We start from the raw sequence: 101152 nt of genomic DNA on the forward strand, positions 1-101152 counted from the left end.
TTGATGAGAGATTTTAATAGAGACTGCTGGTATGTTACAACCCTTTAAAGAGCCACCACACCCTGTACCACACCCTGTTTGGGGTTCCTTCTCGAAGTGAAATATAGGACTCTTGAGGAGGGGTACGCTGAGTAACGCAACACACCACTTGTTTTTGATGGAAAAAAGCAAGCAAAGCCCAGACCATTCCAAAAACATTCCTTGGTTTCATTTCTATATTTATTTATAGCCATTTCATGTCTGTATGGGTGTGTCCATTTATTTATCAGCTTCTCAATCTATCTATAACTATGAATCTGTTCTGGTTTTGTTCACACATTTCCACATTGCAAAGGATGTGATTACAAACAACAGCACGGCCAGGAAGGGTGTTTAATCTGAAGCGTGCATCACCATGTAGCCATCACGTGCATGTAACTTGCATTGTGAATTTGTTGTGTCTGTAGTCTAATTATATTAAGCCTTTCTATTACCCACCCCTATGAAGCAAACATAGCGACTGGAGTGGCATTTATTGTCTTTACACCCAATCGAATTTCGTGCATCATTCTGTATAAAATATATATGTACAATCGACATCGTTGGTTATATAGCTGTCAGTTTTCAAAGTTTCTTTCTATATCCGTCCAACTGAAGTTACTCTAACACTTTATGTATCATCTTGGCTGTACTACCTTTGACCATTGAACTGAAGCCTACACGATGCGTTCCAGCGTATGCACAGTAAAAACACAACATAACAGAAAGTATTGTACGGAGTCAAAGAGGTGAGAAAATTGCGGTCAAAATGTCACACGCAAATACAGAAATAATGAATATTGTAGTTGCTGAGCAACTATTCTGGTTGGGTCACGGGGCGGGGGGGGGGGGGGGGGGGGGGGTGTTAGGCATCGTAAACCAGTGGTATTCCCAGATGTCCTGCAGCCGTATCGCTTACCTTATCCCTCAATCCACCAATATGTGAGCTACCTAACCTCGTCCTGTTTTCGTTTTCCCATTCTCCGATACCTCCCACGCCAGCGCTTGTGTGTATCCAGGAGGGGGCGTACGTTCCTCTGTCACCTCACCCAGGCGGCGGGGAACCAAAGGCATTGCATTGCACTGTAGAACTCAAAATCACTGACGAGTGGCAAACAAAAGACATTTGGAAAATAGGAGGGGTACAGGCGAGGGCTGGGATGCGGAGAGCGAGAGCCTAAGAGCTGTCTGCCATCACATGCACACACACCAACCTCTATTTCGCTCGCTGATCAAGGGTTGCAGCCTGTCAAATCAGCCGGGGCGAGCGGCGCTCCCCACGAATAATAAGAGACAGGGGAGGAACATTAGCAATTTCTCTATTTCACCGCTAAGACAGAAGGGGAGGGGACCGGGGAGATACATTGCTGGTAGTAGGATACGGTTTTAGAACTGATTTTAAAAAGAAACATATCAATATCAACATATCAGAAAGAGACTTCAAGCAACAGACGCTGTCCAATTCTAACAGAGTGGTGAAACCATGGAGTAAGTAGCTCTTACCTTTCACGTGCTTTGTTTTACATCATTATGGTCCTTTTTGAGCGTGTTTACTGATATGAATTATTATGCTTACAACAAATGTAAAAATGGGTGAGCATCCCTGTGCATGTGTTTGCCTTTTAATATTTACCAATCAGCTCAAACGTTTATTTTCTTGGAAAATAAATCGAATCATTCATTGCTAGCTCAATACATTCATACACTGCATGCATTTTGAGGTATATTTTATCAAATGATTTCCCCACAATGGTTATTTCAAAGTTGAAATTGCGGTCGTATTTGAGCGCGCAATGTCCTGAAGCTGAGTCTGCCATGTGCATAGTATTACCGCAAGGAGTCCATCACTTAACGGAGGTTGTCTAACATGAAGGGGACGTGATTGGTTTGCCTATGAGAGAAAGACATAGGAGCTATAGCGGGAGTGAAGGAGCCTGGCACTAGCTGGAGATCGCACAGTGCCCAGTCAGTAAAAACATAAAATAATTAGACTACCTTGTATATTATCATCTATTATTGATCGTTACTGAAATGTGTCCTTTTGGATTTGTGTAGCATAGCGTATATATGGCGAAGCGATGGTTGCCGTGATGCTTTTTTTTAAGGCACATATGTGGTTCAGACTGAGTATGCTTTCTTCAGTGTGAGAAAAATATCCTACTGCAAATAGGAGTCATGAGTCCATTTTTTGCAGCGGTGTGCATTTTGCGTACCGCTGAATTAGTGGGGAGATAACGGTATTAGAGGCGCTGGATGTCTGAGTGGTGGGTGTGCATGTGAGGAGACTCAGAGCTGGCTTTCATTTTCTGGTGTGTTGACAGAAATGGGCTGTTCCAACATGGCTGTGTGGGCCACTGACTGTGGGTGACTGGTGTGTGTGCAGAGGATAGAACCATCTTGTCATAGCTTTATTATGAACTCCTTGTCATTACATTGTCCTGTCCTTGAGTTCATACAAGATGATTTTTTGGAAAATGGTTAAATCAAAAGAAAAAAAACACAAGTCTCTTCTCTATGCATTTGCTACAGCACCTATTAGACTTAGTAAAATGCATTCCATCTTGCACACTGTGATTTCTAGCCTAATGAATGCCAGAACCTGCTGCTCTCTAGAATTGTCTCCAATCATAACTGCTCAACCTTCCGAGAATATAGCATGCAATAACATCTTTATGAATCCATTTTTGTATATTCCACTATGGGCTGGGTTCACTTGGCTTCACTGTGCCCGTTTCAAAGTGCCCATGTGACATCTGTGCCCATGTGTCACAGCTGGCATTTTCAGAGCTGAGTGCACTAGGTGGGGACTGTTCCAGTTTAGGGGGAAAGTTGGTGGGTGTGGGACTCTGGCAGTAACTGGGCAAACAGGAGAGGCTCAGGTCAAAGGCATCATTAGCACTTTCCTCAGAGTGGGAGAGCAGAGTGATGAGGTGAGGAAATAAAGCCTCATGTAATTTAGTCCATGTAAAGGAGACGGGCAAAAAAGATGGCACGCATAAGAGAATCAATTCATTTCGGATTTGCAGTGAAATGCTGTGTCCAGCTCATATTTTGTGCATTTTATTTCTGCCCTGAATTAAGGTTTGCACACAGAACACAGAATGAAATTTTCTATAAGGCAAGCCTGATCAGTGTCAACTAATTATGTACCTTGCATCTGCAAGAATGGATAGAGCTTTAAAGACTGTATGTACCAAAGGGGGCTGTGGCTATTCTTGCCACTAATAGAAAACCATCTGTTATTTGATATGGGCTGGACCTCTCATTGAGATTCCTGGAGTAACTTTGGGGAGAGTGGAGCATCTCTGCTGGTACTCCAGTTACAGAACAGCTTGCATTTAGAACCCCCTCGTCTTTGTCTTACTCTCCCTCTCTCTCTCCCTCCCTCTTCCTCTCACCCTCGTTTTCATTCTCCCTTGCATTCCTGTAATTAAGACTGTTCACTGTAGTCTCTCTCCTGATTCCCAAGACAAGTTCCTCTGTCCCTGCTCTCATTCTCCTTCGGCTCCCAGTTGCATTCATAAGGGGAGAGGTTGCATGTTGTCAGGACTGTTCAGATTATATCTTAGAGTGTTCACAAGTGCTATGATAAAATTTAGTTTTATTAACCATTGGTACACATAAGGCTTATATTTTGAAGGAGGTTAAAGTACGGCAGTGCACAGGTTGTGCTGTTATGGGTTGCTGTTGACAGGATTTTCCTAATTAACAGATTGGCTGTACAGACATCGCTAAGAAGACTCCTGGCCCCAGAGTAGTCTGCCCTAGTTTTCCCGTGTCACCCGTTATATGCCACATGGGTACTGGGTGGTGCCATGCTGGCTGTGACATGGCACGGCTGTGACTGCCTCTGAGAGCAAATCCCCCCCACCCCACCCCTGCTGCCCGCCCTAGGGCACCAGGCATGAGGAGCCAGGCTGGGGTGCTGTAGAGACTTTCCTCTCTGATTTCCCTCACTGCTCACAGTAACAGACTAGGCTCAGGATTATTAGCTCCCCTTATTTAAAAGAGCACTTGAGATCAACTCTGTTTATTTTCAACAAAGCACACTGTAAATTAATTAAAGTTATGATAATGAAATATGTTATTGGATTACCTAAATTTCACTTTTCTCTGTCAAAAATAAAATCACTCTAATTATTTTGATCTATTTCAGTTTTGCTTTCAACACCACAGTTCACTAAAAAAAACAGTGAGTTTTAGAGTGCTCAATCATATTTCCACTTGTTATTCTGTTGTTTTTTTATAGTACAGATGCCATTTTCTGGGTATCGCAGGGGTGGTCTCCATAGAAACTAACAGCATTCTTTCAGCTGACTGAACAGTTTTGTGAAGAAATTCTTTGAAGACCAGGTTTATAGAAACATAGCACAAAAAGATGTTGATCTCAGCATGGCTTTGTATACAGCACCAACCATGTTTGATCAGACCTACTGTCCCTATATAAGAGCAAAGATGCAAGTACTTTTTAGTTTGTTGTGTTGCAGCACTTAAAGTGTATCGGGCTCTCTTTCAATAAAACTTAATTTATACAACAGAGCGATCAGAGATATGTGTGAGAAAGACAGCCACTGTTAGAGCTGAAATGAAAGCTGACAATTTACTTTCACAATGTTTTTATTCCCTTGATGTGTCCTTTTTGCACAATGCTGCTCACTGAATGTGGCATAGAGGGGTCACCAGAGATGAATCCCTTGTCATCAACTTCAGCATGTCTGCCTTAGGTTTAGTGGGTGCACTGAAAGCCTGAGCTATGTGAGGCGATATTGCTTTCCTCAAACATAGACAGTGGCATTAAGCCAGTGGCTTTTGACCAAGATGCTCATTCAATGCCATTCTCTGGCAAACTGGAAAACATTAACCACTGGCATCCATAGGACTCCCATCCCCAGTTCTCTCTTCGAGACTCCAATGCTTAGTTTTAACAAGGCTTCAGTGTTCAACAAAGAGGTCTGTAGTCACTAGGATAGGTCAGATGCTCTGTGGTTTCAGCAATGTTTCACTTGGTGAGGTCATGTTAGTTCACAGGCTCTTATTTATTGTTACATTTTAATGTAATATTACCTTAAACCAGCAATATCTCAGCGGTTTATCGTACAAAGATAGTGGTGTTGAATTTAGTTTATTGCCCATATAGCTTAAGTGTCCAACTTTTATAACCTTTTCACGTGGCTTCTCCATACTCCGGGAGAATGAATTAATGATGTTGCGAAGATAGTTGTCTGGTTTCCTGTGTCTTTCTTTGTGTTCAAGAGATGTTAGCTGAGAGGCACACATAATCTATCCCCTCAAACCTGCTCTGGTTTACTGTTCTCACAGGCATGATGAATTTTCACTTTTTTGTTCAGCTTTATTACCTACCTAGAGAATATAATGAGGTCAGGCCTCCTTTGCATTGGGTGCCACATGCAGGGTCACTTTGTTGCCTAACTGGCTTGCACATCCTTGGATGGATACATAAATCATGACTGGGAAGATACCATCTTCTTATAAGATTCAGGGATGTGCAAGCTACTGTGCTTGACTCTAAACTACACTGTCACTGCCTTGGATTCTGAAATAACAAAATATGGTTTAACCATGATTCAGTTCAAAATTGATAGACAGTTTCACAGTATTTAATTCCCTTGGGATATGCTAATGCTGCAGTCTGTTTTGTGTTTTCTATGTTTAAACTAGGCACCTCCTAAGACATTATTCTTCTTTAAAATTTGAGACTGGCAAAAATTACAGGGCAGCAAGATTTCTGCCACCACCCATAAACATTGACCCTGAATCAGTGAATGTAAAATGTGTTATGCATTCCAGTGCTTATTAGGCCTGAAAGCACTTGCAAGGAGACCAAACAATGTCCCTTAAAGTGCATGCGGCAAAAAATATCATATGAGTATCAGTATTCCTTGGGGGTGTGGGGGGTAAATAATATTCATGAAAACAAAGTTGCCAAAAAGCTATTAAAAATAAATATGACATGACATTGCAACCCTTGTGTTAATTAATTTTCTACCAACTAGCAAAGACCTTCTCCTTTGTCTAACCAAACTCTTTGCCTGCTATTCTTTTTAAAGTTGATTTTGATTTTTTCCAAAACATTTATGATTAATTGCAGTTAGGTATACTTTGGACTGGAAATGCAAACAGGTTTCATCATAATTCTGTTTCTACCTGTTGTGTGGCGTGCTGGCACTGACTATTAAGTTGCAGGTTGTGTTGAGAGTGTGAGTCCTGGTGAATGCTGATGTGTAGCTCAGAAAGCATTCAGGCTTCCTCTGCCCTTTCACCAGGAATTCTATAGTAGGGATAGGACAGATTACAATGTGAACTAAGCGGTGAGGACTCAGGCCAGAGCAATAAAAAGGCTGTGATAACTTCAGCACAAGAAACGCCTGTGTGAGAGATTAGGTGAGCGTCACAACAGGCTTTTGACTGGTCGATTTTGTTGGAGACTATAACGGGGGTTTTGGAAAGCTCTTGAGAATCTTTACATAAGTATATATAGAAAGATATTCTGCAGCATTCCTGAGCTACCGGCTTGGTCCAGCAGTTAAAAGCATCTTATCATGTCTCCTGATAAACAACCACACTGAATGTCAAAGTTGTGTGCCTTGCTAGTAGTAGGGCATACTGTAATATTCCTATTTGTATATTTTGTCTATTTGGGTATCTATACTGTTTGAGTCTGTTGTTTTAATATTGCATGATCACATGGCCATTCAATCATATATGCTGCATATACTGCTGTCTTTATTTCCTGTTCCTGAATTCCTGACAGTTGCTTCCATATTGCCCACAGCCCTGTCTGAAATAGTAGTGTGTGCTTTTCGCTAATGCATGTGGCTGGGTTTTATAGCAGGACACTTTAATGGCTCAGTGTGTGTCTCTCCCTATCCTGTTGCACAAACAGGATGAGACCAAGGAAATCTGCACGTCAGCATGCACTCATCGATTGCATGTGTTTCAGAAGATTAAATCGCAGAACTCAAAATGGCAGCCATCCTTGCAAAACAAATCCATCCGCAAACAATAGCCATTTGAGTTTGCCAAACGTTGGATTCAGTTTCATTTGAAATATGTTGGCATTTACTAGAAATGATTGATAGCTCACAAGAGGAAACTGTTCAAAAAGTAACCCAGTCTCCTTTTCTTGAGCTTCTCTAACCGCTCTGTGTAATCAGCTCAGATACAGAACCAGCCCTTATATATTCAGCCATCAGTTCTTTCTCCTGCTTTTTTCCCCCGTTCGATGCAAAAGGTTAAACTAATAATCCCTGGGCCTTGAACTTGTCATTGGTGACATTTCCGCTGGTTTTATTGGCCTGTGATTATTTATATGAGTGGTCATTATCGGGGCACGCCTCATTGGGCTGATGCAGCTGAGCCGCAGCACAGGGCATTGTCCTGTGTTGCCTCGGCCCAGGGGAGGAAGAGAAGCAGGCCTGGATCAAACAGAGCAGAGATAGGAGCTGCCACCACACTCTAGGACTAACAACAGATGGATGGTATGTAAGAACTGGAGTCAATACAGCTCAACATTACAATACCTTTCGTTGTATCTTTTTACGCATAATGCATGCGCTTTCCTGCTTATAGCGGGTCAAAATCTGAGAATATGTGACATTGTTAGAGAGCAATCCAGGACAAAAATATATTATGAAACATTGTGAAGGATCACCATCTCTCCCTAAGTGCTAATTGTCAATTGTGTATTAATAAACAATTTGTTTGGGGAACCAGCTTATTGGATAACGAGCCACACCTTACTGATTGAGGCCTGACTAAATACAGGTGTGGCTGCAGAGCAGGAGGGAGGTTCACTTTGTCCCTGCTGTTGGCTTGCATAGGCTGGTTTCTTTGTTTTGTTGTTTGGTTTTGAAATAAATCATTGTTTGTTTTAACCTTTTGTTCTTTTTTACTCATTTATGAGAGAAGTATCGGCCAGCTTCTCTACAAGCATATATAAGTTAAAAACTGTTGAAGAATTGATGACCAATAAAAAATAACATCAGGGCAAAGTATATTTAATTGTTATGACTGATGAGTCATACAGATTGGCTGTTCAATATTGAGTTCTTGAGTAGTTGTCATTTAGGTGTATCATGTTACTGGATTAAACACTGTGAATGACGGTATGGACGGAATTACTGGTAAATATCACTTTGACATCCATTGCATCCATTTGACATCGATTGCATTTACAGTGCTTGAACTACAGCTTTTTAAAAGTGGGAAAATGATTATTTTATTAATACCAAGACATTTATTACATGGACTCACATATCTGCATATACCAGTGTTTTCATGTCTGAGTTGTTTGGCTCATGGAAGCTATGTCTATGAATAGCTTTTGAAAAGGAACTTCTAAAGAGCAATTAAGTCAAAGCTTGTTGTCAATATGTTAAACAATTTAAGGGCTACAATTTAAGTGCCAAAATAGGTCATGTGAAATGGCATGTACCAACCTTGTTTCTTAACATGCCACTGTGAAATCTGAAGATACGTTCAGCTCTACTGTGAAATGCATGTGCCAAAATGAATTCCAATTGGACCAATGGTCATCATTTTACATCTCATTTGCATATCTTCTGTAAAAATTTGAAATTGATTATGATTATGATTCATGTGTACCATGAAAATGCTACTGTTTGTATATAAATTTGACAAGGTAACTAAACAGAAATAGAAACTGCCCCTTGAAAAAAGAGTGAGGGCAATATTATTGATATGTTTCTAATTTAAAAGGAAAAATGTAAAGAGCAAATTGCCTGAACAAGTGCCTAGCCAAATACCTTTTCATTACTCTAGCTGGTTAAAGTAGCTGAAAGCTGAAAGCTGAAATTTTACCTTATTCTAAATATGTCTACATTGTTTACTGCTTTGAGTTGTGTGAACATGTATACATTTTCAACACAGATATTGCAAGTTCACTAACCAGTGCAGTGTTAGTTGGTGATATCCCTGGAGTGTTACTTCACAGCATCTTCCCATTGGCTTTTAATTGGGGGTACAAAATGATCTTACCACAATGCCTTAGCAATGGTTTCCAGGACTTAACTCAGTCTTCATCCAGATTTTCCTAATGTTCATTTGTGTAAGACAATCCCATATTAATCCTTATTAGTCCTGCTGAAACCTATAGTCAGATTAAACGTCATTAGGTGAGCCTCTTTTTTTAGTATGCTCCCTGAGAGCAGTTAAACTTGTCTCAAGCATCAGCTTTTTTGAAGGCATTATTTTGCCCTATTCATGCTTTTCTACTACCAGCAAACGATAAATAGTCAACACCTATCATATCTGCACCTATTTACCAAGTGAAATGAACAGATCTGAAAGGGTGCTGTTGTAATTTGACCAGTCTGTATTTTCAGTTGTCGTACTGTAAGTGTGTGAGAGAGATGGAATTCACACACTTCACAGTCACAGGAAATGCCTGGGGATGGGTAGTGGGGTGTGCAGCTGGCCCCTCCCGTTGTTGTACATTGGGCCTGGGGGGCTGGGGGGGGGGGGTGGGTGGGGGAGTGCTGCAATGTGTGTCCCTTTCCTTTGGACACATTTTCTTCATGTCAACTTGTGGTCAGTCAACTTGACTTCTGTGACTTCTGTGACCCAGCGCTGTCTGCCGTGTCTCTCACTATGAGCCATGTTAACACAAATTTCAAGATTGGTCAAGACAGGATGGAGCTTGTCTTAATTTAGCTGCTTTCACTGTTGTATTCCTACATTTTGTACATTTAGACAGATAGATCCTTTGTTAGGGAGCTTAGATCTGTTTGTCCTCTGGGGAACAGTTGTGCTAGATATGAACAAAGTCTCAAAGCTTCTCTTTGATGCTTAAATTCCTATTTTTCACCATCAACAAAACACATTTCTGCCATGATAAAGTGCTCAAACATTGAAATGTATTGCCTGGGCTGTAGAAGCGAAGAGCATGAGATGACCAAGTCAGTTTTGCTTTTTATGAGCCTTAATGAAAGAAACACAGTGAGAATAAAATGTTCAAATAGGCTGGCCAGAAAAAAAGCACTTTGCTGAGTGGAAAAACATCTGTTTCAGTTAAGTTGCATATCAGATGTTATTTCTACAGGGCAGAGAATATAGGCCTCAGATATTTATAAGGAACTGTTCATAAATAAAACAATGCAATGACAGGTAGTTTCACCAATATTGTAAGATGTAATTATGGCAGATTTGTATGCACACAAAAACACAAAGCCTGACACGGCATTTTCACTCTTAAACTCACACGCTAAACAATAAGAAAATAATAAGATACATTATTCACTTTCTCTTAGTAAATGGATGTATTTAAAACTGCACGTGGCCATGGGTGCTAGTCCTTGCATTTTGGGGTTGTGCATTTTGAATAATTTGATATATGAAAAAGTCCTAGGTGTGAATATTTGAATAATTGCACCTTGTGTTTTGTCCCTCAAGCCTTCTTACTGTGTAAATAGTGACTCATTGAAAAAAATTGCATTCATTCTCATTTTCACACAGGAAGAAAACAGAATCAATGAACTAATTTCATTCAGGATTCTTAGGCTCTGCTTTGTGGGTATTGATGAGAGAGAATAGAAGTTTGAGTGTTTCTCAGTTTTTTTATTAACATGTGAACACTGACCCAAAAAATGTTGCCGCTGCATTCAAGAGCTCATATGTAGATTGTCAAAAGTGTCCCTGCATTGGCCTTAGCATTTCGTCTAGATTGCTCTGAAATATTGCAAACAACATGGAGAGTCAGTGTGTAAATCAGATCTGACGTGATGCACAGGTGTTGACAGGACAGCTGATGTGTCATTATCCAGGTCAGTGAGTGACCTGTAGAAAACACCTGGGTTCTAGGCCTTCATTTCAATGGGCTACAACATTTCTGGAAGGAAGAGAAATATGGGTGTGTAACTCTTGGCTCAGAAGAGGCTAGCCATGCCTACTCTAAGAATCTGAAGTGTGAAATCAGTTGTGCAGCAAGGCCTCCTGGGAAACATACTTCCTTATTTTGCATGCCTTGGAGTAGTGCAGCACCTGCAGACACAAATTGTTTCTTCATTTTTCCTTTTTTGGAATAATCTTATAGACCAGGGATATTTTGGGGGAAAAAAATCCAAATTGCTCCATTATACTGCTTCTGAACTGTTCAGTATGGTTCTGTGCTGTGATAATGGAAGTGTGTTTGAAGTAGATCTATAGCTTTACATGTGTAGTGTGACTGACTTTAAAGACAATGTAGATCAGAGGGAACTGAAGCCGGTGTACAGTGTTCTTGAGGATAACTGTGGGATTCTTTCCAGAATATCAAAACTAATTGATCAGAAACAGCATTAAGAAAGCATTTTGATATATTGGGGTTTAAAATCATTGAGAATAGCATTGCCTTTTATGGATAGAAAAGGGTTTCAAAAGGTTTCCGTCTGTGCTTTAAAAACGCTGATACTATTCAGGGTCATTAGATGAGACTCTTGTATGATGATGGAGTTGATCAGAACTCAGACCAGCTGCCTCTGCCACCATGCGCACCCCTTTCGTGTTTTCGTTTTCATCATTTTAGTTCCGCTCCCACTCCTCTGGTCAATAAGCTTCCTGTCTCCTGCCCTTCCCCCCACCAGAGTGCTCCAGAGCACCCAATTGTCCGGTAATCAGGGAAGCGATGAATGAGCACCTCAGCGGTGACAGCTGTACTTCCGGACCACGCCCTGACCATCTCGCCCCCCCCCCCCCCCCCCCCATGTGTCACCCCCAGGACATGCTTCAGCCCCATTTTGTGGCCATGTCATGCAGTCACCCTTTAGCTTCTTTAGTTTAAAATGTAGAAAAATTCCAAGTGCAAACGGTTCTTCTTTTGTTTGGTCATCATTAGGGGCTGGGTGGGAAAATAGTGGCAGCTCTCAGCTCATCGGGCTGGAGAGGAGAGGTGGAACTCTGACCATTTAAGCCATGATTTGGATCATGCTCGCTCTGCTGCTTACTTTTTAGGTGTTTGTGGTCCCATTTCCATTTACCTGAAAGCACTTCACAGAGGAGAGCCTTTACTAAACATTCCACAGATGGTTAAGGTCAATATTTTTAACATTTGGAGAAAAACGTTAAAAAACAATGCAGTAAAAAATGAAACAAACTGCTCTTTGAGCCCTGAAAAGCCCTGAATCCCGGCCGTTGTTTGTGCTCTCTGAAATGTGCATGTGACAGTGAGGGAATTAGCCGGTGAATGCCCTGAGACATATGATCTTCATTTTTGAGGACTCAGAACTTTAGAAGCATGCATTGACTCAGCTGCAGACCCATAAAAAAACACATCATTAAAAAAAATCAGGGCCGCAGCCTCACAGCTTTGTGAATAATGCAAGATTATGTAATGTTAACCATTTCATTTGACCCACTAACCCCAGTGCTTCTGTACTAATGTCGGTGTGCTCAGTCCTGCTGTTTCCACTGATTCCACAAAACACCCCTGTGTTTACAGAACTATGAGTGACCTTTAATGGGGTCAGGATTTAGGGTGGATGATTGTGTTTCCTGGAATACTTTGTGCTGTGTCTATAGTAGTCCTAGTAGTGACATAGTTGTGACCTAATACAGACAGTGTTAGTGACAGCCTGATTTGCATGCATCATAAGATATGATCCACTTTATACATATTTATATCCAATTATGTTGTGCAGTGTACCCTCTTTGTGTCGATAAAACTTTTTCAGAAACACATTATGTTAAATTTCCTGCCCTCATAATGAATTTGAGTGAAGTCACTCCCGCTCCACCCCCATTTCCCCATGCCCTCCTCTTGTAAGCTGCGGGTATTTCATTTCCATATCCAAATCATGCTTTATATTTGTACAGGTGGTGCGTGTTATAAAGGGGGTTCCCAGGGGATGGGGGAACACATGCTGGATTGCGAGGCGTTGGGCGGGGGTGGGGGTGTTGGGTGGGGGCTGGGCCTGACTGGAGTCCAGGCATTCCTGCATTCCCTCATGGCATGCCTTCTCGCCTTTCAGATGGACAATCAGGGGAGCTGTTTTTCCAGCCCAGCTCGAGATGCCAAACGCGTTGCCTCTTTCCAGGAGGCTGAGCCGCCTAGTATCGAGTAGCGGGCACAGGCTGCCTGTCTTGTGACCTTTCTGGAAACGTGTGGCAGGACATTAATGAATTTCATCAGAGTTAAGTGCTGACTGGCTTAGGACTTCTTGTAACCCTCTGCGTCTCGATCAAGCCTGGCATTCTTGCAGGATGGTCACCCGACTTTGTACTGGGTGTTCAGATCCTCTGTAAGGAAGATTAACTGTGGAGGATCTTTCTGTGTAGAGACCTGTGGTGTTGTTATGTAGTAATAAGTAGGGTACAGTACCAGGTGGTTGACTCCATAATTAGAGTAATATATAAATCAATGTCTTACTTCTGTTTCCATCCTGCTCAGCATGGCTAACTCCATTTTGAAAGTTTCCCGAAGTGTGAAAAGTAAGAGAAGGAAAAAAAAAGATCTCTAAGCATGTTGTTTTTTAAAAGGGATATACTGGGTAAAAATGTGACCCCTCTCGGCTTGGGTGGGCCGCTGAGTTCTTGAATTGGCCGTATGACTCTTCCCTGCAGCCTTTTCCAAGAATGAATTCTTCACTCAACTGCAGGAACAGCTCAACAGAGCTGTAAAGTGAATGGTGACAAAAGGCACCATTGTATCATCCCAAACTTGGCCTTTTCTTGCTCATCACTAGCATTTTACGGTTGACCCCTTTTGTTATTATTTGTATATCTGTTTCATTGCAGTCCTAACTTTTAGCCTGGGCTTTGTGAATCCTGGCTTTGTACAGACAGCCTATTTTTCTTGGATGGGGATCAATAGTACACAAAGAGAAGCTGGAGAACTCTGAAGAAATCTTTTTTTTTTGGTGTTTTCAGTCTGTTAAAGGTCATGGAGGAGCCTGCTAAGATGGGTCTGCTGGCTTCACACTGTACTGACGTCTTCCTTCCAGGAGTGAAACAGGCAAAATGTTGAGTGTAGATTCCTAAAGCTATTGCCAAAAGAAAGATAATAATACACATTAATTAAAACACGTTAAAACGCCACAATTTGTCTTTACTTTCTCTGTGAATACGCACATTTTGAGCTGTTCTCACAACTAGAAGTAGGTACATGGTAATGGCATGTTTCTGGAGGGGGCTTTTTCCCCTGAATCTCCATACTCTGAATATCTGGAATCAATTAAAGAGGAATGCATTCATCAAAATGCTTTCAACGTTCCAGAATTTGGTTTGCCACTCACAATGTTTTTCTTTTTAACAACCTTTGTTCCACATTGTTTTCTTCCTGTTTCTGAAAGGACAGGAGGGATCTCACTTCCCTGCTGAGCAGAGGAATGAGGACATCTCTGCCAAAACTTAGGAATTTGTACAATTCTCACAAAAAAACTCTGCTCACCCCATCTGTCCAATGAAAAATACAACACAACAAGATGATAACATGCTAATGAGACGTTTTTCTGCATATGCATGCCATCAGCAGTATTGAAGGTTTCTTGACACATAATTTCAGATTTCATTTTCTTAAATAAAATGGAAAATTTAGTGAACCTTTGCTGAGATTTACTGAAGTTGGCAGTGGAGGTACCAGTTTAGTATGCTGTCAATGTCAGCGGAATAGATAACAATATACAGGATTCAGGATTGAGTTTGTTGTGCTACAGCTTGCTGGTAGAATGCAATGAAAAAAATCCTTTATCTCTCAGGAGGACAAAGCAAGAAAACCCTGGACATTTTAAAGCATAAGCTAAAACACCCTGATGCAGTTATGTCACGTATAAATCATATAATACTATATGTAGTATCATGTCAGTGCAGCAAATCATTTTAAGCACTCATGGCATATAAGTTTGAAATTGAATCCTAGTGAAATGCGTTCAGGGAAACTGAGCAGTTGGAGAGCTGCTGTGTAAATGTTCCAAATAGTTTTCCTATGAAGGCATCATGTACATATGTTTCTGCTGGAGTAAAATGCCCAACAGCCAAAAATGAGATATACAGTACTGGGGGTACTATGAGTGGAATTGGGAGTGTGATGGAATGTAGGGTGATTTGAACTGTAACATCTGTAAGTGGGAGGCTGGTCTCTGTGTATGTGTGCCTGTGTATATGTGTTGAGTGAGAGCAAGAGACAGAGAGAGGATGTGAGTGGAGAGCTGTAAAGAGTTAACGGTGAGAGCATAGGACTTAGGAAGGAACTGAACTCTCCCATTCTCTCACTCCTCAGCTTGCTATAAAAGCAAAGAAACTCCGGATGTCTGAGCTCAGGCCCATTCGATTGACTGTATTTGGGGGGATGATGCTTACCCCAAGGTTTCCCATTGTGTTGTTCCTCTCATTTTGAGTGTTTTTTTTCTCTCCCTCTGTGTCTCTTTTGGGCAGGATGTCAGAGGCATTGTCACAGCAGGAGAGACTCCAGGCCATAGCGGTAAGTTCAATACTCCTACCCCATTTCACATTCCCCATCAAAATAGAGAACATGCGCTTCTCAGCTTGTACTACACATGACCAGCTATTCAGTGCTACATTCAGCCCTCTTCGTATCTATTCCAGGGTTTTGCTCATTTGCTGTTAGTAGACCTCACCGCTCCCACAGGATGCTGGGGCGCCACTTTGAAAGGGCACAGAGTGGAGAGGCACTATACAAACCGAAACTACTGACACAGCTAAATATTCCTTACAGGCAAAATGCACATGCAAATGTTCATAAACATTAATTATATATTGATACAGAGCTCTATAATGCATTCACTCTGCCGTAATCTTCACAAACCTGCCGAATCTCCAATGTCCCTAACTGAGAGCACTGAGAGTTTGCCTCTGGGTGATGAGGCTTTAAGAATATGTTTCATCTCTGGATTAGAGGGTTTGGTCTGAGACATGAGAAATAATAAACTATACAAACCAGGTAAAATATAAAGGAATAACGTTCGGAGTGGTTACTTTTCAGTGAATTGCCCCTTTAAATGTTGGATTAAATCATTGAAGTGCTGCCCATGAATGATGTTTTAAAAGATGCCCACACTGTTCATATTTTGGTCCTGATCAACTGGGGTTGCTGCTGACATATACTGCAGGGTAACCCCTGTCCTCCACGCCCACACCTTAATATGACTCTGTGCTCCCAATGGCCACACCTTGACGCTCATATATTAACACACTTTTCCTTGACTTTCACTCCAGACGTCAGTAAAGATTAGTTTAGAACCCTCTTTTCTATCCCCCAGATTCCCCGTTCAATAAAGTAATCTCAAGGCTTTCGTACAGCCTAGCCCCCCCCCCCCAAACTCTTTCCCGTCTTCCCTCCCCTTCCACTCTACCTTTGATTCTAATCGTCTCGGGAAAGGACCAAAGCGAGGTAATGCACTCACTAATGCATCCATTGATTGACCCATCACCCCCCACCCCCACCCCGCCTCCGACACACACACACATACCCAAACACCAAACAAAAAAACATGCGTATTTTTCCAGCCCCAAGTCCCTTTACTTAACCAGTCACATGTCCTTCCTTTGCCAACCAGTCGCATGCCCTTCCTCTGAAGACTACATGGAGCACCTACAGGATCTTTTATGCACACCCTCCCTGCTTCCTACCTTCTGCCACGCCTGCTCCCCATTTTATCTTTCTCAGCCCCCTCCTCCTTTTCTCTCCCTCCCTCTTTCTCCCTCCATTTAATTCTACATTGCTCAATAATGCTGTATTGGCACAAATCTCCAGTCAGCTCAGGCAAGGCCAGCATTGCAGACTGCACATTTGACTTGTATAAATATTACATTGCCGACACTAACTGATGTTTGTCTGCCCTGTGCAGTTTCCTTCCGTCTCCTTTACGCCAACCCCTCGCTCCTTCTCTCTCCCTGCCCGTGTTCGCCCATCCCCTTTTCTTTCTCACAAGCTCCCTGTCTCCCTCTCCTTCGTGTCCTTCTCTCATCGCTCTCTTGAAAGCGATGCCCTCCACAGCTGTCTGTCTGCGCCACCATGGTTCACTGCACTCAGATTAAGACTGTGCCGATGCTGCAAACAGGTCCACCGTTAACATGTTTTAAACTGTGTGTAATGGATTAAAACAGAAAGTGACCGGCAGAACCCAACACAAACACACCACGGTGAGTAGCAATCGGCGAGGAAGGGAGAGTGGCATTTTGTGCAGTATGCCCACCCTCATGGAATAGATTAGATGATGACCTTGCACTGGAGTCTCCTGAAGAGGAAGAGCACCTGAAGAGAGGCTGCGTTCATCTCAATTCAGAGGTTCAGAAAATACAAGACTTCATTATCCCATGAGGCCAGAGATACAATGTGCAAATGTCTTGGTGATTTTGGGTGACTCAGAGGAAGACATAGGTTGCTGGATTCGGAGTTACTTTAGGTATGGAGGGATAATTTAATTGGATGAGGCTCAGGCAGCTCAGGCAGCAGTAAAGAAGAGCTGATCTTACACAGTACATCCACATTTGCTGTCATCCTGACTCTAAACATCAACCAAATGTTCCCCAGTGAGCCAGGACTGGCCATTTTGGGGACTAATTAGCCACCATTTTTTACATTACAAATGATCAACATGTCAGTTTCTGAAGATGGAAGCTGTACCTGAAACCTGTATATTAGAAAAAGGAGAGATCAGCATGCATGTTACAAAATGAAAATATATCATATTAACATCGGAAGATCAAGTCAGGCTCCATAAAATGCACAGGAAAATATTGCTTACTGTTGCTGGCCTCACCAAGTGTAAGATGTTGCCTTTTTTTGTACGTGAAGGCAAGAAAATGTAGACTATAGACGTAATGGTATTAAATGTGACAGATTTGATCAAGTATGTCAATGCATGTGATTTTTGTAAAAATGAAACCTAATACATGTTTTAGTATCCCCAAAACATTGCCATCAAATAAAGTATTAAAGTACTAAAGAAAAACAACAACATACAGGAAATCACTCTGCTTAATTAAAGCCCTTAATTGTTTAATAAGCCAATAAAGATGCCTTAGAAGACGTAAGTACATTGTTTCCACTGTCTGCTCACCCAGACAGTAAATGCTCTTTGCCAGGAGTAATATCCAAATAAAGGTGAGCTCAAGAGCTGGGCACTATGCCTTAACAAGGAGTATCGTCATAACAGTGTTGTCTTTTGTTTGCTGTTTGGCTATTACCAGCCATAGCTCAGATTCTTTGTAGGTTTTAAAGAGTATACACAAATATTACATTTAATCCACTCATGCTAACATGTGGGGAGCACTACCAAATACATTGCCAAATACATGCATTTAAAGTAAACATCTATTTTGCAAACAACCTTACAATACTGTGCTTTTTGAGCCACGCATACATATGACAGTATGTTTTAGCAGTGGTGATAGAGCTATAACTGATATATAAGGTGCTGCACAGGTCAGTAGGTATATTTATTTTAGATTAAACTACTTAAAACCCAGTCTCCCTTATGGCAAGGGTTCTTACCAAAGCACAGAGCATGTGAAATTTTTTGGAAAATGTTGTAGGGGTTAACCAAGTGCCTGGATGCCAGTTGACATGGCAGGATTAAAAAACAGATCCTTTCTAACCGATAAAAACACAGCTTTCTTGAGTCATGGCATAATCATATAGCAAATGAAAGGAATGCAGCAGAGAAACTGGGCATTCCACAGGCTTCACTGCGTAAGACTGTATGAACAATTACGGAGGCGTCACATTATGAAAAAGAATACAAACAGGCAAGCCACCACAGTGCCAATTGCCATGGAGTTGCTCAAACATAAGTAAAGAGAATCAAGCTGTGATTTTATATTTTAATTTGGTTTGTGGCTTTGAATGGGCAGCACTGTCGCTAGAACAGCTCCAACCATTGCAAGTTGACATTAAAACAATTAACATGAGTGATAGTTTTTAATTAATTTAATAAAGGATGGTATAGAAATACTGAGCATGGTTTGCTAAGGAGTGAAACTCTTTTCCACAGTAGCCTACTCATTGCATGTTATTCTACCAGCAAAAACAAAACCAGGCAAAAGATATATTCCTTTGAGCTCAGGCTTCTAGGACAGCCTTTATGACTACTGCAGGGGTGAAGGAGAAATCTGTAATTCAGCAACACAGTCAGAGATGTCCTCTCCAATTCCAACCCAGAATGCAAGTGTGACTATTCTCCCCCAGGAGAAGAGGAAGAGGCAGATGGAGATTGAGAACAAGAGGAGGCAGCTGGAAGATGACCGCCGACAGCTCCAGCACCTCAAGGTAAGATCCACTTTTACCTCTCAACAAACGGTCCTGGATTCTGACTTAGGTCATGCTGGTGTGTGGTCTCTGGTCTGTGGTCTGGTCTCTATATATAATAAGAGCTTTATAATAAATCTTAACAGGTGCACTGTTTCAGTGCTGGGAAAGCATGCTGGGGGCATCTGTTACTTTTTCAGTAATTTTAAGCTTGTTTTGAGTGTTGTATTCACTCCGCATGCATCCTCTAGGGGTGATGTGATAGCATTGACTTACAAGTGATGTTGCTTCGCTTCACTTCACCTCTCCCTTCCATAAACATATTGCTTATGTACGAATGCTAAGTTGCTGCTCCACAATGTGTAGCCATTGGTTGTGAGGTTGTGGCAGGAGCAGGGCCAGTCATGAAGGTATAGGTGGAAAAAGGGGAGCTCTGTTATGTGGAAGAGCAACAGGAGCAGCTGCATGTCCTCCAGCATGCGGGCACCACGGGAGCTTGAAGGTGACCGTCTGATACACAGAGCGTGCTCTGTGTGGCCCTCTGCTGAGAATCAATTACCTCCCTTGCTCTTAAATCGAGGAAGTAACTGAACATCACATTTGAGGGCCTCTGTTAAGCTGGAAAGTTGCACAGGAATTTTTTGGCGCTTGAATCTGCAATGGAAGGTGGTTTTAAAGGACTTTTCCTGTTTTGGGAGAGAGAAAAAAGTTAAATATGCACTGCATTGTCCTGCGGAGCCTAAATCTTTTGTAATGCAAAACATTTTTGCATTGCAAAACAGCATCTGAAAGTAGTTTTGTTTATATGTATATGCAGTATTTGAATTTTTATGTAATTTAAACGGTGATTAATTGTGTTTTCAGAGAAACATTGCACAATTTTACCATTTGTCATGGACTTAAGCAATCATACAACACTAATTTACAGAATGATTTACAGCAAGCGTCAAAACCAAAGGGAAAAAAAAAAACAAATAGAGTGATGTCTTTTGTTTTTATCTGAAATACATTTGTGTAGAAAATGTTCCAAAATGTAAAACGCATTGCAAAAAATAGTGGAGACTGACATTGATCTGGGTACACCACAAAAATTCATTATGGAGGACTGGGCTGAACAAACTAAACCAACTTGAACCGAGAAAGACTTTCACAACCCTGGCCAGACAGAGATAAGATCCAAAAACGCTCCTCATTAGCAGTTTCCATGGTGTTCAAATGCACAGTCAGCAGACTGAACAGTGAAAGAGGAAGCACTTTCACTGAATGGTCAGTAAATACTGGGCAATGGGTCTGACCAAGCCCGAGAGGGGTTCCAGCAACTTGACATTTAACTCTTAAATAACCTTTTTGTGTCTCAGTAGGGAGACCTCAACACTTTGTTTTAATTTAATTGTTGGAAAAAAAAGTGCCAGAAGAGTGACAAAAATAAGCAGCAAGGGGTGGTCTGCACGCATCAGATGGCTGATGGATGTAGACCAAGTTTGTTCCTGTAAGGCCAGTGCTTGTTGTTTCAGTTTGACTAATGAAAGGAAGGACCAGATCCCAGCTGAAACGGGGACAGGAAATTACTGAATAGATAATGGGCTGAAATGTAATGCATGCAGGACATGTCAGGATATACCGATGAAACTGCAGGGGGGTGGTGGTGGGGGGTGGCTTACTCACCCCCGTGTGTCTGTGTTTTTTGTGACAGAGGTGGGTGCCTATCTGTTCTCTACTCATTCGTTTAGAACTTGCCTCTTGGAACCTGAACACAGTTACGGGCAAGATCGCTAAGTAGAGGTCTGGACCATCTCTGATTAGTGCACTCGTATCTCATGACACACCCTATCTTTTCTGCATTGAGGTCAAATGCAGCTGTTAATTCGTTCAGCCACGTAACGAGGATGTTGAATTTCTATTTTCAGCAGAGCTGAATCTCTGGGGCATACACCTGTAGGAAGAACGGATGCATCCTCTGCCTAACCGGGCTGTCCTTAGTATTGTACGTGTGTTTTGGCAGCCCAATGAACTGAGGATGACATTTGTACAAAGTATAAATACTACACTGCGTTTAAATACCTGTGGTGTGTGGCTCTGTATTTCAGCACCCTTTGTGCGTGAACATGAGTGTTTGTGAGGCGTTGTTTTTTTTAATTATTCAGTTCTGGTTTTGCCTTGCATTGTCTGCTGTTTTGAAGGCATTGTACTCCCCCAGAACAATTGATCAGACACAGGTTACATGCAGTGCCTGGGAGGCCCTCTGAAGCTTTGTCTTCTATTTTCTGCCTCGATTGTGTTGTGTGCGTGTGGAAGGGTGTGTGAGCGTGCTGTGATGTCAGATACCCTGTCACTCTGCCAGCACACCCTTCTTGTGGATGTCTCCTGGGAGTGGGAGGGGAGAGGGAGAGAGAGAGAGAAAGAAAGCGGCTTTTCTCTTGCTCTCTCTCTCTGAGGTAGCAATGGAGAGAGACAGAAAGGAGGGGAGGAAAATCCAACAGAATTTTGGATAGTGCATCTTGTGCCTGTCGAGAGGTATTTCACTGCCCCTTCAGTTTGGTATGTGTTTTAGTGGATATTGTAATTGATGATTTAAACAGATTCTCCTCTCTTGAGCTAATGCAGCATGTGCAGCTCAATCATCTCTCCCCCTACTTTCCGTGCCATCTGACTCAACACTGATGGGTATTACCAGACAGTGTTTCCTGAGGGACATACAGAGAGGGTGAAAGTGTGTGTGTGTGTGTATGTGTGTGTGTGTGTGTGTGTTTTCACATGCATGCATGTTTATTTTTGGGCACACACACGTGTGTGTACATGTGTGCATATGTGTTTTTGTGTGTTTGTGTCTGTCATGTTTATTACGATTGGAACAGTATTTCTAATCTTTTTTTGCATCTTAAATTTGTCTTCTCTGGAGAAAACAAAATGCCTTAAAATGAGAATAGTCCTGTCTAGACTGACACTGCAACGAAAGAAATTTATAAAATTACTGTTAACCATGTGAGCATGAATAATGCATAAGATGTTTTTTATTGCTTTTACTGTTGATTTATTTAGCAGACATTATTATCCAGAACAACGTGGAAGACGAATATGACAAGATGTGTTGAATACACATCATTGGACCATCAAGAACAACAATAACATTGGAGCAGAACAGCCAGAATTACAGCAAATATGGATTACACTGAAAAAAACTGCTGAAATAAAAGCATGCAGTAGAAAAAAACACAGAGAAACACATTTCTCTCATACTTAAGTGAACATAGACCCCATCAATGTAAGGGCAACATTACTTTTTACATAATTCTGTGGCTCATATAAAACACAGAACATCTACCGGATCTCAGAAAGCTCCAGTCCCTAGTCTGTTCCAGGTGAAAAAGAAAAAATATCCTTATCCTCCTCATTGAATGTCCATCTCAAGCATATTACATTATATTACAGAAATTAATGGCTATTTATGTTATTATTGTTCATCTCAATGTCATTCCATTTTGTGCAGCTAATGACAGTAACCCATGCACAATTGGCTGTTGTATTTCCCCCCGTTAATTCAGTCCTGTGCTAGCCCTGGAGCCGGCTCTCAGCACAGCCTGCGAAAGCCATACTTTGGCTCACATGAGCGAGGCTCCCTCGGGCCATCCGGCAGCGCGCGTGGCTGGATATCGTTAGGATCAGACAGCGTTGCCGTGGCCCCTGCCCCTCTTCGGCGACCACTGATGCCTTTGTGTGGCTTTTAGGAAGGGAGGGGAAGGGGGGGCGGGCACTGGCAGGGTGCCCTGGCGTCTGTCCCACTATTCCACTTAATGGCAAGGCCCCCAGGTGCTGGGCGTGCATTAGCAGGTCTGTGTGGTGACTGGCCGAGTGGAAGCTAATTGACCGCTCTAGTGTTGTCTGTGGCTCTGGCCATCAGTGACTGTTAGCTGCATGGAATAGGGGGAGGGAGGGGAGGTGACAGAAGTTAGGGTGATTCATATAGACGAAGCCTGATTCATGTCAAACACAATCTTAGCTCCAGGCCCCGATGCTCCAATTTGCTGCCAATTAACTAAGTTAGTCATGCATGGAGAGGACTGCAGTGTGTTTGGTTTGTCCAGAAATCTTTTGCAGACAGTCTCAAGGGAGAGGAGAGTGCTCAAATGAGCTTTTCTGATATCTGTACTTCCGACAAGTACCTTGAGGATCTTCAGAAGAGCATGTGAATTCAAAATAGTATGCATGGCTGTTGAAAAATGTTGAGTAATTGATTCATTTACTTATTATTCAAATTCACACTGTTATAAGGTCTTTACAAAGAGCCAAAGAAGCATGTCAATGTTTCCTTAAATATACCTATTTTGTGCTGCAAATTTCAGTTGCCTTTCTTAGGTTATTCCTTTTTTAGCCTGTTTGTCTGTTTTAGTGATACCTGGGCCTTCATACCATTCCATAGGTAAAATAAAGGTTGAGCCTGGGAGCTGACCAAGATCACGGACCTTTAATGAGTAAGACACGAGTGTAATAACCAATCTCCCAAATTAGTGTGTTTATTTCTGCAGGTGTTTGTATATTGTTTACCTGAGCTATTTTTAGGTGCCATTATAGCAGAGTTTGCTTTTATATTCTTAAATGTTTCACAGCAAGCATTCTTGCCCCTGCTTTACCTTGCCTGATGCCTGGAGAAGGGAAATCTAAAGGAGAGGATCACACGTTACCCCATAATTCTGAGTGCACGGTCAATCATTGTCTTCAAGGTCAAACCATCAGTTGGCTGTGCACTAAGGCTTGTAGCACACAATAAGTACTTCCCAGTGTGAATGGTCCCATTGAAAGTGGGAAAGTGAGGTTAATGTCCTGTCTCCAGTATCTTGAGTGAAAAAGCTATACCCATCTATTTCTTCCTCTCCAGTCAAAGGCATTGCGGGAACGATGGCTGCTGGATGGAGCTCCCTCTGCTGGCCCGGAGGAGGATGAAGCCACAAAACAGCTTCAGGAAGATGAAGCCAAGACAAAGGGGTTGGAGGAGAGCATTCTCAGGTGAGTAAATGGGGGTAGGACAAACACTGCTTTTTACAGATACCCATAACAACTGAATGTGCTGATGTCTGTGTTCAGAATACCTATATTGGGTATAGTATGAAATCTGAGCCAGTTCTTGATTTTGATTTTGATTACTGGCCTGCTCTTGAGGAGGTAAATTTGTTGAGCACAGTCTGGGCGGGAAGCAGTCTGCAATCTGTTCAGTGTGTATTGTTTGATGATATATTTGCGATGACAACACTAAGGTTCTAGCGCCCCTAACTTTCTCCATTCTCTGTAAATAATGTGCTTATGTTGTTACTCTAAAATTTTTTTAACATTTTGTGTGTGTAAATCAGTAGGTAGTTGCTAGAATTTTCCAGAATAGTATGAATGTATCGCTGCATTTCGTGATTAACAAGAAATATGTGTGTAATTATTTACTGATCTAGCTCTTACAGCTCTTAAGATGTAGCATTGATTGTGTGGGGTTGTAACTATAAAAAAAGTATGACTCTGGCTGCATTTCCTCTGCATTTTGTTGGTTCCATTTTTTAATATTATTCTCAATGTCCTTTCAGCAAGTTGATAGTAAGTGAGCAAACAAATCCAAATGGGAAAGAGGAATATGATAAATGGAAGTATGACTCATGTGTATATGATAATGAAACCAAAGACTTCAGATGTGTATCTACTTTTACTTAGGCTATTTGCCTGTCTTATTTCTACTGTATTTGCTATAAATTGAGAGCGAAAACAGTGATGAAGCCACACTTTGGTCTTAGTTTGGTAAGTGTAGATCTTGTGATTCGGTAATGACTTACTAAGGAGGCAAGAGAAGAGCAGACAGCTGTAGGGGTCTATAGGAGGATTCATCAGTCTCTTCAACACAGAACTGATTCATCTAGCCAAGGCCCCTTTTTTACTATTTTCTTTTTTTTTTTGCTGACAACAAAACAGTGGCATCAATCTTCCCCCCTGGCAGCGAGGCCTGCTTGGCGCTCCAATCCCATGATGAAATTTCTCCCTGGCAGCTCTGCCGGCCAGTGGCTGTCTCTCAGCTGGGGCTCCGGCACAAAACTGGCACGTCAGTGCATAAATAACACCAGCCCACAACTGCCGCCCCCAGGACAGGGGGAAAGGGGAAAGCAGAGGAATGGTTCAGTGGATACGCATCAAGATTCTAGCAGTGCTTTCCCCCACAATCGTCTTTTCCCTCTCTTGCTGAACTCAACATTTTCATGGGTATTCAGTTGTCATTGTGCCATTCATGTGATTCGTTCATTTTTCAATTACTTTCAAGGCTGTTCTGTGCAGCATTGTCCACAGTCCACAGCCATTATTTGAGCTTAGAATGTTTACTACAGAGATTTAAATAACCAGGCCTTAAAAATGTGTCTATAAGAACAGACAGGAGATTGTCTGGTGTTCTGACCTAAGCTAAAACCTTTGTCTCAGACTGGAGCAGGAGCTGGAGGAGCTGGAGACAGGTGTGTCAGCGACCTCCACCAAAGAGAACTTGTCAGACGCTGCCAAGGAGGAGGACGCCAAGACAGGAGACAACAAAGTGAGTTCCTGCCCCAGGGAGTTCTGCACACAGCAGGTCAACTGGATCTAGACATAATAAAGCATGGGGGGAAAGGAGGGGGGTGGGTTTGGGTTAGGGGCTTGGAGAGTTCATCTATAGATGCCTCATGTACTACTGCTACGTTAAAGGACTGACACTGACATCTTCAGTTGCAAAAATGCCAGCTTGATACTATGTGATTACTAATAATCATTACTGACAGCCTGAATTGCCTTGGAGGTTTTGATTCAAGCACTGACAGGCAGTGAATGTGGAGCAGTTGTTGACAGGGGGCTTTGCCAAAGGGGAAGTTGATAATGGCTGCGCTCTGTGGTGCTTTTTTTAAGGGTTTCATAGCAACAGCAAGAAGCAATGTCTTCTGTCTCGCTCCTTTTAATCATTGCTTTTTATTGCTCTTTCCTCTATTTATCAATACCCACTTCCCACGCCTCTACCTCCAATCCCCAGATCTCTCCCATTCGGAAGCTGCCATCGCCTCTCTGCCCATTTTGGGCTGAAAAATCAAATGTTACCTGCTGACTGATTCAGCAGTGTTTCATTATGCTATTTGCTGCATTGAAAATGATCTCCGAAGGCCAATTTTAATACCATCAATCACTCCAAATGGGAAATAGGAAGAAAATGGGTGTGTCTCAACAGATTGCACATCAGGGTTAGAAATGCAATCAAAGTTTCTTTCAGTCTGGCTGTTGCTGGCACAGATTGAAGGATTCTAAGGATGTGAACAATTTAGTGTTGCTCAATACATCTGTTGCATAGGAATGGGAGACCTTGAGAAAAGTTCTATTTCGATATACTCAATCCTCTTGCTTCCTACTTTCATTAACGTTTGGATTTTTAATCATATTTGCATTCTGCAAGTTTTTTAAATGGAAAACAGCAAGATACAACCCATCTGATGTAATAATAAGATGTGAGAATTTTGAAATTTGCTCCTAAATGCTCTTGGAGACTTTGACCTTATGCAGGCTTTTTATGAAATGTATTGTTCTAAATGATGAAACCAATCATTGTGATAGAATTCTGTAGTAACCTGAATACAGGGATGTTTTTTTCATACTGTTTTCTTCTCTTCCAGAATCCTGCTGGCTCTGTGAAAGGTAAGGCATTCTGGGTCACATCTCTGTCACGCCTCTCATCTCCCATTTTAAGATTTCCTGACTTTGCTGTCTTATTTGTGCAACACAACAGGGTCTGAGGTGTAAACAAGGGGTCAGGTGCAATCACAATTGCATAGGTTAGAGTGCAAGGCTCAGTGTTTGATAGTAGTTCTAACAACAGTTACACATTTTTTTCTGAAAGCGTGTAAATATTACCTCAGCTAAACCACAGAGACTGGCAACCAGTACAACCTTATTCATTCTCAAGCTCTACATAAAGGGCGCTTCAATGCCTGACGTTCCTCTTTAAAGGTACACTTAACTTTAAATTCACTAGCCTTGAAAATGCCAATAATGTATAAATGGCATTTCTTTATTCAAACCATGACCACTCCAATCTATGCAATCGAAATGCAGGTAAACCCCCATGCTCCTCATGTGCAGGAGAACACGTTCTGTCTGTTACGTGGTTTCCACCTCTCTCTCTCTCTGCCATCGTTCTGGACTACACCTCTCTGTGTTACTCTTTGCTTTCCTGCCCATTCCACCTCTTTGTTCCTTGGCCATTTTTAGTGGCCAAAGTTCACAACAGCCCTCGTCTGGACAAGTCCGGAGGTGCCTCAGATATGATGAAGGCAGGTGAGTCTCTGCACCTTGTTGCTCAAATAGCAATTTCAGAAACGATTAAAATCTACCCTTGCCTATTTCTCTCTTGCTGTCTCTGCTTCTTAGCCTGTGTACCTGCCTCACAGAGACATTAGTTTACACCCTGCATTTACATTCACTTATCTCATGTTTAATACATTTATTCATTAATTCATTAATTCATCAATACATTCATCTGATTTTGACTTTGTTCATTAATGATTATGTCATGCTTAGTAGCTAATGTTTGCTGGAAGAAATTGGTTATTCTGACCTACTGTATCAACAATTTAATTGTTGATATAGTAGGTTAGAATAACCGGTTCCTGGCTTTATAACAGTCAGCAGAAAAAAGAGGCCTTCTTTCAAGGGGGGACCTGTTTTGGTGGAAACTTCAGAAGGACTTACAGCATTTTATTCTAAGCTTGCGAAATGTAGGTTTGAAGCGGAACCTCCAAACCCCTCCAGCCTGACAGATGGGGGAGTTAAAGATATTGACATCTATGAGGAAGTAACAAAAACATGGTGGCCGAGTTGTTGTATCCTCACAGTTAGTAACGTTTCTCACTCGCTCAGTACAGCACGTCCTCCCACCCACCCCCCACCCCTTTAGATTATGGCTACCACTTCCCAGTATTCCAGCATTACTGAGGAAAGGTTCTTCTCTTCCTCTTCCTTTTGAATGAGCTCATGCCCCTGTTAAGTAAACATTTACCTTCATCAGCGGGCAGAGCGATCGTAAAGGGAGTGTGGGAAATTACACTGAAGGGCCTCTTTCTGTGCTGAAGCAGCTCAGACAGGGAACGGGAGTAATTTGTAATCTTACTGTTTGAGCTGCCTGCCCCCGCCCCATCTCAAGGGCCCTTACTGACATCACTGCAATTGGTGTTTGATTTCATTTAGAGGGTTTTTTTCAGTGGAGCTTTATTGCATCTGTCATGACCATTATCCCGGGGCTCGAAAAATCAATGAGTTAATAATACTGAATTATAGAATATTTTGTGTCCTGTTTTGAACTGCACAAGCCAAACAATTAGGTTGAAGAGATTTTATATCTAAGCCTGTAAGTATGCATGTGTTTTCATGAGCAAGTGTGTGTGTGTCTGTGTGTGAACTGTCAGGGGAGGGCAGAAGAGGAGAACTGAGGTGAAGAGGTGAATTGTGGTCCTCTCCAAGCCTCATGTGGTGGGATGATCTATTTTTGGTGTGGTTGAGGGAGCTGAATTAAGTCACTGACATTTCCTTGTGATGGAAGAAAAGGAACCAAGATGTATTTGCTGAAAATACAGCGAAGACTTCCTTTTTTATACTTGTGTACTCATTTAGTTGTTTTCTTCATTGAGCACATTTTAAGTTCCTTGTTGAAATACAGCAATGTTGTTTTTGTGTTCACCTGTCCTAGGCATCAATAAATGATGTCAAATGTCTTCATGTTGCACAGAGTATAGTGATTGTCTTTCTAATTTTAACATGTCCTCTGTTCTGTCTCTCTGTGCAGATCTTTACCATAGCCACCTGTCTGTCTGCCTGCATGTGCGTGTTTGTGTGAAAGGCCTCAATCAGTGCAGTAGCAAATTCACATATGCAAATCTGAACATTAGTGCAAAGTCCACCAAGCTTGCATTTTGAGTGTGCAACCTGAATAGCATTGTTTTAGAAGGATTCGCCTAGGTATCTAAGCTACTCTGCCAAATTTGCTGTTGCCATGGCAACACTGCTCTGTTGAAAATCTAGCTGTTGCTGTAACCTCTATCTGGTTACCATGGCAGCTTTAGTCTGAGAGCACATGTCACTTTGACTAATATAACCTTTTAAAATGACATGTCTCAGAAATGTACCAGTGTTTGATCAATTTTAGAGTTCAACAAGAATTGTCATTTTGTCTGTACAAAAGCCATAGTTATAACTGTGTATAAGTGTACTACATTTTTGGCAAACACTCCAAAATTATGTTGGCATGTCTCTATGCTGGCCACTGAAAGAAAATTTTTTCCTTTAGCTCTTCTGAAATTGCGTAAAAGAAATGGCTGTGGAATATCCTGGTATGCAATAAGACAGAATTTTGTGTCTTACAACTGCACCAAAAGCCTATTCTGTATGTGCACCACCCTACCACAGTTCGGACCTCATCAGCGTAATGAAATATGATTGTTTGATCTATTGAATGATTGGCTGATTGAGTGATGTGAGAATGAGGGAGAGAGAGAGAGAGCATGTCTGCAAACCCCTAACATCTCCTATTGTTGGCACCCAGCGATGTACTCGGTAGAGATCACCGTTGAAAGGGACAGACTCACAGGCGAGACAAAAGTGTTGTCCACCAACACACTGCTGCCCAAAGACCTCTCTCACCAAGGGGTCAAGGTATATGAGGATGACCAGAAAGGTGACTTTAATGTCTGTGGTGGAAAAGCAATACAAGTCATTGGAGATGAAATATAAAAATGGCTATCAGCTTTACGAGAAGTGCCAGGTATTTGATATAGAATGCTAAAATGTCTTCATGCCTGTACTGTTAGGTATGATATGCATCGCTACACTTTATCATGGACCTGTAATCATGGCCTGTTGTGCAGAATGTGGAAAGAATGCCACTAAAGTTAGTATCACTTCCCTCGTTTTCCATCTGAATGAAACTTCGTATCTCGCATTGTATGACAGAGTAATGATTTGATAATAGACTGCAACTTAGCATTACTTTGAAATTCCACTTCTCGTAAAGTGAAAAAAGAGCAGTAGTTTAAACCAGCATGTCACACAGCAGCAGGGTGACCAATAATACACTCCGGAATCGTTTAGCAGCTGTGCCGTTGCACTAAATGTCTTCAGAACTGAATGGGGGGCAATGCACTCATGCCTGTCCAAAAGTCCTTACAGACTGCAGTGCCTGAGCTGGGCTTTGTCACTTGGTCACCCTGAAGCCTATGATGAAGTTAGTTCTGGGCATGTCCCACCACCCACCTCCCTCCAGCATACCCTACCCCCATGCCCCTCACACTTTCTGGGGGGGAGGGGTCATTCTGGGGGGTCACTACTGTGATGCAAGCCTCCCAGAAAGGCCAGAGCCGCACTGACCTTCTCCCTTTCACCCCAACCCTCTACCCCAGTGGAGGGGGCGAGGGTTGGGACTCCTGACACCTACTGTTACAGGGGCTCATTATATGGGACACACACTGAAAAGCCTAAGGCCACGTGTGCATGATTGCCTTGCTGCGTTGTATATCACCAAGCATTGTCACATTATCTCTGAATATATAACTGCCTGACAGTGATTATACTAGAATTCATATTATTATGAAGGAGCTGGTTCTTTTGAAATAACAGGAACCACAGCATTTTTCAACACAATTTGAGAAAGATATTACATTACTGAAGGAATTTCAGAGAAAGATATGACGTTACTGAAGGAATTATTTGTATATTAGAATCAGCTTCTTTAAGAGGAAAAAGAATGGTTTAGTGTGGTGCTGTATGTAACTGCCAGTCAGTGTTCAACAGATCAGAATTTATATTCTAGAAACATAGTTCCCTTTGAATGTATTGGAAGTGTTACAATCATGTGGTTTAACAAGTACAAGGTTAGGTTAATTATAATTTAATTGTGTTAAGAGGGAGAAAATAATAAACAACCTGTCAGGAATTTCTTGCCGAATTCAGAATCGTGCCAGATTGCTGTTGAGTTTGCAGTAAGGTGGTTTATTTTCTCCCACCTTCCATCATGTGTGCAGGAATCAGGAGATCCTCCCACACACAGCAGAGTGCAGCAAAAAGCCCACTCCCTTCAAACGAATGAGTCACTGACAGCGAGTGTCATACCCATGATGCAGTGCAGGGTTTTTCCCGGTGTCTCCCACACTCTCTCACCTCTCTTCACTCACTTGCTCTGCCTGTTCTGCTTGTCTCAGCTTCACTGTGACTGGACTGTACCGCGCATAGTGGTCTGCTTAGTGCACAACGGCCGAGAGTAGCGTGAGTTTGCGCTGCCGAACAGACACCCCTCTCATACCTACCTCAGTGCTCACGCCAGCATCTTTGTGTTGCAGTGTCCTCGCTACCATGTTCCCCGTCTCCCCTTGCAGTAAACCCTCCTCTCTGGCGTCTCTCTTCTCTGCAGTGGTGCACGAGGTTCGCGGGGCTGATGGCGCCATAGAGAACGGGGTCCACCTGCTGAGTTCCTCAGAGGTGGAGGAGCTCATCCACAAAGCCGATGAGGCCTCCATGGGCGAGGGAGGGGGCACCCCCAAGGTGGTGGGGAATGCTGTGGAAGCGGCACAGACCCCCAAGAAGGAGATCACGGGCATCGAGGCCAAGGGGGACGGCAGTCCCCAGACGGCGGTGAGCGAGGCGAGCGCAGAGCACCCAGTTACCATGGTGTTCATGGGATACCAGAGCGTGGAGGACGAGGCGGAGACGAAGAAGGTGCTGGGGCTGGAGGGTACGGTGAAGGCGGAGCTGGTGGTCATCGAGGATGGCGAGAGCAAAGGCACAGAGGGAGCCAAGGAAGACCAAGCCCCGCCCAATGGCAGCGCTGCCGACCCAGTCAAAGCCCAGGAAGGGGCAGGGGAGAAGGGCGAGCCAGAGGGCGGAACAGGGGAGCTCAACACCAAGGAGAAACAGCCCTGCAAGTGCTGCTCTGTCATGTGAGCCTGCCCGCTCACACACACGCACGCACACTCCCGGGAACTTGACTTTCAATGAAAAATGACAAAACAACAACAAAAAACTCACCACCACCAACAACAAAAACAACAAAAATGTTCTGTATCTTTTGAACAGCTGTTCCCCTCTTTGTTTTCATTTTTATTGTATTTTGTAACCTTCTCTTTCCTTATTGTTTTTAACTTTTTTATTAGTTCCCTCTCGATTTGTTTGCACCTGGAGTTTCCTATTGTTGCCACTCAAACAGAAGCTGTCAAAGGTGATCAGTGCCTCTGTATTCACACTTACCTTTGAGATTGGAGAACAGAGAGGAATTTCTGCCCTTTGCCCATACACTGCTTAAGTTATTAGTGTTGTCCGACAATTATTTTTTTTCAAATGACATCTCTTATACACTGTCATGGATTTTATAGTCTTGTCTTACCGTATGAAGGACATATATATCTCTATGTATATCTCTATATAAATTGTGTATTTTAAAGATATATTTATTTGTTTTTTTTGTTTTTTTTTTGTTTTTGAAAGACCTCTGGTCGCCACGTGTGCAGAAGCATGGGGTTAAGTGTGCCGGCTGCCATGCTGATGAATTTTATTTTTTTCAAAGAATCATGAAGCTAACCAGCGGGAACAAAGAAAATGTATCATTTCAGTAATTGCATTGATATATTTATGACTGATAATGCTGTGAGAGAATTCTTTGAGGGTTTTTTTTTTGCTTTCCAGAAAGAAAGAAAAACAATAATTGCATTTCATACATGCTGCAGAAGTATGGGGAAGATAAAACCCAGTGGGATGTCAAAGCTGGCAAACTGCTTCTAGTGTCTTATAATTGCTACATGTTGCTTGCTGGACACAAATTTGACACAAATATCATCAGAATAGCCATTGGAGACCTTAAAGGATCCCATGTTCTGTGAGTTGAGTGCTTTAAAAAGCTCTCATGCTGTTTGTACTGTAAAGTCTGCTTAACGTCACATTTCACGCACACTGTGCTGCGACAACCTTTTGTTTTCTTTCTGGAAGGAAAAAAATCAGAGTGTTTTCTATTCATTCTCCTGCAACCAAATCGGAAATAACTGCCCCTCTTAATAGGTATAATCATGACAGTGGTGGGATATCAGGGATGACTTGAATGGTCTCTGATACTGAAGTTTGAGACTGGTGAAATAAATGCCGTAGTGTAAGCAGTAATGTTCATTGGTTCACTCCAATCAAATTCATTTCTCTGACTCATGAGGATCCCTGGCAAAAGTGTTGCTAAGGATGCCCTTTCTGATACCTAATCTGAAGATTGTGTTGAAAGTACATAATCAGCTCTTATCTGCCCTTAGTCAGAACAGTGAAAGAGTGCTCATAGGTCAATGTCAAATGTACTTTCGTTTGCTATAAAGCTCAAAGCAGTTTGTTTTAAATGTGACGATAATACCAAAACTGAGTTTGATGCTCTGATCCTATTTAGTGCTATAGTCATGTGTGTGGATGGTGGGAGCATTTTCTATCTCATTTAAAAGGGGATACATACTAAAGGAATGTTGTTTTCATTTTTAACCCCCCCCCCCCCCCCCCCCCCCCCCACACACACACACACACACACACACACACACACAGTCAAGCCACAGTATCTAAGTGAAAGTACTTTTTAGTCTCTGCCCAAACTTCCATACCAGGCTTTCCGTGCCTGTGATACAGCTATGCACATAGGCCTTGGTTCCCTCCTCCAATATAAATGACACCGAAAAGGCCACAGAATTAACTGCTTGTGCATCTGTGTTCCCACGGATTTCATGTTGTGTATTTCTAAATATGTGAGACCTAAGGCAAAAGCAGGGATATGAAACCTCTTCACATTCCAGGAAGTTGTCAGAAGAGTCTTTTTTTTCCAAATGGTCAGTTTTGCTCCAGTTTTAATGTTGCTACTCTTTTTTTTTTGCTTTCTTTTATTGGGAGGTGATAGATGTTTTGCAGTGTGGCTAACTTTTAACAGTTATGTTTGATTCACCATTCTTTTTCTTTTTGCTTGCTGCATTATGAGTGCTAGGAGCTTGCATTTCTTTTTTTTTGGGGGGGGGGGGGGTGCAAATTAGGAGCAAAATGTCCAGCTGAGCTGAAAGGTCATGAACTTATTGTCCTCTGTGTTTTCTAAGTGGTGAGATGAGTCAGTTGGCTGAGTTGGTTGGGCTTGTCAAGCAAAACTGTTTCTGGGATGACAAGCTCTGATGTACATGAAGGCCCGTGTGTTACCTATATTTGAAATAAACGTTTTGTTTGCAAAGTCGGCTGAATAGTGGATGGTCTTGGTTGGCATTTTAAATTTCTAAACAGTTTAAATTTACTGCAATCATTGACCTGTAATTTATCTCAGCCTCCCATGGGCTTTTCCCATACATATACTGTACCTGTATGTATATGTGTGTATGAATGAGGCTCACCTTTGTAAGACCATCATCTGACATCAGAAGTGCATGGTGAAAATGTAACAATACCCCCATACGTAAACATTTGTCATCAAAGTTAAGTCTGAAGTGTATTATAAATACATGCACACATATTTATATATTTCTTTGTATCACCCCCCAAACATTTGGCTTACTCCTCACTGAGTCTATAGATAAACATGATAAATGATTTTTTTACTGATATTTTTTTACCGCTATGCTTTTAAATCAGGTGAAGTGGTGAGGAGATGCTTGATGTGCATTTATCGGACACAAAACGTGAGATGCCTTTGGTATGTTAAGAATCACCACTGACAGTGTAAAAGGGAGAGGCCTCTATTAAAAAAAATGTGTGGAAATGTATGTGGATGTGCATGTTGTGCTACACTATCAGTCTGAGGTGTTGATCTCGTGTGTAGGGAAGGTATGCCTTCAGTCTCCACTCAGGCAGCTTTGCTGACTGCTCAGTTCTTACCAAGTAATGTTCCCACATTTTTGTACCCTCACCTATGCAAGAACTTCCAAGCATGCACGCTTACTCTTCATTTTGTCACTGGCGATAACCTGTCCTTTAATTTGCATCTGTCAGTACAAAAAACACACAATTCATGTAAATTGACCTCAGTGTTGGGTCCCTCTGAAAATCCCTAATAATATATTGCTTTTATTATGGAGATGTTTTTTTTTTTTGTAATGCTTGACAAACATACCATGTTTTCCATGCTGTACGTAAAAATGTGTCACTAAAATGATTTTCTCTGAACTGTCATTTCAAATAAAACTAACAGTACTGTATACATGTTATCATACACAAGTGGAATCCAACCAACATCGGCTGATTTTCTAGAATGTGTCTGCACTGACATGACGTGTATTCAAGTTTTTCTGAAGTGGTGGTTAGCACTGGTGGGCTTGTGTTGGCTTCATGTGATGAGTGTTGGCTTTACGTCAATTCCAGCGCTAAGAAGTTGGAAGACACAGAGCCTTTTTGAATGTATGTGGGTAGAACATGTATTCTGCAGAGAGCGTAGAACTGTGGGATTTGTATCTTTCAAAGTACTTTACTCATTGTCTCCTTGCGGTGCTAATTGGTGGAGATCCTCACAGCTGGCCTTGGTCTGGAATTGGAATCTTGTGTTTACAGCTCTGCTGTGTCCTCTCCCAGAAACTCAGATCTGCATAATCTTGTTTGTGTGGCTTCTGCCATCCAGTGGAACCCAGCCAATACCATTAACTAAGCCTGGGGAACAAGCTGAGGTACAGAGATCTGGACAGAAGTTTTGTTTAACATATTTTGCTAAATCAAAAGAAAGAAAATAATTCTAATGAAAATTTGGAATTTTGACCTTGCGAAGAAAAGAAAAAAATGGATATACAAATGAATGGAGTGATTCCAAAAAGCAGTGCCCTTTTTTATCCGGGCTGAGCTTGCAGCGAGGTGTGAAAGGGTGTAATTCTGGCAGTTGGACCCTCATCCCAGATCCCAATGACACGAACAGGAGCACACCTCCTTCATCCTAACAGGGGGGATGAACACAAAGCCATACCCAATGTGGTCAGTTTTAACCAGCTGCCGCATTGGAGCTCCCGGTGAACACCTCCTGGCTGCGATTGCATACCCAGGGGCAGAAAAAAAGAAGGTAACGGTGACAGCTGTGACCTTGGCAAAGCAGATGTTTTGAATTGACATATTAGCGAGACATCCTGTTGATCGGGTGGAGGAGCTCCCCCATCAGTGCTGGGCTTGGTGTAGCTGTGGTGGAGTTGGCCTGACCGTCACTCTCGTATTCGCGGGCACCCATTGCACTGTCATCGCCATAGTTACCTCAGACCTCTTGCTCTGCAGCGCCCCCTGCCGCCACTCTATACTAACATTCCAGTTCTGATGTGTGTTACACACCCCCAATGCCTTGTGGCCGGGTCCAGGCCAGGCCTCTTTTGTAAATGTGCATGCTTTTTATAAGTATATAAATATATATCTATACAAAATAACTGTCCTTGTGAAGAAATGTCTCCCTTCTCATGCTGTAGTGGAGTCCTCCATTTCTCCCCTCTTCCAATCACAGCGCGTGGCACGGTTGGGAAATGGTGTGGTGCCACTGCTGCTGGCTCTATTGCTTTGTAAGTTGTGAGAGTTTTCTTTCTTCTGACTGGAAAGTGATGTAGAAAGTGTTAGAGATGAAAAATAAAAATGTGATGTGCGTTAAACAATGTCTGATCTCTCTTTTTTCTTGGCTTACTTACCACAAGCAATAAGCAAGTTTGCAGAATCGCCTCAGGGGGTCTATTGCAAGCCCTTATCCTGACGATGTCAAGAAGACAGAGGTGAGTGTTGGGGGGAGGGTGAGCCTGTTCTCAGGTCCTAACCTCTCAGGACATCCTCTTGTGAAACTGCTCCGCCTCACCTTTCCGGTAGGGGGTTCCTCTGCCCTCCCCACAGGTACGACTTCATGAAGCCAGCCTGTAAACTGCTAAATAGGAGCAAATTATGGTCAACAACAAAACAGTCCGGATGCTTGGTCATTTTTTGAGGTGAGGAGGCAGGGCTGGAACGGGGGGATGAAGAGCAGAGAGGGAATTGTTTGCTTTTGTTGGGAGCTTGCTGATGGTCAGCAGCATTCCAGTGTAATTCCCCTTCCCTCAGCACACGCGCGGCTGCGGCCGGAAAAAAGCAGCGGCTCAGTCACGCCACCCAGGCATTGTCTGTTGGGCCCCCACACAGTCCGTTAATACCTTCTGAACCATGAGTTTTGATTGACAGGAGGGGGGGGGGGGGGTAGAGATGTTCAGACAGGATCAGATGGGAGGAGCACTGTTGGAGCATCCAGGTCCAAAACAGATGTGAACTCCCTAGCCCTGGTTTTAGGCCTGACATGCTGGGACCGAAGGGGCCAAGCTAATCTTGACTTGCACCTGTAGAGACCTGAGGGAATGTATAACACCCATTCAGAAAGAGAGGCACCCACACCTCACTTTGACTGGGGAGTTACTGACTGCGAGGTGAGTCCTGGAGAGCAAGTTATTTCTATGTTTTCTGCTGTAGCATCCGAGATATGTCAAGTCAACTTACCATGTAAACAAATGGCAACAGCAGTGAAGCTCAGTCTCTCTGATCTTTTAATTAATGTGGAAGGGCTGTGAGTATACAACACATTTGAGTGTGTATGTGTGTTTCTGCAATTACTGGCTTCATGGCAGCATTAATCTGAGAAGTTTATCAGTTTCAGAGCAGAGTACAAGATTTATATATGAAAGGAACAACTCTCTCTTTCTATCTGTCTATCTATCTAGCAATATATATATATATATATATATATATATATATATAACACACATAAAGCAGGGTTTCCTAAACACAGCTGATTTAAATGATCAGTTTGTTATTAAGCAGCTTCAGGAGTTCATAACAAGTTGATCTGTGTTGGAGCAGGGAGAGATCTAAAACATTCAGGACAAGTGGTCCTCCAGGAGAGATTTGGGAAAAACTGACATAAAGTATATTGTCCTTTAAGGACAAGGTGGGAGGTTCAGTTGAATCTGGCCCAGGTGTGTCATGTTTTCCCTCCCTCTCCTCTGCCTTTTAGAATGAACACACCTGGATTGAGTTGCACTTGATTGGGCCTTGTGTCTCACCTAGGAGTTTGTTGTACACAAGCCTGCACAGCATAGACCCTTGCAGACATAGGTGTGCACACACACACACCACAGCCCTGGTCCAAGGACAGGATGTTCAAGTACACACCACCGTGGCAGGCTCTGTGTAACAGCATGGAGCATGAGGCCAAGGTAAGAGAGAGCACACCCCATTCCCACCACACCCAAAAGCAAGTGATCGTGAAACCTTCCAGTTTTGGTTCTGATTCTAAATACTTTTTTGTTTTACATCTGTAGTAAATAGCATCTAGATTGCTTCCTGCCTTGAATTTTGATTTAAGCAATTTAACCAATTGCTGACAATGTATTTAATTAAGTGGTTGAGTTGTGTAATTCCTTGTGCAAACGGCAAATAACATTTCTGTAAGTATTCATTAAGAAATAAAAAGAAAGGGTTTAACTGTTAAAGACCAAAGTCCTATCTGCTGTTTGTCATCCCTTAGAATAAAAAAGCTCCTACTCCTCAAATGAGCATAAAGTGGAATCATCTGTTCAGAGCAAGAGGAAATTAAAGGTGGTACAGTCACGTTCCTTTCCTTTCCACTAGAGGGCAGTAAAACGTTATTGAAACGGTTGAAGCAAGAGGCTTTGTTCAGTGTTTCAATGCAGGTCTACCCTCTCATAACCGAAACTAACCTAATGAGTTAGCAATGCCTAAGTAACCTTTGACCCTTTTCTATGATCCAGTGTTGTACTCCTTCATCTAAAATGTAGACCATTTTTTTTCCAGTATCCACACGTAGACCATTTTTATTTCAGTGTCTTAGATTGGATGCTCTTCTCTACAAACAGTTTCAATGTTTTCAAATTAATGTTTGCAAAGGAAACCGCTACTAATGGGCAATTTTAGAAGAAAATGGGTGATCTACGTCTTAGCAGTGATCGTTCATTAAAGCAGCCTCATTCATAGTGGTGATATCTCCTTTTACTGGGCAAGCTGTCAAAGCCCTTTTTCATGTAAAAATACAAAGGATAGAACCTTTTACAAGGATTTACAATCCAATGAAAGGACCACGTATGGTTTTGACTGCTAATGAATCATCTGTGTTGTTGTTGAGGACCATGAACAGACTTTCGATTGACACTCAAAAGCATAGGGAGGTAGTCTTCACTAATTAGCTATTTTAAGGAGGGAGACCACTCAAATTTCTCTCCCATGAGACCTTCTCATAATGCTTTATCTTTTACTACAAGCTGATCTTCAGTGGATTTATTTAAATTTATCTGATCATCTAAAGCCTCTTCTTGTGTTTGTTCAGTTGAGGATCTCTCTTCTCTTATACGCTTAGTTGTTTTTACTGTCTATCACCTCTTGCTCTCTTTCCCTCTCTGGTGGGAGGGTGTGGTACTTGTGTCTTGCGTGATACATGCTGAACTTTGCCTGCAAGGAAAGCAAGGTGTTGAGAGCTGAGGACAGGCAGGCAGACACACAGACTAACTGGAGAGTGAAGATATTTTACCACTGCTGATAAGATATAAACTACAATTAAGGTAAGTTTTCTTCCTTAGTTTTCAGCTATATTTAAATTCAGGGCATAGCTGATTGTGGTTTATTTTTAATAAACCATTTTTAGTGGTTGTTGTAATCCCATGTGCTTCATTGAATGTACTAAATATAACAGCATTGGAGATGAAGTGTAAATGGTCATGTAGTACTCAAAGTGTGTCACAGAGCGTATAAACAAGACCACAAAGCCCCCTACTTTCAGAATTTAATCCTGTACAATCACCAGCGCACTACTTCGTCAGTTTGAAGACATGTCTAGAAGGTCGTGATGACTTCTTACTGTTGAATACTAAAACAAGAATTAATACGTATCATGTGGATTGGAGGGGAATGAATTTTACAGCTGAGTATCAGTGCACTTTCTGAAATTATCAAAAACATTTACATTTTACACATTTTTCAGAATGTCCAGGTTTAGCATGGAAGGGACTAAATTTCAGCAAACGCTTCAATACACTCTGCTTTTGAGCTGAAACTGAGTGGGCACGCGCTGTGGTGTGGTTCTCCAGCGCTCCATTTATCTGCTAGTGTTTTGCTATGGCACGGAGATAGTGCTGTTGGGACTGAATGTAGCAGTGTGGCTGCCTTCAGTCCCAACAGCACTATCGTCTCCCTCTCAGTGGCTCTCCTCAGTTGAGACACAGCCAATCGACGTAGGCAGAGTAGCCGGTTCCTGGAACAGATGCTGAAATGTGCTTATCAGGAGGTCACAGTCCAATGTGAGACGCATGGGTGCACACATAATACGTAGAACCTGAGAACAACGCGCTCTCAATGACGCTGCAGTGTGGTCAGAGAGGACACCTAGACATTAACCTGCATAGCAGAGACAAGCAGAAGCTGACTGACAAACTTTTAGTTATAGTTATTTACATTATAGTGTGAAGCTTTTCTTTCCCTCTCAGTTCAATATATCCCCTCCCCCTCCTCTCCTGGACTACTTACTGTATCTATCCCCCAGATCAAACTAGTTTCTGTGGTTTATCAGTCAGTGTTATTTTTAAACCCAAAGCAGTTATTTTGTATGCATGAGGGTGAGAGTCCTGCGTGCATATATTCTGTTTTTATCCATCATTCAGTAGGTGAGTTAAAGAAGTGGTATCTCTCTGATGGAACTGTTTGTAAAAGAAGCTCTACATGTGATGCATATGACCCTACATTTACATTAGATTTACAATTATTCATTTGGCAGACATTTTTATCCAAAGTAACTTACAAGAGAGGCAGAGTACAGCACGAGCAAAAAGCCATATAAGGAGTCTACAATATTAGAAGTGCTGTATGACCAGATTTCCCCATGCAGTTGATAGTGAAGCTTTAGAAAATTAAATGTTTGAACTTTTTAATTTCTCCACTTGCAAAGTGGGCTTTACCTTTACACTGTTTTTATATCCTCATTGTTTTTGTTCCATGTAAAACTGTTATACTAGTACACTGAGAGACTGCTGAATATTTCTACAGATGAGTACCACTGCTGCTGTTTCAGTGCTGTGTGAGTCTAATTGGTTGTGCAGTAGCTGTGTAACTGTCAATGTCCTCTGCTAGTTTTAAAAGCCGTCACTGGTGCTCTGGGTAATTTGTATTGATTAGGGCTTAAATCAAAATGGTTTCTTTACAAATAATGTGGTGGTAACTTGTTATGCATTGCATACCTGTTGGATTTGAGTTCATTCCTATTATTGCCTACTCCCCCCAGTGTTGCAACATCATCTTGTCCATGATCTCATTTATATCATGCTCATTGGCAGACTGAGGAAACTCAGCGGTGCCAGAGCTTGTGTGTGAAAGGCCAAAGGTGCGATGGTGGAGATTGCTCTCCTTTTCAAATCAATGTACAGTGACGTTTTGGAATGCATCATTCTTCACGTGGATGGTGCAGTTTTATTGTGATGGCACCTTAGGAATTTTGATTTGGTGCAATAAATTGAAAGCATTATGAATTATTGATTTACAGTGTGTTTTCCATGAGACCTGATCGACACTCTCACCGGTCAGAAAGTCCAATATGTCAGCAGTTCTCAAATTTCAAGTGCGATTGAAACTTCAGTGTCAGTCCTGAGATTCTCTACATTCATGATTTCTGCATTATGCATTACTGTAGCTCCTGTTCGGGTTCATGGAATGGATGAGTGAGGAAACTCATGAGATGAGATTAATTCACCAAATTTGCATTACATTATTGTCATTTATCTAGACTTACATAGATTAAAATTTTATCCATTTATGTAGCTGGATAAGGTAATTGTGGGTTAAGTTCCTTTCAAGGGTACAATAGCAGTTCCTCAGTGGAGAACCAAACCAGCTACCTTCCTTTTCCAAGCCCTGTTCCTTACCACTACATCACAATGCTTCCAGATTTATCATGCTAAGCACAGAGTTATTTTAAAAATAGGGATTTATTCAGGTGCTGACTAGTGTTAGAAACCAGAGCTGGAATTTAATTGACCACTGCATAAATTATGTTTACTAAGCAAAATGTTCAGTCTTATCTCTTGTTTGAAAATTCCAGTCTGATAAGAGTTATTGCATTTATAGTGTGGTAAAGGTCATTTGAAATGTATCTGATCAGCATCCTATAGTCTTAAATAATTTCGCTACAACTGACAAATAACATAACGCACATGATTATTTTCCCATCCTTAAAACAAAACAGCTCAGGTGATGATAGAGAACAGCTGGAGGCCTCTGGCACTATTATGAAGCTGTTGCGTTAAGACGAGAGAACATCCCAATCATCTGTGGGTTAAATCTAATATCCTGCCCCTGTCTGTGTCAGCGTTCTCCCAGTTGTGTGTGTGATTTAAGAGGACTCGCATTCTTTTGTCACTCCCTCTGCGATTGTTGTCCAAGAATGTATCTTATTAAGATGCCTCTCTGCAACAAGGAGAAATGCTATTGCTGCAAATTCTTAAATTGTACTGATGCACCATACAGTAGAACTGTCCAAACTCTCATAATTAACCCCTCTTTAATTTAACTATTGTGCTAGGCTATTATGCAATGGCCCTTTTCAGGCCATTGACCATTAAAAATAAACAAAATTCAGCTGCTATTTAAAGGTCTGTGGTGAACATTCAAGACATTTGCACAGAGAGGTAGTCGACATAACATGTATTGCTAGCAAACTGCAGTTTTTCAATTCCACCAAGGTGACGCCCATCACTGATCAGGCTATCATGGCTATTATGAGAATGAGTTAAAGTTTTGCCACTGAAGCAGGTGAAGTAGAGTGAACTCAAATCCTCAGCCTCAGAAGCATGACAAATTCTGTTACTTGTTTGTTATCCAGGGCATATATGAGGTGATCAAATAAGGCAGTACATTTAGCTGTCCTCCTGACCTGGCATTCTGAAGAAATTTGCAAGATGAATCAATGGATGGCAGGAAATTCCTGTCTGAATCCCTGCTTAAGCATTAACACATAGTCCTTGCATGTCAGCACACAGTGGGGGAAAAAAGCACATGAAGTGCTGAGTTGTATTAACCCAGTGTCTGTAAATATTCACTATGAAATGCGTTTTTGTTAATAAAGGCAAATGGAGAAGCAGTTGTGATGAGCAATGAGTTTGAATGAGATAGTTTTGATGGAAGGAAATGCATCTTAGGACTGGATATTGGAAACTACCAGACTTTGCTAACCCAAGACTGGTACCGTCTGTTTCTTCATGCTCTCAACTCTGATCATTTTATTGCAAGACCATAAAGGGTATTCCTTGAACATGGAATTTATTTCCTTGAGGCTGAGGGAGCTGAATGTTAACTGCAAATGACTGCGAACTGAACTGACATTTATATGCATTTCTTGCACCACCCTGATTGCAATCCCTGATACATTTACTGTTCATAAAACGATTGAAATGCTTTATGTAATATGAAACACTTTACGTAACCCAATTAGTTTAAGTTTGCTTTCTGTTTTTGCTATAGGCCAGGTCTTAAGACGTTTGCCAGTGGGGCCAGGTTTTAAATTGTACTAGTGAGCCAAACTTATTCCACTTCCTAAACGTGAAACAATGTATGAATAAATAACATGTTCATGTAAATATAAATAAAAACAGCACATTCTTCAAACATGAAAATCTGTCATATGAAGCATTCAGGATAATGCAGCATCACTACTTTCTATTTGTTCATCACATGTGGTAAATCTATACGCATTTGGTGGTTTTAGATGTTAGACACAGTGATTTTGTATATCTGTGGTCTGTTATGAAACAATAACGCTTGCCTGATCCAAAGAGGAAAAAAACAAGTATTATTTTGAATAAAATAGTTAATAACTGGTGAAATCATAAATATAGTAAAACCTACTATGAACAGAAAAACCCACTGACACATTTGTGCTCAAAAAAAAAAAAAAACAATTTAAAGTGTTACAGTATTCATATACATTAAGGTTACATCAGCTACCATGAACTTGTATTTTAAAAAAATATGTGCATTTGACACCAAAGGTTCCAAAACTGGATTAATGCATTACTCCATTATAATGCATAAGAGGCCATCATGGTATATTAATTAAACATTGATATTAAATATTAGAGATAAAGCTGTGAATGGCATAGGCGCACCAGAAAGGATGAATTCATGAAGTACCATTAGTTAACGCTTAACAAGCTGCTATCACTCATTGGTTGGTCATTGGCAAAGCTGTGAATGGTAACTAATGTAACCTTAATGTAAAGTCCTAGCAATGATTTTTCTGACAATATTATTAATCTGTGCTTATTTTTGTTTTTGTTTCCATTCATGTGGTCACAGAAACAGTCAGGTGCTGCATCAGAAAACCTACAGGATGTGTTGCCAGTGAGACTGGACCACAATCTGGTACCAAACCATTCTGACCAGTCTCTGGCTACACAAGCTCCTCCATCTGTACAGGAAGACGCACCGCACAGAGTGCCAATGGCGAGCACACCCAAGAAGTGGGTTATGCAGCCCTTTTCTCCCAAACTGGAGCAGAACGACCTTAGAACCCTACTGAGCCCCAAGAGTGAGATTACTGGTCTGGGCAGTGGCTACAACAAAGCCTCAGAACCAAATGTCTTAACCTTCGACAGTATCACTGTAGTGCATTCGCAGCCCTCAGTGACGGTGTCGTCCAAGGTGAGGGAGGGTCAGAGAGACGTGCTGGTGCAGGCCAGACAGGTGGCGGTTTCCAATGAGGACAACAACAGCGAGGACTGGCACCCTAGCAGCCCCAGCTGTCCCAGCAGCCCCAGCAGTGCAGGGTCCCATAGTGGCTTCTACTCCTTCGTAGAGAGGAGTCTGAGCCCTGAAGCAGAGAAAACCGAGGCCTGGATGACCTCTCCAGAAAGGGAAGCTAAGCTAGCAATCCTGAAAGAAGAAAATGGCTATAAGCTGCGGGCATACACAGAGGAGAGGAGGCCAGAGAAACTGTTCCAGGAGGGCAATGGGGACTCGCATTACCACGTGGGTGACACAGAAGACACTGAAGAGGAACAGGAGCAGAAGCAGATTCAGGAGAGGCTGGAGATTATCCGCAGCCAGGCCCCCAAAGTGAAACCTGTTTTCAAAGACCAGTGGAGCGATCTGGAACGCAGCTTGGACCTCAGTTACTCCCCTCAAAGGCTGTTGGAGGGGTTGAGTCTGAGCTATGGCTCACAAAGAGGAGAGGTGCAGCAGACCGGGGCTGAGCCAGGCAACATAGACACCGAGAAGATCAGTTTCAGTGCAGCACGACAGCAGTTCCTGATGATGGAGCAGTCCAAACGCAATCCTTTCCTGCAAAGTCCCCAGCAGCTCTTGCACTTCCCTAAACATCAGGGAAGACCTTCGCAGTCAGAGGTAATGACGGTCACATCAAGGAAAGTGAATGAGGATGGCCTCACTGAGGAACAGGAGAGTCAAAGCAAAACTGTGAAGCCAGACCCAGTTGAAGACCAGGCTGTTACCAGCAAAATTGTGACCGTGTCCATCACTGAAGAGAGTGGGACCAAGAGGCAGAGCAGCTTCTTTGATGACCTCGACTCTGGATTGGGGGATTTGTCATTGGATCCAAGCGGGGGGTACATCAGTGATGGCAGTGTCTCCGGTGAAGCTTGGGGGGCAGAGACTGGGGGTGGGGCCTCATCCATAGGTAAGGGGGAGACTCCCATTGAGAGGGAAATCCGCATTGCCCAAGAAAGAGAGGACAGCCTGCGGCGAGAGAGGGGGATCAAGTGCATCGATAAGGAGATGGTTGAGATCAAGACTAAGCCTTTGCTCTCCCAGCCTGGCCCATCTCTGACACCCACCAAGCCTAAGGAAAAAAATCGGGTGAGTTTCTTCATACAGCGGGAGATTGAGAAAGAGTGCCAGAGGGAAGAGGACCTTCAGCATCAAGGCAAGGTGCCGGGCTTGTATGACCGCGGAACGGCCCAGGAGCTGGAGGAAAGAAAAAGGATCTTTGAGCAGCAAACGGACCAGATTCCAGTCATGCCCATCAAGCGCAGCCTCACGGGGAACTTACTGGATGCTGTGCAGGTCAGATCAGGTGGAGACACGGGAAAAGGGACTGTGGAGAGGAACAGCGTCTCTGAGACAGAAAATGTTCTTTCTCCCTGTTGCCCCCACCGACATCCTGATGAGTCATTACTGCGGCTGTCTAGCTCTGAGTACTCCACGCAAATTTTGGCAGCTCAAAAGAAAAACCAGGGCCTTGCACATGCTGTGCCCACTTTGATTTCTGAGGACAAAGGTGGCATTGAAGATGGTGAGGGAAACCGAACCACAGCTTCCCCAGTCGTCAACTCTAACGATTCACACTGGCGTGTGGCAAGTAAAGGGTCAGCCTCCGTAAGAGAGCTTTTTTCTGCTAAGGATGCCCCTTTCTCTTCCCCTGACACATGCAGTGTTTCCCCATTGCTGGGGCCTGCTCCGGCTGGCAAGCCCACCCTGCGCTGGAGCAGCCACTATGAGCAGTTCAGCCTGAGGCCCCGCAGTGTGCGCACCCCTGAGGCCATCAGGAAGGAGATCGAGCAGGAGATGAAGAGGGAAGAAGAGCTGCGAAGGCAGCGGGCAGCCAGAGGCACGTCCCTCTTCACGAACGGCAGCCTGGACAGCTCGGGTCAGACTGCTTCCTCTGCAGACACCAACGTTCCAGCACCACCGCAGCCTAATGAGTCAGATGAAACATCACCACAGGACCTGAAGCTGTCAACGGGACAGGAAGAGCCCAGTCCTGCTGCACTCCCTGAGGAAAAGGCAGCAAAAGGCAGGCCCAGGCCATCATCCTTCTGGGGCACAGACACTGTTGACTTCCAGGAAACTCCCCTAATTAGCCCAATTCTCACACCAGGTAGGAAGGATTTAATGCCTAGTCTAATATCCAGTTGCCATCCACACTCTCTCTGTAATCAGGCATTCAGGGACTTTAAGAAATGACTAACTTTTTATTAGAGTTTGCACTTTGGTCATGTTGTAGGGGCTAAAATAGGAGTACTGCTATATTGCAGTTAATTATTAAAGAGAGGATTTTCCTTTACAGGAAAAGTGTAAAATGAAACCAAGTGAAAGGAGGTTAACCCAACTGCAGGACCAAAATTACTCAGCTACATTTACACTGACATTATTATAGTGAAAGCTGGCCATCTGCTGGTCAATTTGGTGTACTGAAATTATAAAAGGTACTACAGATGATGATGTTTAGCAATATCATAAACTAAAGATCTAACTGATTAGCATTGCCTGTTAATGTCCTTACAAATTCAGTTTTATGATGGTCTCTCAAGTTCAGAAACGGAGTAATACCTGTCAAACACCACTTTAAAAATAATTTTTCTGCTCCGTGTTACTGATGCCATACAATGCTGAAGTAGTTATTAGACTTACTTACTTATTCTGTAATGAAATTGGGAGAATGAAGATGATGTTTGGCATATGTACGGTAGCACAGTGGTTCCTTTATGTATTGACTTTCACACCTATGATTAATGTGTCCTTTCATCAATTTTTTTGTGTTTTCAGATAAGACCACAATCAGGGCCTCACCTTCCCCTTCCCCTCATGTAGCCACTCGTCTCCCCTCTGTCTACATAATGACTGCCCAGCCATGGACCACCCCTCGGCAGGACTCTCCCTCTCTTCCCAGAGTCTTACCACTCATGCAGCAGAGCACTCGGGGTGATGCTGGGGGTGTCACCCCCCAGAAGGGCCTGACCGAAACCCTGCTGGAGGACTTTGAGGAAAGGCGCACCAAACAGAAACTGGATGAGAGTTCGGTATGTAAGAAGGAACACACTTGTCATTGGCTTAATACTGCTCGAGGGTTTAGACGTGTCAACTAGCAGGGATCACATCGTAGACCGTATCATAACCATATCGTAAGAGGCTTTTTTCTTAATTCAATGTCAGGCCCTTAAACATGCTTTTGTGTTCTTCTGTGTTCTGCAATGATGAAATATTTTCAAGAAATGGGACTGCGCTAAATTTATTTCAAATTACATATTTCCAGAGAGGAAACATTTCCAATGCAACTAATATTGCACAGGCTTAAGGATGTTGAAAGAATAATGGTATTACTATATTATGAATATAAATATGAATCACTCTGAGTTGAGTATTATTGGAGACTTCAGTTCCTGAATATTACTTTTATGTTTCTTAGTATGCTGGGATCCTGCCCACTGATGAGGTAAACAATGAGGTAAGATGTTCCTCTTCTCATTGTGAAAGTACTCTTAGCAAGGATGTGTCTTACCACAGTTTCACTGACGTACTGGAACTACAATAAGAGTCTGTGTAAGAACTCCCACCCACCGTGCTAATAACAGCATCTATAGCATTTGATGCTGGTCACGCTCTGCAAATTTCCACTATGATTGTTTTTCTCCATTTCCCAACTCAAGTTTTTGGTGTTCCCCTGGTGTTCTCCTTTAGGTCCTAGAGGCCACGCGAGTCACCAGACACAAAAATGCGCTCACCCTACGCTGGGAAGCAGGCATGTATGCCAACGAGGACGGCAACTGAATCAGCTGACCGCCTGGGCTCTGCCGCTGGGAGAGGGAGAGCAGGGTGGTTCTGCTAATCTCCAACATCAGGCTTTTACCGAAGGTGCAAGAAGACTTTTCTCCCTGATTTTCCTCAGCAGTCATACCCATCATCATCACTGTTTGTATCTGTCTGGTCTCGTCGGACAGAATAGCCAGCTTCCCCATGAGACAAACCCCGTCCATCAACGCTGAACCCAGATGAAAACAATCTCTAAATATAATGGATATTTGTTTTATTCAACATGACCCGAATGAGATTGTGCTTCTAAAAGAAGGAGCTGCTACATGTTCCTTCAAGAAATGTAAGAGGATGCAAGAAAAGAAATGAGAGAGAGGAGTTGGTTACTGAAGCAGTGAAAATAACCACTCACTGGAAAATCCAGGTGTAATGCTGAATGTACTCTTTTCTGAGTAGAATACACTGTCTGCTTAGAATGCATTGGATTTTCAGATGGAATGGTGTTCGAAATCTTGTGCAAATGACATCAAAAGAACAACAAAAATGTATCAGCATATTTCAGTTATGTTTTAAATCTGCCAGCCACAGCAGGGGAATGCTGCTCACTCATGCTGTTCCCTCTCGAATCTGCATTAAATGGGAAGAGAAACTGTAGCACTTTGAGCAGGGTACTCTCACCCAAATACATTTAATATAAGCATCCAAATTCAAACATGTATTTCCAAAGAGTGAGTGATTGCATTAAATTCCTTTCACATGCAATAATATGTTAGCAGTAATGTAGTCCTTTAATTTGCCTGCTCCTCACACCACATTTTCAGATTAATTAGTAACAACATATTAAAAAGGTATGTCTGTCCTTAATGCATCTACTTGACAAGGGGCATATTATATGGTGTGATCAGGTGTGAACTCACTGAAGGTAGACATACATGAAATGCTGTTTCTGACAGCCAAATCATTTACTGATACTGGACTGTCTAATCAGTGCTGCCTTAGCCCCTTAGAAATTTAGTAGTTTCACTTTGCCGTAATGAATGTAAAATTAGGTCTATTCCTAACACTGGCCTGAGGATGGATCTGAACATGTTTGTGTGCGTGTGTGTATAGGATTTTATAGGATATAGGATAACAGGCCTTAGTCCTTTCAACCTTGTACCTGGGTTTAGAGATAAGACTGTGTTCTTAAATGCTTTTACAGGTACTTAATCTGACTGCCAGTTCAATCTCTGCATTTAGGACAAGTAGTATCTGTCTTGTGTTTACTGTAAACAGACACCTGCCTTTGATAGTGTGCGGATGCTGCAATCTGAGAATTAGTTAGAACATATGTTGTTCTATGAATCTTTAATATCCGATTGGAAAATAGCATGTGACTTGGGAAAGCTTACACAGCACTTCCTATTGTGATAAAAACAGGTGTCAAAAGAATCATATTTCACTAGGGAAATGACAGAACAGTCCTCACAAAAATGTCCCAGAGGGCGGTCAAATGAACTGTGTGATTTCAGTCCTACTGGAGGACAGGGCCTTTTTGTTAACACAGATCTTCAATTACGAACTCATCAATTGTTATTTCAGCTATTTGGTTCAAAGCGTGCATTGCTACTAAATTCTTTAAGCATTACATGTAAAGAATGTTATTTTTATAATTAATCATCATACATATTGCTGGTTCCTCACAACCAGTAGGGAAGGAAACCATTTTAGCTGATATCCATGAGTTTCCTGTCTCTGTTTTGGTCTTTCAAATGATCTATTTCAATCAGTCATTGGCAATAAATTGACAGTGTTATACATTTCACATGCACTGCTGTATGTCATAATTGTAAAGTGTTAAACCATGTTTTACTAAAAATACCTTGAAATTAATATCAATGTTATTTGTATCTAAATTCTGTATTTTAAAAAATGATGGTGTAGCTATTTTTGAGGTTTCTGAATTGCAATAAAAATATAATAAAAATATGGAACTCTTTGATCTTCATGAGTAATCTGTGACTTCAAAAAGAACAGTCCATTACTGGTAGTGTTAGTACACACACAGTAATGACCTTATAATGTGCAGAGGAAAAAACATTACTTAAACATTCTCAGTCCTGATAAGAATAGTTTAAAAGAATTGTGGAAAAATCACTTTACTAATTGCATAACTGAATAAATGGTAAATGACACAATGAACAGTTTTCTGTGCTGCAAATGCATTTTATTCTGATAATCCCCTTAAGGCACTGAAACAGTAAAGGATGGGTGCAAACCATTTTGTCAGTTGTGTCAGGTAGTTGCAAAAGGTTAAACGTTGAATCCTGGAAAGCCAGGTGAAATCAATCATCAACAAATAATGACAAATTGCACTATAGACTATCACACCTTTCCCCTGGGCTGGCTGTCTGACTGGCGCGGCCCTTGCACACTGCTAACGGTTCCCCAGATTGGCTCTGTTCTGAAAAATTGGCTCACAATCTACTGCATTGGACAATTTGTTCCTTGCTTTGGTGTTTTACAGTATGTGGAACTTTCCTCCGCTGATATTTTCCTGTTTTCAAATCAAATTAGTACCCCCAATGTGATGAAGGGGACTCTGTGCTAAAGATCCATTCATGAATTAAAGTGGCCTTTAAGAATTCCACAGTACCTATCACAAAGGGGAGGAAGGTTAATCCAAATACGAATGTATAGGATGGTCTACCTAGTCACCCCCCCCCCTTTAATTAGCCATTGTATTCTGGCCAAGCACATCACCCTGCTCATTAGCACAACAGATTGATAATTTCTTAGATGAAGAGAATGAAAGCATTCAAGATTTACAGCCAAGGCCACTTTGAAAATAAAAATGACAACCACAAGTCACAATGAAAACATAAAGACATAGTATATTACCAGCTAATTTTAACAAAGGATTAAAAATATATAGTCCATATTGATGCTAATGAGCTATTGAATCAGCCCACTTTAAATACTGCTGTAGACTACAACCAAAGCCTCACCAATATAACTGCAATGTCCCGATTTTAGTTGACAGGTTAGTTCTGACTACATACAATGTTAATTTGCACACAAAATGGTCCCAGATATTTTAAATCCATTTTGAAAACATTCATGTGTCAACAGGCCCAAGGCATCAAATTCAAGATGATGCCATTTTCCACAGACGCTGCATCTGCCTCCCCTTTCGCCTCTGCAAAATACTTTCACTTCACCTTATTCACTCCTACTTCTCCATATCAGCTATCTCCTTCCTCTTCATATCTGGTGTTAGTCTGGTTTTGAGCTGGTAAGTAGAATGAAGGACATCTGACTGCTGGCAGCACTTGGAGAGAAGGGAAAACTCCATGGTATTTGTGCAAGTTGTGTGCCAAAGAGGACTCCAAAGCAGAGCGGTAGGTAGTCCTTATTTACCTCTTATTTAAAATGGAATGATGTTCAATTGTATTACACATTAATTTATCAGGTTTACAAGAAACACAAAATTATAAAGCCAATGACTTGTTAAAATAAGAAAAAAGTAGATGAACAATGACTATACTGATTGGATGAAAGTCCTTATTTGGAGAATTGTGAACCCCACTGTAGTAATAAGGCATTGCAGTATGGATGTCCCTAATACCCGAACTGGAAAAACAAGGAGATATTGATGTTGCATCAGCCTGTGAATATCAAGGCTGGTAAATATCCACAGCAAAACATAATGATTGGATCCCCATTCCTTTCCTGCTCTGACTATAGCAATGGGGGGCTTCCTGACTCTCGTGGAGCCGGTGGTGATCATCAACACTGTGGGCAGCTCCTTTTACGACACAGCTCTCACACTGGCTGTCTATAACCGCACCCTGGAGCTGGCAGAAGGACAGAGTGACAAAGCGCAGGCTCTCTCCTCACAGTTCTTCCTGCTCTACAGCTCTCTGGCCTCCCTGTTCTCACTGGTGTCCACCGTGCTCCTGGGCTGGCTGTCTGACCGGCACGGCCCTCGTGTGCTGCTAATGGTTCCCCAGATCGGCTCTGTTCTGAGCAAGTCTTTCCTGCTTTTCTTTGTACTCTTCCGGCTGCCTCTGGCAGTTCTGCACCTGGGGGCGGCCATGTACGGGCTAAGCGGTGGGTCCCCGGCCTATTGGGGTGGTGTGGTGTCACTGGCTGCCCTCAGCTCTGGGCGGGACCGGCGCAGTCTGAAGATCAATGTTGTGGACTTCTGCAGCGGAGTGGCTGGGGTGGTAGGGGGCTTGCTCTCGGGGTATGTGTACAGGCTGGGACAATCTGGGGTGGCACTTATCCTGACAGGAATGCTGCTCTGTGCCATAGGACTCCTCTACTCCGCCTTCCTGCTCTCGTACCCCAGGTCTTCCGGCAGAGAGGCCGTTGGTCACCTGGCACAACCCCAGGAGCCAGTGCGGATGGACCACGGGGGCGTGGCCCTGCTCTTCTCGGCCATGGCGCTCTTCATGCTGGGCATGATCGGGGCGGAGCACGTGCTGTGCCTATACGTGCTGAAGCCGCCCCTCAGCTGGGACTCGGTGTGGTCGGGCTATGGCAGGGCAGCCACCAGCGCCATGTACCTGAGCAGCTTCCTGGGAATGCTGGTTCTGTCCCGCCTACTGGGGGACACGGCCCTCATCCTGCTGGGCATTGTGTCCAATTGCACAGGCATGGCAATCATGGCTTTTGCTACCAGCAGCTGGGTGTATTTCTTTGGTAAGTGAGGGAACATTCACACAAGAAAGAAAAGAAAAAAAATTAAGTTTAAAATGAGTACAGGCGATTCTTGGGTTTGACTTCCTGTGTTTGAACTTGTATGTCTGCATACGCACACATATACATGTACACATACCTATACAGTCGTGTGTTCATAAGCACAACTCGGCACAAGAATGTGCGCTACAGAAACTGATATCTCCCTCTAGAGCCAGAATAAGAGTGTGATCAGGGATTAGTGTTGTTCTCAGGGGACCTTGGTTGTTGTGTCATGTGAATAGCAAGAGCGATGGTGTCAACCCTGCAGCAAATCCACCTACCATTACTAACCTATCAGACACATAGGTGTGCAGACACATCCACACACATAGGCATACGTTGTTAAGTGCAACCTCTTTTACATGGAACATTGCAGCACTGTTTGGTTTAGAGTCCTTGTCATCTAACCAACACTTATGTCTCTTTGCCAATAGCTCGTGGAATCATGATGTTTGCATGTATCCCAATGCCCACACTCAGAGCTCAGCTGTCCAAGATTTTGGATGTTCAGCTGTATGGTAAGAAAAATTCACAAACAAAAAGAAAAGTTCACCAATATCAGTGGAAATTAAATCAAATAGCAAATCAAATAATAGCTACAGCCAGTGGTTGATAAGACGAAATTAAAAAGATGGTATCAGTAAAAGTTCTATTCTGCCTTGTGCACAGTACTGATGAAACATAGTGATTGTCTACTACAGGACAGAAACAATAATGATAATATCAGGTAATACAGCTATTGGTATGCCTCAGTATGTATCACTTGTTATTACAGAAAAGCGCTTAAGTAATATAAATGGTAATTGCAACAAAATAATCAATGCACTCTTGGTGTGTTTTGCTTTAGTCCCATATTAGAAAGGATATCTTAGACCTTTGAATCTATGGAGCATTTTGTCAGAAAATGACCCTTTACTGAACTGACATTAAGTGGTGCTTTGATATCACAGTGTCTGGAAAGACCTGAAAAAAAAAAACCAAAAAAATCATTTTTGATCAACACCAGTCAACTATTACAAGACAGACACAAAGATAAAATATAACTACAAAGACAAAATATATCCACACAAAGTGCAAAATGCGCTAGAGAAATCCTCCTCCTTTCAATGACACGCTGTGTGTTTGATTTGAGGGCGTGTTTTCGGCTGGCTACAGTCGGTCCTGGCTGTGACTGAGGTCCTGTCCACGGTGCTTTTCACTTCCATCTACCCCCTCACCCTGGCCTGGTACAGCGGCTTCTGCTTTCTGCTCTCGTGTGCTATCAGCTACCTCAGTGTGCTCCCTGCTCTGTGAGTATACCTCTATATAATCCTTAAACCATATGCTCCATCTACATGATTACAACTCATAAATCAATGCAAGAGTCTTAACTAATACACAGAAGTACAATATGTCACAATCTCCAAAATGTCATCCAAAAACACCTCATTGTTACTATACAACCAAACATATCACATTCCAGTTCACCTTTAATACATCTAAATTAATCATGTTCTCGTTCCCCTCCAGTCTTTTTCATCTGTGATATATGACGGTACATCACAATTTCTTCCGGAGTAGCTTTTTGTATACCTTCTATGTGAAGTTTATTTGTTGTAAAGTCAAACTAAGAAAATTCTAATTCACATTTACATTTTCTTTGATATTATTTGGCATTTAGTGGTATGGTATGGCATGGTATGATTACTTATTGTAAAAAAAAAAAAAAAAAAAAAGTTGTGACAAACCTCAGAGAAATGGGGTCTATGCATTTTGGCCCTTGACTCCATGCCATATTTTCATTGGAAAAACTTGCTCCACTTGTCAATTTTTGTTCAACAGTTACTTGAACTGGAGAGGGACCAGGCAAGGATACACTCGTATTGCTGGCACTGACCACTGCCGGCACACTATCAACACTATAGAGGACTGAAAAAGACACCCTGCATGAAAGGTAGCCTGAAACCTCTGTTTAACCTTAGATAACCTGTGATATGAAATTTTAATCACAGCCTTGCTATGCCAATATATTAAAACTGTAATAATGATTTAGAAAAAATGAACAAGGCAAAAACAAACCAACTGAGAACAAGAATACTCATTGACTCCATAACCAGACTATATGAGGACATAACACATCCACACAATTTTTAGCTTGATATTAGGAAGTGCTCATTACAAAATACAGAATAAAAAGCTAATGATTGTACAAATACGAATGTGTCAGCTCTCATCCAGAGGGGCTGTGGGGCACAATGACGCATGCAGAATGAAGCTTGGGTGGCTGCAAATTTTCAGAAGGTCTTATTTGCAGTCCTTGAAGTCATGCAGGAGGCATTATTCTGGGTGTATGACAGGGCATGCACCTATAGGTGGAAGGGTGGAATACGCCAGATGTTGTGATGAAGTTACACCAACCAATTTTCTTATTAAATGACATTTGTAAAGTCAGCAATGCACAAGCTCCCAGCCCCTGCAGTCACTGCTCCCCCACACCAAGATTGGCACTGAAGGTAGCTACATGAAAAAGCAGGTGACATTCCCCCAGTTTAGTAACCCTGTTCCTGCTTGTAACCCACAGCAACACAGAGGACACCTCTTGGGTAAGGCTTTCAGACAATACTAAACAGCAATGAGCAATGTTTTTTTTTCCTTCCTAACCCCTTTACTAAAACGTTGGTAGTTATTTTAAATTGTGTCGAAAATTTCTATAAACAAAGACCCAGTTCCTCTTCGCATCCTTTAAGGGAACAAAAGTTTAGGAACTGCAGCAAATTTATCCATTAATGAGAACCATTTTACCTATGCCGTAAAACTGATAAACCAAAGGTCCTGTCATACTTCCGGCGGGGAAATACCTTTAGAATAGGGTACATCGAATTTAATTGATAATCCGCAATTCAGTGACGGCAGCCACCCAGCTAACTGTAAAAAAAAAAGAGAGATAACCACGCCGAAATGCGTCTGTTCTTTTCGGCATGAAGACGGGTCCGGTGTCTTCTCGGTAGTAGGATAATACAAATATTTGTTGCGCCAAACGGAAATTAGTTTGGTTTCACAGCACTGTTAACACAAATGTTGTACTTAACCGGCCGCAATTAAGTTAAAACTTAATTTGTTTTAGAGATAAGGTTTAGTAGCATGCAGGTTAGCGCAACCGCCTGTTCTTTCCGACTATTCGTTTTTCTTTTTTGCCTTTTTAAAAAATGAACACAAGACGGCTAGTGTTGATACTGGTGTTTGTCAGATCTCAAAATGAAATTTTCACATTTTTATAGTATTTCATTAAAAAAAAAAAAAAAAAAAAAAAAAAAAAAACATTACAACTCGGAGAGTAATAGGCCTACAAAAGTAAACAGACTTTTTGAAAAGGTTCCGTATTGAGTGTACACCGAATGTTTTCCCACCATTATAATAGCTTTATAACGACATTCATTTAATGCGTAATTTATGAGTCATGTTGAAAATAATGGACAATTAGATATTTTTACCAAGACTACACAATTCAGACTCCAGAGTGTTGGTTAAGTTATTCAGAATGCTACATCGACCAATCCTTAGTACAAAGTGATCTTAAAATTGTTTTCAAACTTATTTCTAGTATTGCACTGCGGACCTCCAAAATAACTTAAATCTGTGGGCATATATTTTCCCTTGGTTTATATGTATGTAAACCTTTGCGCCCTGATTGTGACATAAAAGATGAAAAGTTGCTGGATTTATGTTTTTCTGATATTTTGATTTGTTTAGCTTACACTTCTTTTCAGTGGGCTATGCATTTTCACGTATGATTGAATTATGGGTAGCAGTGCAATATACTTATATAATATCATCTTAATGTCTATGCATTATATCAATAAGTTATTGTCAATCAAAGAGCTGAAGGCATTCTAAATTTGAGAAGCTTGGGGCTTGGTCAAAAGAGTATTTTACTTTCATTGAAAGAGTGAATTTTCATATTCAGCGTGCATTCACTGTCAGCTACTGCTACTGTAGTTTGGTCCACCGTCAAACATTAAACTTAAGATGAATTAATTTCACGCAAGTTACAAAGATCGACTAGAGATGACTGTTAAAAAAGTAGTCTTATGAAAGAAAACCTCTATGAATATATGAACCATTTGCTTAATCCTAATGTCCTAATATTTAATGGTGAAACATGACATAAAAATGAGGAAATTACTTTATTTTGTTTGTTTGAAAATCATGCTCGGGATGGTGAAAAATAATATGCCTACGTTTCCTTTCCCCCTGTAGTCTGTAAGGTGATAATGCCACCACTGTGTGGCGCTCGATCTGTTTAATGCACTAACGTTTTGAAACAGGTAGTGAATTTCACCGCATAGCGGCGCTAGCATATCTGTTCAATGCCAATTTTAAGAAGGGGTCACTCAAGACGCAGTCCTGTGTAGTAAAAAATGCCGCTTTGAGTTGTCTTCTTCCTTCATCGATAAATACGTTCCAGATGCAGGGTTCGCTGGAAATTCACCCGCAATGAGCGAATACGTTAGGGTCAAATTGTTCATCGTATGCAAGACAGTGAACGGCTGCGAGCCGAAGGTCAGAGGCCACTTGGAATACAAGTAATTAGACTGGATCTAAATCTCAAGGAACCTGGTTCCTGTTATCGTATGTAGTAAACTTGTCTTTCAACTATACTTTGTTAATGTATTTCTCATATTTATTTACAAAGGAAACATAATGTATAAAAATAAAAAGTGTCATATCCACTTTGATTTGTGATTCAATAATATCTCTTTGAAGCTAGATTCATCCTCCACTAAACATCCTTTTTTTTGTTGCTGAGAAACGTTACATATTTTGTGAGCAGGGGGAGCACTATAGGAATCTAAGACAAAATTCAAATCATGTAGGTGAACTTGCACAATAGTTACACAATTAACACATTTAAAATTGATTCAAAAATAATTGATATGATTCTTATTTCTTATTTTTGAAAAAAGGAAAATATTCTCCAAAAATATTGTTACTATTACGTGAAGAAAAGTGTGTCTGTTATTCATGTTTATTTGAATTTCATTTCCCTTTTTGTAGTATGTTATAATACTACCAGATCTAGTTACCGGACCTCTTGAATAAATGGCTACCATGGAGACAAGAGGTTTCAGTATTGTCTCTAGGGGGCATTAAATTATTCATCCCTGGACAGGTATGTCACCTGGAACCATGTGGAAAAGTAATTTCCTGAAAGGGAGCTGGTGGGGTAATTATTGATGATGTGACTTGATATATGTGCTGACTTCTTTACAAATGATAGGCAGCAAACTGAAGTTAACAAAAACAAGAGCTATATATTTTGTGTTTTCTGCCAATTAGGCAATTCCTGACTTTTAACTTTATAATACTTTTTCACTGTTCTTCACCATGGAGGCCCTAATCAACATAAAATGGGTATGAAACCAAGTCTCCCATGGATTTCAGTGAGGTGCTTAAAATACAGTGACTTTCACAAGGAACTTCTGCTGTACTGTTCTGAATATTAATGTGTTTGCATACTGATGGTTTCATTTCCTTTTGTCATGCGTCCTGTCTGTGCTGAGTAGATAATGTGTCCTTGTAGCTGACAGTTGAGGAAGGTATCTTGGATGATGGAAATATACACAGGAGGGACAAATAAAAACTGTTTTATTGAATACAGTTTCAGATTAGATGTGGAAACGAAATAACACGGAAATTACAGATTTAAACTATACATCTGAAGACAGAGGTAACTTCAGCTCTTTTGTTCCAAGGCTACATTATGAGCAATATGCAGAGGTCTGTTGAGTCATCATGCAAGACATCTGGCACGTTAGACTAAGACCATTTTATTATTCTATTGTGTAAAATACCCCCACCTCCAGATAAAATACAAACATGCACATTAAGTCCATCTACACAATCTCTGGGGAGTGACAAGTCACATTTAAGTTTGTGACTGCAGTACCATTGGCTGTGCTTCTCCTTTATCTTATATGTCACATAATATCACAGCTGAGTAGGAAACCTGTTTTGGATGCTCTTGCTTAAAATGTTCCTCACAGATCCATGTCCTATTATTTTATTTATCTCATAGAAGGTAAGTGAGACAAGCTCTCGGCCTTTGATCCTTCTTCCTTCTTAATGCTGATGTGTTGTGCTGCGGAAGCGGTTTCCCTGTTTAAATGTTATCAAAAAGTTAATACAATTTTGCATAAGTATTTCATTTCGAGGCAGAAATGTAACTACTTGAGAGAAAAGGGCATCAACATTTTGTTTAAGGAAATGACAAGACCCAAATGTGTGATTGGTGGTGATCTTCTTTTATCTCTTCTCAGTCCACCTCTCTCTTCTCTCTCACTCCCTTTCTTTCTTCTCTCCCTTTTCCTCTCTTACTGTTCAACATACGTTGCACCCCTGCCATTTTCCAGAGGCTTTCAAACATCAAAGGAGTCTCTGAGTCTTTGATGTCAGATGAGGCTGAAATCTAATCGACAGCAATCCGGCTAGATGAGGGTCTGATCAGGGAACTGTGTCGACAGTGGGAAGACTGATACTGCAAAGCACAAGAAGAGGTTTAAGCAATTCTGACTGCTTGTTACTTCCCTTTCTGATGTTCACCTACCTCGTTATGCTCATTAAGGCCTTTTCCAATACATCACTCTGGTTAAATAAAGCTTTACTCTCATGGGACCTCAAAGAAGGGATGACAATGCAGAACCACGGCCTCTGGTGGTCCTCCATGCTTTATTTGATTCATAGATTGTGAAATAAAAATGTATTGATTTTGGTCTGTTTGAGCTCAAAAACAAATTCAATAGATAATGCTTCACAATTTTGAGAGGATGTTGAGAAAAGTATGTAAAACCTATTGCCTATCTAGTTAGTTACACAAGAAATCATAGAAAATCTTTGAGTTCTCTCTGCTCATTACACCTATTAGCCTTTAAATCAACCAGATCTGGAAAAGAGCATTATTGTCCACGACAATTAAAAGATTACATTAATGCACAAACTGTACTTTGTTACATATTTGTGGAGTATGTGGGATGGCATTTAAGATGACATTTAAGACAACTACAGCTTGCTGTAATGCCACAACAAAAAATAAATCATTGTAGGAGAGTGTGTTCACAGGCAGAGGTTCAATGGTAGCTGTAGTATGTTGAGTCAATGCATATGAAAATATGCATAATTATTTCAGTTAATATTGGTTGATATTTCAAATATTTTCCGGGTGAAAACGGTATCATTCCCACTAGTGCTGTCTAGCATTGTACTGTTGTTGCTCTGATAAACCACCCGAAAGTCTATAGACAATAAGCAATTGTGTAGATCTGTAAGACGGACCAGGAATGCATGACATTTCATGTCTAAAGTTGGCAACCATATTACAGGATGTAGGGGCATTAACTGGAGTACTTTAACACTGATCGTTTCTGATTTACTCACATTAAAAGAATGATAGTTTTTTTTTTTTTTGCTTTTGTGACTCTAGCGCCACAGATTCCACTAGTAAGGCTGTGACGAAAACATGTTTGAACACAGTTGCAGGACACTCCCACCACTCCAAATGTTCACACTGGAGACACGTTTTCCCTTGAGTTAGGCCTCGCCTAAAACAACACAAGAGATGAAACCGCCCCTGGCTTGATGGATAGGGTACCTAAACCAACCAACCCCTTCAAGTACGAAGGTGGACGGTATAATCGACACCTATTATGAACAATCAAACTTCATATGGAACTTTATGACCGCCCTCTGCGAGGGATTGCCGTCTTGTCCAACCAGGGTGCCCTTCTTTTTCTCGACGCCCACCTCTTTTCGGTGCTCCCCAGTCGCTGAGCTAATCAGAGTGCGTCTTGGTGTACTCCGCCATTTTGTAGGGGTATAAGAAAACTCGGCCAGACTGCACTTTCGCTGCTCTGACCTGTAGTTCTGTATTGTGCAATGGACGGGTAAGTAATAAAAATAAATTAAATTGGCTAATTATGTTTAAAACTATGACAAACTAAAAAATATACCACTGATCGTAAGGTGAATGACGTCTGTGTTCACTGAAAAAAAGTTTCAGCGAGGTATCTTAGCAAGCTAGCTAGCTAACAGTAGCTAATGGAAAAAGTGGACACTGACTAACATTAACATTTGCTATCTTGAAATATCCGTAATATATGCTGTGACACGGTTATCGTAGTAGCTGTGCTGGTTAATGACTGACTCAGACTGACTACTCAACGTTAAATAAAAATACTTGTAAAGTTATTAACGTTAGGTTACGTTAACGCTTTTTTGTGGTAGCGAGCTTGCTAGGCAGTTCTGAGAAGCAGCCACCTGTGGGATTCTCAAAGTTACACGAAAAGCAAGCTAAGTAGATACTACATTTCTGTTGCAGTTAACCTGCACAGTCATTTTGCTACCTAACGTTAGAGAGCAAATCGTGCAATAAGCAGCACTGAGCTAGCGTTGACAAGGTAGCTAGTTAATGTTTTGAAAATTGAGTCTCTTAAACATTGTGAATAGTAGCGAGTTAGGTCCAAGACAATTAGCTTGTTATCTGATGGTTTCATTGTGGCGAGCCACCTAGCTGTCTGAGGTTAACTTCACAGATTTATTTGCGTCTCTCTTCCCATCACTGTTATCTGTTTTGCTTACGTTACTTTAGCCACATAAATGGATATCTGAAGCATCGTTCTTGTTCTGTGTTATGAGAATGACACAACGCATCATCCTGAGTCAGTGCCATGTGTTCCTGGCTTTAAGTTAGTTGGCTAGGTGTGGCTCAAAGTAAATTATTGGACTAGTTTAGATATGTTTTTCTTTCACAGGCGACCGCTTTGATTAGTCTGTGGTGGCATAACTAACGCTACAGTCTTCATTCAGGTTGGCAGGCCAGTTAGGCTATCGCTTTGTGTATTGCAGGGTTCAGCGTTAGTTGAACCATGCAATTTAAGATTCCCTTACGAATTAAGTCCGAAAAAATCTAACCAGCAGACTTTTTAAAATGTTATGGTATGTGTTTGTCTACCGTGTTTCGTTTCAAAGAAACAAATTGCTGATTCAGGTCCTTGTTCATCTAGCTGTTTAACGGTTTTATTCATTCTTTGTGTGAACGTTGACGATTTCCATTTAAGTGGTAAAGCCAACATTATCGTTCATGTCTATGTCTGTTTAAGCAGTTATATTTTCACTGGCTCATAGGAAACTAGTTGTGTGTGGTGGAAATGTCTTATTTTAAATTGATCTCTCGCTTTTCCCAATAGCCGTCTAGAGACTGATTTGTATCCTATGGGATCCAGTTACACCACCGAAATAGAGTAAGTATAATTTTCTCTCTGTCTTATGAAGGCATGAACTCGAGGAATGATTTATCCCAAGTTATTGCAGTATTCATAGTAGAATATCCTCTTGCTACCCATTGTTACATTTTCTTTGCGCTGGCTTTGATGATGTTGGTTGGTTATTCCTATGATTGTGTTTTCTGTATTGTAATGGAAGCTGATAAAGTTGGGGCTGTTGCAGCACTTTTAAACTTGTAGTCAGAAAACTCTTTAAACATTGAGTGCAGCCCTGTAATGAATGTATAGGATGACTTGTGTATTTCTAGTTTGTTTGTAGGGTTGACTTCAGTCGGAAAATGTTTGGACAGTGGATACAAATGTGCATAAAGCAATCAACTGCATGTGACCCAACAAACAGAGACAGTTAAAATTTTAAATATAACCCCTGGATATACTGAAGTGTGTCTCACACTTAACCAGGGAGGGGATGAAATTATTCAAGTGAAATGTTTGACCATGTGATCACGAATTGATCATTTGAACCAGTATTGTCTCACCTCATCAGTACCTAGAGCTATTGCTATTGCTTTGGCTCCTCCAAAGAATTAACTTGTTCATAGCAGCCGTTCAGATTACTTGGCAGTTTCCTCGTGATACATTGGAAATGGGGAAGTGGAGAGAAGAAAGGGCTTCATAAGAATTTTGTCTTCAGTCTTCCACTGAATTTGTTTCATATTGTGTTGCTTTTAGTCAAACACAAAACCACAAGCGGTGCTGCATGATTTAGGACTTCTTGTTCTCGGTATACTCTGGGGATGTGGGTGTTTTTGTTTTTTTTTTTTTTGTTTCGTGTTTTGCCACGTTGATGTGTTAAAAAATGCATGCCTGTTCCACAGATTTTAAGATCAGGCAGATTCGTCGTGTGTGTAGCTAAGCCTCATGGTAAAGTGCATCAGTAATTATAGAAAAGTACTGCTTGCTTTTGGTGAATAAGTGCTTTATTCATTCATTGCTATTTTTCCACCAGGCATAGTAGCACCATGGGACGGACCTTATGTTCCATGAGGTTCTGGTGGATTATCTCCCTGCTGCTTGACTGCTTTGGGAGCATTGTAAATTGCGTGGAGTTGCTCTTGCAGTATGAGTGGAAAGGGGGGGGTGGGGGGTGGGGATTCTGGTTCAGAGTATCCTGCTAGGGGCCCATGAGAAACAGGATGTGGACAGGAGGTTAATCTGAACTGGAGTCAGCAGGGCAGAGTTCTGAAATGCTGCTCATATTTCATGGATGGAGTGGGACTGTGGGAAAGGGAACGTATTGTCGTTTACTTGACCCCTATCCCCCAAAATTGTGTGTATGCGTGTACACTTGGCTTTCGTCTGCAGTTTTAGCTAGTTGTTCTGGATTTGTTAGAGGTTGTTATATTTCCCCATGTTGCCGTGTTGCAGAGCAAGATCAAATGCATAGCTGAACTGTCAACATAGGTGTGATATTTAAATGTAACAATGGAAATTTTTAAGTATATCTCTTCCAGTAAAACCAGTCATTTTAAGGGCTTAAAACTGGTTTATTCTATTCATAATTGTGCTCAGTAAACTCTGCTTTGTTAAAGGTGTCAGTTCAGTGTGTAGACTTCTCCAGCATGTGCTTCACACCACCGTCACTGCTGTTGAGGTGGCAGTGGTCCAGATTTTCTCACTCCAGATGTCTTTTGGTGGAGAGTCATGTTTTCCGGAAAGGCTTCTTTGTATTGAATGTCAGTCCATTTAATATGTACACCATCCCTGCATTATGCAGGTTTTCTTAACCACATAGATAGCTAAAGCTGTTGATCAGTGGAAACGAATCGCAAAGCCTGTCTTCAGATGGTTAGCATAAAAGGAAGTGACTAAGTTGTTGAAAGCACTGTTTGTTCCATCTGATAACGTGACTAAGCTTTTTTTGGATTGATGCCTGGACTTGTCTTCCTTCCATTGTTTGCATTTTTTCATTGGATGCAGTGTGTGCATGTTGGAAAAAAGGTTGCTTGGTTCCAAAACTATCCAGTTATTCAGGCTGGCATCCAATTGAAGCATTATTGATCTTGCAAACATTCTAGACTTGTTTCCCAATTTGGATAAGGCACTAGTTGTAGATCTTTTACCTGTTCTCTTGATGCTTTGTATGGTATAGTCAACCCCAAATGAATCTCATACCAACTGTTTTCCCATTGGCGCAACTTTGTTTTCTGCAGCCCTTAATGATGTATCCCTTAACTTTTACCCAGAGCACAACTTGTCAATTAAAGTCTCATCTTTACTGATATCTAAATTCCTGTCTTCTTGTCTTCACAGCAGTGTCCACGATATTACAGTTGGTACAAAGGTAGGCACCTCTGTCTTTCTTTTCCTGCCTCTGCTCAGATGTTAGAAAAGGTGGTATGTGGTTTTGTACAAAGTTGTATTATAGGGAGCACTGGGCTGTATGAGGGTTTAGATTTGTAAATTGAAAGTGTTGTCATTATTGACATTACTGCTGCCCATAGTAGGATGATTGCTGCATGTCAGTATGTAAAACAAAATGACAGAATGTGTATGTTTTGTTGGCATCCTTGCATGTCAGCCACCAGCATTTGTTTTGACAGTATTTGAAGAAGTTTGCTACTTGTGATTAAACTTCTCAAACCTGTTAGGAAGCACTAACAAATTGCTGTTTGGTAGCAATGGAAAATGTTCTGTTCGCCAAGGCCACAGCCGTAACAGACATTTTGCTACCTAACTGGTTCCTTTGTTAGACCATCAGTCAAAGGGAATTTGTTGTTTAATCAGTGGCTTTTGAGAATGATTCAGCTTTTTAAAAGGAGTAAACACTTATGATCTACCAGTTTATCTTGAAATGGTTTGGATTTGATCAGAGTCAGTCTGTCTTGTTATATTCATCAGAATTTATGGATTAGAACACACAGACACAGACACACACACAGACAGATTAAATGACATTTCAGTTTTACAATATAATTGGTGTTTTGAAACATTTTTGGAAGGTGTTAGAATCAAAATTGACCTGGAAATTTTCAGTGATGTGGAAGTGTTTTAATTATTTGTATTACATTCAGCTTTCAGTAAATATTTCAATAAGTTGTAACAATCAAAGAATTGACCAAATCGGTGCAAAACATGCTTACTGGAATTTGATCCCATTGGATAAGATGATTATGCAGTGTTCCAAAATCTTGTAGCTGTTTTATTCTTATCATAATGAGGTTTTCTGAACAAGCTGGTACTGCCTGTCAAACATATGGCAGTGGTAAAGTGGTAGGTAAGATGCAGTGAATGTAAATACTTTGGTAACTTTGTGTAAAAAAAAAAAAAAAAAAAAAAAAAAAAAAAAAAATTTTTCCCCCCTTTGCTGTCTAAACTGTTTCATCTGGAGTGGTTAGAACATGGCTGTTGCTGTGGAAACCATAATTACAGGCTGGCTGGGCAGTGTGCCTGGAATGCTGTTGGTACATTCCTATCTCCCCAGCTCCCAGATTCCACCAAACCCCTTTCTCTTCATCTTTAAGGGCTTTGCACTTTGTCACAGGATGTAGCTGACAGGCTTGCACATGTAAGACTTGTACCACTGGATCATTCATTGCCATCTTAAGAGTGCCTATTCTTGTTACAACTGTCTCTCTTTTATGGTGCATAGATTTCATTTGTTAAAAAATGAGAACAAAAACTGAACATAATGTTGCTTGCCAGTTTAATGTCAGTTGCATAAACATTTCCAACAATAGTGTGTGTGTTTGGAGAGCCAGAGGTCGGGTTAACATAATGCATGTCTGAGTCAACAGAAATCTCTGGTCTCATTTTCACATTGGTTTCATAAGTATATGGTTGTGGTCGGTTTCAAATACAAATTCTCCGATCAAATGGCAAACCACCTTTTGCATCAGAGCAATCGCATTCTGCCCCTCTTTTCTCTTGTGGGAAGGGATTGAAAGCCCATGTTCCTGAAATGAATTCAGCAAAAACTGCGAGCTTTGCGCCTGTTGTCTTGAGAAGGAATTCTTGGTTGGTTCTGTGTTGCTCGATTTTCGTTTCACTTTGGAGAGCAGTGAAATATTTAAACAATCAACATCAGCCTGCAGGGTGTTGTGCTGGGCTGTACCGCACATTGTCTCAAACATTGAATAAGTGGTAAATGGATAGTCGAACACTCTGGTCTCTCCTCCTGTTTGCCCTTTTGATTTTAAGCAGTCTTTGTGGAGTTTCCTGCATTACATAAACAGTGCAAATGAGGTGTAAGGAAACCATGTCATGAACACTGGCCAAGATCTTATTCAGCTTCAGTTGTGTTTCATTCAGAAGTAAAAATATGTCAGAGCTACATCTGACAACATCAAATGTGATTCCAAACTATATTGGGTCACATCCTGAAATTTAGCTGCTTTTACAGTGTAGGTGCTTGGTATTAAAGATAGGGGGTTACTACATTTTTCAAAACATCAGCTCTTGCATTCCATAGTGTGTTTTTCAGAGATGATCGTATGTGGAATGCTGAAAGCCAGGCTGCCCTTAAACACACAGCACAAAGGAGGAGTCTTGTAGGTTTGTGTGGGAGAAGGCATAACGGGGACAAGTGTGTGAACACAAACTGTTAACTTCTAAACCACAAATCTTTAACAACTAAGGTTGGCTTAATACAGGGTGCTTGGTCTTATCTGCACAGGAAGAGCAGCAGTGCCGTGGAATGTCTGTTTTCCTTCCATCCCATGTTTGTTTCCGGTTCAGCCCAGGGGTGTCTATTTCCAACTAATTGCATGTTGTAGAGAACAGCCTTTAAAGCCATGAGGCTGTTTGCTGCTTATAAATGGCATTGGTTTAAAGTCGTCGGTAGTCATCAACGAAAACCATTTTGTGAATTTAACCATGAATGTGCTAATTAGAGGGACACGTTTATTTCTGGAGAATTTACTCATGAGGTTTTACTAATATAATCCTTTTTGCTGGTTTTCATTATTATGCTCGGCTTGTTTGGCCAGCTCTTGAGTTGAGTCAATTTTTTATTTTTTTTATTTTTTTTTTTTAATATTTTTTTTAAATATGTTTGTAGTTTAAAAATAAGCATATAGTCTTAAGTTTGTCCACTTGGATTTCAGTATAAGATCCTAGGGATTTTGTTTTACATATGGGCTGAAATAGTGTATATCTATATATATATATATATATATATATATATATATATATATATATATATATATATATATATATATATAATATTTTTGTTCTTTACATGCTGATGTCATTCAGGTTAGCTAGGTCCTTGAGCTATGAAGGTAAATTAGGCTATTCATTTTCAAATTATTTCTGATGCCACACTGTTGCTAAACTACTGTTGTACAAGATTAGGTGAGTAGTTTTAAGGGATTTACATTTTAAGCAGAGAAATCCGCTTTAACCAGCTAGGCTATTAATTTGAGATGCATTAACCAACTGCTTTAACCAGGTAACCATTATTTACATCCCTAGGGGATATGCTTAAAATGAGGACTAATGATTGTTTGGCCTACATTTGGTAGCGAGTACATATTAAAGTGCTAACCTGGTCTCATGCAAGAGACTAAATTAGGTGTATTCATATTCAGATTCACTCCCTGGCTCATTCCTAAGGGACTGTGTGAAATTGCTCATGCTTACTTTGTAGACCTGTGTACATCTCATACTGCGGAGCTCGAGCTCGTGTGCACGTAAGAGGCCTGATGAAATTCCCTGGCTCAGTGGCCTACTCCATTTCTTATTGTCGTCATTGTTGCTTTCTTTTTTGTCAGCTGCCCGTGTCTCTAAGGTGTCGGTCTCTCTTTGTCCCCATGTTGCCCCGCTGGTATTTGTTTCATTGCCCCTGGCTTTCATAAGCCTTTCATATTTCCATTATATTGATGTTTATGTTTTATGAAGGGAAGAAAAATTGCTAAGTTCTAGATTTTACTGAACTGGATATAATCAGGTTGCAGTGAATAATGCTGTTAAGTTGCACCAGCACAACCTTGCAGCTACTAAATGCTGGGTACTGTAGTTCAGGAAACAATGAATGGTGTAATTGTGTACGTAAGTTAAATTGTTGAACATCAGGTTTTAGACACCCCCCCACCCCCACTCCCACCCCCACCAAAAACATAGGCCTTTACTTGCTGCAGTTTTCATTTTGAAAGTGTACCAAATATAAGGCAAATTTAAATTTATAATGTTTTTAGAGGCATTTCAGGAAAATCTGAAATTATGTTAACTAAAAGATTTGTATGAATAAACACACTGGTTTAGTCAGGGACTGTGCTGGTTTATAGTTCTAACCAGGGACCAGTAATGTATAAGCCTAGGCTGCACTGCATTAGTATTTCAGGAGTAGTACTGGAGGATGTTTTGAACAACCTGACAGATATACTCTGGGTTGTGCAGCCCCCTGTCACGTGAAGAGTAGGGGGGCTGGGCACTAAATGAAAACGGCTGGTTGTTTACCTTACCACTGAGGATGGCCTCCCTCAAAAGCATTCCCTGATGATGGGAGAGACTGGTAACGTGATGAAGAGATGAATGGGACCTATTCATCGTATGCAAATCTGTTGCCCCCCCCCCCCCCCTTCTCTCAACACACATGTTCCTTTGCACTGTGTATCAGTCTGCTCTTCAGAGGGCTTATTTGAAGAGACAAGGCACGGGCCAGGGCAGGGATTTAGAGGAAACCATGTGAACTGAAAGGATACAACAGGAGCTGGGTGAAGTGGGCATGTTGACCATCTCCGCTGGATAATGCAGTGTGCACACACACTTTGTAAACATGAAGCTCAGTGCTGCTTGAAGTCATGCGCTGGGAGATTGATGTTTAAAGGGCCGGGCTTTTCCCTTACTGCGAGGAGGGCCGCTGGAAACTTGGAGCAAATCATTCAGCGCTAATGGGGGATTTTGCTAAATCAATATAGGAAAGTTGGGAGTTAGTAACTTGATCTCATTAGCAGAACCAATCCACTTTTAATGCACTTCAGTCTGATTCCCTCGTTATGAGTTCCGCATTAATGGTGTGCAAGTTGTAATCACATTTGTACATGCTGGGCAAACTGTATTTGGATCAGTTGTGTTGTATAGCTGGAGATGTGTTCACCTGGCCCTTAAAGGAAGAGATAGGATTGTGTATTCTGGCAGAGAATGCCGGGTGGGGTTAAATGCACCTGGAGCCTCAGAATAGAGTTTCCATGGTGAGGGAGTGACATTCACGGGTGCCATGGTAACTGCTCCGTTCCTGAAACGCATTGTCTTGTGGTGGTTTCGGCCTTTTCTTCTGTTCGTCTCACCTTTTTAAACCGTTTAACATAAGCCCTTCAACTTCTTTTCCTCACTCCATGTAAATTGATACTTATAGCCAGCACCATCTTATGAATAGACAGTCATATATATATATATCCTTGAAGTCAGTAGTGTATGAAATGGTATTTGTATGTATATACACACAAAGTTCTGCCTGCAAACAATGTTTCATTTAGGGCTGTTCACTGTCTTGGTGCTTTTGCTTTTTATACAGACAAATAGCCCAGTCATTCAAGGGCTTAACACTCAGCAGCCCTGTTCATTTGAAGTGGTTTATTAATAAAGTGGAGTAAGGCGGACTCTCCCTGCTCCAGAAGGGGACAGTCTGGGTGAGTGGCTGCAGCCTGCCTCGCAGTGAAGGACAGTTGTGTGAGGATATTATGGTCTGGGGACAAAGCAGGCTCTGTACGCCTTGCCCAGCCAGCTCTCTGCCTTTAAGTGTAAGGCAGTTGAACCACAGAAAGAGGCACTATGACTAAACCTCTTCCTAAATGTTTTTACACCCTCCCCTCTTCACGCTCACATGTGGTTTTCATTGGGTTCTGCACAATTGGAATTTTAAGCACACAGTATGGGGTACACATGGCGGGCCACCTCGGCGCTGATGGGCTGCTGAATTGACCATTTCCTCTTGGAAAGTTTCTTGCGCTGCTTGTCGCAGTTAAGGAGTTTGGACTGTAGATTAAACATTTCATTCCCTTGTTTTGTCTCCCATTTTGAGGTGACTATAAACTAGCTTTACCTCGGCTTTACCAGCTGTACCACATTTGGAGTTAGAAGAGAAGCGGAATTTACCATGCGTGCAAATGGTTATGCTAAATTTCAAACCTCTCATTCCAGGAACTGTGAAAAAGCCAGAGTGAGCTCAGTTTAAATGCCTAGATGATAAACACAGTCCTGTTTTCTCCTACTCAAATTCCTGACCTGCTAGCCCAAGATGACTGGTGTCCTCTAAGTTTGGAATCGATAGATTTTTTTTCCTATTGTAGAGAATCCAACCAAAATTAAAATGAGTACTTGTAAACAGTAACATTTTCCTGCCTAAAAGAATTACCCTAAAGGCTTTAACTTTACTATCTGAACAGTGTGGTAGTGAGGGGGAGAGTCGGGGGTGGGTATGGATGGTCACCAAGTTGGATTCTTCCCTCCCACTCATTCCCGCTGCCTGGTGACCCAGAAATTGATAGTTTCTTTTGAAGCTTCAGTTCTGCCCTGGAGCTGTAGGCCCTGCTAACGTGTGGGGTTATCTGTGACCCCTCTGGCTTGCTGCAGTGGAGATTTCGGGGGGGAGATGTTGTGGGCTGTCCCCTTTATAACCTTGCGAGGTTGGAAGTCTTCTCCCTGCCTCAGGGCTGTGGAAGTTTTAAAGCCTGCACCTACTTTAACTGCAGTACTGTAATACTTGCTCTAAACTGAGAAAGCGATCTCTTTGTAGTACAACAATGATAATGCCTGAATTACAATATGGTTGCAACAGTAGAAGACCTGTCTTGTTAGGTACTCCCACCTACCGATTGTTCTGGAATTGCGTGCAGATCGGAACGTTGTTAAATGGCTCTTTCCCAGTAATCCGAGCTGTTGGCTCTGGCAGTCTCTGCTGGGGAATGACCTCCTTCGCGTGGCATCATAGTCGCACTCTGGTGACTGAGCCGTGCTCAGCAAAGGGTGAAGGGAGCGGCTTTGGTGGGTCTTCTGTCGGCCTTAAAGTAGAGGGGTTGGACAAAACAAGGTGGTTACATTTCTGCACATCCTAATCAAGTGGCCTGTGATGACAGGAAATTTTAAATGAACAAACCCAAAATATGTGATTTGAAAGGGGGACATTTGTTCTGTAGGAAGAGAATTTGTCAAGCAGAGAATGCCCAATGTAATGCAGTGCTTCTGGTTTCATCTGACAGTAACATAACATTACATGACATTATTGGCATTTAGAAGACACTCTTATCCAGAGAGATTTGCATCGCAATAACTTGTCACAGGGTTCTGAATTTTGGGTTTCACAATAATGTGTTTCAGAAAAAACGTGTTGATGCATTTGGGTTCTGTTAGTACTTTTGGAAGTTTGGTTTATTTCAGTGTAATAGAATAAAATAGCAGAAACCCATTTGCAGTGTCTAAAGTTGCGTCATTTCTTCCTGTTTGCAGAGAGGATCTGACGAACTTTTTTCCTCTTGTGTCTCTAACGGACCCTATATCATGAGCAATTCATCTGGAGCAGGTTAGTCACCCTCCGTGCTGCTCCTTACTTTTTTATAATTCTTGTGAAAGAGAAAGTGTGTTCAGAATCACGTGTTCTCTTCCCATAGCGAATGGCAATGACAGCAAGAAATTCAAAGGCGACATCAGGAGTCCTGGCATTCCGTCCCGTGTCATACATGTGCGCAAGCTCCCCAATGACATCAATGAAGCCGAGGTGATCTCTCTGGGACTTCCCTTTGGTAAAGTCACCAACCTGCTCATGCTGAAAGGAAAGAACCAGGTATTCTAAATACCACCTGTCACCCACCTTTTCACATTTTATATATCCTGCTGAAGACATTACTGGGCTTCCAGAGACCTTTGTATTTGCTCATTTTACCCCGGCACTTTACAGTAACCCGCACCTTCTGTTTAGGCCTTCATTGAGATGAACACAGAGGAGGCTGCACAGACCATGGTCAGCTACTACTCCTCTGTCACCCCTGTCATCAGGAATCACCCCATATTCATGCAGTTTTCCAATCACAAGGAGCTGAAGACAGACAATTCACCCAATCAGGTGGTAAGTTCCACAAATGCTAGGGACGGCACAAATGAAGACATTCACACGGGGTCAAGTTATTGGTGTTAATTTGATAAGCTCTGCTTTGTTCTGTTGCTATTGTGTAAATTGGTTTAAATTTCTGTCCCACCTGTTAGAGCCCTTAACAGTGGCCGCTAGGGCATTGGACAGGTCTCCCTTTCCTTACCTTTTGTGAAATGCTGAGGAGTACATATGTCAATGGCCTGGACCTGAGTGCCTTTCAGTAGAATGTGTGGAGTGCCCCCCCCCCCCCCCTCCCCCCAGTTTGGGAAGCTGCAAGAAAACCACAGCTGCACAGTGTATTCTCCCCCGCAGTCTTTGGGCTGATTACAAAGTAGAAACTCATTTTGACCTGACCGGTTAATCTAAATATTATTCAAAGTAGAGATAACATTCCACATTCCAAGATGTTTGTGTTTGTGCAGTGGTGCAACACTCACTCTCATGAAATGTTCACCCTGAGCTCTTCTTGCCAGGTGTTCAAAAATTTATGTGGAAGCCAAGATTTAAAAAAGCAAGGTTTAACTGTTAATGGTTGCAGTGCCTTTACCCTGATATATATTTATTTTGGACAGTGGACATTTTGGACATGTTGTGTCTGCACAACATGTGTCAGTGTATTGGTGTGAACCAGTTTGTTCTGAATGTTTGGTGTTGTCTGGCTGCCAGCAATGGCATACAAATGAGCAGCAGCACAGCCACGAGGGAATCATGGTTTCCTGGTGGTTTATTTTGGGCCTGCTCAGTCTCATTGTTTGATTAAGCACCGTGCCCTCTCTCATCCCCAGAGGGCCCAGGCAGCTCTGCAGGCAGTGAATGCTGTTCAGACGGGCAGCATGTCCATGGCCAGTGTGGACGCCTCTGGCATGGGCAGCCACAGTCCGGTGCTGCGCATCATTGTGGAGAACCTCTTCTACCCTGTCACTCTGGATGTCTTACACCAGGTACCTTACACCAGCCTTGAAGCTGTGATCTTTGGTCTGGTCATTCAGACTTTATGCATTTGTGAGACCTGCTCGATTTCATTAATGGCAGAAAATACCAGTATTCTTTAGGGGGCTTGTAGAGAACTTCTCTTACAGCATGGGTTTCTTTCACAGATCTTTTCCAAGTTTGGCACAGTGTTGAAGATCATTACTTTTACCAAAAACAACCAATTCCAAGCCCTGCTCCAGTACGCAGATGGCCTGACTGCCCAACATGCTAAACTGGTGAGTAGCGCCCTCTGCCTGTTTCAAGGATGTATTACAATAGCCATTTGACTTGTGCATGTTATCATAACTTTTGTCCAGTCTGTAGCATTGGTCCAGGAGTTGTCTGACTGAAAAGGAATGAGAATGGTACAGGGTAGGGGACTTTGCAGTCACCCTAAATTCCCCTTGCGTGATACTGGTCTAATTCTCCACACAGACTCTCGATGGGCAAAACATCTACAATGCCTGCTGCACCCTGCGTATCAACTTCTCTAAACTGACCAGTTTGAATGTGAAATACAACAATGACAAGAGCCGCGACTACACTCGACCTGACCTGCCCACTGGAGACAGTCAGCCCTCCATCGACCACCAGGCTATGGCGGCTGCCTTCGGTGAGATACTGCCTTGGCCTTGAGCATTTTCAAGCAGATGTGGTCCCTCAGGAGTTAACGAGTCTGTCTCTGCTGCCTGTACCTACTGAACTTTGTTCTCTCCTTCAGGGGCTCCTGGTATAATCTCAGCCACCCCATATGCAGGAGCTCACGGGTTCCCTCCAGCCTTTGCCATTCAACAGGCTGCAGGTCAGTGAATTAAAGACCTGGTGCTGAAGGTGTGATAATTACTGATAGGATGCATTCTGTTGAACTTGATGAAATCTCAAATGCCAGCTGCCTCAAAGTACAAAACTTCAAAAGGGAGCTGTTTAGCTTTGCATTAATATGCTGTGAGATTAGAGAGTTTAATCAAACTGTTGAATTTGATTGTATTTGAATAACATTTTAAAAACATTCACTTCTGTAAATGCACGCAACTTTGAAACGTGTCCCTCAGGTCTGTCGATGCCTGGTGTCCCAGGAGCTCTGGCCTCCCTGGCCATCCCTGGTGCAGCAGCTGCCGCTGCTGCTGCTGGGCGGCTTGGCTTCACTGGCCTCACCGGGGGCCACTGTGTCTTGCTGGTCAGCAATTTAAACCCAGAGGTTGGTACCATTCAACATCTCGCTAGCTGTGATGGTCTTACACCAATACGTAAAAAAAGGGGAAAAAATGGCTAGTACGTCGCAAAATTGTAAGGGCTATTACACTGGAGGCAGGATTGAAAGGCTTGGCTTGCTTTAGGACTGAAAAGTTGTTTGTGGTGGTATTGAGGCTGTCTACAGTTTAAGACCAAAGGCAGGTGAATCCACTTCTGTTTTGAGTCCTGGTATTTAAACCCTCCTTTTAAAGCTTGCCATGACTATGGTTTATGTAGAAGCATTGCTAGTTCTGCCTCCTCCCATTCCCCGTCGCAGCTCCTCTGAGAACTCATTTTTGTTCAGTCCAGCTTTTGTGGCCTCTCAGGTTTTCCTTTGAGTACATTTTTCCTCACTCCCTGTCCTCCTCCACCTTAAGTGTTGCACCACTCCTTTTTCCAATTTCTCGAGGCATGGTTTCACCAAGCTTTAGACATCCTTGTACACATACCTGTACTTGAAAAGGAGCTCAAGATCTTTTGTACACAGGGGGTACATTACAGACACATAAATCAATCATTGCAACGAACCCTAATTCTACAGTGGTCTCATCTCTGGAGATCTTATTGGAACAGTTGCGCTGCTCAAAAACTTTCATTTTCAAAAGGAGGCACTAATTTATAACATGCCCTTTTTTATGTTCCACTTGTATATGCACATTGCACTTTAAATCCTTGTATATGCAAGTAAGAATCCCTTGTGAAATGCAGACTAATTTTTTACATTTCAGTTGGGCAAATTCAGTTGCCCATTGTTATTTCAGCCACACGCCATTTGTATCATGGTCCCAGCCACTCCTCTAATTATTGCAGTTTGATGATAAATGTAACCAAACAGGAGTCCTAGTGATCCAGCTGTGTTCTTTTACTAGAATTCATACCAAGAAATAACTGACATTACTGCAACTAATTAATGCTTTTTATTAAATCTCATTCATTTAGAGCCTTCACGCTTCAGTTTTAGAGACAATATTACTTTTATATTTTCCCCATGTGCTCACAATAAAATCCATTGAGCCTGGTTTTCATGCTTCTACATAGCTAGTTCAGTGTACATGAATCGTGCAATTGTTATGATCCTAGTCGTACTGTTAAAGCTTCAAAGACATGCATTTCAGATTTTCTTAAAATTATTTAGGTCTTGAAATTTCATCTTAATTGTTAAATTCAACTGATTTCCTTAAATATAGTACTCACAATATCATAAAAGAAAATATTGTCTCAGCCTTTTCTGTGTATCATGTTTAAACCTTTTCTCCCTTTAGTGTTCTTCTAGGTTGAAAAAATCATTACCATTTATAATGCTTAAACCATTTAATATCAGAAACTCTACAGAATGGAACACTACATATTTCTTTGTGTATACTGACCTTGTTTTTTACCTCCTTTTTTTCTTGTTTCTCTCCCTCCCCATTCCCCCTCTCCCCTTCTTTTTTTGTTTTAATACCTTGACCTGGATCCTCTTTTGCCAACTGATTGCACGCCCCATGTACTCCCCTCCCATCTGCCTCCTATGTACAATTACACAACACCAATGTATAACTACAAACATCACAAAAATGTGCACACACATACGCACACGCATACACAAAAATAACAAACATACCATGCCCACTCCTCCCTTCCCCCCACCCTCCACCTTCTACTTCAAAATATTAACCATCTTCATGATCCGACCACCGTTTTTCGCCATTCCCCGTGGAACTGCCTCGCTGTGGATATGTTGAACCTCCACTCTCCTGCCTCCGATCTTTTCCTGTCCCTTCCTCCCTCCGCTGCCTTCCTCTGCTGTCTTATAAAGAGAGTTACGCCCCAATGCCTCTTTATTCTTTTCGGTATGTTATCATTAGCATCTTCTTTTTATTACTTGTTTGTTCAATTTATATAAGACAATTTGTTACAAACTGACGAGTGCTTCTTTGGGTTTCTCTTGTTTTGCCTGTTGATTTGAAAGAAATGGGGCAAAAAGCTGCAGCATTTTCATTGCTTATTTGTATTTAAGTTGGAGGAGGGGGTATTCATTGTCCCAGTTGATCAGTACTTTCAGGGAATAAGTAGTATAACAGCATTTTTCCTCCTATTTACTTCATTTAGCCAGCAAAAGGAGCTTTGAGTCTGTTCCTTTCTTTCCCCCAAAGGCATAATTGTTAGAAAGGAAATTTGGATCTAAACTGTCTAGTGTACCTATGCTGTCACGCTCTGATGATCAAACTGATTCTTTTCATTCATTTATAAGAATCCACCCTAGTATTGCACTGTCTCCTTTGGTGTAATTTTCCCATTTTGATTTATTTTCCTGGATGAGATGCTGTATCTTTTTGCCTTTTAAGTTTGATTTTGATATTTCCATTGTGTAATTGTCTTGTTTAGTCCTGAATGTATGAAATCAAAATTGCATGTTTGATGGTTTTGCATGCCTCTGCTGTAGGGTTTAACATTCAGAGTTGCTTTTGGTTTGTAGTCAAGACTTCCATTTTGTGTGTACAGTGTAATCAGGCAAATCAGCCATTTCATACTCTTTCTGATTCTTTTCTTGTACAAATGCTTTTAGCCATGCCGCTTTCTTCCCATCAGCCATGATTAGCCCCTTGCCCCCTTAAAATATTGCAGCCTCAACTGTATCTGAGAGGGAATGTGCCAATTTGGTAGCTCACAAAAAGCCTTTTATTCCTCTTCGATAAGATGCTAAAGTACCCTGTCTTTTCTTTGCCTTCCCTCTCATATCGCACTGAATTTTTGCAGTACCACAACCTTTATTTCTGTAATCCAGATTTCATAAAATAGAAATGTTGGGTTACATGAACAACTGTTGGGGTTTATTTAGGATTTTATGAAATTATATATATGGGGTAGTTATTATATGCTAGTGAAATCAACTCTTCTGCCTTCTGTAATGCTGTATAGTGACAACTCTCAGCTCGTGTTCAGATATTGGTAGTGGATTATGCTGTCAAGTTTCATGCTTTCCATGAGTTTGACCCATTGATGGGCAGTTGCAGCATTACGGTGTCTGTATGAGTGCAGTAGCTGGATTAGGAACAAAACGTAATGCCTGTACCAGCTTCCCCATGTTTTTGATGGCAGTCCATTCGGTTTATAAGCTTGCCTGGATATTTGTAATCAGAATGTGCTACAGTATGAAATCTGTCAGTTTCTCACCGTTTCCCCCATACCCCCCCCCCTTCCCACACTCTGTCAAGGTGTATATGGTGATGTCATGAGGGTGAAAATCTTGTTCAACAAGAAGGAAAATGCTCTGGTACAGATGGCAGATGGAACGCAGGCCCAGTTAGGTAAGTATTGTAAGAATTTGAACTGAGTAAAGGCTAATGAAAAATGTGACAATTCATGCTTTAGTGCTTTTTAAAAATGTTTTTTTTTTTATTTTATTTAAAGCCTTGTCTTAAGTGAATGTGAATTGGCATTCTTCCCCTTAAACTTAACAGATGAACTCATTGTGGCTCATTGATTTGAAGAAAGTAGAAGTCAAACCGTGATCACTCATACCTAAGTGTTGATTATACTGTCTGTTGCCTTAGCTATGAGCCATTTGAACGGGCAGAAGTTGCATGGGAAGGCTATCCGTGTCACACTGTCCAAACACACGAACGTGCAGCTTCCCCGAGAGGGTCAGGAAGACCAAGGCCTGACTAAGGACTTCAGCAACTCGCCCCTGCACCGCTTTAAGAAGCCTGGCTCAAAAAACTACCAGAACATCTTCCCTCCTTCAGCAACACTCCACCTCTCCAACATCCCGTGAGTTTAACTGTTTCTGCAGGCCTTCAAGTGTTCTATTGTTTCTGATTAGGTATATAACATTTTTTTTATGCTTTCAGACCATCTGTGGTTGAAGATGACCTCAAGATGCTGTTTGCAAGCTCTGGTGCCTTGGTCAAGGCCTTCAAATTCTTCCAGTTAGTTTTCTTATTCCTCTTCTCATTTTGTGTGATTTGACCATTACATTTGCCTGCCACTTTCTTCAGACATTTTACAAACAATTTCACTTGAATTGTGTGACATAATAAATTGATCATTGTTACCACTCTTCAGGAAAGATCGCAAGATGGCGCTGATCCAGATGGGCTCAGTGGAGGAGGCGATCCAGTCGCTGATCGAATTCCACAATCACGACCTTGGCGAGAACCACCATCTGAGGGTTTCCTTCTCCAAGTCTACTATTTAAGAGAGCAGGAGTCCAGATTGGGGTAGTACCTTTGGAGAAGGGCTCTGAGATGGGATGTCACTTTAGACTTCAGTTATTACAGTCTTGTGGAAGGAACTCTTGAAAGTTTGGAAGAAATTCATCCACAAGACTCACTTCCATCATTCCTTTGTTAAATATTTATGTGTATACATAGATCTATATATGAGATTCCTTTTTTTTTTGAACCAGTAGACCATAGAAGATAAAACATGCAGACCAACTTTATCTGGGCTTTTAAGCATTCATCCCCCCCCCCCCTTCCTTCTTTCCATTTTGAAATGATATAGATCCCATATTTTTGCATAAGATTTGGTGGTCTTAAAGCTCTAGATATTGAAGTAGTTTACACTTGCGGTCTCCAGGATTCCCACTCTGGAGATGGCTGGGGTTGCACATGTCATGCCTTTCATTTCATTCATTTGATATTACATTTGCCGTTGGGGACTCATACCACTAGGTGTTGAGGTCTTTCTATTTTGAATGTCTGCCTCTACAGTACCCTGTGCCTTACCCTCTGCCTCTACACTTACTGCTCATTTCATTTCCAAATAATTGCACTGGTGTTTTGATCAAAACTCTCTTTTATGACTCTCATTCAAAATTTAAACTCATATTTGCAAATCCTCTGTATAGTGTATTTCGATGAATATCTGTTCTGCTCATTGGAAATAATGGTGCAGGTTTTAACATCCTGATGTCATATCAGTGAGGGCATTTTTGTAAAGTCCAGCATTCAAAGCCCTTTCAAGAAGTATATGAAATGTAGCTGGTGTTTTGTCAGCCTTCTAAGAATCAAATTCAATGTTCATTTGGTTACTTTGGACCATTCACTGTCCCCGCTGCATTATTTAGCCTTATATATTTAAAAAAAAACCTTATAGTGGGACTTATACTCCTATATCTTATTTACTATATCTATATATAGATGTAGGACATTTTCATTCCATTTTTTTAAATTTATGCAATCATTTTGTACAAATTCTATATTGAGTATCTGTATCAGTCTTATACTGTAGCTCCTAGTTGGTAGGTCTCTTTGGGTCAGTGGTTGCCTTTCTATCACTGCCTTTGTTAAAAAGTCCTGTATATTGCTCAGAGACTTCAGTTGCATATGTTGGTTATTATGTCTTATTTTTATGTGTTTGTGTGGCCTGTCTTAATTTCCTGTTATTGCTCATACAGTTTTTATGCCTGTATCACTTATGATGATGTTCAGCTCAAAACCAAATATGGCTCTTTGCAAGCACTACAACCAGTAGACGGAAACCATTTCCACTTGCATTTAAATTACCCAGAATCTCACCCCTCATTTTGTAAAGGATGATTTGGAGTGGAAGTAGCATTACAGACACCTAAGAATTGCATAGATATTTGCAAGTAATGCATACCCTGTTATTCAATTAAGGATGATGTACACAAAAGATAATTGACATGATGAGTTTGGAGCTTGCAGGGGGCTATAATTTAGTCAGCACAGCTCAAAACTACTGCACCTTTCAGTTCAGTTCCCAACAGCTGCGATAGTCCTTTTTTATGTAGCTCTATTTATATATTGGATAAGTGCCTCCGAGTGCTTAGCCATCCCTGTTTTTGTGCAATGCAAATACCCAGTACTTTAATGTCCAGAGACCCTCATGTCTCATACTTATTTGTGTGTACATGCTCAAAATCTGAGCCTCTGTCCCAAGTTTGCTTTTTAAAGTGCCCTTTACATGTTTGCCCAGCAAGTGGAAGAACCTGGTAAATGGTGCTTGTGACAGTGGGGGAAAAAGCCTTGGTGAATCTGCATGCTGTGGTTGATTTGGGTCTTATACCATGTTAATCATTTGGATGCCACTGTGAATTTTCAGCTAGTCTTAATTCAGAGACATTCCTTTTGTGTAGGTTTTTTTTCTGCGAAAAGTGAGATGCTACCTTTTGGATTTTGTATGTTAATTCAACAAAATGTATCCCTTTCTATACCTGAGAAAGTACAAACTTCTATCTTGGTCTCATAAGTTGTAGGTCTGGTGCAAAGCAATAACTTGTTTCAAACTCTTCAGGGTAATGACAATATGTCTAGGACCAAAGTGTTTTCCCCCATATTCCCTCAGTTTTATATTTAGCTTTGATTTATCACTTGTTTCATTTAATGTACCCAAGTGTAGAGCCTGGTTATTTTCATATAGCATCAAAAAGTCCATATTGGTCCAAGGCCTTATATAAATTTATGGTCTTGGACCATGTCAGAGCAGCTTTCCTTACAGTTGTCAGAAACATACCACTTGTATGTAATCCAATGCTGGAACTGGATGGTGTATAAGATAAAGTAAGCATAGAAGAGGAGAATCATATGGCATACAAAAAGTTGTTACAGGAGTTTCTAGATACCTGTTGCTTGCAACTCCATGATTGTATATTAGATATTTTTAAGGAGGTAACTGTCAGTGTACCCAAACCAGGCAAGAAATGTAATCTCCTAAATTATGGAGCCTTGCACATGTTTGCACAGCAGTGAAAGACTCATTACAGCCTCAGATAAAATATGGTATCCCCTGTTTCCAGCTGTTAAGATTTTTTTAAAGGGGAGGGATGGGATGGGTAGTATCAGGGCATGGGGGAAAAGGTGTAAATATTCAAGCTTTTTATACCACAAATGGTAATTGGGAAGCAATACAAGTTTTATATCTATCAAACAAATGTATATTTTGATTACAGCTACAACTAAGGTTTTTCAGACCATTATGGAGCCGTTAAAGTTTGTATTACAAGACAAAAGGAATTAAACATATTTTCTAACAAAACGTGTATCTTTCTGTAATGTTCCCTCCCCCTAAACGTATTGTCTTAGTAATGACTGATGCATCTGGATCTTGTGCCTTCAATAAATCTTTCATTTATTCCTGCTTTCATCTTGTCTATTTATTTCTCCTTTCTTGTGTGTGTGTTGCTGCCTTCTCTAATTTCTGGCTTGTTGCTCCCTTTGTCCATTTGTATGTACACCTTTTCTCCTCACCTTGGCCCTCCTCATGGGATCTTTGCTTATTTTCACTCAGGATGCTCCATTTATTTCTGTTCATTCCAGGGTTCACTTTTAAAATGCCTTATTGCACTTGAGGTGATGATCCCTTTGCTCAGCTATACTGTTCAGTCTGTTTTGATAATACTTTCAAATTGCAGTCACTTGCATATTATTGCCATTAATTCTTGTAGTCTCTGACCTTAATTACATGTTTAGGGAGGTGTTATACAAGGATTTGAAAATGATGGCCGAGGACCAGCAGTTTAGATGTAAAGATGCCATTTTCAGACTAAAAGAGATCAATGGCAACTGTTTTCAGGTAAACCAAGTATCATTTTCAAATTTAGTTTGACTTCAATACAACACATCATAGATGTTAAGAACTGGCAAGCTGCTATCGTTTTGTACATTACATTACATAACATTACATTCATTTAACATGCTCTTCTCCAGAGCAAGTTCCAGCACTTGTAGCTGTTCCCCAGTATGAAAAAAAAAATAAAATTAGTAATATCTGATTTTTTTTCATGCCTTCCCAGAACGGTTGACTGTTATTTGATCTCCTCTGTTCAAAATTACACAAGATCTGAGTGTCCACACTTGAATTGTGTTCTGCAGCTGGACTTGATCCACAACTCTTGGCGTTGTGAAGTACTGTGGAGCCTCTTAGAGCAGAAACCATTACCGCTAGCCTTCCTATGCAGAGCCTAAGCTCACTGGAGCCGAGTTTAGTTAGTATTGTAATGGTAGATGGCCAGGGAGAGTACTTCCTTGGTAGCTGCCCTCTCTCAGGTGCTGTAAACATAATGCCCACGTGCACTGATGGGGACATCGCGGGTTCACTTGTCAACAACGATTCATCGTAATTTACCAAAAAATACAGGGTGCCAATCCGAGTCTCGAAGTAAAACTCCTAACCTGACTTAATCTCCGCCCCCTACCGAGCACACTAGATGGGGGTGCAATGTAAAATTATTTCCAGCTAACTGAAAGTACATGAAACATCGGTTGTCTTGTGACGTTATGCACCATTTACATGTTTCCTTTCCTACGAGGACTTCCTTTACACTTTTCGAAGGATTGAACTGTGGTCTTTTGAGTACCTAGCTATGCGCTGCACATTTAAACGCCGTGATCTGAATAAAGTTACCTTTTCACTTATGGCGCAGCCTATATTTCCACCACCATTGTGCCTTAACTTCTTTGATTGTTCATAGAATAACGTGATCGGCCTGTGTGACGTACGATGTTGTAACCCAGAGCTGTTGTAACCGTGAATGGGGCAACAGTTATAACTTCCGGTAATTTTCTCGATGTTTTATATCAAAATAAAAGAATGACCCCATACACAGTCTAACATCTAAAGCACACACGTAGTTTCCAAGATGGCTAGTGGCCATGCAAGTGCATTTCCATGAATTCAGCATAAATAAGCCATTCTGTGATTGAAGAGCTTCCTTCCCTTGACAATGTGTATTTTATATTCAAAACACAGACATGTTGAGCAGAAGCTGAGCTCTATAGTTTAGGTAAAATCCCAGCTGGGTCCTCAGCCAATAATGACAGGGAACCTACAGCAGGGAAACAAATTGGCTTTGCCTCACCACTATCTAACACTCTGCAATGTGCTAGGTGCCTGTGAGCTGCTCAGATGAAGTCAGGGAGATCTTGGTTAAGATACAGGGAGGTATGAACTCCCACATGTAACAAGTAAAAACATGGTTTCCTCTTCCAAAACACTCAGACTTTGTCAAAATGAATTATGCTAGGATGACAATGATAAAAAGAATTTCTTAAATTTACAAAGAAAAGATTAACTGGACACAAAATACATGTTATAATAGTGTATTACAACAGAAAGTAGAGAGCTAAACTATATTTAGATTTAATTGTAATTTAGCAGTCACTCATAGGGAGTGATGAACAGAATGCATAATGCATAGTAATAAGAGTAGGACTTTGGTGTTAATTCAAAAATCATCCACAACACAACTAAAATAATTATACTGCACAAAACAGTGCTTCAATCAATGTACCAACACTCACAAGTGCCATAACAGCAATCACAAAGTACACCAGTAACCATTTACATGGTGCTGTTATGGATATTAGTGCAAGGTTCAAGGAGGGACTGGGTTCAGGGAGCCAGGATGCTGTCAGGTTTTACTGTAAGACTATTCACAGACTGTGGTTGTTTGAATATACATTCATTATGTTATTAGTCACTTTTCAATTAGATTTAAAATTTATATTTGGGCCTGCAGTGGTTATTGAAAAAAAATGCACGACATTCAGAATAATTACAAAGGAAATAGAAAAATTATTGGAAACTTTTATTTTGAAAAAAAAAACAAAAACCTAACGGAAGTACGTTGAGTGGTGGCCAGCAACATAGTGCAACGTCACCAATCTTGAGCAGGAAGGAGGAACTAACTCTACTTACCTGGCTAACTATCGATTTAGTTACTACAAAACATTCAGTGTAAAAGTTATTATAGCCTTCTAGTTTGGTTTATTTAAGTGATACTTCGTCACTGGTTCAGCTACGACGCTAATCGGTGCGTCTTATTTATTTAAAACACAAATAAACAAATAGCTTACCAACTAACTTCTCTAAATCGCTAGCTACCCAACGCTAGCTGACTAGCGGCTGTAAAGAAAATGGAACTTCCAGGGGTTTTTATTTTCATCCCGTTGTTAATTTTGTGGACTGTCTCCATTTCACACACCGTTGACACGGCCGACTTGACAACTCCTGCTGTAGTGAAAGCGCTGAAGCCTGATAACCACACGAGTAATGGCGTTCGCAACAGCACGACGTCCAGCAACAGTAGCATTTTTCCGAAACTAAATGTGGACAGCTCAATGATACAAAGGGCCCTGTATGTGCTTATTGGGATCACAATCATTGGAGTGCTTTATTTCCTCGTAAGAGCGGTGCGGTGAGTTGTACACGGTTTTTTGTCACTTGTTAGACTTTGCGAGTCTAGTTCCTTTATGAGTTATAACATGTTGCAACTATTGGTATGTGTTGTAAGAACAGGGTCCAGTGATTTGCTAAATGCAGATATCGATGTGTACAATGTATCTGATTTTGTTTTTGAATGAATTATTATGTAACGCAAAGGTTGAAGAAAACAACTCAGAGGAACAAGTATGGGCTGCTGTCAAATTCTGACGACAACATGGAGATGGCTCCTCTTGAGAGTGATGAGGATGACACGACTGTTTACGAAGCGAAGGCCCTGAGAAGGTGAGGATGTGACAAGAAAATACCATAGTACTGAGAGGAGTCGCTTTGCTGGCATCGAAGGGTGAAGGGGTGGTTTACGTTAATGTTATGATATGTTGATGAACTGCTGGACTTCATTGTATTTAGTGGGAACGTTAAATGCCTTAAGCCTATTTCGAACACAGAACTGCCTTTCTGATTGTGCCCCCTTATGTAAACATGACCGTGTCTTTACACTAGAAACTTAACGCTAATTGTAACCTTTCCATCACATGTCTGATTCATGAGGGAATTTATATTCATTGAACCTACTTTAGACTCATGCTTTTTCTGTACTAAGTATTCTCCAGTGTGTTTTTCTGAAACACTGAACCACAGTAAATCAAGAACCTCCGTATCGCTTTCGTCTGGGCGTTTCATGTGAGATGGAATCAATGCTAGCAAGATCATGAGTTATGACGCAGTTATGATGAGTTATAGCAGTTATGAAGACCCATTTCACACAGAATGACCCAATTATGCATAGAGCATTTTTCTGAAGAGTGTGATCTGTTCCCATCAGCTGAACTCTTTCCTCTTCTTTGTGTGTCAGATGAGTCCTGCATTCCTTGGCCAAGAGGAAGCAGAAAGAACTGGAAGAGAGCGAAAACATTCCCAAGGCTTAATCTTTCCATGACTGCAACATTTTTGTTTTCATTTTTCTCATCATGCCTGTGAGGAGGATTAGACTGGACATTTAAATTTTGATTCTTTTTTTTTCCTGTAATCAATTCAAATATAAGAGTAGAAAAAGGAGACGCTAGGGACATGAGATTTGTGTTGACCAAATAGATGATATTCTTTTTCTTATTATTAAAAGGACCTTTAATAAATGCATAGGTTGAGTACTGTAAGAGGACAATCAGTCGGGGTGTTTTTTGTGCCAAAGCTGCTGATGAAGGTGAAGAGGTGTTTTCACTCCAGCGATACTTCATTTTTGGGGGAAACCGTCTATGCAGTGTCCTGTGGCTTTGAAATAGACTGTTGACATTTTGCTGAACACGCATCAGATTTCTACAAACAATGCCATTTTTTTTCTGGCATCTTTACTTAAGTTATTTTGCCTCACCATGTATTGTGACCTTTATAGTAATGGATAACAGGTGATGGCTCTCAAGACTTGTTTTTATCCTCTCCTTTGCTTCACTTTTTATCTCTGCACTTCTCTGTACTGAATATTAGTCCTAAATGGTCAAACTTTGCTGTGAATATCCTGTTTTCAGACCGGACAGATTAGACCCGAGCGATCGATTACCTCTGGGGAATATCTCACTGAGATCTTTCCAATATGCCAATACAGTGCGGGGCAGCCATTCTCGCCTGAATGGTTCATCCACCTGAACTGTCATCCCCTGTTTAATAGCCCTTGGCACATGATCTGGTTATTACCACAACAGAGGAGAGCTGCTCACAGAAACCTTCATTTAAAAATCCATAGACAATCTCAGAGGTGATAAAGAGGCCCCCTGTTTCTCAACCTCCATTATCTACAAAATGATTAATTATTAACCATTATCTCCAAATGTGAATTTTTTGGAGGTTGTATTGCTCATTGTTGAAATAATAATGGTGGCAGAGAAAAGGTTTGGTAGGTGTTTTTCTTGGTTCTAGCTGCAGCTTTTATATAACATGAGATGATTCCCCAACATCACCTTACACAGCTGTAGCAGAGCTATGCATTTCTTTAACATTTGAGTATTTTGACTTAATTTCACATTTTTGTGGCTTCTCTCGTGTCACCATGTTTGCCTGTATTCTTTCACTTTATAACTTATGGCATGGTGCCACTGCTCTTTGGGATTTGACTTCTTCCACTCACAAAAGCACAGGACGTAGCTCTCAGGCAGGTGGACTGATGTTTGGTTGGGCCTTGCTTGTGTTGTTCTGATGTCTCTTCATTTAAGCATTTGTGTCTCTTTTAGTGTCTTGCTGTGACAAATGTTCAGCCATTGTATGCCCAGTGTTTCAGGAGTGGGAAACATTTGCAGTACCAATGGAACAGCACAGACATCATGTTAATCATTTTGATGTGACTTGTGTGTCAAATGTGTGTCAAACACACACCAAACATCCGGTGCTGACAACAGCCTGACATCAGTAAATTAATTTAAGATTTTGCTAGTTGCTGTAGGTATCTCACCAAGCCAAATAAATGGTGTGTAAGATTGCATGCTTGAAAACATATGAAAAGTTGCAAAAAATGAAATGTCCTTTGTTTGGTTAACGGTCAATATATCTGTATAGGTCCCTGCATACCGTAAAAGAGTCTGCGCTGTTGTAAAACCATTTTACCACAGCACTGCTCCACAGCCAGATGCACACAGTGAAGGAGGAAAATGAGGTCATTTGACACAATGCTTTGCACTGTTAAACATTTGGTTAATTGTAATTAATTATGTGCTCTGTCTCAGGGGGCTACCTGTAATTGCAAGTAAGTGTGATTTTTCCTGTGGTGGTGTTAATCAAATGAGACGGGCAGCCAAGCGAGACATGGCCTCTGCTGGAGGAGTGACCGCCAGGTTATTCAGCGCAGAACCTACTGAGAAATCTCACATCTGCTCTTTTGAGAAAGTGTGGTTTTCACGCTAATGAACAAGAACTGGACTTTTAAATTCTCTTATGTTTGTACAAAACAGCAGAAGACCTAATCAAAGCAACTCTGAAAATTTGATCGTGTGGGTGAGGTACCCCCTCCATTAAATTGCCAGTGAAATTTGACATTTTTGGGGCGTTATCTTGTTCTGGCATGAGATATACTCTTCTTCTGCTGGTTTGTTTTACATTGATAGCCTCTCTGTGGAGACACAAACGGTTCACATTATGTAAATTGTGTTTGTTAAAAAAAAAAAAAGAAAAGGAAATTAAATAGTAGCTATTGCACATCACTGCAAATGCAGAAATCTAGGAAAAGAAATGCATGGATTCAATTGCTTGGACCAAATTGTACCAGGAATTGTACCAGATTCCATTCGGGAGAGTCAGAGCCCATGATTGATCCTTGAGTCAGCTGCTTCTGTAATCTGAATTCCAGCTATGAAAAATGTCAGAAAGGGCTCCATCCCTTGCCTCCAGAAAACATTAAATGTATGAGAGGCAGGCTGCCCTGGTAACAGTGACATTCTCTCAGAGGGAATGCCTGCTGTGTCTGTTCAGACTAAAAAAGTATTTGTTCCTACTAATACATAAAATGACTTGTATTGAATGTATTTCCTTCAAACTGATTTTGTAATCTCTTGAAACTATTTTTTCATAGGCAGAAAAGCCACATATTTAAGATCTTTTTATTGAATTTCATGGAAGACTGAATGAGCTGTTTGATGATATATGCTGAAAAACAAATAAAGGCAACAGCTTTCTGGAAACAGGTACTGATAAGGGAATCCACAACATATCCATATCAGTGTTTTGTTTGGCAGAGTGGAGCAAACATCAAATACTATCGCAGCACAAAACGGCGCCTTTTTTCCTGCTATACTGACTGGTTTGGACGTGGAACTAAAGCTCTATGTTGTATTGTCGGTTATTTTTTATGCTTCTTTCTTCAATCCTTTTGTAGTCTGTTTGTCACTGTGTATCTGGAGGAATGCAGTGGAAGAGGAGTTGGAGAATAAGGCCGAATGCTGTGCTTTGAGGTTAACAAATGTATGTAAGGTTTATATAGGGCTCTTTTTTGAATGTGTGAATTTGTTTGCTGCATTTAATGGTTTGAAAGAAGAAGTAACGTCTGACCACAGAGAAGCTGTGCCTGCCCTCTGTGGTTGTGGAGCAGGCCTTCACTGCTGACAATCAGCAGCATATGTTATACACAGTGCACTGTTTTCTAATAAAATCAATACCTGATGTGATTTTGAATATATTTTGAAATTCCCGTCCTGTCTTATTTTTTTGTGAATTTTTTTAAACAATGAAATTACTAAATTGCGTGTTTAAAGACCGAAGACATTCCTACATAGAAACTGGTCTATGTGGTCAATTGATGTGTAATACTATGAGCAGGACACCAGATGGAGACATAACTCTTTCTCACTTGGATAGGCATCGTGTGAAACTTACTCGGGTCCTGCTGAGACAGGATAAGAAATGTGTTGACTCCATGTATGAAATGTGGGTCAGTGATCGCCATGTAAGCCGATGCTTGATTGGGAGTGTCAAATAGATCTATGTAGAGCAAAATATTACATTTTCTAACTGCATGTGTCTCCGTGTTCAGTTTGACACCTATTCACCCAGCATTGTTCTTAATGCTACTTGCTTCCAACCAACTGTCAAAGCAACCAGAAATGTAGTACTATTTGCAAGTCTGTTTATGGAGATTATATACCATACGCTGTGGTTAATTTGTAATTATTCTTGAAGAAAACGTGGTCTCTAGTATAAGTGAAGCCAGTCTAATGAGGAGTACTTCGGAGACAAGATGCAGAAGGATCTGTCTGCAGAACAAAAACTCCCACAGATTATATAGCTTTCCAGGCAGTGTGTATTTCTGTGAACAGCATTCTGATCACATGGCACAGTTATCAAGAGAATGTACACAAGCCATAAACAGCACTCTGAACTTGGGCACACAAAAAATTGGATGCTTGGAGTTATCAGTCCTCAGCAACCGAATGGTGAATGAAGTGTCCTTAAATTCTCAATTATCCAACCTCACCTCGCCTTCAGTCAATGACAATTTAAATGTAAACCATTTATTCATAGCAGGTGAATGGATTCTTAAAGCTTTTTAAGCAAAAAACATGTACAGTAATTTGTATAATTGTAGAAGTGAATTACTACTTTTCCCTTTGGTACATTGGTGCTGGAAAGGTTTGTCTTGGAGAGGAGGTCATTTAGACCATTTACTTATGACATGTGAATCATTTTAGGTATTCAATTTTAAAACACTTGCCTCAATGGAGTAAATGTCACCTTCAATCTAAACCATTTTTCTCTTCCTAGTGATGACTGCCTTGATACTTTTTTTCTGTTGTTGCTTGTCTGTGGATGTCAATACTGGTAATTTTACCCTATCTGCAACTGGCTTCCTTTTCAATTTAGAAAGTACTTTGTGTTTTTCAGCCTGCTTAATTTACTAGCTTTGTAATTTGATAAATGTTCATTGATGGTTTGCTGTTTGGACCCAGAATGATATGTTTTGTAACTAACAAAATTGTTTATGTGTGGCTTTAGCTCGTTAATGTTGACTCACCATAGCAAATACCTATTTTTTTTTTTTCAGATTGGATTGATTTCAGTTTTTAGTCTGGTTCTATCAGTCTGCATCTTGATAAATAGAGTGCATTTTTTTTCCTAATTCACTTTTTACAGTTCCAATACACTGATATTTGTGTGTAATTTATTTGGTTGCAAAACACGGTAGTTCCATCTCAGTTTTTTTTTTTTTTTTTATTTGCACTGCCCTGATTTATGCTCTGCATTAATTAAAACTGAGTCCAACAATGACAGGTGCCCATTAGATGTCGGCCTTGCTGATCTTCACATGTTTCTCCCATTAGCTCCATGACGTTTAGGGGCTGAGCAGACGCCTGAGAGCCAGTCCGCTCTATGATGGGATTTGCATGGGATAATTCCGCTTGACTCGCGTCAACGGCAATTTACAGCACTCCAAAAAATGTGGAGGAGAAGCCAACAAGGGGAACGAATGGCACTGAGTGGCACAGCTGGAGCTGGGGGAAATCGTCTCTGAGAAATCCTCTTGAAATACAATGACTGAACCACAAACATTTCAAATTTAAAATAGACTGCGAAAAAAGATATGGATTTAGTCAAAGCCAACACTGGTAGGAAAATGACTCCACTAGTTCCTACACTACAGTACATTTTTCTGCATTTCAATGAAGGCAGAACAGCACAGTTCAGCCTGATATTGCTTATTTGCGTGGTTCAATTCGCTCATAAATCTTTTTAAAAGATTTCTTTCAAGTCAGGCCTGCTTTTCCGGGTTACTTTCAACAGCCTTCTACAGCAGGAGAGGTGTTGCAGGTTTGTAAGGTTGTAATAAAGGTTGCGAATATGATATACAGCACTGTACTGTAGCATTGGCAAAGTCTGCATAACCCTCTCCGCAGTCAGCATCTACGGCCTCTGCTTGGTTTTACTGCTTGAGGTCACATCCTTACCACGTGTCCTGCTTTCTGCGAAAGTGAGGTACTTGACTTCCCTATGGATGAGCAACACAAGCCTTTGACCATGGTCAAGGGGGTGCATGCTGGATTTATTGAGTACATAATTTTCACTGATGAATTAAGACATGAGAAAAAAAAAACAAGCTAACAAGTGAGCTTGTCTTCCATACGACTATAGTGGCATATTTACCTCAACTAAGAAACTGCTACTACGTCAGGCGCCACTGCGGTAGCCCAGTTGCTTTGAGACCGTGACATAAACTGACACCTTCAGTGCATATTCTCAGTGCCTACATTCATCTCTTGTCAGCCCTCATTCCATGTGCAGTGGCATCCCCTGTGCTCACGTCTGTGTGGCTGGCTGTGTAACACAGTAGAAGAGAGCGAGCAGCCATGTAACCTCCCCAGCCCGTCCGGTGTTTGACAGGAACACATTGAGACTATAGTCCCTGGAAAAGAGGAAATGGGAAAGAGCTCTGCTTCACATCGGGGTCAAACCCAACAACCGGAAGGGCACTCAGAAGTGATGAACTGAAGCAGAACTCCGCTCTCTGCCCCCTTTTTCTTCTTCTCGCCTTCTTAACCCCCTGGACCCCCCCACCCTCCATTCTCTGACACACACACACACACACACACACACATCCCCCATCACCTTTCACTTTCAAAGTCAGAGGAGAGCTTCACTTCTGACCCTGTTCAGTGCTGTTCTGCTGCTTGCTGCAGAGAGACATAATAAACTGCCCTTTTCATCCAGGACACAAAGGAAGCCAGGAGAGGAGTCAGGACTCAAAGGAGCCAAACTGAATAGATCAAGAGAGGGGATCACACACACACACACACACATACACATTCCTACCTGTACTAGGAAATATACATTTGTGACAGCCTATTACCAAAGGGAGGACTTCTAACACTAAAAATAAAAGTAGAACAGAATTGTCAACTAATGAAATGCGTAATGTGTGGCCCTTCATTAAGCAGCCAGCTAAAGTTAAGTTAGACTCACCACTGTCATGCAAACGCCTCAGGTTCCATGCATTTAACATGAGCCTCACACATTGGGACCCAGGGCCGGCGCTATGGGGGTGCTTAGGGGTTGCATTGCACCCCCAGATGGACCTCAGTGCACCCCCAGTTGTTTCCTTATATCCCAATGTCTACTATTTTTGTTTTAGATATTATGTTTTGTGCCCCCTGTGGATGGCAAGTGCACCCCTCTGTATTATCTCCGGGTGCCAAGCCTGTTGGGACTGTATTTCACAGTCTCACACCTAGACTGGGTAATCTCACACTTTCAAATGTGCTTTTTTTCCTTTCCTAATTCATGTTTATCACCTTATATCATTTATGTGATATAATGCCTGCACCGGTTACAAGAATGCAGTTATCCACAATCTCCCCTACTCCACCTCTCCCACCCTCATTCGGAATTTCACTCATTACACTTCTGGTCATGGTCTGGGCTTCACTTTGAACTGGGTCTTTCCTGAGACTGACCAACAGGACCTTCACAAAGCTACACCAGCACTTTGCCTCACCTGCCATCAAAGTACTTTTGTACCCATTGCCCCCTTTGATCTTTCCCATTGAAACATGCACTCTTCCATTTAAGGGAAATTAACCATAATACGACAGGGTGAATAAAGCCGTGTCCCTGATGCTAGCACTAGAGCAAGAGGGGTTATCTGAAAGGATTCCTCTCTCCTTTCTGTGTCCAGTATCTGCTCCTTTTTTAGGCTTATTCCATTTACTTTACAGTCATTGCGCTCGTGTGTGAGAGAGGGAGAGACACCAGCTGGGACTGTCCTGTACTGCCATATGAAGAACCTGTATCAAAGAACACACTGTGCACGCAGGCTTAAAACTGCAAACTCAACAGAAGCATGGAGTACCTCAAAGCCACAGACACGTCTGTCAGTCAAAGGTTGTGCCACACATTCATGTTTTCGAAATACGATAAAAAAAAATCTGATGCATAAAGCGAGAGGGGAAAAAGGATAAAAAATAAGTAAAGCATTCCCAAATCCAACCAATGCAAATGAAAGGGAAAGATTCCTGCTTTTGAGGGCAGAAATACCCCTTCCTCCGACACCCATATCCGCCACCCTCTATCACCCCCCTCCCACCTTTCTCTGATCCTCCGCCTCCGTCCTCTCTCCTCTGCGGGCTGGGGGCTCTGCGCCTTTTGCGGTGACAAGTGAGCGAACAAAGCGGGATTGTGGGAAAGCGCCGGCATGCCAGCTCGCTCTCACACGCTAGTCAAGCAGTGAGCGTTCCACTTGACTCATTTTTGGACAGATTTTTTGCATAATCCCCCCCCCCCCCCATAACCCCTCGCCCCCCTTTCGCTCCTCTCGCCCCCCATTGCAGTCCTGCCTGTCAACCCTTGATGGCTCCCCAAATTCCAGTATAAGGCTGACGGACAGTTCAGAGGCCAAGGGAGACACAAACACACTCAATGGTCCCTTTCAAGAAGGTGATTAAAGATTTCTCCTTTTTTGTAGCTCTTTGACTATTTTTTTGTCCTGATCGAACAAAGGCGGGAGCGAGTGTTTACGGACATACATATTCTTCAGGGTGGGGGGGTGAGGATCTGGTTGGTTGGGAGGGTTATATTATCATGCTCATGACCTTTTTTGGCTCTCACATTTTGGGAAGAATCGCCCTTGGCCAACGCTCATTCTGTAAGTGTGACCTTTCTGAAAGAAAATAAAACTCATTGTCTGTTCACTCCAATGACCTTTCACCTCTCTTGCACCCTTGCATTAATCTGTTTTCTAATTTATACCACAGCTTCCGCCTTCCTCCATCTGGGAATCGTATGTGGCTCCCTTTTGTCACAAGCCAGGAACTTCTTTTTTTCATCATTGCTCTTCACACGGATATGTCCCTAAGAAAATGCCTTGGCCAATTTAAGACTTCAGTGGAATGATGTCAAATGTCAGGCACAGAATCTGTTCAATATCACACTCTCTTAACGTATAGTTGAAATATGTTCACCTGAACCATAAAAACTGTGGTGTTTTTTGTTGCATACAAGGTAAGAAGTAAACAAGAGTGCAGTAATATGGAATTAATAAAGGTCTCGAAAGTTGCTGTCCCTCATAAGTAAGAAAGTTAGAAGTAGCAAAGATTGGATATTTGCAAGTAATGAAGAAAGTGTATGGGAATTAATAAAAAACAGACAAAAGTATTACTTATTCTAAGATGTGCAGACTACAGATTGCTCTGCAAACAGCTAATTTATCTTTAGAGACTTTCTAGAGGTATCATACATGCCAAAGCACAAAGAGCAAAAAATGGAACCCACACAATCAGCATCTGGGAGATCAGATTACAGCAGTGGCACTGAAGATCTGGGAGAAACACGTCTGTGAGGTGGTGGGGGGAGGGGGGGGGGTTAATTTGTCAGTAAAGTGACTGCTCTCGCAGTTGTTTTATTTATTTTTGTTACATCCACTGACATTGTGTGTTAAACGTACTGTATGCAGAGATAAGTTCATTTTCCTGGGATTAGATTTGATCCTGTTATGCTGTCTCTCATCTGTCTGCAGCAGCACAATGGTCAGGGATAGAAGGAGAGCTTTTTTGGATTGAATAGTAGCTCATTCCATAGACATGGCACTGTAGTGTGGGGGTGGGGGGAGCAGGGTTTGGGGAAGCGGGAGAGAATGCTGGAAAGAATGAGATTTTGGATGTTACCCAGAGGATTTGGGTGGTGTGATGAGTGGAGGCAAAAAAACAATTACATTTTTTTCATTTTAGTTTAATGAGGTGTATATTGCTTCTCGAAAGAATAATGAATAAAAAATGTAATTCTTTTTAAAATAAATCAGTGGGTTCCCCATCGGTTCATTTTTTTTTCCTCTTGCAGTTTTTGTATTGTATCATTTCATAATCAGCGTGTCAAGCGGCGGGACATAATAACATATAATTTCCTATTAGGCTCATGAAAAAGCCATTTGCGTATCAAAAAGGATTGTTAAATCTGCCGCTGTTCTTTCTGTGATCTTTCAAAGTGCCATAACAGGTATAAATAGGCCATTCAGTCTTATTTGCCCATTCTCCCACAGCCATTGTTCAGGGTAGACTTTCCATCTTTGATGCAAAATGTGACTTCTCTGTGGATGGAAAGTAAACTTTGAAGCATCAGGACTTTCCAGGTGACTAAGGTTAAAGTCCTGGTTGGAACTTTGGGGTCTTGTGTTTCAGGTTCAGAACAGGTCCCTCCGAGAAGGGGGTCAGGTGCTGCATTCCACGCTGAATACAGTTGGATTAGTGTTAGAAATGTAAGTGCATTTAAATGCACCATTTTGCATTGGTTCAGGATTTGCAGAAACACAGTATATCTTCCTCTGTAACATTTGGATTTTCCCTGTTCTCCCTATACGTGTGTCTTACCCCAGAACAATTATACCCATCCTTTAAATGACAGACCGCTGGTGAATGACCAAAGTACCTGTATAATGTCTTCTTTGAAGAATGGCTAGTTGTTTTTCCGTATTTATTTTTTTTTTCATTTACCCTCTGCTCTGTCAGTCATCCATCCTTCCTTCCCTCGTATTTTCATGGCCATTATCAGTAATTTGGATTGTGGGCCTAATCTGTTCCTTCTGCAAAACTTTCAACCATATGTGTATGACTCAATGTACTTTGCAGGAAACCTTTTTTTGTAGCAATCATTGCAATGCATTTCTTGCACAAATTCATCACAACATATCCATGTCTTTCTGTGCATAGTCTGGCTCCCCATGCAGCCCATGTTGGGATTCCCTATGTTGTTTTCGGTAGGATTCCCCATGGCATAATGTATCTGGAATCATTTCTCAGTGGATTTCTCAGATGAGCAATAAAATAATGATTTCAGATATAATCTGAAGATTATTATAACTTTACTGTCACATCATGTATTACAATTATTTGTATTAAATATTTTATGTTTGTGTGTATAACAATCATATCATGCTGTTAAAATCCACTGTTTGTTATCTAAGTTAGAGTCCTACTGTTTTTCAACATTAGGTTTGTATCAGACTGGCACAACTGAAACTACTAATAAGCTCTTTGTCAACAGGTTTTAGTCAAAAGCCCCTGCTGTCAGCAGCTGATGCTGGTATCACATGGTTCTCATTCCAGATGCGTGAGGTGTACTACCTTTTGGATGCATTGTTTAGATTCAAAGTTCTGATTTAAAACAAATTTTAAATTAAATCACTCCAGGATTAAGATCCCTCCTGCCTTTCAAATTCAGGTGTTACATTTTTTGTTTTAAGAACAACTTCCCTCCTATTGGTTTAAGTGGGATCGGTTATTTGATGAATCTGTATAGCCCATTTGATATACCATTGTAACACAAGTTTCTTTTTTGACATATAATTTGATTTGTTTTCTTTTTTCATACACAGATTGATGGCTTGCTGTGGTTACATTTACAAATCACTGACTTTGAAAAGATGTAAAAATACACTGACGGCAATGACTCATTATTATGAAATCACCATCATACATACATTTTTATTCTTATGGTGCATGAATTTTTGAATATGCTGAAGCTGTAATGACGGGGAAGCTGAAAAAAAGAAACAAACGTCTTTCAATGGAAGCCTTTAACAGCCCTGTGAATTACAGGATGCTCTTAACCACTTCCAGCCTGATCATTTGCAAAGCTGTGGCTGTTACTTTCAGTGCATTGAATGGAATGAATTGCGATGCAGTCCTCAATAAAGGATTGATTACAGCTCACATGCGAATCGGTGCTAGAGGAGGAGGATTGAATTCCACCCGGTGACATATGTTGAAAGAGGAATCAAACGAAGATGAAGGTGGAATGAAGACACAACGAGTGGCCCCAAATGATCACGAGAGGAAAAAATGGCAAGTATCATACGGCGTATTACTGAGATCAATGGGAGCCGCACAGGGGCAGATCTGGTGATGCGTTCCATCTGCAATTCATGGGGAAGATGAGGAAAAGACTCACTGTGTTCAGTTTTTAACCCTTCAGTAAAATGAGTTCAGAAATACATATATAATAGGCCTAGCTTAATAAAACCATCTGGCCGATGCAGTGATTTACAGATTAGGGCAGGAGAGTCTGAAAATGGGAAACATCTTTGACAGCCTAATTGATTAGGCAATTCTTGTTTCTGAATGAAAGGACTGCAGCACAGTGGTTCCCTCTGGCTGCATGGAGGACAATGGAAAAAAAAACACTGTGAAAGTGTAGAGTGCTGGAGACAGGCGACAGACACAGACATGGATTCAGGGTGGCAGGCTATTCTACTGCACCGAATTCAGGTCATCTTGCAGTCTAGATGCACCTTGTTTGCCGCCACACAGCACTATCTGGAGAGTATCAAGCTGCCTTATGCCTCAGGCAAAAACCAAAAAAAAAAAAAAACACAAAGCCAACCTCAGGCCCCTTTTAAGACCGGGATGTAATTACCTGTCGCAGAGGTCTGAGCTGCATCAGGACTGCAATTTCCCTCCGCTCCAACAGCCGACAGCAGCGGCCACTCGACTCAGGCCCTCACTCTCCCCCCCCCCCCCCCCCCCAATCTCTAGTGCTCTACCCCTCTCTCATTCCTCATTCCGGACACGCAGGCCAGGGTTCTCCAGTGGCCCGTGGAGGGCTGAGTCCGTCTGGCAGTCACAGCCAGAGAGCATCCTTTCATGTGTACGCCCATCTATACACTCCCCTTCTCTAGTGGCTCAGACATGCCCCCTAATCTAGACATTCCTCTCTTATCTAGACAACACTGGGATGCACTCCCTCTTTTACTGTATGCCACTCTTTTTTCATCTGGCTAAAAGCCTGCTTGGAAGCAAAGAGCAGGGAGTAGAGGACAGAAGAGGACAGGATACAGGGGGACAGGGAAAGGAGAGGGGACAGGCATCCCTAGTTGCACATCAAGCCATCATCTCAGTTCGATTTCCTGTTGCGTCAGTCTCATAGATTATCCCCGGCACTTTGAATGCTATTATGGGAGCCCAGTGGACCAGGTTTATCTTCACAATGGGGTCACGTGTTGATTCTGCCCCCAAACCTATTGCCTCATTTTCCCCTGTACTGAACCCAGATTAGTGTGTGCATCCTCACTTTCAGACTTAACCCTTGTGTTACATGTGTCAGATGTAAATGGTGAAGAACTGACTCCAGGATATGTAGCGTAAAGTAATGAAATAATACCAGGCTCTTCAGGGTACAGACCTGAAACACAGGCACTGATTCAGAGAGATGGCCTTGTGAGCCCCGTCACCCAGGTGACTAGTCTGAATACTTAATTATCAATTTTAGAGCCATGGGAAAAATGGATCTGTGCCAATGCCACCATTAAGCCTCTTCTTTGGGCTTTCAACTAGCAACTATAAATATACCGAAAGCTCACACACACACACACACACACACACACTCACAATGACATGCACAGAGAGGTTCCTTGCTGGGACCAAGGCTCAGCAGCGGGGTTATGTGAAATGAAAAGCGCTGGGTAGCGTGATAAACACGCCTCTTAAGAACGCATTTCCATGGCCCTGTGCGTCCGACTGCGGCCCCAGACTGCGACGCCGCCGCTCAGCTCGCCACTCCACAGGCAATGTTTCTCTAATGTTGCCACTCAAATAGCAGTTTGCAGACGCATGGGCTCACCCGTTATTCCCCCCAAAAAAAGCCCGTCATGAGTGCTGCACGAGCACCGAGGAGAGACTAGAAGGTTCCAATTAATGTCATTCTCTCAGAACCAGACAGAGTTGTTTCAATTTCGTTGTCGTACTAGGCCTGTGCATTCCTGCAAATCAACAGTAATAGAGACGTGCAGACAGCTTTCTTCATTACTTCAGCATGTTTACCACTATCAGAGTATGTAGTAGGTCTTTCATCGGCATTTGCCCCTCTAACTGATTTGTATACTGTCACGGTGTTTATGAAAACAGGCTGCCCTGCTGACTCTCCATATGGCCGTGTTTTTAAACAGAGGACTTTATCAATATCACAAGCCTCTCCTCGCTGTTGGCACTCACACCAAAAGTATTTACATTGTCAGAGGGAGACCTTACCCTGCTGTCAGGCTATTTGAACTTGTGAGTATTTTCTTTCACTCTTTCCTCGGGCACAGTTTAATATTATCCTTTCCCCACCGCTTCAGGGAGGAGTTTTTAGCGGGTTTTGTCAGCCAACAGAGTGACGAGGTTGGGCTGTCTTCCGTTCAGCTGAATATTTATTATTAGAGACACAATATTCAGATGTTGATAGACAGGCAGAAAATAAGCTTGCAAGCCAAATTATGCCCTTTTTACGGCGAGGAGCCTCAGAGGCGTGCACGTATAGGAGCAATTTTGGATGTACGGAAGTCCTGATTAAGAGCAAGGGATCAGTCACAGCTGGACAGTTTCATTCAAAGTACACAGTTTTCCTATGAAATTTTTTCTTTGGCTGAGCGGTTGATGAGTGCATGGCGGCATTCAATTAGAGCAGAAGCGTGTTTCTAATTACCACACGGGTATGTCTTAATGATTTTTGAATTTTATTTTAATAACGACAATTATGTGAAGGTCGACCTGCAATTAGCGGCCCTTGCCTGTTAACAAGCTGTTCATGCCGCAGTGGTTTTTCTACTTTCTTCGTAAAAAGTAAGGGGAAACCGGGAATAATCTTTTACTCCACCTCTACTGAACATTTCCATTCTCAGTTTAAATTAGTTTTAGTTTGATGAAATTTCTTCATGCTAATAGAAAATAATTACTTAAGGACTCACAAGAGACCAAGGCTGGCAGACGAAAGAGGCCCTTAAGCAGAACAAAGGAATGTGCATGTGTGTGCCTGCACGTTTGTGTGTTTGTACGTGCATGTGTATGCAGGTGTGTATGTGTGTGTGAGTGATCAATTCTGCAGAGACATGGAAAGTGAAAGACTCTGATCAAGGTCAGAACATAAGAATGGTTCAGTCTACTGTAAGTTGTGCAATGCTGTTTTTTTAATCATATAAATAGCTACATAGTGAAGTAACTTTACATCTGTAAGCTTTTAGAAAGGTCATTCCACTAATTTGCAGTGATCCAGTGAAACCACTCTTTCTGGTAATGACTAGCGTACCTCCACATAGTGCTCTAATTCAAAACCATTATGAATGAAGCCTTTTTTTTGCAATCTGTATTCCTGCAAGGGACTCTGTAAGCATGCCTTACTGTCCTTCACCACAAGTCAGCACTGTTTACATATAGCTTCTTTTCTTTTTTTAATACAAAATCTGTCTTTATTTGTTGTTGACATCAGGTAAAGGGGGCAAAACTATTTAGACAAATAGTGCATTGGAAACAGGGATCTGGGAGCAGTATGAGTGCAATAATCCAATAGGTAAGTTGCTGAGACGATAGGTCCATTGACTGATGCCTTTCAGAAGTCATTGACATCTCCGGGCTTGGCACTCCATCCATCTATCTATCTATCTATCTTCCTCTCCTGTCTTCCCCAGGAGCTGTCAGCAGAGGAAGCTGGAGGTGTCTTTGTGCTGCTGTTCCTCTGACA

The 101152-nt window shown here is 41.5% G+C and overlaps 5 protein-coding genes across 7 annotated transcripts; all 5 read left to right on the forward strand.

Moving 5' to 3' along the window:
- Positions 1-1140: 1140 nt before the first annotated feature.
- Positions 1141-36844, forward strand: palm1a (paralemmin 1a). Of its 2 annotated transcripts, XM_036520921.1 has the most exons (8): positions 1141-1506; positions 15403-15448; positions 19178-19258; positions 24111-24238; positions 25679-25787; positions 26887-26908; positions 27482-27547; positions 31668-36844. In XM_036520921.1, exons 1-8 carry the CDS (start codon positions 1502-1504, stop codon positions 32195-32197), a joined length of 987 nt encoding a protein of 328 aa, XP_036376814.1. In that variant the 5' UTR covers positions 1141-1501; the 3' UTR covers positions 32198-36844. The 2 variants fall into 2 exon arrangements, with proteins under 2 accessions (XP_036376814.1, XP_036376815.1); XM_036520922.1 differs by lacking the exon at positions 27482-27547.
- Positions 36845-39714: 2870 nt separating this feature from the next.
- Positions 39715-49822, forward strand: LOC118796353 (mitotic spindle positioning). The gene is made up of 5 exons (XM_036555194.1): positions 39715-39792; positions 44570-47108; positions 47777-48030; positions 48417-48455; positions 48689-49822. Exons 2-5 carry the CDS (start codon positions 44714-44716, stop codon positions 48776-48778), a joined length of 2778 nt encoding a protein of 925 aa, XP_036411087.1. The 5' UTR covers positions 39715-39792; positions 44570-44713; the 3' UTR covers positions 48779-49822.
- A 3579-nt stretch (positions 49823-53401) lies between these two features.
- On the forward strand, positions 53402-56065 carry LOC118794958 (thymic stromal cotransporter homolog). The gene is made up of 4 exons (XM_036553263.1): positions 53402-53446; positions 53920-54003; positions 54618-54774; positions 55307-56065. Exons 1-4 carry the CDS (start codon positions 53410-53412, stop codon positions 55395-55397), a joined length of 369 nt encoding a protein of 122 aa, XP_036409156.1. The 5' UTR covers positions 53402-53409; the 3' UTR covers positions 55398-56065.
- A 5228-nt stretch (positions 56066-61293) lies between these two features.
- ptbp1b (polypyrimidine tract binding protein 1b) lies at positions 61294-82039 on the forward strand. 2 transcript variants are annotated; one of them, XM_036517998.1, is made up of 16 exons: positions 61294-61401; positions 62704-62757; positions 65053-65083; positions 72187-72259; positions 72348-72520; positions 72656-72802; positions 73612-73767; positions 73924-74034; positions 74234-74411; positions 74520-74600; positions 74851-74996; positions 76830-76863; positions 78229-78321; positions 78568-78784; positions 78865-78942; positions 79079-82039. In XM_036517998.1, the coding sequence occupies exons 1-16, from the start codon at positions 61394-61396 to the stop codon at positions 79209-79211; spliced, it is 1713 nt and encodes a 570-aa protein (XP_036373891.1). In that variant the 5' UTR covers positions 61294-61393; the 3' UTR covers positions 79212-82039. The 2 variants fall into 2 exon arrangements, with proteins under 2 accessions (XP_036373891.1, XP_036373900.1); XM_036518007.1 differs by having other exon boundaries at positions 65056-65083.
- A 2622-nt stretch (positions 82040-84661) lies between these two features.
- Positions 84662-87688, forward strand: fam174c (family with sequence similarity 174 member C). Its single transcript, XM_036554336.1, has 3 exons — positions 84662-85175; positions 85361-85486; positions 86058-87688. The coding sequence occupies exons 1-3, from the start codon at positions 84895-84897 to the stop codon at positions 86059-86061; spliced, it is 411 nt and encodes a 136-aa protein (XP_036410229.1). The 5' UTR covers positions 84662-84894; the 3' UTR covers positions 86062-87688.
- The last annotated feature ends 13464 nt before the right edge of the window (positions 87689-101152 follow it).

The sequence above is a fragment of the Megalops cyprinoides genome, chromosome 2 (genome assembly GCF_013368585.1).
Source record: "Megalops cyprinoides isolate fMegCyp1 chromosome 2, fMegCyp1.pri, whole genome shotgun sequence".
NCBI lineage: Eukaryota > Metazoa > Chordata > Actinopteri > Elopiformes > Megalopidae > Megalops > Megalops cyprinoides.

What these genes read in the sequence shown, in the direction of transcription:
- fam174c (XM_036554336.1), top strand. Translation starts at nt 84,895, where the DNA reads ATGGAACTTCCAGGGGTTTTTATTTTCATCCCGTTGTTAATTTTGTGG. An exon ending in TTCCTCGTAAGAGCGGTGCG is followed by an intron (nt 85,176 to 85,360) that starts GTGAGTTGTACA and finishes TGTAACGCAAAG; the next exon opens with GTTGAAGAAAACAACTCAGA.
- palm1a (XM_036520921.1), top strand. An exon ending in GACAGCTCCAGCACCTCAAG is followed by an intron (nt 19,259 to 24,110) that starts GTAAGATCCACT and finishes CTTCCTCTCCAG; the next exon opens with TCAAAGGCATTGCGGGAACG. An exon ending in CCAAGACAGGAGACAACAAA is followed by an intron (nt 25,788 to 26,886) that starts GTGAGTTCCTGC and finishes CTTCTCTTCCAG; the next exon opens with AATCCTGCTGGCTCTGTGAA.
- LOC118794958 (XM_036553263.1), top strand. Translation starts at nt 53,410, where the DNA reads ATGGCTTTTGCTACCAGCAGCTGGGTGTATTTCTTTG. An exon ending in CAGCTGGGTGTATTTCTTTG is followed by an intron (nt 53,447 to 53,919) that starts GTAAGTGAGGGA and finishes CTTTGCCAATAG; the next exon opens with CTCGTGGAATCATGATGTTT. An exon ending in TTTGGATGTTCAGCTGTATG is followed by an intron (nt 54,004 to 54,617) that starts GTAAGAAAAATT and finishes GTTTGATTTGAG; the next exon opens with GGCGTGTTTTCGGCTGGCTA.
- LOC118796353 (XM_036555194.1), top strand. Translation starts at nt 44,714, where the DNA reads ATGGCGAGCACACCCAAGAAGTGGGTTATGCAGCCCTTTTCTCCCAAA. An exon ending in TAGCCCAATTCTCACACCAG is followed by an intron (nt 47,109 to 47,776) that starts GTAGGAAGGATT and finishes TTGTGTTTTCAG; the next exon opens with ATAAGACCACAATCAGGGCC. An exon ending in AGAAACTGGATGAGAGTTCG is followed by an intron (nt 48,031 to 48,416) that starts GTATGTAAGAAG and finishes TATGTTTCTTAG; the next exon opens with TATGCTGGGATCCTGCCCAC.
- ptbp1b (XM_036517998.1), top strand. An exon ending in TGCTGAAAGGAAAGAACCAG is followed by an intron (nt 72,521 to 72,655) that starts GTATTCTAAATA and finishes CCTTCTGTTTAG; the next exon opens with GCCTTCATTGAGATGAACAC. An exon ending in ATGCCTCTTTATTCTTTTCG is followed by an intron (nt 76,864 to 78,228) that starts GTATGTTATCAT and finishes CACTCTGTCAAG; the next exon opens with GTGTATATGGTGATGTCATG.